Consider the following 144179-nt stretch of genomic DNA (forward strand, 5'->3'; position numbering starts at 1 on the left):
GGTTCCAGGTGGTTGTAGATTTGATAGGGGGATACTATTCCATCCAGTACAGACCCCAACCTGGCTCTCTCTCTCCCTCTTCAGTAACTTTCTAAAACTGGCCAGTTATCCCATTTTCCCTTGGGACCTTGTTGAGAATACAGATTTCTTAGGTCCCACCCCAGAGATTATAGTTCAATAAGTCTAGACTAGGGACTAGGAATCTGCATTTTCCAATATTCCTGGTCAACATGAGGGCTGCTCAGCCTGGAGATTTCCTCTGACTTGGATTTATTTCTGTAAAATGTTATGTGAGGATAAATGAAGAAAATGCAGTATAGTCATATGCATCATATGTTGGAAAGCAAAACCAGCAGTAGCATCTTCTTAAATATCTGCATCTTCAAGTTGACATATTTTTTCCCCAGCATACTGCCACATTGATCCTCTCTTTTGGTTCTCTTTAAGAACCCTATGAAATACACAAGTGTATTTGTTTATCTATGTGTGTCTGTGTAGTCGCTAAGTAGTGTCTGACTCTTTTGAGACCCCATGGACTTGTAGCCTGCTTAAATACTACTTATCCCCTGAAGTTCAACTTTCTGGAGTAACTTCCTGAAAGAGAATTAAAAAAAAAAAATCTCTAAAGGAATCAACAGAGAGTGCGACTAAATTGCAAACAGCTTTCTTTGCTTAGGCACTCTTCATTCCCACTTTATATGTAATTTTCACAAGAACAGGTTTTGTATTCAAAGTAATTGGTGGGATGGGGAGGGAAGTTCAAGAGGGAGGGGATGTATGTATACCTATGGCTGATTCATGTTGAGGTTTGACAGAAACAACACAATTTTGTAAAGTGATTATCCTTCAATTAAAAAATAAATAAATTCAAAACCAAAAGAAAAGTAATTGGAAGTTGCTCATTAGAGATGGATGCGTGTGGGTGCAGGTTCTTGGGGGACAACAGCGAGAAAGGACAATGGACAGTGAGAGGAGGCAGATTCAGTTTCCAAAAGAGGACAAAGTAACTCAAGAACAACCTTGGGGCTATTTCGGTTAAGGTATCTAGCTGTGTACTTGCTGGTACAGTCACTTTCTTTAATAATGAGAAATTTGGGATATAATGGAAGGAGAGCAAGCTTCAAGGGTGACTTAATTAGGGTTTAATCCTATCCCTCATCAGCCTTGTGATCTCAGGTTAATAAACAGAGTTTGTTTTCCACCCGAAAGATGGGAGCATAGCATCCAGGAAGCAGTCAGATGACTGGTGATGGTAGCATTTCAGAATGATGTGTTATATCATACTTAACTATTTCCAAAGCATTTCCAAACATGCTGTCTCATTTGCTTCTCATGGTAACTTTTTATCCATCCATCTGTCCATCCATTCATCTACCACTCATCTGTCCAAACATCAGTTCATCCATCTATCTATCCATCCATCCATCCATCTTGTGATTGGCACCAGCTAGTTATATGGTAATGAGCAAAACATGCAAAGAGTGCTCACATTTAAAAGCTTAGAGACCCAGGAGAGAGATAGATCACAGGCAGGTGAGGAGGCAATCAAATAGCTATGGTACGGTGCAAGTTTTGTGACAGAAATAAACAGGGTGTGGAGAGAGAACAATGGAGAAGCCACATTTGGAGAGGGTGGTCAACAATGACACCCTTTCTTGGATAACAAGAAAGGTCAGCCAGGGGAGGACCCCGAAGAAGGGGATTTCAGGCAAAGGAGCAAATGGAGAGCACACCCAGAGGCCCTGCAGTGCAGACAGCTCAGATGATTGCCTTCATTCATCATCCATTCATTTGGAATCCCCTGGAGGCAGAGCTACTCTGCGAGGTTTTGCTTGTCACATACAGAAGGTTAAATGTGAGCTCAAGGCCCTGGGCCAGGAAATAGCCCAGAGTGTCTGAGCTTGGGTCCCTGCTGCACAGCTGGGTCACTGCCAGGAAATCAAGACTGGTCTCCATGGGTATCCTGCACAAAACTGAGACTTCCGTGACCTTGGCCAAAAAAAAAAAAAAGATGAGTTTGGATGCCTTTTGGGGATAAAAGATTCACTCTGAATGTCACCTGAGAGGAATAAATGCCTCCTTTCCTTTTCCTGCCCCGTTAGTGATGTGTGAAAGTGAAAGTTGCTCAGTCGTGTCCAACTCTTTGCGACCCCATGGACTACAGAGTCCATGGAATTCTCCAGGTCAGACTACTGGAGTGGGCAGCCTTTCCCTTCTCCAGTGGATCTTTCTGACCCAGGAATTGAACCGGGGTCTCCTGCATTGTAGGCAGATTCTTTACCAACTGAGCTATCACAATTACTCTCATGTATGTACAAAGGAGGGAGAAGGCAATGGCACCCCACTCCAGTACTGTTGCCTGGAAAATCCCATGCACGGAGGGGCCTGGTAGGCTGCAGTCTATGGGGTCGCTAAGAGTTGGATACGACTGAGCGACTTCTCTTTCACTTTCCACTTTCATGCATTGGAGAAGGAAATGGCAACCCACTCCAGTGTTCTTGCCTGGAGAATCCCATGGACGGAGAAGCCTGGTAGGCTGCAGTCCATGGGGTCGCACAGAGTCGGACACAACTGAAGCGACTTAGCAGCAGTAGCAGCAGCACGTACAAAGGAGGGGCTTCACTGGTGGCTCAGTGATGAAATATCTTTCTGCAATGCAGAAGACACAGGAGATGTGGGTTCGATCCCTGGAGAGATCCCCTGGAGAAGGGCATGGCAACCCACTCCAGTATTCTTGCCTGGAGAATCCCCATGGACAGAGGAGCCTGGTGGGCTGTAGTCCATGGTGTTGCAAAGAGTCAGAAACAACTGAGCAACTAACACTTTCACTTTCCCTGTAGGCTGGCAGCCTCCTACCCCAACCATCAATCTTTTTCTCTTTCTTTTTTTTTTCTCAGACACCAAGGGAGCTTGCTTGGGTCAATGGCAGCACAACTAGTCAGGAGTGTGTGTGCGTGTGTGTGTGTGTAAGAGAGAGAGAGAGTTTGTGTGCACATGTGCACATGCCCTGGGATCACCTTCAGTCAATGGGGATGAGACTCAGTGGGTAAATGGCCCAGCCCCCACCCTCCTAGGGCGATTAGTCAAAGGTGTCTTCCCCATGACTGCTCAGAGGGCCCAGTGGAAATGAGTCTCCACTGCCCACGGCTGTACCAGCTCACTGGCAAAGCCTACATTGGCTTTCTTTCCTTCTCCACTGCCTCATTTGTACTTCCCAGGATCAGCCCCCTAATACACTCTCTGTGTCAGCTGGGATTTGTTCTTAGGTTTCCCTGGGGTGGCTCAGATGGTAGAGAATCTGCCTGCAATACAGGAGACATGCGTTAGGTCCCTGAGTTAGGAAGATCCCCTGGGTCACAAAGAGTCGGACATGACTGAAGGACTAACCTCACTTCAGATGAAGACTGACCTTAAATACCTGCTTCCGGCTTCTGGGACCCAGTGTGCCCTGCTTCCGCTGAGGGCTCTGAAGTCACCATGGTGTGAGCTGTGTGCTGTGCCTGAGGCTCACTGTCTGCTCGCTTCCCCTGAGAAGGCCTGAATGCCTCACCTCCGACCCCCACTCCAGCCCATCACGCTCCGCCCCGTCCGCCAGCAGATGACTCGCCTGAGCTCCGAAGTGTTGATGCAGTTTGCAGATACCCGGATGGGAGGTGAGTCTTCCGCCCTCTCTTGGTGAAGGGCTCAGCCAAAGGCAATGCCCTGCCCCCTCAATGACCTGTGCCCTCTCCCTCCCTCCGGTAATTAGACCAGGGTCTCAAAAGCCCCCAAATCCTGCGTTTCTAAATGACAGTCGTGCCTACGTGAAGTGTTTTGAATCACACAGAGCTATTCTCAGCCCCGCTGCCTCTTTCCCACATCCACGCCTAGCAGAGTTCAGGCCTCGCGTTACTCGGGAGGGCTTAGCGCGGGGACACTGAGGCTTCCAGAGCTGGAAAGGGCCTTGCATTTTCACTTCTGCAGCGAGAGCCCACACCTGTGGCTCCAGCTGCTGCTCTCCAAGATCATTCTCATGGCCAGCGTTGCCCACAGACCGCCCCCTTTTATCCTATGAATTTGAACATAATGGTACGATCACCCCAGACACAGAGTGGGTAAGGTGCCACACCCCTGCCAGGCCAGGAAGCGATGGGCAGGGCTCTGGGAGGTCAGGGATACAAGACAGATGTGCTACCTGTTCTCATGGAGCTTGTAGACTAATGAGAGTCCAGAACAAACAAATGGGCCTGCTCCGATGGTTCAGTGGCTAAGAATCCGCCTGCCAATGCCGGGGGCAGGGGTTCAATTCCTTGTCCAGGAGGATCCCACATGCCACAAAGCTAAGCCCGTGCACCACAACTACTGAGCCTGTGCTCCCAAACAAAAGAAGCCACCGCAGTGAGAAGCCCGTGCACTGCAAAAAAAGAGTAGCCCTGGCTCACTGCAACTAGAGAAAGACTGCGTGCAGCAACGAAGACCCAGCGCAGCCAAGGAAGAAAGAAAAATGTTCACGATAATATCAGGTAGTGGTGGGTGCCATAGAGAGGATAAGCCAGGGTCACGTGAGAGAAAGTGTTGGTGAAGGAAAAAGGCTTTATATTAGCAGGCTGGCTGAGGCTGGCCTGGGCTCCATGTGCTCCTGGTCTGGAGAGGAGGACAGAAGGTCTGGAGGTGGGAATAAAAGGCCCCCGCCAGACATGGTGTCAGGAAGGAAGCACGATGGGTCACTTAGGACCGAGACTGGGAGTTCTAGAGACTCATGTGAGGACAAGGAAGTGTCACAGGAGGGTTTTCAGTAGGGGGATTAATCTGATTTTTTTAAAAAATTGAGGTATAAACTGGATTCAGGGAGTGCATCAGTGCGCACACACTCTAGTGAATGTCTCAATGAATGGTCACATGCACACCTGTAAAAATACAGGGTAGTTCTAGAACCTCAGGCATTTGTGTTTTTAAAAGATCCTTCTGCTGCTCAGTGGAGAATGTGTTGCAGTGGGGGTGAGAGTCAAAAGAGGGAGACCTTAGAGGTGACCGTAGTCATCCAGGCTTGGATCAAGGTAGATAACATGGAAACAGAGAAAAATGCTGGAAGAGTCAGGATGCTTTTTGTTGAAAGAACCAACAAGATTTGCTCTTGGAGGGACAAGGGTGAGTCAGAGCAAGAAAGGAATTGAGATGACATCTCAGAGTTTTTGGATTTAAGAATGTGGATAGGCTGGGAGTTTGGGATTGACATGTACACACTGCTGAAATAATCAACATGAACCTACTGTATAGCACAGGGAATTCTCCTCCATATTCTGTAATAACCTATATGGGAAAAGAATGGATAGATGTATAACTGAATCACTTTGCTGTACACCTGAAACTAACACAACACTGTTAATCAACTATACACTGTATATATAAAAAAAAAAGACATGGTAGATCATGTGGCCATGGGGCAGCCTGGCGAAGGAAAGAGAAGGGGGATGGCATGGGGCAATCCAGTCAGATGACGTAAGATGGTCCCTTGAACTGGTTCATGCCAGATGCCTTTGGCCACCATCTGCTTCCCCCAGAGCCCAGAGCAGAGCTCCCTAGAAGATGAGTCACAGGATGGGGAGATCTGACAGCCAAAGTCCCTGACGGTCTTAAGGACAGAAGAACACAGCCCCTGACTTGCCTGAGGGCATCGGGAGAGGTAGGGGAAGGGCAGCTTTGGGTGAACACTGTGTTCCATGGAAACCTGGGTCACTGGAAGGAGAGGTGACAAGTGGGAGGTGACATCTGCTTCTCACCCAGGAACCATCTGCTCGCTAATGCAAACAGCCCTGTCTGTCAGGCGAGGTGAGGAAAAATGACTGGGGCAGCCCCACTGTGTAGCCCAAGGAGAGGGGTCTCTGGACCCATGAGGTAATCCCTCCGATGATGTATAGCTCAGAGAAGAGTAGGGTTAATGATCTTCCGCAGGACCCGGGAGTAAAACACAGTAATTTCATAATACAGCCTGTGATGGATTAAGGCGTGTTAATACCAGGAGTATACATTAAGGGAAATGATCTCGCTGGCATACTAAATGGCAAAATAAAAGCACTTTTAGAAACTTCCATGATTAATTGGTCTGCCCTTTTAGTTCTGTACCATGATAAAGTAAAGCTCACTTCTCCTGGTCACCTCCCAGGCAATTCCTCTAAAGTTCCCTGGCCCTCCATGGACCCCCCTCCCCAACCACCCCCTCATCCCTGGAAGAGTCCAACCAGCAGCCTGGGACATGCCCTCATATCCTCTTTCATGGACTCAAGTTGTCCTCATCCTCATCTGCATCATCTTCATCCAGGGAGTCTGCCAAGCCCTTAGGGCTTTGATCCACATGAAACAGCTGATATTGGACAAGGATTGAAGTTTGACATAGTTCAACCCGATACTGTGTGCAGAAGCCTTTGTGAGTCAGAGGTGGGTGGTGCTGAGGAATTCGCTGTGCAGCCATGCTGTCTGGTTTGCATCGCTGTTCCTTGTTTCACAGCTGTACAATCTTAGGCAAGCTGTAGAAGTTCTTTATGCTTCAGTTTCCTCATAGATAAAAGGGGGATTATAGGAGACCTACCTCATGAAGTCATAGAAGGATCCAAGGAAGGTGATTTGTTTCACAAGAGCTTTTGGCATTTACTGGGCACTTTGGATGCATGTCCAGGGCTTAGAACAGCACAGGTCCCAAACAAACATTTGGTAAATGTTAGCTCTTGCTGTGTTGGCCGTGCCGACAACACTCAGCAGCCCGGAGGGGCAGGTACCATTAATCTTCCCATTTCACAGGTAGGAAAAGATGAGGCACAGAGAGTTAAGTAAATTGCTAATGTGCCCATGAAAATGTGGGATCAAGGTTAGATACACACAGGTTGATCTCTAACCTTCAACCAATGGGCTCCCCACTGCTATCTCCTTGGGAAGAAATGGCTGCTTTGGTTCTGGTCACATGGGTGTTAGTTGTGTCTAACTCTTTGTGACCCTGTGGACTGTAGCCCACCAGGCTCCCCTGTCCATGGGATTCTCCAGGCAAGAATACTGGAATGGGTAGCCATTTCCTTCCTCAGGGGATCTTCCTGACCCAGGGATCAAACCCAGGGCTCCTGCATTGCAGGTGGATCTTTTACCATCTGAGCCACCAGGGAAGCTCAGTTCTGGTCATAGATGATGGCAATTCTAAAATCGGAGGCAGGAAGGGCCTCTGGGCCTGCACTCAGACTGCACTGTTTACTCCTTTTGTTCATTGAAGGCCAGCTCCCCACCATCATGGATCTTCATCTTGGAGACGGCTGTGACCTAGTGGCACAGTGGGCCAGACCAGGGCCAGGAGACCCAGGTGGAAGGCTCAACCTTGCCACTTACTCACTGAGAGACCAGGCAAGCCATTGGCCTATGTTTCTGCATCCCCCTAGAGTGGTGGTAAAACAATAATAAGAGAAGGCAAGAGGGTGCTTTGTAACCTGCAAAGACAAGAACAGATTCCAGGTAAGACTAACTATCCCTGACACCCTGGGTCTGGGGAGAACCTTATCTGCAGTCTAGCCACCCTCCTTTTTGCTGCAAGAAAACTTAGAGAAATTCGTTCCTGAAAGGCAGAGGCCCTGGGGAGCAGCAGGCTCCTGGCCCATTCCATCTTCCACCTGACCCAGACTCCCAGGCTACCTGACTGGCACCCACATGTACCTTTATGCAAGTGCCTTCACCTGCCATCATGTTGGTACCACCTGGCTGGCTAGACTCTCACCTGTGTCACCTTGAAAACTGCCTGCCTCTCACAGACTTCGTTAGCCTCCTTCTTATTCATTCACCCACTCAACAAACCCTTCCTGGGTGCCTTCTCCTGCTCAGGCCAGAGTGCGTGCAGCAAGAATGCAACAAAATGGACCCTGGTCCTCGAGTTTCTGTTTGAGGGGCAGTAAACAGAGTAAACAGAGATTGGGGCTTCCCAAGTGGCTCAGTGGTCAAGAATCCACCTGCCGATGCAGGAGATGTGGGTTCATTCCCTGGGTTGGGAAGATCTCCTGGAGAAGGAAACGGCAACCCACCCCAGTATTCTTGCCTGGAGAATTCCATGGGCAGAGGAGCCTGGCGGGCTATAGTCCATGGGGTTGTAAGGAGTTAGACATAGCGACTAAACAACAAGAAAACTAGGGATAAGTCATGTATTTCAGAGCTTAGAGGAGAAGGGAACAGACCTGTATCTCACAGAAATACTTAGTGTGAGGGTGGTAAATACCATCTCCCCACAGGCAAGCAAGCAGTATCAATTAATGAAGCTGCAGGCATGATACACAGGGAGTGGTGAGGACTGGGGTGCCCCGGATAGCACATTCCTGTCTATCAGCTGTTTCTTTGTTCCAGCCAGCGGCTGCTGGGTGAGAATGTGGGCCCATTGGCTGTGTCTTCTGACTTTCCAAGATAATGGGGGGAAATCTGGATTTCTTTTCCCTTAAAATCTCCTGACCTTGAAATATTAGCCATTAATTGGAAAAAGTTTCAACACAGTATAGGTTAAGTGAAACCCATCTATTAGCTAGATCTGCACCACTGTCTGGCAGAGAGCAATCTCTAATTTAGAGCATCACTGTACACCACTATTAGTTGATTGACCGGGCCCTTCATAGGCTTCCCAGGTAGTGCTAGTGGTAAAGAACCTGCCTGCCATTGCAGGGTCCATAAGAGACGCAAATTCAGTCCCTGGGTCAGGAAGATCCACTGGAGGAGACCATGGCAACCCACTCCAGTATTCTTGCCTGGAGAATCCCATGGACAGAGGAGCCTGGTGGGCTCTAGTCCATAGGATCACAAAGAGTCGAACACGACTGAAGCAACTTGGCACACACGCACGCATTGCTTTTGTACAGGATTCTACAATGTGTATAACATTTTCCCAGGAAAGACCTCATTGAGTACTCATAATGACCCTCAGAAGAAGGCTGTCAACTAAATATTGGGTTGGCCAAAAAGTTCATTTAGGTACACACTTTGGGAAAGATCTGAATGAAATTTTTGGCCAACCCAATATTCTCTTACTGAACTCTCTGAGTTGGGCTATGTGAAGGGCATTCTCTGATGCAAGGGCAAGTTTGGCAGCTCAAACGTGGTGTGAATAGGAAAAATGGAAAGAATGGGGACTAGGGCTCAGATTCCTTTAGGTATTGAAAAGAGTTCCTCTCTGTCTTTGCAAGGCTCTGAACATAGATCCCATGATGGCTGGTTGGAGTCAAGGCCAAGAGCTTCATAAGCCAGGTCCAAGCCTGCATCTGCTGCTCCACCAGGAGCATATTTCTCAAATCCTACTAGTCTTGGTTTCCGCATCTGCAAAATGGAGACACTGATGACAATAGCCCCTACATCCCAGGGCTGCGGCAAGGACACGCCGGAGGACGCCCTTACGTCCTTGGTTCAGCACTCAGTGAGTATTGTCACTATCATGGGGAATTCTGCATCTGTGGAGATTGTGTTATTTGGAAAAGTAAATGGTAAGAGACAATGTTTATGATATGCAAAAGCAGGCACCAGAGAGGCTAGCTTTATTTTTCTATATATACGCTTGAAGGCTGGAAAGATGTAGCAAAACAATAGTAATTTGGAATACTGGGATTATAGGTGATTTTAATTTTCTCCTGTATAATTTTCTGAATTTTCTTTTTTGTCTGTGAGGCACATGAGTTTTTAGTGCTCTGGCCAGGGACTGAAGCTGTGCCCCCTGCAGTGGAAGCACTGGACCACCAGGGTAGTTCCAATTTTCTGAATTTTCTAAGTTTTTTAACAGTCAGCATGTATTAATTTATAAATCAGAGCAGGATAACTTATTTTTTTTAAATTAAGTTCCCAACCTTCCAGAAAAAATATTTTCACTTTAAACTTTCTTGCTCTGCCAGTTCAATTGCTTTCTAGAGAACCCCCTGTGCTCAGAAGTCCCCCTCTGTCTTGAATTTCCAAGGCTGTTTTAAGAATAGACCCCTCTGGGATCCCTGAGCAGCAGGGAGAGTCCATGTCTCCCTGAATCAATCCCCAAGCTTTACCATTCTTTCCTGTCACTGGGTCCAATGAGAGCCCAGGATTGTCACAAGTCATCACCCCTCCCAAAACAGAAGAGAGAGAAGTCCCATCCCTGGCCCTTCCTGGTCAATGATCACCCAGGATAGAGGTAGAAGAACTGGTCCGCTTATTCCAATTGATGTCTCAGAAAGTCCCCGGGTATTTTGCAAGTGTAAGAAGACTACTACAGTTTGATCATTCATTTTCCACTTCTACAAAGCCCTCAGTCAGTTCAGTCGCTCAATCATGTCTGACTCTTTGCAACCCCATAGACTGCAGCACGCCAGGCTTCCCTGTCCATCACCACCTCCAGGAGCTTGCTTAAACTCATGTTCATCCAGTCGGTGATGCCATCCAACCATCTCATCCTTTGCTGTCCCCTTCTCCTCCTGCCTTCAATCTTTCCCAGCATCAGGGTCTTTTCCAATGAGTCAGTTCTTTGCATCAGGTGGCCAAAATTTTGGAGTTTCAGCTTCAACATCAGTCCTTCCAATGAATATTCAGGACTGATTTCCTTTTTTTTTTTAAAATTTTATTTTATTTTTAAACTTTACATAATTGTATTAGTTTTGCCAAATATCAAAATGAATCCGCCACAGGTATACATGTGTTCCCCATCCTGAACCCTCCTCCCTCCTCCCTCCCCATACCATCCCTCTGGGTCGTCCCAATGCACCAGCCCCAAGCATCCAGTATCGTGCATCGAACCTGGACTGGCAACTCGTTTCATACATGATATTTTACATGTTTCAATGCCATTCTCCCAAATCTTCCCACCCTCTCCCTCTCCCACAGAGTCCATAAGACTGTTCTATATATCAGTGTCTCTTTTGCTGTCTCGTACACAGGGTTATTGTTACCATCTTTCTAAATTCCATATATATGCATTTGTATACTGTATTGGTGTTTCTCTTTCTGGCTTACTTCACTCTGTATAATAGGCTCCAGTTTCATCCACCTCATTAGAACTGATTCAAATGTATTCTTTTTAATGGCTGAGTAATACTCCATTGTGTATATGTACCATAGCTTTCTTATCCATTCATCTGCTGATGGACATCTAGGTTGCTTCCATGTCCTGGCTATTATAAACAGTGCTGCGATGAACACTGGGGTACATGTGTCTCTTTCCCTTCTGGTTTCCTCAGTGTGTACGCCCAGCAGTGGGATTGCTGGATCATAAGGCAGTTCTATTTCCAGTTTTTTAAGGAATCCCCACACTGTAGTGGCTGTACTAGTTTGCATTCCCACCAACAGTGTAAGAGGGTTACCTTTTCTCCACACCCTCTCCAGCATTTATTACTTGTAGACTTTTGGATCTCAGGCATTCTGACTGGTGTGAAATGGTACCTCATTGTGGTTTTGATTTGCATTTCTCTGATAATGAGTGATGTTGAGCATCTTTTCATGTGTTTGTTAGCCATCTGTATGTCTTCTTTGGAGAAATGTCTATTTAGTTCTTTGGCCCATTTTTTGATTGGGTCATTTGTTTTTCTGGAGTTGAGCTGTAGGAGTTGCTTGTATATTCTCGAGATTAGTTGTTTGTCAGTTGCTTCATTTGCTATTATCTTCTCCCATTCTGAAGGCTGTCTTTTCACCTTGCTAATAGTTTCCTTTGATGTGCAGAAGCTTTTAAGGTTAATTAGGTCCCATTTGTTTATTTTTGCTTTTATTTCCAATATTCTGGGAGGTGGGTCATAGAGGATCCTGCTGTGATGTATGTCAGAGAGTGTTTTGCCTATGTTCTCCTCTAGGAGTTTTGTAGTTTCTGGTCTTACGTTTAGATCTTTAATCCATTTTGAGTTTATTTTTGTGTATGGTGTTAGAAAGTGTTCTAGTTTCATTCTTTTACAAGTGGTTGGCCAGATTTCCCAGCACCACTTGTTAAAGAGATTGTTTTTAATCCATTGTATATTCTAGGACTGATTTCCTTTAGGATTTTTTTGATCTCCTTGCAGTCCAAGGGACTCTCCAGAGTCTTCTCCAACACTACAGTTCAAAAGCAGCAATTCTTCGGTGCTCAGATTTCTTTATGGTTCAACTCTCACACCCATACATGACTAGTGGAAAAATCATAGCTTTGACTAGATGGACCTTTGTCGGCAAAGCAATGTCTCTGCTTTTTAATATGCTGTCTAGGTTTGTCATAGCTTTCTTTCAAGGAGCAAGAGTCTTTCAATTTCATGGCTGCAGTCAGCATCTGCAGTGATTTTGGAGCCCAAGAAAATAAAGTCTGTCACTGTTTGCATTGTTTTCCCATCTACTTCTTATGAAGTGATGAGACCGGATGCCATGATATTAATTTTTTTGAACGTTGAGATTTAAGCCAGCTTTTTCACTCTCCTCTTTCACCTTCATCAAGAGGCTCTTTAGTTCCGCTTCACTTTCTGCCATAATGGTGGTGTCATTTCCATATCTGAGGTTATTGATAATTCTCCTGACAATCTTGATTCCAACTTATGCTTCATCCAGCAGGCATTTCGCATGATGTACTCGCCATATGCTAAATAAGCTGCTGCTGCTGCTGCTAAGTTGCTTCAGTCATGTCCGACTCTGTGCGACCCCATAGATGGCAGCCCACCAGGCTCCCCTGTCCCTGGGATTCTCCAAGCAAGAACACTGGAGTGGGTTGCCAGTTCCTTCTCCAATGCAGGAAAGTGAAAAGTGAAAGTGAAGTCTCTCAGTTGTGTCCGACTCCTAGCGACCCCATGGAATGCAGCCTACCAGGCTCCTCTGTCCATGGGATTTTCCAAGCAAGAGTACTGGAGTGGGGTGCCATCGCCTTCAGGGTAACAATATACAGCCTTGACATACTCCTTTCCCAATTTGAAACCACGTTGTTCTGTTGTTGTTCTGTTGTTCCACGTCCAGTTCTAACTGTTGCTTCTTGACCTGCATACAGATTTCTCAGGAGGGGTCAGGTGGTCTGGTATTCCCATCTCTTTAAGAATGTTTCACAGTTTGTTGTGATCCACATAGTCAAAGGTTTTGGCATAGTCAATAAAGCAGAAGTAGATGTTTTCCTTGAACTCTCTTGCTTTTTCTGTGATCCAATGGATGTTGGCAATTTGATCTCTGGTTCCTCTGCCTTTTCTAAATCAAGCTTGAACATCGGGAAGTTCTTGGTTCACATACTGTTGAAGTCTCACTTGGAGAATTTTGAGCATTGCTTTGCTAGTGTGTGAGATGAGTGCAATTGTGCAGTACTTTGAACATTCTTTTGCGTTTCCTTTCTTTGGGATTGGAATGAAAACTGACCTTTTCCAGTCCTGTGGCCACTGCTGAGTTTTCCAAATTTGCTGGTATACTGAGCACAGCACTTGCACAGCATCATCCTTTAGGATTTGAAAGAGTTCAGCTGGAATTACATCACTTCCACTAGTTTTTTTCATAGTGATGCTTTCTAAGGTCCACTTTCAATCCAAGATGTCTTGCTCTAGGTGAGTGATCACACCATCGTGGCTATCTGGGTCATTCAGATATTTTTTGTTCTTCTGTGTATTCTACAAAGCCCTAAGGAGCAAAAAAAAGAAAAAAAAAGAAAAAAGAAAAGAAAAAGAAAAGAGAGAGAGATGAGAAAACTTGAAGCAACCTGTCTTCAGTGTTCATGTAAACCAATGAATGAATGGATGGATGAACTCAAGCTGCTGTGAGGTCTTTGCCTTTGCTATGAAATTATGAACTCATGAAAACAAATTTATGTCTTTTGCATCATATGCCCATTGGATAGAGAAAGAATAGGAAAATTTAGAGTCTGAATGTGCTGCTTTTAAAAGTATGAAAGATGTACAGATTGTACAATCAGGCAAATATATCTTTTGAAGAGTATGAAGTTCTGGTCTAAAATTACATTTAATTATTGTTACATTTCAGACTTTGTAGGAAATCACAGTACAGAAGTGTGACTTTGAAATTAGCATTTGAAAGTGTCTGTGAGGTAGGTGAGGGTTTTCACAAACCGTGGGGTTTTGAGCCTAAAATTATATGACATGTATTTGCAACCACAAAATTAGGTTGACCAGTTATTGTTCAAGCTCATCTGTTAGAAGAATGACTACTGTGTTTTATTTCTGCCACACAAAATTTTTCCACCTATCCTCCCCAACTTTTTGTTTAAAAAGCCGGGCAAACCTTGAGCTCTCCCTGGTGTCCTGACCTAACACGGGTGATGAGGTCCCACAGGAATGCCCAGATATGAAGAGTCATTTTGCCTCATTATAGAACAACATCAGTGGTTCTTCCTCAGCCCCTTAATTCATTTCTTATAGTTTTTCTTGTCACATCCACTTGCTTTATAGCTTACTAACTTGCAAGTTATAGTTGTAATTTATGGTCAAAATTGAGTGGTAGCAAATCAAAGAATATTTCCATTGATTACCCTAAATTGTCTAATCTCCTCTATGTTTTTAGAACTTGATTGGGTGGTATTTACTGATTGCCTTCATCTAATTTAAAAATCAATCAATAGCAACAATGAGTGCTGGGGGATAAATCGAGTCTAATGCAGCCTAACCGCAGCAAATATCCATCAGGGGCTACACACAATCACATCTCTGGGCAGTTTTAATACATAAACCATAACAGCCTGGAGCTGGGCGTCCAGGGCAGATGCTCAGAAAATTCCCGCTGGCACCTCATGCCTCTTGCATTGTCTATTGAGGGTGATTGCCCTCTGCTAAAGTGAACATATTTCACTACAATAAAGCTGTAGCAAAGGAGATAAAAATGGGATCTGATTGTGTTTCAAGGCTAGCCAGTCCATCTTGTTCCCCTGCACCCTCAGAGGATATTAATGGGAATTAACATAACGCCAGCCTTTTCTTGTTAACTGCCTGCACGGTCCCAGAGAGAAACATTTTCACACTCATGAATTCACCCCTTCGACACTCAGGAGTATCTGTTTTTATTTTTATCCAATGCTTTCTGGACATTTGTTATGGAACAGTCATGGGGCATGGCATTTTGATTCCCTATTTGATTTGGTACTTTGATATGGGTTTCCCTGGTGGCTCAGACTATAAAGAATATGCCTGCAATGTAGGAGACCTGGGTTCGATCTCTGGGCTGGGAAGATTTCCTGGAGAAGGGAATGGCAACTCACTCCAGTATTCTTGCCTGGAGAATCCCCATGGACAGAGGAGTCGGGTGGGTTACAGTCCATGGGATTGCGAAGAGTTGGATACCAACTGAGTGACTAGGCATAGAGCACACACTTAGATATACCCTAGGAGGACGTTAGCCCTATTGTACAGAAGAGGAAGTAAGGGCTCAGGTGAATTCAGCAGCTGGTCCCAGATCACGTGGCTGGATACGTAGGAAAGCTGGGTCTTTGGGCTGCACACCACAGCCAGATGCTCAATGAAGGGCATCCAGGAGGAGGCAAAGGGACCAGATTCAAACCCTGGATGAGCTTACATCTAGTTGGGAGGCAAGCCTGTACACAGTTCATAGTAAGACAAAGCAGGATGACATAAGTGCTATTATCCTGTGGGCCAGGAGTTATTACGGCACACAAAGGAGGCAGAGAGAATAAATTTTAACTTAGGGAATGGAGAGTCAGAAACATCAGATTATTTTTTGAACTGTCTAGAGCTGGTTAGGCCCCAACTTTTTCAGGCATTAAGTAGAATCTCTACATGTGTTTATTTGTATTGATATGCAACATGGTGGAGCTACCAACTCCTTTGGGAACCAAGGCATCCCCCGCTATGCTCATCAGCCCTGAGCCATGCCTGAGAGGGCCTATCCTCAATCTGTTTTTTATATTGGTGGGCATCTTCATCCCCAGGGCCCTGGACTTCTAGAAGAAACTCCTGATGTCATCATCTACGTTACAGCCATTCTGAAGATGGGGTTTTAGGAAGACTCAAACCTGTTCATTCCTATATTGAGAAATACCACTTGGCATCACTGGCAGGCTTTATAAATGAAGACAGACAGACAAATACTCCAAAGTCCTTAATTTCACTCTACATAAAACTTTGCCCTCACTTGGAGATAATTGCAGGTAATCCGCATGTGTCTCAGAATTGGCATCAAACACATTTCCCAGGAAAATTCTTGGACGTTCTCATGAACCAGGGAAGCAAGAGGCAGAATCTCATCTAAAAGAGATCTGTCACCTCCATGAGAGCCTCTCCCCAAACCCAAAGAGCTGAACATCAGGTTTTTAGGCCCAAGGAAATGGCTTCTTGTGCAGGAAACTTAGATACCAAAGGACAGCCTCATTAACCAAGAGCTTCCCTGTGCCAGTTCACAGAGAATCAGCCACTGAAATCGGCAATTATAAATCTGACCAAACTTAGACAATGATTCATGGATCTTGGAATTTGTAGGCACCTCAGCAGACTTCCACTCTGTCTCACTGGACTGTTAAGAGATCTCAGGGCATCACACTTTTTCTTATCCCCAAATATTGTTAAACTCTTATCCCTGGGTTGTAAACCAGAGGAGGGCCATGGCGCTTTCCCACTTTGTTTCCTGAGTTGTTTAATACATTTTTTTTTTTCCAAAAAAGACTTTAGCTTTTTAGACCTCAGGGTCACAGCAAAACTGAGAGGAATATGATATCCCATATACATAAATTTTGCTATTATCAACATCCCCCACTAGAATGGTACATTTGTTATGAGTGATGAACCTACTCTGACACACCATTAACACTCAAGTCCATAGCTTACATGAGAGCTCAGTCTTGGTGTTGTATATTCTGTGGGTTTGAGCATCACAAGTTTATCCACCATCATAGAGTATTTTCATTGCCCTAAAAATAATCTATGCTCCATCTGTTCATCCTTCTCTCCCCCAATGGCTGGCAACAACTGGTGTTTTTTTCTGCCTCCCTAGTTTTGCCTTTTCCAGAATGTCATATAGTTGGAATTATACTGTCCATAGTCTTTTCAGATTAGCTTCTTCCACTTCAGTTCAGTTCAGTTCAATTGCTAAGTTGTGTCCAACTCTTTGCGACCTCATGGACTGCAGCATGCCAGGCCTCCCTGTCCATTACCAACTCCCAGAGTTTACTCAAACTCATGTCCATTGAATTGGTGATGCCATCCAACCATCCCATCCTCTGTCATCCCCTTTTCCTCCTGCCCTCAATCTTTCCCAGCATCAGGGTCTTTTCAAATGAGTCAGCTCTGTGCATCAGGTGGCCAAAGTATTGGAGTTTCAGCTTCAACATCAGTCCTTCCAATGAATATTCAGGACTGATCTCTTTTAGGATGGACTGGTCTGATCTCCTTGCAGTCCAAGGGACTTTCAAGACTCTTCTCCAACACCACAGTTCAAAAGCATCAATTCTTCTGTGCTCAACTATCTTTATAGTCCAACTCTCACATCCATACATGACTACTGGAAAAACCATAGCCTTGACTAGACAGATCTTTGTTGGCAAAGTAATGTCTCTGCTTTTTAATATGCTGTCTAGGTTGGTCATAACTTTTCTTCCAAGGAGTAAGCATCTTTTAATTTCATGGCTGCAGTCACCATCTGCAGTGATTTTGGAGCCTGAAAAAATGTCTGCCATGTAGTAATATGCATTTAAGTTTCCTTCATGTCTTTCCTCCAAGACTTTTTGTGGCTTGCAAGCTCATTTCCTTTTCAGTACTGAATAATATTCCATTGTTTGGATGTACCATCAATGCATTTGTTGGAATGAATTATTTTTTGAGTGAATTATTGAACATTTCCCCACCACAAGACTCTTTTTAATAGTTCAGTGGCAGCTGACCTCCTTTTCCTTGATTCTCTCAGTAATAGCGTTTGAGTACCAGAAGTTCACTCTGTTTTTTATACTTCCTCCATCCTGTCTGCTTCCTAGGCCTTGATTGTGTCCCTGGGCTGAGACTGATGCTATCATGTCTTGGCCATGTCTTTTCTCTCCCTTCTTCCATAGAACTCTTCCATTTTAGCTGGGTGCAGAAGCCTACTTTTACCAACCTCCCTTGCAGGTAGGTGTGCCAGGTGACTAAATTTAGCTTACGGTATAGGTGAAATTTTGTAGAGCTGTTTCTGAAAGCTGTTTGTAAAAAAGACTTGATATGTTGCACTCATATACAGATGTTTATAGTAGCTTTATTCATGATCATTAAAATTTGGAAGCAACCAAGATGTTTTTCAGAGAGGATGAGAATGGCACTTTATGTCTGTGGTCTTCCTCCCCAAACCTCATATATCTAAGTTAATCATGAGAAAAGCAACAGACAGTTTCCAATAGAGAGTCATTCTGCAAAATGTCCAGCCAACACTCCCCCGAACTGAAAAAAACAAGGCATGTCTGAGAAACTGTCAGAGCCAAGAAGAGCCAGAGGAGACATGACAACTAAGTGTGATGTGGTGTCTTAGGTGAGATCCTGGAACAGGAAAATGACATCAGGTAAAAACAAAGGAAATTTTATAGAGTATGTGGACTTTGGTTGATGATAATGTACCAATATTGGTTTATTCATTTGGACAAATATACCATACTTATACAAGATGTTAATAATGGGGAAACTTGATGTGAGTGTTATGAGAACTCTCTGAATTATCATTGCAATTTTTCTGTAAAGCTGAAGCTATTTAAAAATTAAAACTGTTAATTAAAAAAAAAAAAGAGAGAGAGTTGGTTTATATTGTTTACCCCAATCTGTTTTGTCCCTTCCTCCATTTTCCTTCCTTGAACATGGATCTATGGGCTGACATCTTGGAACATCCGGGCCCCTAAGGATGCTGGAGAGTGAGCTGGAAGGAAACCGGCTCCCTGAGCACGGCACCCAGCTGAGCAGTCAGCCACACCAGGCTTGGATAGCCAACTTCCCAGCTTTCATGTAGAAGAGAGATAAAGTCTGATCGTGTTGAAGTCATGTTATTTCAGGTTTTTGTTTCTCACTGCCAAATCCAGTTCTGATACTACCCTTTGCTTGTTTTTCTCTGGGACACAGGCTCCCTGAGTGGAGGTCCAGGGTACTCTGTGCGGATAGGGGCCCCAGGGCCCTCCCCCTGACCTCCTCCAGCCCCAGAAGCCCTTGAGGTACTTCTGTGTGAAGCCCATGACGAACACCACAGCTCGGTGGCACTGGTGTTATAACTAGTCAGTGTTACAGAGCTCTACAGATTATACAGCTTCTCCCTCCCCCAAGGGTACAGGATCTGGGAGGTGAGGTGCACTCAGGGGGTTGCCCCGCCCACACTTACTTTGCAGCTGGGGGAAACAGGGGTCTCTCGAAAGGAATAGGTCAAGCACCTGATAGCTGGGGGCAGAAGCTTGTCCTCATGCCGCCTGACAATAATGTTTCCGCTGTATCAGCCGTAGTTTCTAGACTGATTTCAGAGCGCCCCCAGGGCTCTGCAAAAATGGCGATGGTGGGAGGGGGCGTGGCCAGGTGGGCGTGACCGGGCAAAGCCTTCCTCTCCAGCCTCAACATCACGCAGAGCAACGGCTTTTATCTGTATCACAATTTGGATTTCTAAGACCTCATTTTTTGAAAGAGCAAGGATCTGATGATAAAAATCACAAAAACTTGTAAATAAAAATGTATAAACTCTCTACACTTGTTATCTCATGTTGATTCTAAACTTCATGACTATTTGTGTGCTCAGTCGTGTCTGACTTTCTGCGGCCCCATGGGCTGTCGCCCACCAGGCTCTTCTGTCCATGAAATTTTCTAGGCAAGAATACTGGAATGGGGTGCCATTTCCTCCTTCAGGGGATCTTCCTGACCTAGGGATCAAACTTGCATCTCCTGCATTGGCAGGCAGATCCTTTACCACTAGCACCAGCTAGGAAGCCCACATTTATCAAGTATCTACTCTACCACCAGCACTGTGCTAGGCTCTCTCTCCATATTATTTCATTAAATTCTTTCCACAGTATGCAGGGTAGATGTTAGCAGCCTCATTTTACCCAAGGAGAAACTGACATTCAACGCACCAGACGCGGCCTCGAGATTTGCCTGATCCAAAGGCGGTCATAAGCACTAAACACATTGCTTTTCCAGCTGTGGGGAATGAGGGGAGCTGGGTCCCTGCCAATACCTGGCTTGCCATGCGGTCCCCAGAGGTCCTCTGCCTTTAGCATCGTTGGAGTCTCCACCTATAAGCAAAGGGCATGGCATCTGATGGTCTGGAGGAGGTCCTGCAGCCCTGGGAGCTCCATCAGTTGGTGACCAGCAGCCAAAGAAGCCAGCTCACAGGGAAGCCTGGAGCCTCCTGGGTGTAGCTTCTCCTCTCCTGAGCCATCTCCAGTCCAGGCCGTCAGCATCCCTGGGTGACACCCACCTTTCTGTCTCCCTCACAAAGACCCGTCAGAAAGAGGGAAATTTCCTGCTCTGTCAAAGCGTCACCCTCAGGTGTGGACACTGATGGGAGGGTGTTCATTACCACCCATCTGTCTATCTGCCACTGAGGGGCGTGCCCATCACTTACACAAATTCAACTCCACGATGTCAGGGTGGGGATCATTTTTAAAAAATTGAAAGGAGCCCATTACCATCATTAGACCCACCTGAGAGAGCCTTTCTTGATGATGGAAGAGGTGTCTGCTCTCTGGCCTCCTCCACGGCAGGTCATTAGTTAAAAAGGGAGTGTGTGGCGGGGGTGGGGTGGGGGGTCCTTGCGAGGCAGACCAGGTCCAACCACGGGGCTCCCTTTGGAGAAAGGAGCCGGAGACAAATGATTCGAGTCTGAATTCCATATACACCGGAGATTGCTTATCGATCCACATCAGAATACGCGGGCTGGCCCCGGGGACCGACCGAGTATTTTCCCAGGGAGTTAATAACGTGGCAGCTGAGCTGTCTTGTCCAATTCACTGAAGCCAGGCCTCTAATCAGGACGGAGTTTCTTATTTTGAGAATTCTTGCCACTTGTGTGTGCCACCTCCCTTCCACTCTGCTGGGCCCTGTCAGTGATTGAAATGACAGCCCATGGATGGGGAGGCTAATCAAATTGTTTATTATCGACCTAAATCAATATGTATAGATTGTCGAAACATCACTGTCACGCCGCCAAAAAGTCATACTAATAATTCCCTGGCTGGAGATGTAATCCAGCCACGATTTCTCTGGCTTGAATTACATCTGAATTTAGGGGAGCGAAAACAATTATACTGGGGAGGGGGCACTGGGCTAGAGGGGGTGGGGGCAAGACTCTGCACCGGGAAGCGTGTTTACACTACTCGATACAACTGCATTAGGTATTAATGATGGAATGTCACTTTGCCCTGCTTAAGTGCGAGTCCTCAGCTGGGAAGAAGAGCGGCAAACCCACACGGGAAGCAGGAGTGAATTGTTCTGAGATCTAAGTGTTGTGCTCTGCTTGCCTGCCTGGAGGGGTGGGAAATCAGGACACTCCAGGTGGGACCCCAGGTAGCTGAGAGTCAGGGAACCCAGGTCCAAGCTCTGGGCTAGTTACTGGGGTTTACTGGGGAGACTCAGCGGGGGCCACCTCCCACCCTTAGCATCTGAATCAGTAACTGCAAGTGGCTTTGCTCTTGCCTTCCCAGAGGACACCTTGAGCAGGAGGCAGAGTAGCATCTGAAGGACCAAAAACCATAGTAACATATTAATTGAGCACTTGGGATGTATTGGCATTCCAGGCCACTGCTAGCCAATGCAAATCTTCTTAGGAATTAGACAAAGGCACCGGTCCAGGTGGATGAATTAGCAAAGACACCTTCTCTGGGCCAATGCAGGCTCACATGTGCAAGGCTTTCAGAAACTCACAGCCCCCTCTCCCTGAATCAGGCACTTAGTGCTCCACACCAATGGGGCAACTGTACCCGAGGGTGATCCTTCCAGCTTTCCTGGAAAGAGCTCATTTAATTCTCATAATAGTCCTGGGAAGTGGATGCAGGGATTGTCTCTGATTCCAGAGGGGAAGCTGAGGCACCACAGAGTTAGCTAGTTTGCCCAAGGTCACGGATAGTAAGCAGCAGAGTTGGAAGTTGAACTCTGGCAGTTGGCTGTCAGATCCTGTTCTCATAGCCAGGATGCACCAGATCAGGACTGCCTGGGGGATGAATGCATTAAGTAGGCAACTCTGGGCTTCTCAGGTGGCACTAGTGGTAAAGAACCCACCTGCTAATGCAGGAGATGGAAGAGACGTGAGTTCGATCCCTGGGTCTGGAAGATCCCCTGGAGAAGGGTGTGGCAACCCATTCCAGTATTCTTGCCTAGAGAATCCCACAGACAGAAGAGACTAGTGGACTACAGTCCATAGCATCTGAAAGAGATGGACATGACTGAGCGACAGAGCATGCATGCACACAGGCAACTCTGAGGATCCACCCTAACCACCAGCAGTCCTTGACCACATGCTCCTCCCCTCCCACCCCCCTGAGCCAGCTCCTACCCCCACCCCCCATTTAGCTCTGGTGTCAGGCCAGTTATTGACCCTCCCATTTCCTCTCTGTAAAATTGGAAGAATTTTCCATGAGGGCTGTCTCCTAGGGCTTTGGGAAGAGTTGAAGGAGGTGAGATGAAACTAGGGCTTTGCAAACCTTAGAGCAGAGGGTAGGCTGTTATTATGTAGCATCCCTGGGCCAGCTTCTCTCCAAGGAAAGGCGAGTTCGGTTGCTCCATAGGAAAATGGCCAGCTCCAAGGGCTGCCTCTCCCACACCCACATTGAGCCCCTAAAAGCTCAGTACTTCACTGATATGTTGGAGGTTGGAGTGCTCCCAGAACTGCTAGTGCCCAAACCTGTGTGAGGAGGGCCATCACAGGCTCTCTAGTCACCCTTTAGGAATGTGCCTCCTGATGGCACCCACTGCCCGTTGGCATGGCCCTTGTGCTCCAGTTCCATGGTGCCCACTCTAACCAGGGCTCTGAGATGTCACAGCACAGAGAACTCCCCAGAGCCAAATTTTGTTGTTGTTCTTTATTCACTAAGTTGTGTCTGATTCTCGAGATCCATGGACTGTAGCCCTCCAGGCTCTTCTGTCCATGGGATTTCCCAGGCAAGAATACTGGAGTGGGTTGCCATTTCCTTCTTCAAGGAATCTTCCTGACTCAAGATTTGAATCTGCGTGTCCTCCATTGGCAGGTGGGTTCCTTACCACTGAGCCACCAGGGAAGCCCTCTGGGACAAATGCGGCTGGTCTGTTCCTGTCTACCCCCACCTTCCTAAAATATGGATGTGATGTCCAAATCATATCATCTTTGCCCTGGGGAGTGACCTCTAGTGGAGCATGCTCTAATTGGTAGGCAGGAACATAGAGGCGGTCCAGCCGCTGGGTACCACCCATCTCACTGTAGAGGCAGGGCCAGCATCCTCCTCGTTCCTGCTGTGACTCCCACAGGCAGCTGGAAGGCCAGAGCAGACAGACCATCATCCCCAGCCTGAAACTCGCTGGCACATTTTGTGGGTTTAGCAGGCTGTGTCACCTGTAACGCGGAGTATGAGGCATCTCCCCGATAGGCAGTCTGCATTGGCAGCAGAAACACAGGCAGATTCCCAGAGGTGCTTTTGAATTTCCTGTGAAACCTCAGCAATTACCTAGCATGTACAGGTCCTAAGAAGTGACCTGCTCCTGGCTTCTCTGTGTCTTGGCTTGAACAGATGCCATTTGCTGGGAATCAGCAGTTTAGAGTCCTGTGTGCTCTTTATTGAAATGCGAAAAACCGTCTTTCCAGGGCCTCACACTTTCCTCTGTGTGGAGAAAGAGAAAGGAGAGTGATTTCAGACTCTGGAAAGCCTGAGTTCCTCTTGCAATTCCCCAGCCTTTCAGGTTCAAATGGGTTCTAAACTTGGCACACACATTTCCCCTGTCCCTAGAGGGAAAAAAAATAAAAACCCACCAGCAAAAATACATTACACTGGGCATTATATTTCTGTGACGGAAATAACTCATTTTCATGACACACTATAATAATAGCAAATTATGGTACACAATGAATCCATTCTCATTAAAGTCTGTATGGAGAAAAGCAAAGAATACAAAATGTATACAATTGTTTAAAGGAAAAATGCCATGTAATATAAAAGATACTCTAATCGCTATTTCTAATTACAAAGAAGAGAAAATCACTAAAATTTTTTTACAGCATCTAATTACCAAAAAAAAAAAAAAAAAAAAAACCAGAAAGACATAATAACTCTCTATAAAATTAATAATGAAGGGGGACTTCAAATGACTGTAGTTTTCAGAATGGCTCTTCTTCCAATAGAAAATGGTGAAGAGGACAGTGGGCATGGGTGTGTGTGACATTGTCTTTCAAGCAGTTCTTTGTGGGGTTAGCTGTGAGCATCTCTTTCTGTATCAGATGCCGTCCTAGGTGTCTGCCCGCACACTGCCTTGTTTCACCCTCAAGCAATTTGGTTAATTAGGTGTCATTATCCTCCTTCACCCCGGAGGAAACTGAGGCTCAGAGACATTTAGTAACTTGCCCACCCTCTAGGATCACTATACATCGTGATCAGCCCACTCCACTGAGATGCCTGCCCATTGTTCTATCATCACCATCCAAAGCAGCCCTCTCATCAGTCAGGACAACACATGCTGTGATCACCCCAGCTGCAGTCATCAGCAAGGTGGCTGGGAGTCAGGACTTGAACCTGGGACCGTGGGTTTTCAAGATCCAGGGCTTTTGCACTATGAATGTGGAACTCCTTCTGAGCAATGTGAGGATGTGAAAATACCACCTAATTTCCTTGAGCAAGCCTCTGTACCTGACACCATCAGCTGAAGGAAGATACTCAGAAATGTCCCCTTTTATCTTTAGTGACAATTTCTAGATGAAAGGTGGGCAGTTGGTCAGAAGGGAGCAAGGCTCGGAGCATGCAGACCGTCAAGGAGGCCATGGTGGTCATCTGGGGATGAAAGGAAGTTGCGGGATGAGGATGGGGGCAGGGACCAGAGACCAGTGGAAGGCACACTTAACAGGCAGAATTCCCTGAACTTGATGACACATTAGAAGTCAGCATGATCTTGCCTGGGTATCTGGATGATGGTGGGACCATCTCGGTTATGAGATGTGGAACTAGAGAAGGAGCTGGTTTGAGACTGAAAGTGATGGGTTGGGCTTGTGGATGTGTTGAGTTTGAGGGTTTCGTTCTGTCCACAGCACATCCACTTCATGTCTTAAAGGCAGCTCCAGCTTAACTTGTACTGAGCAGGACTCTGGAATCACAGTCCCTCACCCCACCACGAACATGCCCTGCCCCTTTGGCCACTATCTCAGTAAGTGGCCACATAGTTCTACCCATATACTCAGGGCAAAAACTGAAGAGTCGGGCTTCCCTGGTGGCTCAGTGGTAAAGAATCCACCTGACAATGCAGGAGACACGAGTTCAATCCCGGATCCAGGAAGATCGCACTAAGCCTGTGTACCACAACTGTTGAGCCTGTGCATCCTAGAGCCTGTGCTGCACAAGAGAAGCCACCACAGTGAGAAACCTGTGCACCACAACTAGCGAAAAACCTGCACAGCGACAGAGACCCAGCACAGCCAGAAGTAAATAAGTAAAATAAATTTAAAAATTGAAAAGAAACCAAGGAGTCATGCTACCAATTCTTGCTTCCAGAGTTTTCTCTGCACATAGCAAGTGGAACGATCTTCTTACAAAAGAAAGCGGATTATTTTGGGACACTGTTCAGAACCCTTCACTGGTTTCCTCTGTTACCCAGTTTTATGGTGTATTCCCATCTCCCCTCCCCTCATCTGTGTTGATGTCCTACTCCCCCGGTACTCCAGAATGGGGCCTTATTTACAAATAGGGCGATTGCAGATGTAATTAGTTAAGAGGAGGTCGCTGTGGAGTGGGGAACACCTAATCCAATATGGCTGGTGTCCTTACAAGAAGACACAGACACACAAGGTGAACATCAGGTGTTGACAGAGGCAGGGGTGGGCAGTGGTTCAGCTGCACACCGGGAATTGATGGTCACCATCAGGAAGAGTCTAGGGAGGATGCTACTCAGTCTCAGAGGGACTGTGTTCCACCTGACACCTGACATCAGATTTCTCATCTCCAGAACTACAAGGGAATCAGTTTCTATTGTTTTAAGCCATCCAGTTTGGGGTACATTGTTAGGGTAGTTCTAGGGAACTGATAGACCCAGAATAAATCTGAAGTCCTCATCTCACGAATCGGCTCCTTCCCACTTATCAACATAACTCCTGCAACCTTCCTCTCCCTCCCATCCAGACACACTGCTCCTAGTTCCAGTTCCTATTTCCTGCCTGAGGCGTGTGTGCTTCTTGCTCCCGGCTATCTTAGGGCTCACATTCTGCTCCCTTGCCTCCTGCAAATCTGTGCTCACGTATCGGCCCTAGCCGGAGACCTCTGCCAGCCACCCTGTTTAAAACAGCTTGCAGCTCTATTAGCCTTTTGCTTTTCTTCTTCCATAGCCATTATCATTTCCTAGCCCTTATCACTGCCTGAAATTATTTTTAAAGCATTGTTCAGTATTTGTCTTCTCCACTAGAATATAAGCTCCTGCTGACAGGGGTTTTTGCTTAGACCTGGTATATAGTGCTGGCAATCAAACAGATATTGTAGACTCCCTGGAGTTTTCCATTTGATCCTCATGACGACGCTGAGATAATAACAAAACCTACCAGTTACGGTGGTTTGGTTCTGTCTTAATCCTCACAGCAGTCCTAAGGATCTTCCCATTTTATAGATAAGTACACGGAATCACAGAGAGTTTGAGGAACTTGTCCAAGATCACACAGCTAGTAGAAGATGGTAGAGCTGGAGTTTGCACTGAGCCAGTCAGCCTCCAGACGCCTTGCCTTTCACCACTTGACGTTCACTCCAGGTGCACGAAGGGCTTGGCTCACTACGTCACAGCAACACTAGATCCTCATGCCACCTTTCTCTCTGCCCCCAAGCAAAACAAAACAAACACATATACACTGAGTTTCTCTTTCCCTTTCTCTTCCATCTGCCTTTGCCTGCCAGAGATCTCCCTAAAAATGATCCTACAGAGGAATGGAACTCCCTAAAGGGAGTCTGATGGTAGGGGTGGGTGCAGGGGAATGGAGTTTGATGATTTCAGCCTTGGGTGCAACTTTATGGCCACACTGACTGAAGGTTTGCCTTTTTCCTTTCCATCTTCTATCATCATTTGCCTGCTCTGCCCCTTCTCCCCACCTCTAGACTCACAATCCGGACACAGGATGGACTGAGGCTCCCCTCCATCAAGACTCGTCTGCTACCAATAGGAAGTCAGAGGCCAAGGGAAAGTGTGCCTTATAACCAATACTATTTACTTTATTTTTGCTGAAAACCTGTTGATAATAATCTGACGATGAAACAAGTCTACGTGATAAGCTTGCTTTGGCTTATAATCTAGTCTTCCCTTTTAGACTGGAAACTCCCTGAGAATAGGGACAGGTCTTTCATATCCACATTCCCCACTGTACCCTAAGTTAAGAGAAAATTGTATTTCCCCTCTGATTTGGCATTCATCATTTACAGCCTGAAAACCAGCTCCTCTGGCCAAGACCGCCCCTCCCTGCCACTTGTTCTGAAGACCTTAGATGGTCCTGGAAGCCCACCATCTCACCCCACCTGCTGATTCCTCTAACCCTTCCCACCGTTCAGTGATCTCCCCCCGCCCACTCACCAAGCTGTGTGTTTCTGCAAAACGATACTGCCCCTTGACTGCCCAGTGACAAAATATTGTTTTACAATGATAAGCATCTCGTAAGACAATATTTGGAAAGTTATTATCTCAATGTCTCTGGTTGAGGGCATGGAATGATATCACCCAAAGCCAGATCTGCTCGATTTGCGGCCAAGAAGTGGGGCGTCTGGGGACAGGACATATGAGGTATCGGGGGTCTTGATCTCCCAGTGATCTGCCATTGATTGGTCCCCATGTGGCTGATAAGATCTAATCAAAACTCGAAGGGGAAGCCATGACACTTAGCGGTGAGGTATGTGGGCATCCAGGGAGGAGGGAGAATTTGAGTGGGGAAGTGTGGGTAATGAGATCCCCTGTGATTAATGAATTTCTGCAGAAGGCTCTTCATGTTTACATGTCCTGCCTCTGCCCTGGGGAAGGCATTTCTTTGAGTGACCAGGGCCATGTTTCTTTTGCCCATAGCCAACAGGTTCTCTCGGGCTCAAACTTCAAAGAAGTTTCGGCCATGGGGATCTTTCCGGGTCGCCCACCCCCTACCCCCTGACTCAAGCAAGATCAGGGCACCATCATCCATCCTCTGCCTCAGGTGTTTATTGACAGCTGGCTCCATCTAGATCACACATTCCAAAGATTCTAGAGCAGGGTTTCTCCATCTCAGCACTACTGACTCTGGGCTGGATCACTCTTTCTTGTAGGGGGATATCCTGGGGACTATGACTCACTGAAGCAGCATCCTTGACCTCCACTCACTAGATGCCAATGGCATCATCTCCCCCTCCCAGTTATGACAACCACAAATGTTTCTAGACATTACCAGATGTCCCCAGGGGTGGACAGAATCATCCCCAGTTGAGAACCATTGCTCTAGAGGGACAAAGCATCTTTACTCCCACTCATCTGAACAAGAAAAAAGTTCTAGTAACCTAAATAAGGCTTGGTGCCCCTTTTTACACAGTGTTCACTGAGGTTCAGAGAGGTTGAGTGAGCTTTGCTAGGCCACACAGGAGCCAAGGGGAGAAGCCAAGCCACAGGTGTATTTGGTACGACTCTAACTCCCCTGTAAGTCGTGGGCCTCTCTGTCTCACCAACTCCTCTTCAGCTTGCCTGCTCTCACAGCCCGTCTTCTCACAGATGCCTACAATACCAGTCTTACCACTAAACTATCCACCATAACCTTTGCAGACCCCTTGCTGTGTCCTTGATCATCCTGGGCCATGGAGTTATGGGTCATCTATGGTGAGTGAGAATATGAATATTTGTTTTATTTTTGTATTAATGAGCATTCAAAGGAATGGTGAATGGTTTCCAAATTTGGTTCAAGACACCTTTAAGAGTTTTCAGAAATGCCTCTGAGCTCAGAGAGGGGCAGGGATGAGCTCTGCATTTCTGCCTCTAGTGTGACCACAGTTCTGTTCTCTCTCTCCAATATATATGAGAGTTTCACCAAATGCTTCCCTTGAAGACTACTCCTTCAAGAAGGTTTGACAGTTGCTGTCCTAAGTGATAATGTCTAAAAAGTCTATCGTATAAGACAGAATTTGAATTAAAAGAAAAATGATGAGACATATGGGCTTCCCTGATAGCTCAGTGGTAGAAAAAAATCCACCTGTCAATGCAGGATATGCAGCTTTGATCCCTGACCTAAGAAGATCCCCTGGAGAAGGAAATATCAACCCACTCCAGTATTCTTGCCTGGAAATCCCATGGACAGGGGAGCCTGGCATGCTGCAGTTCAGGTGGTCACAAAGAGTCAGACACGACTTAGCAATTGAACAACTGATTACATAAGAAATTTTAAAAATTTTAAGAAAAACACTTGGAAGAGAAATGGAAACAACCTAAATGTCCACCCACAGATGACTGAATAAATAAGATGTGGTAGATATATACACTGTATATTACTCATTCATGAAGAGGAATGATTATTTCATTCCTCTTCATGAATAAGTAATAGCCACAACATTGAGAGACCTAGAGATTATCATACTAAGCAAATTAAGTCAGAAAGAGGAAGACAAATGCCACGTGATATCAGTTATACGTAGAATCTATATTTGACACAAAAGAACATATCTATAAAACAAAAACAGCCTCACAGACATAGAGAACAGACTTGTGGTTACAATGAGGAGTCTGGGGAGGGTTGGATCGGGAGTTTGGGGTTAGCAACTGCAGACTATTATGTATAAAAGGGATAAACAACAAGGTCCTACTGTATAGCATAGGGAACTATTTTCAGTATCCTGTGATAAACCATAATGAAAAATAACATATATATATATATATATCACTTTGCTGTGCAGAAAAAATTAACACAACATTTTAGATCAACTATGTTTCAATAAAATTTGAAAAAAGAAAAAAACTTGGAAGGCCACTGGGAGTAAACTGAAGCTAGTGGATGAAAAGGGACACAGACTCTTGGAGTGCTGATTATCTTTTGAGCTGGGTCATGGTCACACAGGTGTGATCATTTTGTGATAATTCATTGGGTTATATCAGGTGTTGGTGTCTTAGTTTAGCCTGCTATAACCGAACACTTAAATGACAAACATGGGTGGCTTAAATGACAAACGTTTATTTCTCACATTTCTGGAGGCTAGAAGCGTAAGATCAAGGCACCAGGAGATTCAGTGTTTGCAGAGAGCCCTTTTACTGTTTGCAGACAGCCAACTTCTTGCTGTAACAACATAACATGGAAACAGAGATCTCTGGTCGCTTCCTCTTCTTATAAGGGCACTAATCCCATCATGAGGTCCCTACCCCTTGACCTGATCTAATCCTAATCCTCTCCCAAAGGCCCACTTTCAAAGATCATCACATCAGAAATTAGGATTCCAACAGGTGAATTTTGTGGGGACACAAACATTCAGTTCATAGCAGTTGGCAACCTACAGCCCAAGAGTTGGAGGTGGAGCTGCCTGTGCATGTAAATGAAGCTTTAATGTCACACAGCCATGCCCACTCATTCACATATAGCCTCTAGCTGCTTCCCTGGTGGCTCAGATGGTAAAGCAGCTGCCTGAAGTGTAGGAGACCCAGGTTCCATTCCTGAATTTTGAAGATCCCCTGGAGAAGGGAATGGCTACCCATTCCAGTATTCTTGCCTGGAGAATCCCATAGACAAAGGAGCCTGATGGGCTACAGTCCATGGGTTGCAAAGAGTTGGGACACGACTGAAAGTGACAGATGAAAATGACTAACACTTTCACTTTCACATAGCTGCTTTTGAACTACAAGCACAGAGTTGAGTAGCTGCAGTAGAAACTGTAAGGCTTTCAGAGTCAAAAATATTTTCTACTTGGTTCATTACAGAAAGTAAGCCAACTCCTGGGTTAAAAGTTTACACTTGTCCATTTTTTAATATATATTATGATTTGTTTAAAAAAAGAAGAAAATGAAAAAGACAGCATCTCTTCTCTCAAAAGATAGAAACAGAATCTCATTTGATAGGCAAAAAGACTTATCAAAGACCTAAAAAGAAGCAAACTCATTTGCTCCAAGTCACATAGCAGAGAACTGACTATAGCCAGAGCTTTCATCCTAGCAGTATCCCACAGTAATTGATCCTAGGGATGCCAATAGGCTCCCATGAGCTGGTCCAGACTGAGACTCTGCTCCTTCTCTGCTCTAGTGAAGTTGTAATGGGAGGACATTCTGGTAGGATGGACTGGGAGGAGTGGTAGAGCTGCAGTAGGGCTCTGTTTTCCCACCATGGACACGAGAAATAGCCTGTAATCAGTCAACCCCAGACTCTTGGAGTCCAGGGGTTGCTGCCAAGGTCAGGCTGACCTGGGTCGGTCCTTGGGAAGGTGAAAGGCACTGCTCACAATACAGGGTCACTGGTAAGGAAGCCGTGCTGGTGAATGTTTGCTCTCAGTTAAACCAAGTCAGAAACGGATAAGCCCCGCCAATGGAGCATGGTGGGGAGGAGGGGAGGTCAGAGGCAGATGCCAGTGTGTACTTAGGAAAAGGGAGCATAAGTATGTGCCAGGACTGGGTTGGGGTCTTGGTGTGTACCCCCTGCACCAGTCCTCATGGCCCTCCGGCTGGGGGTGTGGGGTGGAACCATTCCCATCCTTCCCACTTCACAGTGAGGCCATGGAGATTCAGGGAGATAACTTCTCTCCCGAAAGGTGGAGCTTGAGAAAACCCTGCGGGAGCTAGCATAGTGCAGTGTGCTGGAATGCTGCATTTCTACGTAGAAAACAATGTTTGTGTGTTTGATGCTCTCCAAGTGTCCAGACCCTGCAGCTCATTGCAGAGGCTAAGACAAGATGGCGGCCCCTCATGTCCCGGCCTGGTGCCCGTAGTAACCATGTTGCACATTTCACATCCAATAGAAACAAAGAAGTTCTTCTTTGGGGATGGTCTCCATAAGCTCAAACTCTTCCAAAGAGGAGTGAGAAGGCTTGAAATGGATGTGGATTTCTCCTTGGAATAGTCTAGACCCAGAGGAAGTGAAAAATAAAATACTGAAGCAGCAAGGTGGGGAAATGGAGGCGATACTCCCGCTGTATTGGATTGTGAATTATTGGGAGAGAGATATGAGTTTGCCGTATTTGAAACACTAGGAAAGAGAAGCCCAGAAGAAGAATGAGTAGTTTTCAGACGATATAGACTTCTTTAGGTTTCATGACAAAACATTAAAATAACAGAAATCCAAGGATCACACATATACCCCTATCTGTCCATGAGTGGTGTCAACTCTTTACCACTGCCCATTTGAAGTGGTGCCTCTCCATCCCACCCCTAACCCTACAGACAGAGCTGAGAGTGGATGGTGGGCAGACTGAGAACCTTGGTCAGAAAGGTGAGGGGAGAGGGCTGTCTGTGGCAGACAGAAGGAGGTAGAGATGGGAGTGACCCAATATTTTCAGCTAGAAAGGAAAGAGACTGGATTTTCCATTTACAGAAATGCTACAAAGTTGCTAAAGTTGCCTACTCCAAGAAATGAACTTGAAGTTGTATTCATTATTTGGAGCAGATTTCTTCAAAGAAATAATGATGATTCAAGGATATAGTCAGTACAGGAACCACACAGATATGAGGAAAATGGTGAGAATGACACGTAAAAAAAATGACCAAAGCTTGGGCTACACTGTTATACATCAAGATGTCTCCAGATCAGGACAGAAAGATTGAGCCCTTAGGTCTGCAGGCATTTCTAAAACAGCATGTTATAACAGAATTTATAACTCCTTCAAGTGGTTTCCTGGGCAATGAAATCCAACCAGTGCCTAACAAATTGTCCTTTTGCATAAAAGACCCCAGAGAATGTGTTAGATCCCAGAAGGTTTACCAGGAGTTAAGAACTATAATTTGATAGATCTGTGGTTTCCCACCCCACCCCCCCCCTTCTGCTTCCTTTTCTGCCTCCTTTTCTGCCTATACAGCTTCTCTCTGGCAAACAGAGAACCTATTATGTGCATCGCTGCATATTTTTCTGGAAACCTGCTCCTGAGCCATACTCATAAGTCCCATAATAACCCATTCCTGTAGTTCAGAGATCTTTTATAAGTCTATTTTAGGCATTTGATTATTGCCTGACTAATAATAGGGACTCTCTTGTCAAAGAATAGATTGGAGGATGTAGTGTAAATCGTAGTGTATAATTGCTCAGTGACTGCCACTGAAAATCCCTAGTTACTGGAGTAAGAGAGCCTCTCTCTTAGGTGTGAGTAGCTATTTTTTCATGGAATAATAATTAGGCAGGGAGAGAGCAAGCAGAGAACCCACCAGAGAGCAAACTTACAAAAAAAGAAAAAAGAAAATGAAAAAGGGAAAGAAAAGAAAAAATAGAAAAAGAGGGAAAAAGCAATTCTGAAAAAGCTATTGGGTTCCTTCACATGGCCCCGGGGAAGAGGAAGTTCAGTTAGAATCTAAGAGGACCCTTGGGCCTGTTAGGAGTTCAGGGTGTGGAGCCAATGGCTTGGGTGGTAGAGTGAGCAGCTGAAGAGTGAACACACAATACCTTAGGGATAAGCACTGAATAGTGAGTCTGGGGCCCTCCCAGAGAACTTCAGTATTCCCCCAACACACACACACACACACACACACACACACACACACATGCACACACTTAGATCTAGAAGGCTCTGGAATGAACCCATTGGGATCAAAGTCTTTTAACTTCTGCGGTAGCTTTCTACCTTTTGGTGATGAGACAGCTACAGCAACAGGTTTGGGGCAGAAGGAAAATGCCATAAATATCTTTCCAGCCCTGCACTGCCCTGGACCCCACCTAGAGGATCGTTTCTAGTTCCCCAAATCCTGATGATTAGGAGGTTGGCTGGGTAACAGGGTCAGCTCTTCATCCAGGTTATTGTCTATACAGCATGGTGTTTGGAATTCTTGGAATCTACCCATCAACAAAAATCTCTCCCTCAACCTAGCCCTGGAGCCTGAAATTCTGAGTATTTTGGCCTCCGATTTTTTGAGTTAGGTTGAAACTTCTTTGATTGGAGACTCTTCTCTTTGGATGCTTCCTTCTGATAGATGAGGAAATCCGTATTTCATTTTTTCTGTTTCTTTCTAATGTGAATGAATGAATGATTGAGTGAATGGAGAAAGAAAGAAAAGGTAGCACTTAACTAGTGCCTAAAACTTGCTCGCAGTGTTCTATTCATTTTTAAAATTTATTTTATTGATATATTATTGATTTACAATCTTGTGTTAATTTCAGCTGTACAGTAAAGTGATTCAGTTATACATATATATATACACACATTCTTTTTTGTATTTTTTTCATTACAAAATATTGAATGTATTTCCCAGCTATACAGTACATGTGTGCTCAGTTGCTCAGTAATGTCTGACTGTGACCCCATGGACTGTAGCCCTCCAGGCTCTCAGTAAATGGACAGTAAATTCTGTCCATGAATTTTTACAGACAAGAATACTGGAGTGGGTTGCCATTTCTTCCTCCAGGAGATCTTCCTGACCCAGGCATCAAACCTGTGTCTCTTGCATTGCAGGCGGATTCTTTACTGGTGAGCAATCAGGGAAGCCCCCACACTATACAAAAAGACCTTGTTTTTTATCCATTATATATATAACAGTTTCACCTGCAGTGTTTTAAGCTCTAAACATGTATAACTCATTTAACCCTCTTAATCACTAGCTGGGATCCATCATTATACTTACTTTGCAGGTGGGAAGGCAGAGGTCGGGAGAGACAAGTAACAGAGCAGGATTCCCGGCCTCATCCACTAGCACTCCGCCTGGCTTATCTTTGGCTCGAGACGTAAACAACACATCTTCCATTTCCTCTTCCTGCACAACAGTTTTCCACCAGTGCTGAGTGTGGTGGGGCAGATGCAGAACCGCTGTGAAGGTGTAGACAGAAGGCTAGCAGGCACGGTCCTCCTGTGTGCTAGCTCAGCATCTCTCACATCCTCTCACCTCCTGGGCCAGGCTTCATCCTAGCTCAGCTGGACCCAGCCAGGATCCCCAAGAAACTCACTAATGCACTCTCTTAGCTGGTTTCTGATATCAGACTGTGTGTTTCAGGAGACCTCTGCAGATCATAAACTTTATAAAGAGGAAAATCACAGCTCAGACAACCTAGGTCTACCTCCAGCCCATTTACTAGTGGCGGAACCTTGGGCCAATTGCTTAACCTGTCTGAGGCTCGGTTTCTTCTCTAAAATGGGAGGAAGATGTCTCCTTGCTAACTGAATGAGCCTGCCTGCCTACTCAGTCTGTGAGTTCCGCTGGCTGCATTGGGGGCCCCGCTAGTCCCCAGAACCTCCTAGATGTCCCTTATCTCAGCAGCACTGTCTTTGCATGATGGCTTCCCTGCTACCTCCTCCATGGTTCCTCTTGAAGGATGTGGGTCACTTTTGAACTCGGGCAAGGTTTTCTCCATCTTTGGAGAAACCTAGCTGTCAGGTGATGGATCGTTTGAGCCTTAATTATAATTGGTTGGGTCCCCCTTTCCATCACTGGTGAGAAAACTAACCCCACTCTCAGTATCTTTAAGGGTCCTCACTTTCCATCTATGGTCCTCCATCCATCCATTTTCGTCTGCTCTCGAATCCAGATTCCTGCTTTATCTGAATTCTTGCACCTCTCTCTGTGTTGTAATTTTCTACTCTCCCGTGGACAGAAGAACCTGGAAGGATATGTCCATAGGGTCACAAAGAGTCAGACACAAATGAAGTGATTTACTACACACGCACTCCCTAGCCTAGGGCTAGCTCAGATTTAGCAAACATACAGAACATGCAGCTAAATTTGAATTTGAGATAAGCTATGAATTGTTTTTTTTTTTGGAAAAGTATGTTGCATGCAACATTGGGGAACATTCTTTTGCTAAACAATTAATCAGTGTTTATCTGAAATCCAAATTTAACTGGGCACACTTCATTTTTATCTGGCAACCCTGTGCTAGCTCATCTTCATATGATATCAGTGCTCCAGGAATCGCCCAATCCTTTCATTCCTCAAAGCAGCATCAGATGAAGACTAGGCATCAACTTGCGTTACTGAGGTTGGGGACTTGGTGGGGTAGTCATGTTATAGACAGTACAGCGAGCAACCTACAATTAGATATTGTGCATCCTGCACTTAAGTGCCCCTTGGTTATTCTTGAGACTGCTTACTGTCTCCCTGCTTATTTACTAACAAGGCTCCATCCTCCTCCCTTGTAGCTGGGCCCATCTCAGCTCTGTGCTCATGGTCTGCAAATCAAAGCATCTGTTCTCACGTGGCTCCTGCAGCTTCTCCTCAGAGGCAGGGAGGCAGGAAACCAACGCCTCTCTTGAAGGTCCTAGGATCCTGATGGAAGCCACAGTAGATGCCAGCCCCAGGCTGCTGGGCGGGGGCTGCCATGGGAGCAGCTCCAGCTGGAACAGCTGGTGCCCCTCCTCCCCCAGCAGCTTCAATCCTCCCCTGCACTGTCTTCCCCTTCAGGTCTCTGGGCACCAGAGGCTGTAGATCTGGGCTCCGGCTGATGATCTGACTCTGCAAGGATTTGGTGGCCAGATCTGTACAGTGAGCCTTTCAACTGCTGCTAAGCCATTGCTGAATGGATGATGGGGAGAAAGGCAAAAGAGGCCAGAGGGACAGCCTGGCTTGCTTCAATCTCCCCAGCTGCTTGCCTGGCCATCTGGAAAAAGGGCTGCTTAGCACAGTGGGCTTCCTTGGTCCTGCCTCTTCCAATCTCAGAAGGGCCAGGACTTCACTGAGAAAAGTCCACAAGAGGTAAATACCAAGCAGTTTCTCATGTGTGAAAAGTCTTGTCCTCAGGGCTCGGCAAGGTCCCTCCTGGTTCTAGCTAGAAGCCTGTTACCCAGATATATCCTTGAGCCATAAGAGGCTGGAGTGCCCTGGGGTAGGGAAGACTGAGAGGGCTCCTGCCTCCTCACTCCAGCCATGCCTGAGCAAGCATCGCTTCTTCCCCTGCAACTCCAGGGGCACTGTGCCCAGGCTTGGGTATAGGGGCCTGGTGCCAGGGGGTGAGGCCAGCCCATCACAACAAAGCCACAGATGGAGACAGTGCAGTAAGCAGTTGAAAGTAGGGGCTTTGGAGTCAGGTGGGCCTGAACTTGAATCTCCAGTGGTTTCATGAATAGATTTCATGACTACGGGTAAAAGTGGGAGTAGAGCAAAGGCAATGATCAGGACACAGGGTTCTAGTCCTCAGTCACTGTGGGTCCCTGGGAGAAATTGCACCATTTCTTTTGAACTTTAGTTTTCTCATCTGTAACGTGAGGGGTCCTTGCCAAGGCACCCTCTGAGATGCAGTGGGGAGAAGTGACCAGGTGAGTACACAGCCACTTTGGAATGCTAAAACTCAGCTTGTGATAAGGGGTGATATAATCCCTTGTTTTTTCTAGGACTTCTTGATGACTATGGAGGACAAAGCTCCCCATGATCCAGTTGTCCCCCTTCAACTCCATCGTTCTTCCTGGGCTCTTCCTAGTATGCGTTCTCTTCTGCAGACTGAGGGTGAGTGGGACTTGCTGCTCTCAGGGTAACAAGAAGACCTTGGTTGACTTTCCTTTACGCTCCCAGATGTTTGAATCTTTTTGTTTTTAATTTAAAAACTTGGACTAGGCAAGAGAGGGGGCATGGGTTGCTTGGCTTCAAATCCCTTTTAACTTTGAAACTCAAGTTTTTCCACATTGGGATCCTTGGATTCTATAAACAACATCAGCAAATTTATTAATCCTTTTATCCAGCTGTCCAGACACCATCCATCCACTCACCCATCCATTTTTCATTCGTCTGTTCATCATTCATCCATCATCCATCCATCCACTCATTCATCATCCATACATTGATGCATCATCCATCCATCCATCCATCCAAGTAGGCATCAATATGTACACATATATGCCTAGTTTTGTGCCTGGATCCATGAATGGAACAATGAACCCTGCCTTCAAAAGCTTCTCATCTGGCAGCAGAGCTATAAAAAACTCTACAAGAGTCAAAAGCAAGACAAATGTAACTGAGTCATAAGAGGTCTAGACAGGAGAGGTTGGGACAGGAGAGAGACCACTGGAGACTGCTGGGGAAGAAGTGGGCCTCCCAGGGAACTGGGGTCTGGCCAGAGCCTTGAAGAAGAGAAGCTTCAACTTGATCCTGAGCTCCTGGAGTCAGGAGCTTCTCTTGCCCCATGGTTCTCCATCCTAGACTGGGCCAGAGGACAGTCAGAGAATTCTTGTCAGCAGAGAGCATGTTCCTGGATCAGACTCAGCTCCCTCTCTAGCCAGAAGCTCTGCTCAGATATCTTGGGCTGGAGTTCCAGCCTCTGCTCTGCTGACCAAATCCAAGACTGCAAACATCTTTTGAGCTCTCTTTGGAAATAAGGAGTGGGAGATGGGGGCTAGAGGGTGCCGGACTGAAATCCAGCTCACACTCCCTCATCCTCAGTGCTTATAGAATAATAATTGCTCCTTTGAAAACTGCCAACCGGGAGGCACTTTCAAGGAGTAGCCCCACACGTTGAGGGCTGACCCCCTCTCTGCCTGGCAAATGCGCTTTCTGCTTTCCTGGCTGGGCCATAAATAACCCGGCCACCTCTAATTTGGCCTCCAATACCCTGACCAGCCGTGATTTATTCACAGACCAAAACAGGCATCTCTAATTTGCTAACCAATCGCTGCAATTCTGGCCTCACCAACCAATAATTCTGCCATCTCTAATTTGCCAATAAATAATTCTGCAGCCTCAAATTTACTAACCAATAATGTGACCAATTTGCTGACCAATGGTTGTGTCAAGGCATAATGGTGCCCCTAGCAGATGGTAATTTGCTAAGCAATATTCGGACCTTTCCCCCTTCAGCTATAAAGAACCTTCATGATCTTTGAATTCTAAATCCATTACTTTGTTCTGAAGGATGCTGCAGGCTGCTGGTGGGAAAGGGCTCTTCCTCAAAGTTTGCTCTTACCTACACATTCTCCCTCGAGCTCCTGAAATCACAATTAATATCTTAGCATGTGAGAGACGGCCCAGCCTGCTCATTTTACAGGTGGAGATATTAAGACCCAGAGAGGGAAAGTGACTTGCCCAAGGTCACACAGCAAGCTAGGAGCAGAGTTGGTCTACTAGAGCCAGAACACAGGTCTCTGGGCTGCCAAGCCAGTGCCCAAGCTACACCACCCTGGTAAGCTGACTTCCTTCCTTAGATACTTGTGTCAAGGCGCTGGCTGACTCTGGCTGGGCTGGCTGCCACAGGACCTTGGTTTGGCTTCAGCCAAGTTTCCCTGGTGCCAAAGAGGGAGGAATCTGACCTTGCTGACCTGGCCACCTAGGGGGTCTGAGAGCTGGACAGGAAGGAGGATTCACTGTGCCACACAGAGGACTTGGCCGCATGTCAGCCCCAGGAAATTCTGGCTCTCAGCAGAAACCCAGAGCCAAATCCCACATCCCCTAAAGGAGCTGGTATCCACATTTCCCAGAAGGAGTAAGAACAGGAGTTCAGCAGAGTAGAGCAGAGACCTCTCCCCCAGCGGGTCTCGGGGACCACGGCACGGTGGCCCCATGGAATCCAGGAGCATCCTTAGCACAGAAAGACTTGGCTTCCTCTGGGGCTGAGGTGAGCCGCTGGCAGAAGCATCCATTTCTGCCTGTCCCAGGTCAGGTGAGTCCACGCTGGAAGCTCCCATATCTCCGTGTAGCTGGGAAAGATGACACTTGTCTGCCTCTTCCCCTTCATCTGTAAAGGTCTCCTTAGCTCATTTTTATGGTCTTGGCTGTTTTTCAGAAATTAGAGCAAATAACTGAATGTGCTTTGAGAATTTGAAGGGGAATGCCTAGGGATGCCAGAGCATGCCTTCCACACCCCACCCCACCGCCACGCCCTGAACGTCATCCAACCAGCCTCAGGTGATTTGGTCTTGAGCACAGAATGGCTGGCAATGGACATGGGTGGACCTGGGATGTACGTTGGGAGACTGAGGTTTATCTCTGTAGGAGACACATCCCCTGCAATTGCAGGTGACCCCAGGATCAAGTTCCCCTCCAACACTCTGCCAAACATGGGCCAGTGAGGGGCGTGGACCCAGGTGCAAGTGAGAGAGGAAGAAAAGATGGCAGAGCAGGGAGAAGGCAGAGGCTTGGGGGGGTCAGCATAGAATCTTTGAGCAGTGAAGGACCATCTTGGGATTGATTGCATTCTGTTCTCCTGGTACTGGAACATTCCTCTCCACCTCCTTAAAGACCAGAGCGGGAGAAAAGCGACAAACAGGAGCAGCAGCAGGCTCTGGTTAGACTCAAGGGAGAGCTGAGGGCAAGTCAGGAGTTTCTAGTATGTTCTAGAAAGGATGCCACAGAAAGTTATATTCATGACATGTATCTAACTCCTGTCCTCCTGGGGTGGACTTCGAAAACTCAAGAGCCGATTTGGGTTTTGTCCTGGTCTAGCGACCAATCTCAGTTTAGATGCCACTCTTCTGGGCAGAGTAGGTTGGGTGCCTGCTCTGTTTCTCCTGATTATGGCATTTATTCCCCTTCAAAGCTTAAGGTAGCTTAGTGGACTGCTTTCCCAGTGCACTGGGAGCCCTTGACGCAAGACCTGTGACTTGTTCATCATCTGATCCGTTGTTGCATCTCTAGGACCTAGCATGTGTGAGTCCTAACCTCAGAGCATTTTTTGAGTGGTTGGCTGGTGAATAATCTCTTAAAAACTTGGGACCTCAGATCTTTTCTCAGGAAGCTCTTTAACCAGAGATCCCCTCAAAAGCAAAGCCTGAGACAGAGGTTTGTGTTCAAGAAGCTCATTAAGAAAGGTTCCAGGAAGTAGGCATGCAGGGCAGGAGGTGAAAAACAGAGACAGTCAGAAGGCCAAAGCAAGGATACTGTATGGAGCTGGCCACCAATATGGCTGACTGGACTTGATACCCTGGCACTTTTGGGAGAGCTTTAGGACATACCTATCAGAGCTGCCACCCAGAGTATGAAACAGGGAAGCAATAATCCATTGGTTTCTGTCCCCTGTGGTCAAAGGCATTCACTTCCCGGTTGGGCATATGTGAGTACTGGGCATCCCATGATATGGTGTTAGAGGAGCTTTGGCAGAAAGGGACACCAACAGGGTGCTGGCCAAGGTGAGGGGTTGTTAGGTTGTACCTGTGCGAAGTTATTGCTGCCTTTATGGACCTGGCTCCTGAAGCAGTGGCTTGAGTGGGAGGTGGGGGTGAAGGTTTTCAAGTGGGGCATGAGGGGTGTCTGATCTATAGATCTTTCCCTTTCTAACCAAGGAGTGGATGGGGAGCATTCTTAGACCCAGAAAAGAAGACCCTGCTATCAGCTTTCTGCAGGACCAACCTGGAGGGGCAGGGAGCCCCCCCATACGCAGGCTGGGTGCTAGCTATGTGCTCATTTGGGTAGATAAGAAGATCACATCTACAGCCACTATCCCTGTCGTATCCCCACCATGCTCTGCTGTCGCAGGAACAGATCCTGCCCCATGGAGACGTCTCTATCCCTGCTCCCCACCCCTGCCCCCGACCCTAGTCATCAGCCATCAGTCCTTGGTATGAGGCTGTATTCCTTAATGCCTGCACCAGCCTCACTCAGGGAAACCAACTGGAGGAATAGAGGAGCCTGGGGTTCTGAGCGCAGTATCAGGGGCATTTGCACCTTCACCTATCCGTGTAGCCCATTGGCACAGACAGTGGAGAGCAAGACCCTCTCTGATCCCTACATCCCGGGGATCCATCTTTCTAACCACCCCTACTCAGCATAATTTCCTTGCCACATGGTAGATAGTCTAAGCTAACAGTTCCCAAAGTGCTGGACCAGCCACCTCAACATCACTGGGAAACATGGTAGAAACACAAATTCTGAGATGCTGAGGATGGGGCCAAGCAATCTCGGCTTTGGGAAGCCCTCCAGGTGATTCCAAGCAATGCTGAAGTCTGAAAACCACCGGCATAAATGAATGGGCTTCCCAGGTGGCACTAGTAGTAAAGAACCCGCCTGCCAGTGCAGGAGACATAAGAGACCTGGGTTCAATCAATGGATCGGAAGATCCCCAGAAGGAGGAAATGGCAACCCACTCCAGTATTCTTGCCTGGAGAATCACATGGACAAAAGAGCCTGGTGGGCTATTCCATGGAGTTACAAAGAGTCTGACATGACTAAAGTGACTTGGCATGCACACACGCAAACGAATGGTGTCTGGAATTACACACAGTAGCCCTCACGCTTGCCTTCCAGGTTGGAGTGAAAGCCCCTGCCCGTCAGAAGTGTAGGGGGACATCCAAAAGCATGGTCAACTCTGCTAGGAAAGCACTTTGAAACTCCACCTGGGTCCTAGCACAGATGAGCGTGACCTATGGGTCACCTCCAGAGATTACCACACCATTCCACCCTGTCTCCCTAGGGACAGTGAGTAGTCATACTAGGGAGAGTAAGATTAAGAATAATGGAAAAAATCATAGTAGTTACCATTCTTATTGGACACTCAATATGCAGTAAACACTTTGTCTTATTTTATTCCCATAAAATATTCCCATAAAATTCCCATAGAAAAACCAATCCTATGATATAGGTTCTGTTGTTCTACCTCTTTTGAAGATAAGGAAGAGAAGGTACAGGTTCCCACAGGTAGCAAGAGGTTAGCAGCTGGACTTAGCGCAGATCTGTCTTGTTCCAGTGACAACTCTCACATGCTCGTAAACTCTGCTGAAAATGGTTATATGCATTATTTATGTAATATAATATAAAACTTTTAAATAAAATGTGTACATATCTATGTACATGTATAATGCTTTTGCTGCTAAGTCACTTCAGTCGTGTCCGACTCTGTGCGACCCCATAGACGGCAGCCCACCAGGCTCCCCCGTCCCTGGGATTCTCCAGGCAAGAACACTGGAGTGGGTTTCCATTTCCTTCTCCAATGCATGAAAGTGAAAAGTGAAAGTGAAGTTGCTCAGTCGTGTCCAACCCTCAGCAACCCCATGGACTGCAGCCTTCCAGGCTCCTCCATCCATGGGATTCTCCAGGCAAGAGTATTGGAGTAGGGGTGCCATTGCCTTCTCCAACATATATAATACACACATATATAAGATATATGTATCAATATATGTGTGTATAGGCAAATATATAATTGCATTCATTCGTATATTCATTTATTTTTTTAAATTAGGGAACAAGATTTCAATGTCAAAATTCTGAATAGCAGAGGGAGGGATAATCTTATAAAGTGATGATACCTGGCTTCCCACCCATTGCTCAATGTGTGTTTCTGGGAAGTGATGCAGTGTCCCAAGCATTCTGATTATAGAGCCACAAAATGAGAGAAGACAGTGGTGGGATCAAAAGGAGGGACAAAGAAAAGGCAGAAGGGATGATTAAGAGTGGCGGTCAAGAGAGAGAGGGGGGCTTGGGCAGACATGGGGAAGTTTAGGAACCAGCTCCAAAATGAAAACCAGAGGCCACGGGGACCACCTGGGTAATGATGGTGGGCTGGGCTGACAATAGGGGGCAGTGGGGACTGTGGTGAATTGCAGAGCATGAACTTGGCTCAGGAACTGGTGATAACCCCTTCCAGCCACTGGCATCATGTGAGAACATGGGCGATGCTGGATCCTCCCATTTATGAAGAGAAGGAGGACATCAGAGTTTTAAGAAAATCTCCTGCTTTATAAATTTTATTGAGGAATTTTTAAAAAACATTATACAGGCCAAAGAACCCACCCCCACCACGGTGAGGGCTGTGTTTAACTCTCTGAGGGCTGCTTCTTGCCCAGTTCAGAAAAGGACAGGCCCACGTCATCTCTGATTCAGCCATCACACTTCACTCCTCTGGGTCTGTGATCACCAAAACTGTATAATTTATCACTTGTTTGTTTGGGATTTGTCACTTGTATCCCATCACCCACCCAACCATAATGGAAGTTCCAAGGGACAGACTTTTTCCTCTCTTGTTAGCTGGTGTTTCCCAACCACCTGGTAAAATACCCAGCACATAGTAGGTGCACAGAAAGCATCTGTTGGATGCACCAAGGCTAGAAAAGAGCCATTTGGCCTTCCTTTCTAACAGGCCTGCCAGGGGCGCTCTCCCCAGCCAGGTAATGCTACTCCCCCTTCCCAGGGGCATTTTACAAGCTGCTCAGGATAGATGGGCCAACCAGCCCTCAGCTTCCTTCTCTTTCCTTTTAGGGTGTAATGGTTGGTGGGAGGCGAGAATGGGGATCCCCGAAGGCCTCAAACCAGAGGTTGGGGCTGAACAAAGCAGATCTGACAGAGGTTTAGGAGGAGAGAGAGATGGACAGACAGGCAGCGGAGAGAAAAAGAGAAAAAGAAAAATTGTCCCATGCCAACAATGGTCAAAATGCGTTATTAGGGTGTCCAGGAAATTATAGCTTATGTCCATTAGTTCTTTCAGGGTTAATATTGATGCAGATATTATTTCTATCCACGGCACCATTTATTTGAAATATTATGACTGGGAGTAGCTGCCGCCGTGAATCAAATCAATTGATGGAGTAGTTAGCTGTGCCACCAGGGCAGCCTGCCCGCCCCCTCCCCCCGCCGCGAGCATGAAATATTATGAGGATGGTTCCTTAAAGTGAGCACTTTATCATCATTTGTCTGCAGGTCCCCGCTAGGACCGCCTTGCCCGGCTTCCCGTTGGGCGCGGAAGAACTGTCATAACTCAATCAGGCGGCTAACGTGCCGCCCCTGTACTTCCAGCCCACGGCGGATGCCCGGAGCCCGCTGTCAGCCGGTGGTCCCCGGGCCCGCCCCGCTGCTGGCCACGTGCGGGGGAGAGATATTTTTGGAGGCGGAATGGGAGGCCCGTTTCCCTGTGCCACTTACCATTCTCCAAACACAATTTGTCATTTCCCACCACCAACCTTTTGGTCACACTGTTTTCTCAGCCTGAGTGCCTCCTCCCCCGAGTCTGTCTGCCAAGATGCTATACGCTCTCAAAACAGGATTTGAGACACAGATCTGTGGCCCGGTTCAGGGGCCGCATCGGATTCCCTGTATTCTACCGCCTTCAGGGGCAGCGTCCTTCAGCTGTCACCTAATAATATTAACAACAGTAATAATAATACTTGAGTCCCAGCAGAATTCAGATCATCTGTGCAGGGCTGTATGCTAGTGGTTGGCAAACTTGTTCTAGCAAAGGCCAGACAGTAAATATCTTAGGCTTTGTGGGTTGCAGGGGATCTGTTGCTGCTGCTGCTGCGTCGCTTCAGTCGTGTCCGGCTCTGTGCAACCCCATAGACGGCAGCCCACCAGGCTCCTCTGTCCCTGGGATTCTCCAGGCAAGAACACTGGAGTAGGTTGCCATTTCCTTCTCCAATGCGTGAAAGTGAAGTCGCTCAGTCGTGCCCGACTCTTAGCGACCCCATGGACTGCAGCCTACCAGGCTTCTCTGTCCATGGGATTTTCTAGGCAAGAGTACTGGAGTGGGTTGCCATTGCCTTCTCCGAGGAGATCTGTTACAACTACTCAATTCTAGCCCAGGCGTTGAGAGAAGGAATGGGCGTGGCCCGACCAGCCCTCTGGGTCTTAGTTTGCTCTGCTTTATGCTATTACCTCATTTAAATGTCTCCACAGCCTTGGCTCAAATGATACCTTCTCAATGAGGGCTTCCCTGGCTATTTAAAATTTAACTCTTGGCATTCCTCAGCCTGCTTTCTTGCTTCACTTTTCTCCATAACTCTTAATCACATGAAAAAAGAAAGTGAAAGTGTTAGTTGCTCAGTCCTGCCTGACTCTTTGTGACCCCATGGACTGGTAACCCATTAGGCTGTCCATGGAATTCTCCAGGCTAGAATACTGGAGTGAGTTGCCATTCCCTTCTCCAGGGGATCTTCCAGACTTAGGGATTGAACCCAAGTCTACTGCATTGCAGGCAGATTTTTTTTTTTTTTTTTTTTTTTACCATCTGAGCCACCAGGGAAGCCACATATTTTGAGATATATATTTGTTTTATTATGTTGCTAATATTAACGCTGGGATTCCCTGGTGGCTCAGAGGGGAAAGAGTCTGCCTGCAATGCGGGAGATCTGAGCTCAATCCCTGGGTCAGTACCACCACACCTACCACTAAAGTGTCAGCTCTGTGAGGACAGGGACTTCACATGTCGCGTTAGTCGCTTACATTTCCAGTGTGCAAAACAGCGGCTGGCACATAGTGGGAATAAAATGGCCCCATTGAGGTAAGTGCTAGTAATAGCCCCATTTTTTAGAAAAGATTTACTTATTTTATTTTTTGGCTGTGATGGGTCTTTGTTGCTGCGCTCAGGCTTCTCATTGCAGTGGCCTCTCTTGTTGCAGAGCACACGCTCTAGGGCGCACGGGCTTCAGAGGCCGTGTTTTCTGGGCTCAGTAGTTGTGGCCCACGGGCCTAGTGGCATGTGGGACTTTTCCAGATAAGGGATTGAACCAGCGTCCCTTGCATTGCAAGGCGGATTCTTAACCACTGGACCACCAGGGAAGCCCAACAGCCCCATTTTTCAGATGAGAAAACTAAAGATCAGAAAGCTTCAGGCATTGTTCAAGGTCATCCATCTGGAAAGCATTCCTGAGCACAGGCTTGAGTCCTCACTGAGGTTTTATTATTATTATTTTTTTGTTTTCAGTGTATCAAATCCTTTTTGAAGCCCTTTGGGTAAAAGATCCTGCTTGAATTCCCCTTGTGCACGTGGAGAAATTGGCTCAGAGAAGTGACTTATCTCAGAGGTTAGGTAGCTGGCCAGTCGTGAAGTAGAGAACTGGACCCTCTTCATCAAAGTCCATTCTCTTGCATCCTTGTTGTCCTAGACTTTGTGGGTAGAACTGAGAGCCCAGGGCCTGGGAATATCTGGTGTGCGGGAAGGTGGGCAGTCCTCTGCTTGCGCCTCACTGGCTTTGACCTACTGGTGAGCAGGGTGAAATCATCGCCTCCATGAGGACCTCAGAGGCTCTGGGCTGGGGCAAGGTTGATACAGAAGACTCTCTCACTGTTCCTCCTCGAATCTCCATGCTCCCAGAACCACCCCCGCGCCACTAACCCCCTCCCCTCCCCCACCCCCCGCCCCCTGCCTCCCATGCCAGCAACTTCCTTTCCCCAGCTTCTGCCGCCACTCTACCCTTCACCTGGGGCAATTCCTCCAGCTCTTCCTCTTTAGAGTCTTTGCATCCTTGAACAAAGGCTGAAAAAACAAACAAACTTTTAGCAAGTGCTATTAGGGGCTGCCCTTTGGCTTCAAGAAGCAAAGCTTGAAGCCCTCCTCTGGGCCTGGGCCACCCTGGGGAGAGAAAAGAGAAGTGATGAAGCCCACTTGGGCAGGATCAAAGCTGTCCTGCCACACCCCTTGGGCAGCCCTGGGACACCTGAGGATATATGGCCATTTCCAGCCATCTTCTCAAACAGAAGGCAATAGAGTTTGACAGTCCCTTGCAGAAAATCTAGAATTTGACCCAGAGAACCACAAGATGCTTAGAAACTGTGAAAATTAATTTTCTGTGTCAACTTGGCTAGGTCATGATACCCCGTGTTTGGTCAAACTCCAACTCTTCTCTGAATCTCCAGCCTGCCAGCCTGCCCTGCAGATTTCACAGTTGCCAGCTCCCACAACTGAGTGAGCCAATTCCTGCAAATAAGTCTCTCCTCCTGTATCTATATCTGTTGTTGTTGTTTAGTTGCTTAAGTCATGTCTGACTCTCTTTGTGACCCCCATGGACTCTATCCTGCCAGGCCACTCTGTCCATAGGATTTCCCAGGCAAGAATACCGGAGAGAGTTGCCATTTCTTTCTCCTGGGCATCTTCCCGACCCAATGATCAAACCCAGGTATCTTGCTTGGCAGGTGGATTCTTTGCCATGGAACCAAACTGGATAGCCTGTATGTATATCTGTATCTGTATCTATCTATACCCATCCTGTTGGTTCTGTTTCTCTTGGGAATGCTGAATAATACTAATGTTAATAAACAACTCTAACTCTTCATTAAACAGAAAGAGGTACTAAAACTCAGAGAAGGCAATAAACTTACCTAATGCCACACAGCAGATGAATAACCAAGCTTAGATCCTTCAAAAAAGCCTCCTAGGCTATAATTCTTGCCCTCTACTGAGGGGCTGGGGTCCCACCTCCACATTTCCAAGCCTCTCAGTCAGGTGGAGGGCAAAGATCACAAGTGTTTGAAAAAAATTTAGTTCCTCACCAGCGGTGGGTGGGCGAGGAATGAGAAATCAAAAATTCAGTGTGAAAATACAGAAATCTAGCCGCAGAGCCAATTTTCCATCGCACTTAGCAACTCCATTTGATGTGATAGTTTGCTAATAAAACATGAGCATTACGGTAACATAATATTTTAAGTATCCATTAACTAATACGTAAATATAATGGAACCTTATGGAAATATACTTAAGCTGTCACCAACACCCCTAATGTAATATGCATGATTTCCAAGGCTATTTATAACTCCTTGGGTTCACTCTCTCCCCAGTGACTTCACGGGCTCAATCAAAAGAGGATCTTGTTTTCTCTCCCCAGCCCTGTCTCCGCACACTCTCTACCTGCTGGCCCCACTCCTCATGGTACTGCGTGGACCTGGCCAATACCTGTTCGCCCCACAAGGGCCAGACACATGAGTAGGGCCCAGCCTGCCGGCCTGGAGCCAGTCATCTGGGGGCCCCACGATATGTGGGTGATGAGAGTTGTCAAAGAGGAGTGGCAAGGGGTTGTGAGAGGGCAAAGCAGGGAGGCTTCTCGGAGGAAGCACTGCTTGGGCTGAGGAATGGGGGATGGACAGGAGTCAGCTAGATGATGCAGGGCAAGGGGAGGGGAGGGAGGAGCATCGTGAGGGATCCAAAAGGGCAGAGGCTCAGGCACGAAGAGCAGGGAACATTCCTTCTGGGAATGGCATGGAGTCCGGATGCTGATGCAGAGATTAGGAGAGGCAGAGACAAGAGTTCGGACCAGTGAGCAGGGGCTGGGCTGCAGAAGGCCAGACGACAGTGGGAGATGGTCCTGAAGAGGGCCAGAGCACGCACCCAGCTGTGCAAGGAAACACCCACAATGCTGTTTCCACTCACACTGGCCATTCTGACACCACCAAGCCACCAGCTCACCGATGATTCTCCAGACACCAGCTGGGTGTGTAACAAGTCAATTCTGACACTAAGTACCTAGACTAAGTACTGGGTTCACTTAGTGCACTAAGTACCTAGACTAATTCTGACACTAAGTATCAGACTCACAGGTTCAAGGACTCAGTCCCAGAAGGCTGTCCCCACTTCCAATATCTGACACAAGTTTTGGGTTCCCAGGGCCCCCATACTTCTGTCTGACTTGGCTACAAAGCCTAGGAGGATCCCACACAGAAAATATTTTAGGGAGATCCTTTACTTACAATTACTGGTTTGTCATAGAGGTTATAACTCAGGAATAGCCAGATGGAAGAGGGGCACGGGGTAACGTCTGAGAGGGGAGGGTGTGCACAGAATTTCCATACCTTCTTTGGGTGCAACCTGCCAACACTTCAGTGTGTTTACAGACTCAGAAGCTCACCAAATCTTACTATTCAAGAGTGTTGGCAGAGCTTAACTTTGGAAAAGATCCTGTTGCTGGGAAAGATTGAGGGCAAAAGGAGAAGGGGACAACAGAGGATAAGATGGTTGGATGGCATCACTGACTCAATGGATATGAATTTGAACAAACCCCCAGGAGATAGTGAAGGATAGGGAAGCCTGGCATGCTGCAGTGCATGGGATCACAAACAGTCGGACATGACTTAGCGACTGAACGACAACAAAACCTTCAGCAACAGCCCTACTTCCAGGAACAAGGTGGTGGATGGGGCTGAGTTCCAATCTCCAATCACTTGGCCTTTCTGGCGACCTGCTGCTTCCAGAGATTATCAAGGGTCCCCATCTTAAATCATCTCAGTATAAACTCAAGGGTGCAATTCAGTTATCCTTCTGAATAACAAAGGACATTCGTATGCTATGCTATGCCAAGTCACTTCAGTCGTGTCCGATTCTGTGCAACCCCATAGACGGCAGCCCACCAGGCTCCCCCGTCCCTGAGATTCTCCAGGCAAGAACACTGGAGTGGGCTGCCATTTCCTTCTCCAATGCATGAAAGTGAAAAGTGAAAGTGAAGTCGCTCAGTCGTGTCCGACTCTTAGCGACCCCATGGATTGCAGCCTAACAGGCTCCTCCATCCATGGGATTTTCTAAGCAAGAGTACTGGAGTGGGGTGCCATATTCCTGCTACCCAGGAAATTCCAAGGACTTTAGGAGCTCTGTGTCAATAGCATGATAGACTTGAAGAGGGAGGGGAAAGGAGATAGCCCCAGTCCCTTCCAGCTGGGGGCTTGTATTCTGAGATATGTTGAAAACAAACCTGAACCCCAAGCCTCCACTCAAGCCATCTATATAACCTTGTCTCTGGGTCTTGACATCCTTCTATGTGCCTGAAGTTGGGTGGAGCTCTCAAGACCGTCTAGGTCTGGCCTTCTCTCCACGCTGCCATCATACCCAGAAACTCCTGACTGTGTTGGCAGAGGACTTGGGTACCAATATCTAGCAGATCATCACCTGCAAAGGGCAGAACAGGAATCACTGTTGGGGGCATTGCACTTCTGCCAGAAGTTGAGTGATGCCTCTTCCTTGCATCTTATGTAAGGGAGTTCTACGGCTCTTTGAGTTTGGGTTTCCACAGAAGCAAATCCTGAGACAAGGCTTTGAATGTGAGTGGTTCATCTGGCGTGCGAAGAGCTTGTGGGGTGGGGGACGCAGCAAAGGCGTAGTGAGTTATTAAACTAGTTGCCACAGTGGGCACCCGGAGTTTAATCTCCCTGGGAAATTGAAAATTCTGCCTTAGAGCTGCCCTATGGACAGGTAAGGGAGCTGAGGAGTTGTCCTCCAAACCTCACGAGTCATTGGTGAAGGAGGTTTCCCTCAGGACACTGATGACCCAGACAGCCCAGCCTGCTAATATGCACAGCCTGAAAGGCCCACGCGAGTCTTAGAGAACAGCTCTCAAGCAAAGCCATCAGATATTGGCAGTTGGGAGCTGGTGAGGGCAAGAATAAATAGTCAGGCTTGTAGGATATGGACCAGAAACCGATAGGATCATCCATGATGGTTAAAATTCAATGTTTTCAAATGATTGCACAATCTTATTGTATTCTTGAAAGACTTATTTGAAGGAGGTAAGGAAGAAATACAGTGTTCCCTGGATATCTGTGGGAGATTGGTTCCTGGATGCCCCACTCTCCGTAGGTACAAAAATCCAAGGATGCTCAAGTCCCTGATATAAAATGGCATAGTTTTTACATGTAACCTATGCGCATCCTCCAGTACACTTTAAATCATCAGAAAACTCAAGTTTTGCTTTTTAAAACTGTCTGGATTTTTTTTCCCAAATATTTTCAGTCCATGGTTGGTATATTTTTGTTTCCATGGATACAAAACCGGAGGATACAGAGGGCTGACTGTAATTGACAATCTCCATTTGACAGATGAAGCCATTGTGGTTTCAAGAAAAGACTGACTTCCTCCTGCTGGAATGGTCCCTTTGGCTTCTGTGCATCTCCTTTGGCTGGAGTACACTTCCCCCATGTAGCCTTTTCCTTTTTTGACAGAACATTCACTCTGAGCTGGAATCCTAGATTATTGTCAACTACTAAGATTTGTGGGGTCGCTTGTTACTGCAGCACAATCCCACCTATACTGACGAATACACACCTGAAAAAAGGGTAATTCAAAAATAAAAGCAGTTATTACATGTGGATATGCAGAAAGTAAGACAGTAAGCCTGCATATAACTGACATTTATGGAGCAAACAATGCCTTTGTGCTAATAGGTTGGTACATTTCCTGGGAAGGAGTTTATTTAGAAAGTGGAGAGTCAACTTGTTTTTCTGATTATTATTCAAAGGCGGCTACAGAGAGAAGCCTCAGTCAGTCTTCTCAGCCCCCAGGATGTACACTCTGTGCTTATAGGGTACTGACTAGGGTGCACTTGACCATCAGGGCTCCTGACTCCCCTCTAAAACCCACATCTTAGAGTCTTGAAGGATTAAGTGTCACTGGGCATATGCCCTAGTATGTCTCATTTACGACTCAATTACAGGATACATCGTAGGTATCATCGAGAAAGAAAAACTATCTGGTACACTCTGATGTAATATCTTCAAAAGAGTGAGAGGCAACAATTCACCAGAAAAGTCTTTTGTTGCTTTTGAATTTGTCTCAGGTGTTAAGGCTTCCCGGGTTGCTCAGTGGCAAGGAATCTGCGTGACTCAGGTTTGATCCTGGGGTTGGGAAGATACCCTGGAGAAGGAAGTGGCAAGCCACTCCAGTATTCTTGCCTGGGAAATCCCACAGACAGAGGAGCCCGGCGGGCTACATGGGGTTGCAAAGAGTTAGACACGACTTAATGACGGAGCACATGCACCCAGGTATTTGGCAACTTCTCCTGCCTTTGGCTCATTCTTGGCAGGCGCTGGACAATTCTTTCCAACATATCTCAGTAATAAAAAAACAAGAACAATGTCAGCTCACTGAGCTATCTTTCGTCTTAGGTTCCATAATGCAGGTCATTGTGGAACATTCCTTCGCAAGGAAATAATACATCGTGGTTGCTCCAGCAATAAGCATTTGCCCCTCTAATCCCAGCTGCACGGCTGCCGTCTTATCTCTGCCTTTCTGCACGCACAGTAACTTTTCATTCCATTGCTGAATCATAGTCTGATCTTTTTGAAGATGTGTAAAACGGCAATTACACTCAGTGCAAGTCGTAGGGTAATGCCGAGCTCGCCACTGATGCGACAACAATGGGAATGGCTATGACCATGCTCGCCAGCAGATGACAACCACATCATGACAGCCACTTGGCCAGTGACTTGAGACATCATCATTTGTGAAATGGGGCCCAATTTCAGAATGTGAAAATGAGAAAAAGAGAAAAAAGCCATCTTAGAAGTGATGAAATCAGGCGGTAAGTGTCTGTTATGGAGTAGCTGTGCATCTCATTTGGGGGCTGATTAATATTTTTTTTTCAGCACATGTGGGGATGTGCATGCATAAGGTGGCTGCAGGGTGGGAAGTGGGACCCATGGAAGGGGTGGGTGGTGGTGGGATTTGGGGTGCTTGGGGAGAAGTTTATCTCAACCACTAGCCTTCTCGGGCCTCGCCTTCAGAGACACAGCAGACTGCACCCTTTTTAATCCACCAAGTGTGGATCTAGCACCTGCTGTATACAGGCACCATGTGGGAGAAGGGGGTGAGGAAGTAGCAGAGCTGAACATGAAGTGACTGCCGTCCTCCTGGGGCCCAAAGGGGAGACAGGAAGCTGCACACACAGCAGTGGTGCCTGGTGGACTGCAGTTAACCCAAACACAGCCAGTGACTCAGACAAGGGTTTGGAAGCCTTGAGGGTGTCACTGTGGTTTCACCTGGGAAGGTGTCCTGGAGGAGGAAGAAAATCAGCTGAGCTTTCAAACAGGGAGGATTAAAGCGTGGGATGTGGGGTTAGGTGGGTGCTGGACAGTGGCAGCAGGTTGAGCTGAGGGGCAATAGATATGAATCGGGGACCGCAAGCTGGTCTCCATTAACTTAACCACCTGTGGGAAAGCTCTAGAACTAGGTCCAGACCCAGGCCCATGACCTAGTCTAGGCTCTGGCTCCTTTCCAAGCTGCATGGGTACATATACACACAGAAGCACAGCCAGGGTAGGTACTAACACCCAGGCTCCTGTGCCTGCTCAATGGGGCAATCACACATGCACACGTGCACGGGTCCACATGTTGGCATGAAAGTGCGTGTGTGTACAAGGAGGGGCACTCTGCTGTGTGTGCTCACACACGTGCTTCTGCTGCGGTTCTCTTGAGCAACTGTGCACATGCACTGTGGATATGTCCACATGCACACATGTGCGTGCACACAAAGAGGCACACCCGCGTGTGCTTATGCATAAGCTCTTGTGTACATGCATGTACACAACAGGTGTGCATGTACACACAGGGGAGCACATAGGTATACCCTCACACACACACACACACACACACACACACATGCAGTCTGGGTGAATTATTTGCAAAAAGGGCAGCAATGAATCCCTTCCCTGCATTTACACTCTTTGTAGTCTCCCCCCTCCACACTGACCTCAGGCTTAACCATGTGACTAGATTTGGCCAGAGGGAAAGAAGCAAATGCAATGCAGATAGAAATTGAACATTTGAAATTGAAATTAACATTTGCTCTTGCTGTACTTGGAACCATGTGAATCAGCCCTGGATAGCTTGCTGGAAGCTAAGAGTGATCCAAGCCACTCCTTGACTTCAAGGCAACTGCCAGTGCCAGACAGGGGAGTGATGTCTCTGCAGCCCAACCCCCAGCAGAGTCACTAGCTGCCCAAGACACGTGAACAGGCTCAGCGGAATTTAGCCAAGCTCAGAAGAACCTCCAAGCCAGCCCCCAAATTTATGAGCAATTATAAATGCTTGTTGCTTTAGGCTGCTAAGTTTTGGGGTGACTTGTTACACAGCACAAGCTAACTGATACAAAGAGTCACTCGCAGGAATATACAGAGACACACCATGAACACTCCCACACACACTCACACTGTGTACAAAAACACAAAAAGGTAAACACACATATTCTGGTGATCACACACAAAGCACATATGCGTGCATGCATAAACAACACACACACAGAAGTACACCTATAACGCATGACACAACACATACACATATATATGTAAATACTCCTCACTTGGACAAATGCCTCTATGTGGATTGACCACACTCTATGAGCAAGTGAGTGGCCATGAGCCTTTTCCCCTCATGCTTCCTGGAGTCCAGTTGGCTGAAGGAAGGCAGCGGTCCTGGGAGCAAGTCCCATCCAACCCAGCCAGGACCGACGGTCACACTGAGGTGCTACTCTGAGAGAGGAGGCAGAGCATGCTTAGATCTGCAAGCGCCCAGTCCACTGCAAATCCTTCTCTGTGACCACCTGCCCTGTCCATCTGTCTCCCTCTCATTTCCGGTTGCTAAGCCTTGGACTTGGTGCACAGCAACACCGTTAGAGGCTCACTACCTCCCATTCCAAGGCGCTCTCATGCTTGTGTATGACTCAGACCCCATCCTACTCTGGAGTCCCAAGGGCCATGGCTCTGGTAGCCTCTTGGAATGAGCGTCAGCTAAGTCCCATCCCATCACGGAGACAGGAGTGCTTGAGTGAGGGGTGGTGATCCAGGTCCCTCACTCCTCCAAGCGTGCTGTGCTTTGGTATGCCTCCTGGCAGACATGCACGCAAGTAGAAACAGGAAAGCACACAGGTGCTCACAGGTGCAGATCCTTCCAACTGCGTCTCCTTTCTGCGGAATGTCTGCCCCCTCCTCAGAAATATACTCTTACACTTCCTTATACAACATGTACTTCAACTTCCTACACATTTCCTGTTTCTTCTGTCTCTCTGGGGACCATCCACTTGCTCCTCTCTAACCCTGTGCCACCCTCCCACCCCTGCCCTGGTCTAGACCACGATGAACACTTGCCTGGGAGATGGCCCTGATCTCCTAACTGACCCCTTACTCCAGGCATGGTCACTTCATCCTGTTAATGGGATCTTCTAATATGCAGAGCTGGTCCCTCAGTGACCCAAGGATGAAGCCAAGCCCCTTAACACAGTCCACAAGGCCCTCATGATCCTAGTCCCGAGCCCTGCTCCATCAGCTCTCTCCTCACCCTACCTCATCCATCATCCCTGGGTCAGCACTGCTTGACTCTGCAGTTCCTCTAGGCCCTCAGTCACCTCTGGGCCTTTGCACCAGCTGTCTGTGTGACCAGGAATGCCCTTCTTCAGTGGCCTGCACTTCACTCCAATCACCCATTTGCATGCTTAGCTGTTCCTGACTCAGCTTAGCTGCCACCTCTTCTGCAAGGCTTCCTTGAATTCTAAGGCTGGGTGGATTCCCAGCTTCTACTGTGCCCAGTACTTAACAGACTGTGACAATTAATTGTTTAGTTATTTGCACACACACCTGCATGCAGTAAAACAGGAGATCCGTGGGGGCAAGTCCTGTGTTTTGATGACCATTTGGCCCCCAAGTACTTACCTGGAATATAGTAGGCCTGGAGTAAATGTTTGATAAAGGAAGGAAAGGAGAAAAGGAAGGAAGGGAGAGAGGGAAGGAAGAAGGAAGGAGAAAAGCTCAGGGAACAGTGGAGACTATGTCCTTGGCCCAGCGTGGTGCTGATGTTGGTGGATGGGTGCCATCTTCATCCCCTTAAAAGAAGGGTGATGCATGCAACTTGCATGCTCTGAGCTGCATCTCCTTCTTGGCTAAGGTCCTCCCTCTCTCTGGGCAGAACTGCTTACCTCTCTGAGATGACAGCTCTCCTGGCACCTGCTTGATCCACCCCAGACTCACTTATGTGTCAGGCACTTCAGGGGACATCTGCTTCTCTTGCATCACTCCTATTCAAGGACTCAGGGGCCAACTGTCTGGCTGGTGCTGATCACAGGTGGGTTGTGACCTGTGTGCCAGGAATATAACAGAGTACAAGCAAGAGAGACACCAAAACCCAGATCCTGCATTGGGAGGGCCCCCGGCTGCAGCAGCTGAGGCGCTGCAGCACAAGTAGCTGACTCTGTAGCACAAGGATTTCAAATCAGAGATGAATAGGGACTTCTGAAGGAAGTGCTCTGCTCTCCATTTGTTTTGGTCAAGAATTTATTGCAGCCCATATGTCTGAGGAAGGAGGTGTCCAGGGGATGAGGGATGACTGAGGTGTGACCCATGGCTTCTACCCACATGCAATCTCCTGGCTTGTTAGGTATGTGTGAGTCTCACACCAACATGCCAAATACCCACGAGATGAGGAAATGTGTGAAAAATGTCAGGCAGCTGGTACCAAGCTCTGAGCTGAAACAGTTTCCTCCCAGCTGGAGAGACGGGAAAGGCAGCATAGGAGAGAAGAGGATTGAGCAGAGTAGAATTGAGCTAAACTGAGGTTAAGCTGTGGGCCCGGGTCATGTTCTACTTAGGGGGAATAGTAACACTGCTATCATTTATCTAGAACCAGAGGAATGAGGGATACTGCCTCGACCTTTTCCCACATCATCCATGAGCCTTCAAGCAAGCCTACTGTGCTGATATTATTGCTTCTGTTTTATAGATGAAGAAGCTCTGGACCAGAAGGTAAGTGATCTGGCTAAGGCAGCTTGTCTTAGAGCTGGGCTTTGAAATGAGGGCTTTCCAGCTCCAGAGCCCATGTGTCAGCAGGCTACTGCTGTGTAACAAAGCATTCTAAAATGCGTGGCTTAAACAATAATAATCATTTATTATAATCTCATGGTTTGAGGGTCACCTAGGCTCACCTAGGTGGTTCTCTGGCATCTCTCAAGCAATTCTTTCCTGACACTGGTGGGGGTGGAATCATCTGAAGGGCCCTCAGTGGCATGAGATGGTGGCTGACTCCTGGGCCAGACTCTGGGACGGCGAGTGTCCTCAGGCACATCTTTCTCCATGTGGCCACTCCAGCATGGTGGCCGTCCCAAAAGAGGATGTCAGATGGATGGTATTGACATTCATGGTCCGGACTTGGATGTCACCTAGGGTCACCTGTACTGCATTGCTTCAGCCAAGGCTGTCATGAAGTTACCTACCTCCTCAGGCTCCAGGGGAGGACTCTTTAGCATTCACCTCTTCTTGTGGGAGTGGCCAGGTTCTCGAAGAGTATGTGGGACAGGAAATATGGTGCTGAATACTTTCTGCCTCACCTGGGTTCCCTTATGCCCAGAGGTCAAGAAGCAGGGGAGAAGAAATGGCGTCTGATATGGGAAGCTGGCCCAGCGACCAATTGAGCAGCAGCAGAAAGTTTCCCTTGACGAAGTGAGAAAAAGCTGCTTCAAGGATGCAGACAATAGCCGCAAGTCGTGAGCTAGGCGGCGGAAGTGTCTACAAAGAGGTGGAGAGAGAGGGGGGCCATACAGCAAAGAGCTGCAGACTGGGAACCAGGTCAGAGGGTGGGGCAGAGACAGGGCGCATCCAAGGTGAAGTCCAAGGTCTGGGCCTAAATAACCCGGGGTCTGGGGGCCCAGAACCAAAGTAGAGGGCATTAGAGCAAGAGCTGGTTTGGGACAGTTTACTTTGGTGTCCTGTTGAGTGAAAGCCATGAGGCAAGCATGTTGGAAGACTGTCCAGAGGAGTCAGGATTGTAAGTCTGGATCTTAGTGGACTGGGGCAGCAAAGGCAGATTGCCGGGATAGAGGTGCAAGGGGAAGCCATCAGCATGGTTGAGCCCAGACCATGCTCAAGAGAGCAAAGCATCTAGAGAAGACAACCAGAACTCAAGAGCTCTGGTGTTTGGAGGTGGTGCCAAGAAAGAGGAGTAGGAGTGGCTGATCTGAAGGAAAGACCTGGGAAGACCTTTCTGATCCCAAGACTCTGCAGAAAGTGGAAGGGTAACACTTATTCAGGCCAAGACCCATCTCCTTCAAGTCTTCTGCAGGCCCCACCTGTCTCTTCTTCACTGGATCCGATTACTGAGCTTTTTGGTTGGCGTCAACTCTATCCTTAGGGTATCAGCAGCCCCTGTGAAGACAGACACCATGTCACAGGCATCGGGGGCGTCACTGGTAGTCTTGGCACCCAGAGCTTGGTGTATGCAAAGAACTTTTGTTGACTGGATGTGAAACACGTAAGAAAGGGGCTTCTCTGAGAGTTGAGGGCCTGGGGCTCCCCTGGGGGTTCAGATGGTGAAGAATACGCCTGCAGTGCAGGAGATCTGGGTTTGATTCCTGGTTTGGGAAGATCCCCTGGAGAAAGGAATGGCTACCCACTTCAGGATTCTTGCCTGGACAATTCCATGGACAGAGGAGTCCAGCGGGCTACAGTCCGTGGGGCCGCAAAGAGTCGGACATGACGGAGTGATTAACACACGCCAAACTATTTCCCTCTGGCCTGAGCTCCCTCCACCAAACTCCCCAAAGCAAATCCCAACCCACCCTTCTTCCCCAAGATTCTCATGGTGCAACAGAAGCCCAGGAAGGGACGTGACTCCCTAAGGGGTCCCACAGGTAGATGGTCAGGGCTTGCAATGGGCCTGAGAATGAATGACACCAGGTCACCTCATGCCCAACAGCCCCCTGGGCTGTGACTTAGAAAGAGTGGGAGAAGGGAAACCTGCCCCAGAAGGAGTGATAAGGGGATGGCAGGCCTTCTTCATGAAGTGAGTGCTCCATCTCGCTCCTCACCAGAAGCAGCCTTGGGCCTGGCGGCCAGGCCAGCGCAAGCAGAAGCTGAGGCAGGATGGGCTGCTGATGGCTGGAGCGCCGGCCGGAGCGCCAGGCTGGCCGAGGCCCCTCCCTTGGCAGCGGTGGCGCCTCCGGGACCTTGCGGCAGACTGATCTCCTTGCAGACCCTGGGTCCGAGGGCGGGGGGGAGGAAGGAAGACATTGCTGTGGTTTTGCGGCCAAGGAGGGAACATACTTAGGATATTTAGGGGATGGACAGGGAGCGGCCCCACTCCCCCCAGGTCTGCCTGCCAGCGCTCAGCCTCTGGAACATGCCATTTGCGAAATGTCTTCATTTTGGCTCAGTCGTTGGCTGGGTTCCCGCCACACTCTTTGAGAGCGGGAAGAGGGGGGCAGGAGAGGGAAGGTGAGGGCCATAGAGGGGAGCCAAGGGGGATTGGAAACCTGGTTCCCCAGAGCATGCTGTGCAAAGAAAACACCCCAGGGCCTGCCAAAGCCAGCTGCCACACGGCCTGTCGCCACCCCACGTGGCTCCCCAAACCCCTCCCGCCATCTCACAGAAAGTCACATTTCACCCCAGCCGGCCGTGGCCCGGTGAGGACATACCTCAAACCAGGCCCCCGAGGTGTGGAGCAGGCTCCATTTGTGTCCAGGCACGTCACAGAGCCTGGTTACAAGGATGCCAGTGCGAGAGTCCTGTGAGGCTGGGCACCTGGCCTGCCAACAGTAAACCTCTCAAGTCAGCCTGTGCTTTTATAGACCATAGCTTAAAGGCCCCAGCCACTGTGAGTCCTGGCTTCCCTTGCTGAATTGTAATTTTCAAACACCTTGATTTATTGCTCGAAAGCCCCTGACTGTTGCCACAGACACAGGATTTCAGAAATGTCAGAGCTGGCAAAGAAAGTGCCAGACTGCTTCCTTCCAATTGCCTTATTCATTGATGGAGAAACCGAGGGCCAAGGAGGTGCCCAGAGCAAAGTTGTTGTTGTTTATGTTGTTGAGTCTCTTAAATCATGTCTGACTCTTTGTGACCCCGTGGACTGTAGCCTGCCAGGCTTCTCTGTCCATGGGATTTCTCAGGCAAGAATACTGGAGTGGGTTGCCATTCCCTTCTCCAGGGGATCTTCCTGAACCAAGGATCAAACCCATGTCTACTGAATTTGTATGTGGATTCTTTACTTCTGAGCCACCAGGAAGTCCATAGTGAAATTAGACACCTGGAAATAAACTATAGACTGATATAAGGAAATATTGGCATTGGTGGGAAGTATAGACTGTGCGGAGAGGAAATAAACTTTAGAATCAGGTGTACTTTGGTTCGAATCCTCACTTTGTCACTTTAGCAGTGTGATCTTGGGAAGTTACTAAGCTCTGCACCTCAACATTCTCATCTATAAAATGGGAATTAGCCTGCCCATCACACCATGAGGATAATGGACTGAAACTACCAACCACCGTCCATAGTGACTGATATGTAGCAGGTGCCCAAGAAACATACTCTCTCTCTCGGTATCAGATAGACACGTGTTCTCCTGCCATCCCCCATTATTGATTTTTAATGAATTCGAGAACTGGCCATTTCACAGAAGACCCAACTCCATGGGATTTTGTCATGCGATTGTGACACGGCTTTATGGAGACAACTGGAGCCAGGCCTAGGAATGGAACCTTCCTCCAGAGAGGGCCAGAGGGGACCAGCAACGGGGAGAGGGGGTGTCAGAATGCCCGCCTTGCTCGGGTACCCGAGCCGTCACCCGATCGGGCGGATTCAGTGGTGGACCGCTCCGCCTGAGGCATCGGAAAGTAGAACCCTGGCTCCGAGTGTGGAACAGAAGATTTACCTTAAAGATACCCTGTTGGGGCCCGATAGAGATCAGCTGGCATTTCGTGTGGCTGAAAGAGCGGCAACTGAATCCTTTGCCCTGCCTGACCCGGCCCCTGTACCAATGCTGAAGATCAATTTCTATTTTTTCCTTTCTTCTGTAAACAGTGGCGCTGAGGCAGGTCTGCCTGGATGGCTTGCCCACTGCCGGCCCCCAAATCCGTGATCGTCTATGGCAGATAATGCTGGCTTGAATGTGCATCCTTTGCCCATTTTCATTCACACTGAGTTTTTTTGGCACTATCCTAATGAAAAACGAGAGAGGGAAGAAAGAGAAGGGGTTGTGGGGTTGGGGCAGGGGGAGGCGGTGATGGGAAGAGCCATCGATACGAAACATCCCGGCTCACTTTCTGGGCAAACAGCTGCTTTGTGTTTAGAATTTGGGGCTTGACTGGATTTCAAGGCAAACCACAGCACTGAAGCAAGCCTTTCTTCTCCCTGCCAACAGGCACCCACGAACGCCTAAATTTAGAAGCTGGCAATTGCCCTCCTGTAGGATTTTAGGGGAAACTCAGGTAATACAAACTATCTCAGATCAGAAAGGTTTATGATCTCTCTCTGTTGATGTAGTTGATGGGTCTCCCTGCTGGTCGTGCATGGTAAGGGGTCTCTGGGGCTTCACCTCATACTCAAAACACAAAAGAGGCTTCCCATCCTGGAAATGAAGATGACACCCTCTCTTTTGAGACAGCCCTTCTCTGGGGATCACCTGGAACTCATCTGCCAGCTGCCTCCCCCTGCCCCCCGCCCCCCGCCCAGACGTCTACACCTGGGCGTCAGCCACGTGTCTCCTGGCTCAGAGCTGGCTGGTTGGGGGTGCTTGCTCCATGTAGAGGGCCTAGCATGCATATGCCCACAGAGAGGCCTAAAATCAAATTTTATAGGAGGTGGTGAGATTGGGGAGAAAGAGATAAATGAAAAAAATATATATATCTGAGAAAGGAGAAGCAGAAACAAAGGGGGTGTGTCTGGACCAGGCATCACCCATGTCGTGCGCACTTTTATGGCACATTTACCCTGAATCTGTGGATCTGTCCTGCCCCTATGGACACCAGGGTCCTCCTGTGCCCTGTGTGGGGGTCTCATCCTCTTAACACTTACTTGCAGTGGGATAGAAGAGAGAAACCCACCATTTACTACTCACTTCTTCCTTATAAACCCAGAAAAAGGAAGTTGTGGAGTAAGGAGAAAAGGGTGGCTGATCACTGTGTGAGCTTGAGTACACTTCTTAACTTCTCTGGTCTCAGTTCCCTTATATAAAGTATGGATAATAATACCCTCCTGCCTCCCAGGGTAAAAGTAAAATAATGTCGATAAAGCATTATGAGAAGGCATTCCCAATATGCAGGAGGGACTTGATGAACCGTAGCTGTTATGTCATTAATGTTATTACTACTGACCGATGCTTTGATTTGTTTTTGTCCTCACTGAAATATGAAATACAGCAGAGGAGGCTAAAGGAATTGAACAAAGACAGCATCTGGTAAAAACTAAGTGGCACAGGCAAAAGTCACCACAGAGGAGGGGCTGGGATAGTAAAGAGGTCTGCCTGGAGGAGGTGAGAGTTAAGGACAAGGCGACATGGTAACCAAGGTGCAGACTCTGGAGACAGACTCCCTGGGCTCCTATTCCATCTCTCTCCTCATAAGCTGTGTGACGTTGGGCTAGTTATCGCACCTCTCTGTGCCTCAGTTTCCTCATCTAAAAAATAGAAATGATTGCAATAGGTATTTCTCTCATACTGTTGTTGCACGGGTCAAATGAGTCCATTGGAGTGAATCACTTAGAATCACTCTCGTCACAGAGAGAACTTTCAGTAAGTCTGCTATTATGAAGCTAAGCCTGACACTTGGGTGGGATATGTGGGTAGGTGGGAGTGGAAGGAGGAGGGGACTCCAGGCTGGTAGAGGGTTGTGAGCAATAATGTGGAGGTGGGAGGAGCAAGACACAGTCAGGGAGCGATGACTAGTCTGGGTAGTTGGAGCAAGGTTTTGGCACTGGGGGTTAGAGGGAAGCAGAAGAGGGAGAAGAAACCTGGGATCAGACCAAACAGGCTTTGACTGCCAGGCTATGGACTTCCTTGGTGGTTCAGTGGTTTAAGACTCTGCCTTCCAATGCAGGGGGTGTGGGTTCTATTCCTAGTCAGGGAATTAAGATCCCAGATCAGCCAAAAATAAATCAATAAAATAAATGCAAGTCCACAAGAGTGGGCTTGGCCTCATGCCAGGGAAGCAGTCAAAGATGGTTTCTGGGCAGGGAGCCTGTTGGATGCAAGTGCTGATCTTAAGTACAGGAAAGTGTGAAAGAGGGGAGCCCTTGGAGGCTGGGAGGCCAGGCTGGTAGCAACTCACCTCTGTGCAGGTGCCAACTTGAAAAGGCCAAGACTGGATGGCAGAACTCTTGCCGCCTCCCTCTGTTTCGGTGTCCATGGCAGACATCACTAATCTATCATGGCCACCTTTCCCATTCTCCACGCTGTACTCCAGGTGGTCACCACCTATGGGTCAGAGCTGGGACTTGAGAAGAACTTGACTTGCCCACTGGGTCCTAGATTAAGAAGGTGGGACTGGATATGAGAAGGACGGACCACGGGAGCGCTAATAAAAGGATAGAAAAAGTGTGCAGGATGAGGTTGGCTAATGGATGGAAAGGATCAAGAAGAGGAAGAGGTCAGGGATGACTTTGAATTTGAATTCTAGGGGATGGAGAAAATGTGTTTGGTGTTATTAGCAAGAGAAAGGCAGGGTGTGGCTGGAGGTGTGGAGTTCAGCGCTTTGGGTGAAGGCCAGGTGGCTTCTGGCTGTGCTGAGCGGGAGGCTTGGGGGGGATATCCGAGAGGAAGCATTCAGTCCACACTTGGAGATAGGAGTCTGGACTCAGCTGAAGGCTGGAGCTGGGGACATGGATTTGGAAGGTGGCCACATCGAGGCGACAGCTGACACGGTCAGGGCGGATGATCTTTCGGAAGGAGAGAGTGAGACGAAAGAGCTGAGGCCTATTTGGGGCAAACACTCACAGTTCAATATCAAATATCAAAACTAACACAGCAATTCATTCCACCCCTCCTTCCCCCTTGGTATCCGTATGTTTGTTCCCTATGTCTGTGTCTCGATTTCTGCTTTGCAAATAAGTTCATCTGTACCATTTTTATAGTTTCCACTCATATGCATTAATATATGATATTTGCTTTTCTCTTTCTGACTTACTTCACTCTGTATGAAAGACTCTAGATCCATCCACATCTCTGCAAACGGCACAGCTTTGTTCCTTTTTATCGCTGAGTAATATTCCATTGTATATATGTACCATATCTTCTTTTTCCATTCCTCTGCTGATGAACATTTAGGTTGCTTCCATGTCCTGGTTTTATGTAACTTTTATCATGGTAAAAAAGTTTTTTTTTTAAGAAAGTTATAAAATGTCTCAATTAATTTGGATGGAATAGACATCTATTCCACATTGAGTCTTCACATCCAAGAATACATTTTTTAGCGCATTAAAGTTTTCCTCCGCCCCATCCAAAAAAAAAAAAAAAATTCAGCAAGAGACTAGCAAGAAACGATCAGAAGAATGGGAAAAGGAGATATCTCATCATGTTAAAGGTCAAGGATGGAGGCAATTCGAGAAGTGGATGATCAGTGGCTCAGGGGAGCATGAGTATAGACCACAGGTTCTGGAGCTGCCTTCCTGTTACTGAGTTCATGGCATTCATGATCTGTTGATCCCAGAGACTTTCTTTAGAAGGCTCAGCCCCTCATCAAACCAATTAAAATTCACCCCTAGTCCACATTAAACCTATTTTTTATATAACTGTATACAAATTGAGTTGGCTTATAGTTGAGTCATTGACGTAATGTTATAGCTTGTAGACATTTAAACATGTATTAATTTTAATTTTGAGGTTTTCTTTTCATATTTGGGAGCAAAAAAGTTTTTTTTTTTTTTCAGTTCTCAGCATTTTTTCACAGGCCCTGGAGAAGCATATTACAAAGCTTAGCTATTTGGCCTGTAGTGCCAAATGTTTTAAATGGCCCAGCCTGGGATTGAGGTGACAGGGATGGGGGGATGGGGTGGGTGGTGTGAGCCAGGGTCTGACAGAGACAGGCTGGTGACATTGGCTTCCATGAAAATTCCCCACCCGGTTGGCTTTTGCATCCCTCAGTCATGTCTGGTCACAGGCAGTCATCAGAGTGATGTGACAGCATTGAACATGCCCTGTGCTGTGGCATCGCCAGCCAGAGTGGCCACTGCCCAGGTATTGGTGGTTGTTGTTCAGTCGCTAAGTCATGTCCGACTCTTTGCGATCCCATTGACTGCAGCACGCCAAGCTTTCTTGTTCTTCACTATCTCCCTGAGCAGGTCCTAAAGGATGCCTTTGGTGCCTAGGGTTGGCTCATTCATTTCTGGAGTGGTCTTGGGAGTCCCAGAGAAGGGTTTGGGACAGCCAGGAAGGCAGGGGGCACTCAGGAGCTCAGGCTGCAGCTGAGTCCCAACCACTGCACAAGAATTAAAGTGCATCAGTGACCTGCTGAGAATCACCTCTGGTTGTACACATGTGCACATTTCCTGGGGGCTCGGGGTTCATGCCCAGACTGCCTGGCTTCCCGGTCATGATGGTGATGATGCTTCTGCTCAAAGTTACAAGTTTTCAGAACTGTTATAGCACCGCCATGTCAGCCACAGACATGGGTACCTGCTAGAGCTGTAGAAGGGTCCACTTCCTGAGGACAAAGCAGCCTGTCCTGGGGAGGGAGGGTGTTGGCGTTGAAGCTCAGAGAGAACTCGGGTGAGCTGCCATTTGACACAAGAGTCCCAGCAAGACCTCAGGAAGGTATAGGCTTGTGGCCAACCACCCCACAGTCCTGCCCTGCAGCCCATTCCCCCCTCTGCCTGTTCCAAGGGTCTTCCACCCTTTCCCAGGCCCGCCCTCGCCATCCCCACTTGAGCAGGCCGGCAGAGCCAAGTTGCAAAGTCTAAGTACTTTTTAAGCACTGCAATTTAGTGCAATTATTCAAAAGTAAACAAGCTGCTCTGTCAATTAAACATTATTTAGCTTGCATTTCTTCTGATGCATCACAGTCAGCTCTGGAGCTCGCTCGCTGAGCGGGGCCTGAGAAACGGCTGCTGGCTTTTTAAATCACCCTGTTAGCTGCCACTCTGGGCTTTCCTGGTGGCTCAGATCATAAAGATCTGCCTGGAAAGCAGGAGACCTGGGTTTGATCCCTGGGTTGGGAAGATCCCCTGGCAAAGTGAATGGCTACCCACTCTCACATTCTTGCCTGGAAAACCCCACGGACAGAGGAGCCTGGCAGGCTACAGTCCATATGGCGGCAGAGTTGGACACGACTGAGCAACTAACCCTTTAACCTGCTGTTTCAAAGCCAGAGGTTGGATAGACTGTCGTATTTGCTCCCTCCATCCCAAGGCAACATGGAGCAAAAGCAGAGGTGTTAAGAGTCCCATCTAGGACAACTTTGTGCCCTGTCCAGTTGGGGATCCCCATCTCTGTCACTCACTCTTCTCCATTCTTTCCTTATCCCTCAGTTTACTAGAATTAAGGGTGCTATTCTAGGGTGCTATTGGGGGCTAGAGGAAAAGAATCTTTCTGGGGTAGGTCCACTTCCTCTCAAGTTTTTATTTGGTTCCAGGTCAATTGAATCTTAGCAAGCAGTGCCTGAAGCTTTTCTTTCATTTTTACATCCATATGTATTTCACGGAAATTTAATCCATGTGTTTCCATTCATTGACACTTAGCTCCTCAAAATATTATTCTTAAGAACTGTTTGATGTCCAGAGACCCACGCCAACCATTTATTAGACACTTCTGCTCCAGTACTCCACACACTGTGTCCTCAAACTGAAACACGCCTGGGCCCCCCACGGAAGCCACCATCTGCAAGGCACAGTTTCGAGTCTAGAATATGGAACAGTGGGAGTCGGGGAGGCTTAGCCTCACTTCCCTGGTTATTCAGAGGCCAAGACAATGTCCCTCGCCTCCATCTGCCCAGGACTAATGCTCTTAACCCAGCTCTGCTCCTGAGCCATCCGCAGCCTGAGTTTCTGTGTATTCACGTTGCTTGGAAATCATCGTGATCTAATCCTCAGTTGTCTCCAGGTTACCTGGTTGCCTTGAGCCAATCTTACTCCAAATCATTTTGGTCAATTGACACGGCTTCACAAGACAGCCTCTTTTGCTGACAGATGCTCTAATGATAATCAATAACATTTGCATTTGTAAAGGGTATCACAGTTCATAAAGTGATTTAACATCCATCTCCGTGCCATCTTTCACTGACTCCTCAAAATGGGCGGGACAGGAACCAATCCACCTCTGTGTTGGGGAAACTGAGACTCAAAAGCACGGAACCCAGACTTGAATTCAAGTCTTTGGTTACTGATTGAATGATCCTGTGTCATAACAAATGCATCTTTTTATACTTTCACCCCGTGATTTCTTTCTACTTTGTTCCTTTACAGAAAAAAAAAAAAAAGACCATCTTCACTCCCATCATTATCATGCCAACTATGATCACATTCCTCTGTCTAGGGATTTGTCATGTACAAAATATTTTTGGAGCCCCCACATGCATGGTCATTAAAGGGTCAGTGGAAATGTCCACTCCCTCTCTCCTGGAGATTGTACCCAATTTCGTGTTCCTGCCCTTTCAGCTCAGACCCATACAAGGAAGGTAGTCATCCTGGAGAAAGGAGTTCAGTGCTTCTCTCTTAGCCTGACACAGCCAAGATCACAGTAAAATATTGGGAATCTCCAACGAGCAGAATCACTTTCTCAATGTTGCTAGAAAGAAGCTCATTTCTGTGGTTAGCTGAGTGAACGCCTTCTCATCTCTCACCTGCTCCATTCATTGGCCACCTTTGTTATCTGATCCCACAGCAGCTCTGTGAAGGAAATAGTAGGAAAAACAGGTATATGCCCATTTGACAGATGGAAACACTGAGGCTACAGATGCTCTATGCCTTCCTGGCTGAGCAGGTGGAGCTCAAATTCCAAGCTCTTGCTCTTAGAAAATACCACTCATATATGCAAATGCGGGGGGTTAACAAAGAGCAGTAACTGCCCAAATGTCTTACGACCCTTTAGAGAAATTAATGTATTCTTTGCACAAGCATCTACTGACGGCCTAATTTGAGCCAGACACCACAATAGATCCCAGGGATAAAATGTGACCATGAGAGATATAGGGCTTGCTTGCAGGGAGCTGGCATTTTAGAGAAAAGGACAAACAAGTTCACAGTGTTCATCGTTTCTGAAGCCTGAGAAGCATAAGCAGCACGGTGGTTAAGGGAGGAAGGGCAGGGTTGGGAGATAAAAGAACGTCCTGCCCCTCATCTCTACCCCACAATCAAAATGGAAGGCATTACCTCTTTCATATTGAAACCATTAGGGCAATTTTCCCCACGTTAAAATGTTTTCTTTTCCTCCTTACTGCCTTCCCCCGAGGCAACCCTGGAATTCTCCCCTGAAAGCCTCCAGCACTCTGTCTGTCTCGGTCCAATTTTACTGAGTACCTACCAGGGCCGAGGCCTTGTTCTAGACCAATACGGTGCAGTCACTAATGCAAGTCGTGACTGAAAATTCTCTAGTAGTCACATAAGAAATAGTAAAAAGAAATGGATCAAATTGCTCTTAATTGTATATTTTACTTAACTCAGTATATCCAAAATATTATCATTTCATTATTAAGGTAAATATTACTAAGGAGATATTTTGCATTCTTTTTTTCATGCTAAATTTTTGAAATATGGTGTGTATTATATACTTTATAGCACACTCAGTTTGGACTGGCCACGTTTCAAGTGTTCACTAGCCACATGTGGGCAGTGCCTACAATCCCGACAGCATAGTTTTGTACTCTACGTTTCTATCTCTTTTCCTTGAGCCCTTACAATAATCCTGTAAGAAATCTATTTATATTCTCTTGTTGCTGATGATAACTCTGAGGTTCCTAAAGGAGAAATGGATTGTCTGAAGGCTCATGGCTTCTGAGAGATGAAATTCACATCTCAACCTGGGTCTGGCTGAATATTTCTGCACTGGTTAGGTATAGGCTGGGCACAGCTGTGTGCATCTGGTTGAACCATTTCTCACCACACCTTAAATACTGCATCCTCAAATGCACAGGTTTTGAGAGGAAGGCTTCCTGGAGGCAGTGCCCCTGGAGTTTTACTATTCACTCTACTACTAGAACACTTAATCTTCTGAAAGCATTTCTACTTTATCAGTTCCTTTGGGATTATGATCATAATTCCCATTTTCCAGATGTAACACAAACCCAGAAAAGTTCAACTAGATAAGGTGACAGATAATAATTGCTACTGATTACTAATGACCAACTATTGTGTTTAAGTAACTCTGACCTTTGAAAGGTAAAACAGCATCATTTACAAGCCATTGAGAAAGGAAAACCAAAACTTCCAATTAGTTGAAAAAAGGCATTGATTGTAAATTTCAGAAATGTTGCATGTGAAAAAAATGTTCAGAATCAATGAAATACAGCAAGTAGAGTGTAGACGGCAGGCTAGACCCTACATGCATTACCCCATTGAAACTTCATAGAATGTTGAGAGGCAAGTATCATTATCCTCATTTTATAGGTAAGGAAAATTTAATTAAGTGCTCTAAGTTCATAACATTATTGCTAGTATTATTAAGAGGAACAAACACTAAATTGGGAGACTTGAAACCAAGCCTCCTCTCCTCCACTCACCTCTGTAGTTCTCCACCATTGTTTCAGTCAGTATAGGCTACATTACGTGGCAGTAACAAACAGGACCAAGTTTCGGAAACAGCAGTGACTTCTTGCTCTTGCTGTATGTCTATCACAGTTGGTGGAAGGGCCTTGTTCATCCTGTCGTCATCCCGGCATCCAGATGATCAGAGCTTCCATCGTCTCAATCACTGCCAATCACGTAACCAGAAATAAGAGTGACAGTAAAATCTGGGCGCTTTCCTACTGTCAGTTAAGATTTGACCCGGGCACTGACGCTTGTCACATCCATTGATCACTGGTCACAGGGTCCCACTCACCTATGGATGGGGGTTGGTGAGCAGGAAGCACCTGGAGCCCAGGAGAGAAGAGAACCAGAAATTCCATGTAAGCAGCACTAAGAACTAACAGTGACACTCAGAGGCTGAGACCTTTTCAGGAAGTCTCATCTTTCTCTTGCATTTTGGAGGCCAAAGCCAGGCATGGTCAAAGTATACGTGGCCGTCTATCACGGATGACTTCCTGTCCTGCTCAACTTCCTCTCTGAGTCCACGTGTGCAGTGAATGAGGTGATGTGACCGAGCTAGCTGATGTCATGCTTGGAGGGCAGGGCTGAGCCTTTGTGGGGCTACATGTGTGTATGTGGGGGTGGGGGGGGACCTGGTGGGCTCTGGTTTTCCCAGAGCTTCCTTTTCTCTCAAATGCTGGATTAGTCTCTGCCTATCAGAACTTGATAAGGCGGTGGAAAAAGTGAGCCCGTGGCTGGGGACCGGAAGGGAGGCCTGTGGGGGGAGTTGGAACTTTCCTACCATCACGGGAAAAGTCTGTCTTGTATCTGCCTGTGTTCCCCGCCCCTTCGCCCCCGGATTCAGGAACTCATGCAAGTTTTCCACCAACTGGTTTTGTTGCATAGAAATTGATGAATGAGCTCAGGCATGTGAGTTGTCATGGAAAACAGCCACGGAGATACCGGCCACCGATCCCTGGCTCTGGGTCAGAGCAGATGGTGGGTTGCTGGATAGTAGAGAGAGAGGCCTTCCTTTTTCTTCACATGAACTTCATCACTCACTTCCTGCCCAGATGGGGGCTCAGCCAGGGGAGGACCCAGACAGTCTGGACCACTCAGGGGCAAGACCTTGATTGGCAACAATATAAGTCCATTTGGTGATTATTCCTCAGAAATTCTTAGAGGAATCTTAAGAAATGGAAAAGCTTAATAATGGAGTTTGTGATGAATTTGAAACACTAGTAGAGGTGACTTCATGAAAGGTATCTTAAACACTGGGGAGAGAAATGAGCCCAGATCATTTTTTCCCATGACCAGGTTAGGGGGCTGTTTCCCACCTGTACTGGTTTGAGGATGGAGCCTCAAGGCTCCCAAGGTTAGCCACCTGACTGTGATTGTCCCCACCATAGAGCTGTATTAGTCTCAGAGAGGAACATAGCTGCTTTGGCCATCCAGAGACCAAGCTATTTCCTATAAGAAGAAACACGTTGGGGGCATGTTTATGAAGTGACTTGTTGAGGGCGACTGATGGTCCACAGGGGACTTGATGTGAACTTGAAAAAGGCATCCACTCTGATGGATGGAGCTCCTGGGCATGCAGCTTACAGAGGGACCTAGAGCAGGACTTCTGCTCCACTCCTCCTTTGCCTGGAGGCCTCTGGGCAACTGATTTCCTTCTTAGGTCTGAACATAGTCTCTGCTCCCCTCTTCAACACAGAGACCCACTTCCTCCACCACCACAGCCTCCCTTCTTGGGCATATGAATGCCAAGTCTTCAAGGCAGGCTGTTGTTCACTCCACCTCTTCCCAGCACTTTTACCTGGCCTCTCCTGCCCTCTGCTGTGGGGGAAATCTCTAGAAGAGCCTCTGCACCCTCCAACTTTGTTCTCTCACCTCCTCGCTTGTTCCCCCACCTCTTTTCCCCACCCTGTACAGTCATCTCTCCCAGGAGATGGCAAGTTCCATGAGGTCAGGGCTCCTATCTGCCCAGTGCCCCGATGTAGCCCCAGCTCATAAAGCAGGACCTGACGCATGGTAGGAACTCAGTAAAATGACTGAACTCGTGAATGGACAAAGAAATGAGGTCCAAACTTTGTGTTTTCTCTTGAGAGAGCTTGCTGTTCTACAGCTATCAACACAGAGGTCAGAACGGTTTCTCTTTCTCAGCTGGAATCTCCCGAAGTATTAAGGAAGATGCACTAAGCCTCCACCATCAGAAGTAGTCTCTACCATATCTCCAAGGGGAGGATTTCATCTTCTCCCTCTTCTCTGCAAATGGATATCTAGAAGTCTTCCCTCCACTGTGCCCACTTACCAAACATGACCTACCACTGGTCAGGGTTTGAGCCCCCGACACATCCCCTGCTTGCAGGAAAAGCAATTGGTCTGAATTGTGATCCTGACTATTCCATGTTCATGCCGTGTCATTTTGGGCTGGCTGCTGAACCTCCATGTGTCTCAGTTTTCTCAGACATAAAATGGAGACAATCATAGTACCGATTAACGGGTGGTTTGTGCGGGTTAAATGAGATAATGAATGTGGAATGATTAGACTGTGTCTGGCACATAATAAGCAATCAATAGATGGCAACTCTGATAATGAGGATGCTTTTACTACCCATGATGCCACAGTTCCCCTGAGCTGGGTCTGCTTCCCGTCCAGACCCCAGGGGAGATTTAACAGGCTGCTCAGTCAAGTCATTCCCTCATTCATCATCCAAACAAATCTCAGCCAGCCGAGTTCCGTATCTGGCCTTTTCTGGGCTTTGGGGATACAGAAGGACCAGAGAGGAAGGAAACTGCGGGTCCAGGGGATCGCTGTGCCCTATTCTATCCTCCTGCGGCTGGCCCTTCACAGCATCCTGGAAGCCTCCTCCGAGAATCTTCACCAGGGAGCAGTCGCTTCACCTCTGATTTGTTCATTTCATGCTTGCATCAAACACTCACTGTAGGCGAGGCACTGGAAATACAGGGGTGAAGGGTGCAGAGTCCCTGCCCTCAGGAAGCTCACATTCTAGTGAGGGAAAGAGATGGTGAACTGACTACTCTAGGACGGGCAGTTTAAAAAAAAAAATCACGAGGGAAAGGCTGTTTTGGATGAGATGATCTGGAACTGTCTCTTGGTGGAGGCCATGTCTGAGCAGAGACCTGAAAGGAGCAGGTGACTATGAAGTGAAAGAGCACGGCAGCTGGAAGGACAGCATATGCAAAGCCCTGCGGGGGGGTGGGATTGGCGTGCCCTTTGGGTGTGTGTGCCTGGCGGTGGCTCCTAATGATATTGAGGGCCAGTCGCCCAGTCACTCTCATTCTGAGGGAAGGAGGATATTTTTGTACTTAATTATTTAGACACTAAATGACTGCTTTTCAGAAATACAGATTCCTTAGCTCTTTGGCCAAAATGTTCAGGGCTTGGTCCCTGGGAGTCAGCTATTCTGTTTTAAAAGCAACAAATTCTCCCTTTCCTGGGGTTTTGTATACTCAACATTAGGTTCGGGATCACTCCCATCTCCTAACAGAAAATAGGCTTTCCACAATGGAAGACAGCAAAATTGCGTCCATGATGGAGCTCTCTTTGATTGGTTTGGTAAAGCCAGTCACCCAGTAATTGCTAGTGATCCTTGTCTCACTGAATCTTGGTCTTGCATCTGTAAGATGAAGCTAATCCCACCTAGTCTAGGGCCCATCCCACATTGTGGAAGGCATAGTTTCTTCCTGCCTCCCTTCATCCAGTCCTGCCCTCTTCTCAGCTTTCAGCCACAGGCATAGATCTTCCTAAGATGCAAAGTTGATCTTATTTACTTTTGAGGGATCTTGGGATAAAATCCAAGAAGTTCAAGCTCCTAGCCCTGACTTTTAAACAGGGTAACTGCACATGCTGGTTTGTGTGTGGTAGTCCTGATTAAAGACTTATCCTAGGGCTTCCCTGGTGGTGCAGTGGTTAAGAATCCGCCATGCAAGGAAAGGGACACTGGTATGGTCCCTGGTCAGGGAAGGTCCCATTTGACTCTGGGCAACTGGGCCCATGGGCCACAATTACAGAGTCCGAGCTTTAGAACCTGTGAGTGGCAGCTACAGAAGTCCACATGCCCTAGAGCCCACCCCTGCTCTGCAGCAAGAGAAGACACTGCAGTGAGAAGCTGGTGCACCACGATGAAGAGTAGCCCCCACTCTCGGCAACTAGAGAAAGCCTGCGTGGAGCAGTGATAACCCTCCACAATCAAAAAATAAAAATAAAAAATCAATCTTTAAAAAAAAGTTAAAAAGACTTATCCTAGGTTGGCATCACCGATGCAATGGACATGAACCTGGGCAAACTCTGGGAGATAGCGAAGGACAGGGAAGCCTGGCGTGCTGCAATCCATGGGGTCACAAAGAGTTGGATGCAACCAGGTGACTGAACAACAACATCCTAGGCTTAAGATCTAAAGCAGTTATTAATGGAGTCCAGTCCACACACACCCGCAAACTGGAGCATTCGCATCCAGCAGTGGACAAATGGGACCCTTCATGCCTTGATCCTACTTACTTGTCTGGCCCCTTCTTTTACCTCCCGTGATCAGACTGTCTTCCAGCCTGCCAAGTTCCCTCTTACCTCTGAAATATCCTCTGTGATGCTGCTTCTTCTAGTGGGACACCCCTCTTCCCCACCATCATACCCCTTTCTCTACCTTGTTCCTTTCCCACAGATTTTCATCCTCAGAGCTACCTCCAGAAAGTCTCTCTGGCTTCCCAAATCCATCACTCCCTCAACTCATTGCCTCATTACAGTGATGTCTTCTACATAATCTGTCTCCACACTAGGCAGAAAGCTTCATGAAGACAAGCCTGTACTGACTTGATAACACTATCTCTCCATTACCTTCAGAGTCTAGCCCAGTGCATGACTCATATTCAAAAATTGTATATTGAATGAAATGAATGGATGTTGATTCACTAAGTGTCCTGAGGTGAAGGGGCTTGGGAGAGCCTCTTACGAACTTTGAATAATGACAAAGGTCTAGATCTTTATAAAGGCACCGTGACAGCCAGTGGACAATGAAGGTCTCTGTCCTCTTAAGGAAGCACACCTGCACCAATGGTAGCTTGTGCTCTTCTGGTCTTGGGAGATTCCTTGGGTGTCACCCTTCCTGATTTCCAGGTGGACCCCTGGTAAGGGCAACCAGTCACAAACCTTCCATCCAAGCCCCCCTCTGGGGTAGGCACCCAGTCTCCCAGACTGAGCCAGTGAGTCCCTTCCAGAGGAGCCCCCATCAATATCTTCTTCCAGGGACATCACCAATGGCCCCTGGGATGGAATCAAGCCAATGGCCCCCAGCATCTCTGAGGGCACTATCTGCCAAATCCCCCACGTGAGCTTCATCCCTCCCCATACATACAAACCTACTTTTGCAGCTTTCCCAGGAATCTCTCAGAGGCAGCCAGCCAATTAAACAACAACAAAAAAATGTAATGTTTCCAAAACCTCATGGGTCCTTCAATACCTATGCCAGGGTAGGGTAGGGGGGAGGGGAAAGACTGTGACAGGATTTATTTCCAAAGGAAGAATTGATCTGCGAGGGTGATCTTCACTAAGTACAATGAAAAAAATGCAAGGTAACAATAGTCAGAGATGTTGTAAATTACCATGGCATCGCACTCGGAGGCAAATACTCATGTACAAATGAGTGAACATACCAACCATAAACTTAGAGTCGGGCATAGAAAAGGCGGCTGCTCCGGGCCTCTCTCCTGGTAGACAAAGGCTTTTTCAGTCTGCTTTTCTCCGCCTGGAGGTCCCTGGGCATTTGTACCATCAGTAACACTTCACGGAGCCTTCAGTCCTAACAAATAATTAGCTAAAATTGAACCAGGGATTTCTTACATGCATGTCATAGGTCTGATATGAATAATGAGGCAGAAGGTTAACGGTGGGTCAGAGACAGTTCCCCATCCTCCAGCTTATTTATTCAGCGAAATGAGAAATTGATCACATTATTGCGTATAGGGGGAGCCTGATTCATCGCAATCAGCTTGGAATTGGCAGTTTTGACTGTAGGCAATTTGGGGACATTACTTATGCCTGAATAGGCCGGGAAGGTCATTTATAGCTTGTTAACACCTTTCCGACCTCCTCCATGGCCAGATTGTACTCCCCAACACTGTTGGCCTTGTACCCAGGCCAAATAAAAAATCACAGTGAGGATGACACTTCTGATAGAATTAAAACCACCACAAGGGATACTTCAGAGGGGGCTTCTTAAAAGGTATGTACGTGGGATTTGTGGGACTTCCCTGGTGGTCCAGTAGTTAAGAGTTGGCCTACCAATGCAGGAGGTGCTGGTTCGATCCCCGGTCAGGGAGGTAAGGTCCTTTCTACTTTCCTTGCAGCTGAAAAACAGATCATAAAACAACAGAGCAATATTGTAACAAATTCAATAAAGACTTTAAAAAAATTAAGGCAAGCTTAAATTTAGGGGGAAAAAAAGAATGTTTTTATTATGTCTCGGTCCATCTGTCCATCTACCCGTCTCTTGTTTATTCTTACGTAGTTCAGTCCTAAACCCATGAGATGAACACTGATCGCTTATGCCGATGGCATCCAGCACCAGAGTTGCACGGATTAAAGGAGATCAAGGGCAACCCCAAGATGCCAGGATGGGGACTGCCAGTGCCTCTGTGTGCAGGAGGGCTGTGCGTCTCATACTGAGCTCCAGGGATATTCCTAGAATCCAGCACAGCTCCTGGAAGTTGGGTGATAACTTGGTAAATGTGGGATGAGAGGTGACTTCCAAAGAGTTCCTAGTGTTGTCTGCCCCTGACTACTGTTACTGAGCACTTCCTGTGTGTGTGGGAGCCTTGGTGCGGGGTGTAGACCTCTGTGGGAGCCATGCAGTGTGGGATAGCCCACTACTGGGCATATACCTTGAGGAAACCATGATTCAAAAGGACACATGGACCCCAGTATTCATTGCAGCACTGTTTACAATAGCCAGGACATGGAAACAACCTAAAGTCCAACAGATGAGTGAACAAAGAAGATGTAGCACACATATACAATGGAATGTGACTCAGCCATTAAAAGGAACCAAACTGGGTCATTTGTAGTGATGTAGACGGACCTAGAGTCTGTCATACGGAGTGAGGTGTGTCAGAAAGAGAAAAACAAATATTGCACACTAACACATATATATGGAATCTAGAAAAAAAAATGGTACAGATGAACCTAGTTCCAGGGCAGGAATAGAGATGCAGACACAGAGAACAGACTTGTAGACTGAGGGTGGGAAAGGGAGAGTGGGGCAAACTGAGAGAGTAGCATTGAAACATGAACATACTACTGTATGCAAAATAGATAGCCAGCAAGAAGGTGCTGTATAACACAGGGAGCTCAGCTTGGTGCTCTGTGATGATCTGGAGTGCTGGGATGGGGGTGCGAGGGAGGGAAGTCCAAGAGGGAGAGGGTATATGTACATATATGGCTGATTTAGTTTTTCAGTTCAGTTCAGTCACTCAGTCGTGTCCGACTCTTTGCGACCCCATGAACCACAGCACGCCAGGCCTCCCTGTCCATCACCAACTCTTAGAGTTTACCCAAACCCATGTCCATCGAGTCAGTGATGCCATCCAGCCATCTCATTCTCTGTTGTCCCCTTCTCCTGCCCTCAATCTTTCCCAACATCAGGGTCTTTTCCAATGAGTCAGCTCTTCACATCAAGTGGCCAAAGTATTGGAATTTCAGCTTTAACATCAGTCCTTCCAATGAATATTCAGGACTGATCTCCTTCAGGATGGACTGATTGGATCTCCTTGGACTTTCAAGCGTCTTCTCCAACATCACAGTTCAAAAGCATCAATTCTTCTGCGCTCAGCTTTCTGTATAGTCCAACTCTCACATCCATTAGTACAGCAGAAACTAACAGCACTGTAAAGCAATTATACTCCAATTAAACAAATAAAAACCACATGGGCTCCAGAATCAGACTGAGCCTCAGTTTCCTTGTCTGCACAATGGGGACAGTAATTAAATGAACCACAGGCAATGTATAAAAACTCTGAAGCCGTGCCTGGAGCATTCTAGATGTTTCATGAACGACAGCTACCATTCTTGTTTTCATCATCACTGTGAGCAGGATGGCTGACAGCCATTGTTTTCTGCTCCTGGAGAGCTACTTCTTCCCCCAACACCCGCAAGAGGAGGGAGGAAGTGATGTGTTGCGCTTTGGTTATTTATTGCTGCATCACCATCCGATACAACCTTAGTGACTCGACACTGCAACCATCACTGAATGTCTTCAATGGTTCTATGGATCGCGGGGTTCAGCGGGGCAGTTCTTTGTTGGTCTCACTTGGAATCTCTCTTGCTATTGCTGCGCTATGGGCGTTGGGGGCTAGAGTTTCTGGGCAGACTCAGCTGGGATCCAAGGATGGCCGAGTCCCTTCCCACCACCCCATGCTGTCTTGGAGTCTCTCTACAAGCCCAGCGTGGGCACTAGCAGAGCAATAGATACAGCAGGCTGGGATCAGCTCAGTGCTTCTGCTCTGGCAAGCAAAGAAGGCTAACAGAACAGACAGGAATGATTCCATAGCTGGACCTTTGGATCCATGGGTTCACATCGACAGATGTAGAGGACTGATGGTAACGGACTTTGAGCATCCACAGACTGTGGTATCTGCTTGGGGTCCTGGACCAGTTTTCGGTGAGTACCAAGGGATGACTGTAGTACCTGACCTTACCTTTAGCATCATTAAATATGGCCCAAGCCCAGGAGCACTAACAAGGACAGACGCAGCCGGACCTGTCTTCTCACCGTCAGCATCTGTTTAAAAACCTTTGTGCAAGGTGGATGTTTGTGTGTCAGTTGTGATTTTTAACATTCTTCCTATGCTTGCCCTCCTTGGAGGCCCTGAGCCTTTTTTTTCTCCAATTGAAGAATCACCCTTCTTTGCTAAATTCCATTCATCTCGCACCCAGACTGAACTTTGCCATAAGTAAAGATTCATAACCCCGCAAACAAGCGTGGGGTCTGGGACAGGCGGTGGACACAGAGCTGGCACAGGAGGGGTGGTGAGGGACAGGGCCCAGACTCTTGATGGTCTCTGCTTTCTTTCCACCTCTCCCCCCACCACACACACACACACACACACACACACACACACACTCACACACACACACACTCACACACACTCATCCCCACCCTCTTCCCAGTGCTTTTTCTCCCCCTACCCCCGCCCTTAGAATAAACAAAACTCTTTCATTCTGGGGCCTGGAAGATTCTATAATGAGTTGAGCCTCTTAACAGTCTATTTTAATAAAACTCAGCTCCCTGGCTGTATGGAGACCATAAAACATGCAGGTTCCAGCAATAATATGTTTAGTAGCCCTGCTTGATAAAGTGGAAATGTTTGCATGTTTCAAATTATGAGCAATTTAAAGTAGGAAGCTAGCAAGCCGGTTCTTGGGTTATGAAGCTTGACATTGTTAAGCCTTAAGAGAACACATACTTCAAAGTCTCCTGGTCTGAAATGTGTCCTTTACGCCGCTCAGCAAGAACCAGCTGGGATAAGCCAGGCTCCGCCGGGAGGGGGAAACCACAGCGTGACTTGGCCAGCAGAGCGTCAAGCCTTCAGCACACAGGCGGACGTTTTGTTCAGAAAGAGGTCCCCAAAGAAAACCCTGCCGGCTTCAGCACCCACCCTCTCTGGGCGCGTGTGCTCCAGAGGTGCCCCAGGAAGCTGCTGATTTTAGAGGCAGTGGTTTAGCATCAGCAAAGCATTCCAAGAAACACTAAATATCACAGGGGAGAGCTGAGCCAGCCGTCCAATCTTATCAGTGGTTTTAAACTGGCTTTATATGAATCCCTCTGCTTTGGTTTATTTTCTGTTAGACTTCGTGCCATATTTCACTTGCAAGATTCATTCTGCTCCAGCCAAGCAGGCCTCCTGTCTGTCTCTCAACATTGTGCCCATTTCTGAGCCTCCACCGAATGGTGGCTGCTCTCTCTGCCATGTTTTTTTTTTTTAATACAGTTGTCTCTCCATTTTTTTTAAGTATGGCTGACTCTCCTTTCCATTACTTTTCAACTTAAGTGTTAACTTCTTGGAGAGACCTTTCTGTGTACTCTCAGGCCTCTGCATTTATTCTTTTGTATCTCCTTTGTTTTCTCTTTCTGGGAACTTAATCATAGTCTTGGGATGATTTTGTTTATTTATATGCTTACTTGTTTACTACCCATCTTCCCCCAAGAGCATGTCGGTTTCATGAGAGCAGGCAAACTTGTCTCCCTGTTCACCACTCACTGGCATATGGCAAACACTCAATAAATGCATCTTTAATGGATGGATGAATAAATAGGTGGATGGGTGGGTGTGTAGGTATCTAAATAGGTGGTTGAGTGGATGAGTATGGGTAGGTGGGTGAATGGATGAATGGGTAGATGGGTAGGGGGTGGGTAGCTGAATGGGTGGGCAGGTGGCTAGACTAAAGAATGGATGCATGGATGGATGGATGGATGATGGATAGATGGATTGATTATGTGGGCAGGTGAGTGAATGAATGGGTAGATGGGTAGATGGATCAGTGGGTGGGTGGATAGATGGATGGGTGGATAGTTGGATGGATGAATGGATGGATGGGTAGGTGAGTGGGCAGGTGGGGGGGCGGATAAGTGGGTGGGTGGGTGGGTGAAAGGGTAGATGGATGGGTGAATAGTGGGTGGATAGATGGATGGGTGGATGGATGGGGATCACCTATGAGGTTTTTTCAAGCTCCAAGCTTTAGGATTCTGAGTCCCTGGAGGATGAGACATTGGGGTAATGTAAATGAGGTTTGAAAAGTTAAATGCAGTGTTTCTAGAACATTGGTGGCTTCTGCAACAATAGGAAGGCATGTGAACTCATAGGGTCACTTTGGGGAAGAAAAGTTGCCAGCAACGAAAATGACTCCCCTTGCCCTTTTAACATCACACTCCCTTCTTCAATTTATTTTCCCAAGGTCCAAGATGGGGGATACAATTTCTATACCTTTTTAAAAAAATCCCATAATTGCACGCACCCTGGATCCACCATCCCCAAGCAGCACCCCCAGTCACACAGGAACAAAGACCAGCCTGTTCTTGGCTAGACAGCCGAGCCAGGCCCAGCCACCGTGTGGTATGCGACCCTGACTGTCTGGCTGAATTCTTCAGCTGATAAGAGTGCTCCGTCTTTTGCTAAGAGGGAGCCTGCAAATTGGGGTGAGGAGACCTCCCCATGGTTTGTTCTGTCCTTTCCCCTCCAGGAAGGCATCCTCATCTTCCATAGGGTCTCCTTTTACCCACATCAAACCCAGGTTGGATTCCAGACAGTCAGTGGTGTCTAGGCTGTCCCCCTTTCCCTGGGTATCATTTGACAGCTGGTCTTGGCAGCTAAAACTGAAGATGCCTCCATCAAAAGGCTTTGCCAGGGAGGCAGAGAGCACAGCACGTAGAAAGCACAATCTAGAATAACGTTGTGAACATGGGCATTCTCTTCCTGGTCCCCATTCCTGTTGCCACAGCTTTTAATAAATAAGCTCGCTGGGTCCCTTGCCTTTTGCACATCAAACCTCCAGATTCAGAATGGGTTTGCCCCGGGGCCACTGTGCACAGATTACTCCTTCCTCATTTGAAGGAAGCACAAGAGCACAGTGTAAATGTCATCTCCCTGAAGTTGTGCATCATGGCAGCCCTGGAGAGCCCTACACAGATCCCAGGGCTTGGGATCCTGGGGGCCTGCCCAGTGCCACCTGCATGAACCCCAACCATGAAAGACTAGGGCCGCATTTGGGTCGTCAGCTGCGGAATATTTTTACTGTCAGTTCAACAAAAAGTGTGATGATCACAGTGAAGCTTAACAAAGAAAACGCTATCGGGCAATTAGTAAGCCCAAGTCAGCAGGACTGATGTGAAATTTATCATGTTGGGAATAGCACGTTCATCTGCGTGTGACAAATGTTGGCATGTGAGTGCAATGCCTGGGAAGCACAGGAAGACATCATCTCTGCTCTTTCTGACCCCACAGTTAGAGATCAGACCCTCTTCTCTGCTCTGGAGTTTCAGAAGTAAGGGTGTGGGAGACACACAGCTCTATTTTGTGTAGAAGAGATAAGGAGCTGATGCTCTCAGCTGGGGATGTGGGATGTTGCTTTTTTAGGGAAGAAGATGTGTGGCGAAGTGAGATACAGAGAGAAGCAGAAGTTGGGTTTAAAGCATGGAGAGAAGGGCTCCGAGGGGTTGTTTTGAAACCTATCCTGCAGGAGGATGGTGGAATATGAGGGGGCTCTTCTCAGTCCTGTGCTGCAATTCTATTGTGGGAAGGTGTTATTTATTAAGCACCTACTGGTAAGGAGAATAAGGCATTGTCTCTATTCCCATTAAACCTTCTATCTGATGGGGATAAACCCAGGGAGAAATGCAGGGGTGGATGAACAAGGTTGTGGTTAAGCCCTAGTGTTATGGGAGCACTGAACAATTAGAGTGGGTATAAAGCAAGGAATACTTCTTGGAGGAGGTGTTTCCTAAATTGAAATGTGAAGGTTAAGTGGAAATTATTTAGTGGCAGAGGAGGAGCTGAAGTGAGACCAAGCTTGCCTTTGTTTTAGGAAGCTCACAGCAAAGTCAAGGGCCAGGAGCAGGAATCCCTTGCTCACAACCTCACTGAACAGACAGCATTTGTCAAACACTGAAATACCAGGTTAAGATCTAGGTAACCTCACAGACCTCAGATAGTCAAAGCTATGGTTTTTCCAATAGTTATCTACAGATATGAGAGCTGGACCATAAGGAAGGCTGAGCACCGAAGAATTGATGCTTTCAAACTGTGGTGTTGGAGAAGACTCTTGAGAGTCCCTTAAAGGACTCTCAGTCAATCTTAAAGGAAATCAGTCCTGAATACTCAATGGAAGGACTGATGCTGAAGCTCCAGTACTTTGGCCACCTGATGCGAAGAGCCAACTCAGTTGAAAAGACTGATGCTGGGAAAGACTGAGGGCAGGAGGAGAAGGGGCCGACAGAGGATGAGATGGTTGGATGGCATCACCGACTCAATGGACAGGAGTTTGAGCAAACTGAAGGACAAGGAAGCCTGTTGTGCTGCAGTCCATGGGGTCTCAAAGAGTCCAACATAACTTAGCGACTGAACAACAACAACCTCGCAAACAGAATAAGGGGACTGTCTCGTGGGGAAGGAAGATCCCGGTGGTAATCAGATAGTCCAGGATGAAGTCCAAGGAGTTTTTCTAGAGTAAAGATGATCACAAATTCTGTGCCATTTTTTGCATCAAAAGGCAGTCTATTTCCTCTCCTCTTGAGTCTGGGTTGCCCCTAGAATTTGTTTTGACCAAGGAATATTGAGGAAGTATCTTTCTGAAACTTCTAAGCTTAGACCTTGAGAAGACAGTTATGCTTTCTTCCTCTTGAAAATGCGAAGATCACACTGAGAGAATCCCAAGTCAAATGCAGAGGCATTGGACATGTGGTTGGCATTGGACATTGGTTCATGTCATGTGGACATGAACTGAGCTGCTCTGCTCGGTGGCCCCAGATGGACTCCAAGCCACTCCAAGCACCTACTGCTAACTGTCTGAGAGTGCCATCTTGCTGGTTGTTTCAGAAGAATTGAGTCCCCAGCTCCTGGTAACAGCACTAAGCCCCATCAACACACAGTCTTGAGAGATGAGAAATGATTTTTATTTTAAGGCATGAGAGTTGGCATGATAAATAACTGAAATATCAGACCAAAGCCGAATCCTCTGAAGGTGTAGTAAAAGTCAGTCTCCTGTGCTGACTGAGCTCCCCACATTGGCTCTTTCTGCTAACAAGTTTAGTTGCTCAATATTTCACTTTCCTGGGACTTCCCTGGTGATCTGGTGGTTAGGACTCTGTGCTTCCACTGCAGGGGGCATTTGGTTCAACCCCGGATCAGGGAACTAAGATCCCATATGCTAGGCAGTGTGGCCAAAAAAACAAAACAAACATTTACATGAGGGAATAGAAAAGACCAATATTTTAAAGAAAGAGAGAATGATTTCATTTTCCTGATAGATCTCTCCCCCTAATTCTGCCTCCAATTAGCCAGTAAGCATCAATGGAAAATGTTTTCTGAGGCACTCCTAGGGCTTTCCAGGTGGCACAGTGCTAAAGAATCCTCCTACCAATGCAGGAGACACAAGAGATGCAGGCTTGATCCTTGGGTCAGGAAGATTCTTTAGGGAAGGAAATGGCAACCCACTCCAGTATTCTTGCCTGGGAAATCCCATGGACAGAGGAGCCTGGTGGATTATAGTACAAGGGGTCACAAAAGAGTCAGACATGACTTAGCAATTAAGCAACAACAAAAGCATCGTGGTAGCTTGCCCCAAATTGAACACCTGGTGTTTTAGGCTGTGGTCCCCACCGGAGAAGCTTTGCATGACAACCAGGCTCTATAACCATTGAAATGCATAGCTCTAGGGCAGGAGTCAGCAAACTTTTTCCTTAAAGGGTCAAATAGTAAATATCCTAGGCTTTGCGGGCCACCCTGTGTCTGTCACAACTACTCAGCTTTGCTGTTGTAGCATGAAAGCAGCTAAAGTGATATGTAAGTGAATAAGCATGGCTGTGTTCCAATAAAACTTTATTTGCAAATAAACAAATGACAGGCCAGATTTAGCTTATGGGCTATAATTTTCTGACCCCTGTTCTAGGGTAGGAGTATAAAGGTTCTGCTGGCAACTTCTCTTCCAAGCAGGGGAGAAGACCCTATAGATTAGGAAATAGTTTCCAGGGTAAAATGACGGAAGGGATGAGAGCTTTCATAAGCAGTGAACAGTTCTGCCAGTGTGTTCCTATGAATTTTTGTATCCAGCCAGCCATGGGCCTGGCTCTTTGTCAAATAGTTCTGATATTGCAATTTTGAAAGTGGTTTGTAAAAAAAAAAAAAAAAGTGGAGCAGGGGTGTTGTAGGAATATAATGATTGACTTACCAAAAGCCATTCAAAGATCTGTGTATGGCATCCTGTCTAATTCAGGAAATGATCATCTGTATCTCCTTAGGAGTATAACCTTTCTGTTCCTGTAGAACAATAACCCTTGGAAATGAAATGGGGGGAAGTGTTCTAGGGTGAAATACATTTGGAAAGTCTATATATTCTCTTCTCCCTCTTAGAGATTTCTAATGGATATAAGTGTATTAAAAGGCTGAGCATTCCTACAGTAACGAAACCCGTTAATCTTGGTTAACTCTGAGTTTTACAAACTCACTTGACCACAAAAAGTTAATAGCTCATAGGTTAAAAACATAGGGTCTGGATCTAATAAAATGAGAATAATAATACCTATCTCAGGGGGCTGAAGTGAAGAACACACACGATGAAGACTCTGGAGGGCTTAGCACGTGGCCTCTGACACAGTGCCCCAGGACTGGATATATTGGAAAAGCAGATCAAGAGAACCTAGAAAACTTATTAATAAATCTGCTCCTCCTATTAATTTTTAAAGGAATTAGTTCATGGTATTCTATATCTTATGGCATAACAAAGGCCATAACTACATAACTGATGTTTTGGGAACTTTTAGAAATTTCAGTCCAAGGCAGATGCTCAGTATCCCAGGCCTTTTGCTTTTTTTAAAAAATTTAAGTATAGTTGATTTACAATGCTGTGTTAGTTTCAGGTACACAGCAAAGTGATTCCGTTGTACGTGTGTATGTGTGTGTGTGTATGCGTGTATCAGTCAGTCAGTTCAGTCGCTCAGTTGTGTCAGACTTTTTGCGACCCCATGGACTGCAGCATGCCAGGCATCCCTGCCCATCACCAACTCCCAGAGTTTACTCAAACTCATGTCCATTGAGTTGGTGATGCCATCCAACCATCTCATCCTGGGTCATCCCCTTCTCCTCCCACCTTCAATCTTTCTCAGTATCAGGGTCTTTTCAAATGAGTCAGTTCTTCGCATCAGGTGGCCAAAGTATTGGAGTTTCAGCTTTAACATCAGTCCTTCCAATGAATATTCAGGACTGATTTCCTTTAGGATGGACTGGTTTGATCTCCTTGCAGTCCAAGGGATTCTCAAGAGTCTTCTCCAACACCACAGTTCAAAAGCATCAATTCTTCAGCGCACAGCTTTCTTTATAGTCCAACTCTCACATCCATACACGACCACTGGAAAAAACCATAGCTTTGACTAGATGGACCTTTGTTGGCTTCCCAAATGGCTCAGATGGTAAAGAACCTGCATGCCAATGCAGGAGAAGCAGGTTCAATCCCTGGAGAAGATCCCCTTGAGAAGGAAATGGCAACCCACTCCAGTATTCTTGCCTTGAAATTCCCATGAACAGAGGAGCCTGGTGAGCTACAGTCCATGGGGTCACAAAGAGTCAGACATGACTGAATGACTGAGCACTCACGCATACATACTGGGCTTCCCAGGTGGTTCAGTGGTAAAGAATCCACCTGCCAATGCAGGAAGATGCAGGAAACTCGGGTTTGATATCTGGGTTGGGAAGATCCTCCTAAATCACAACCCATTCCGGTCAGTATTCTTGCCTGGAGAATCCCATGGACAGAGAAGCCTGGCGGGCTACAGTCCATGGGGTTGCAAAGAGTCGGACACAACTGCCCAACTGAGTACACGTGTGTGTATATATATATATATTTAATTTTTCCATTATATATTATTATGAGATATTGAATTCCCTGTGTTACACAGTAAGTCCTTGCTTGTTAACTATTTTATATATAGTAGTATATGTCTGTTAACCCCAAGCTCCTAAATTATCCCTCCCCAGCCCCCAACCAAGCCTCCTGCTTTTTTCATTCTTGAAAGCAAAGACCCCTGAGAGTGGCCTGTGTTAGAAGTGGAGAGGCTTGGGATCATTTCCTTATGCGACATCAGGTTCCTCTAGGAACGCTCAGCCCAGAATGGGCAGGTGGCGGTCTGGAGCACCCTGGAAACTGGCTGCAGGGAAACAAGGAGGATGTGGATGCTGGTGGTCTGATTCCCCTCCACAGCAGGGACCCTTTCCCAGCCCCTCCCACAAAGGCCAGAGGCCCCGGATATTGACATATGCCTTTAAGCCCGTGGATACTTCAAAGCGAGAAGATTAGGAATGAGTCTCAGAACCCGTTCCCCAGAGAGAACCGTTTGTCCAAAAGTTGATATTATTGATGCTGGGGGAAGCTGAGAGGAGCGTGTAATTTATTTAATAAAAGTTGGACTGTGTTTGCGGGGGCTCCTGAGTTTTCCTGCCTCCTTAGGAGCATTCTCAGGGGTTGGGAGGGCCCCCCTGTGATCAACACGAATGTTTGATCAGCTATGCGTCTTCTCCAGGGCAGCTCAGACGATCTGAAAGGCTTCAGCTCTCTGGTCGTCTCCAGAGCTTTTCTCCTTAAATTCTTTGTTTCCTTCAGAATTCATTATAAACGACATAATTACATCTCTTTTTCTTCTCTGATTGAGTACATTTCTTACAAATGGTGATTTACCACTTGGAAGCGGGAGGAGGCTGTGAGCCCCGGCAGCCTTGCCTCTCCAGTCCTGAACTGCATCTCCTCCCATGCCAGGCGCTCTGCTCGCCTCTGTGTTTCTTTGGCATGTGCCTGATTTGAGGGCATTGGCAGATCCCCACTAGCTCACAAAGAAGGGAAAAGTTTCTGGGTCAGTCTAAGGTTGAGTTTCAGAGGATGATGGCGTCTTGTACAGAATGTGGGCTGTTACCTTGAAAAATTACTGGGGGCATACCTTTCCCAAGTCTGGACCTCTTCTCCATGTATGATTGCTTTAATTCCTTGCTTAGAAACAAACATTTGATTAGACCTCTTCTTCCCAGCTATAGTGAAAATAGAAAAGAGGGATTGGATAGGTAGCAAATTATCAACTGCAACAGGAAGAAATGAAAATCAGAGACAGACACAAGGGAATTCATCCATTCATTTTACTGATACTTACCATGTTTCTTCTTGTGCTGGGGACTGCTCTGTGAAGTGAAAGTGTTTTAGTCGTTCAGTCCTGCTCAACTCTGTGACTCCATGGACTGTAGCCCGCCAGGCTCCTCTGTCTGTGGATTTCTCCAGGCAAGAATGGGAGTGGGTAGCCATTTCCTACTCCAGGGGATCTTCCCAACCCAGGGATCAAACCTGGGTCTCTTGAATTGCAGGCGGATTCTTTAACATCTCAGCCACCAGGGAAGCCCAGGAACTGCTCTAGGGGATTATAATTACAGTGGTGAATAGAAATAACTTACGTTTCCTGTGCATATATTATGTGATAAACATTATTTCATTAGTCATTCCTATTAATGCTCATGGGACTTCTTCACTAGTCCCATGAGATAGGAAGTGGTCTTTTAAAATTTATTTATAAATTAATACAGAGGAGGAAACTGAGGCTAGACAAACTAAATGATTGCCCAAAGTCAACAAAGCTATTACACAACAGACTTTGGATTTCAACCTTGCAGCCTGATACCAAGACCCACACCCTCAAGTTTGGCTAAAACACTCCACTGCCACTGAAGGCAAGCACAATTTTTGCTCTATGGAGTTTTCATCCGTGGGGAAACAGTTGCAAAGAAAGACAAATGTAAGCATATAAACAAGCAAGATGATTTCAATAGCGGTAAGGACATAGGAGAATATAGAGCAGAGTGATGTGAGAGGCAATGACAAGAGAAGGATCCTCCTTGCCCACTTTGGCACTTACAACAGCAGGATGGTGTTCCTTGGGCTTCACTGTTCCGCCTGAAGGCAGGAGGCTGGATGAAGGATGCTTGCGTGGCTCCTTTCATGCTATAGATGTACAGGTAGCACTCCTCACTACTTACAACCAGCGTTCTTCCTCTGTGTCCTGACATGTGGGATTTCCCAGCAGAGTAAATTAGATGGTTAGAAATGAGCTGAGTTAGACGATACCTAAATAAAAAGTCATCTTTGTCTTTAAGCAAGTAATCCTACAGAGGACGCCAGATATAGAGCAAGCAGGTATCCAAAGACTGAAAAACACTAAAATCAGTGACTCTCCACGGGGAGCCATTTTGGTTCCCCCAAATTGATGCTCTCTGGAGACATTTTTGTTGTCATCATTGGGAGATAGATGCTAATAGCGCCTAGTGGGCAGAAGCCAGGGATGCTGCTGAACATCCTAGAAGGAACAGGACAGCTCCCGATAACAAAAATGTGCTGAGTCACTTCTGTAGTAGCCTACTCTTTGGGACCCCATGGACTGTAGCCCACCAGGCTCCTCTGTCCATGGGATTCTCCAGGCAAGAATACTACGGTGGGTTATCATGCCGTTCTCCAGGGGATCTTCCTGACCCAGGGATTGACTCTACATCTCTTATATCTTGAGCATTGGCAAGCGGGTTCTTTACCACTAGTGCCACCTGGGAAGGGATTATAACAAAAATGATCCTGTCCAAATGTCAATAGTCTCAAGGTTCAGAAGCCTCACACTGAAGTGTCTGGAGAGAGAGCACCTCGTTCATTTTCTGAAGAATCTCTATGCCCCAAATCCTTTCAAACTTATAGGGAGACAAGAGTTTTCAACAACCTTGCTATGCCTTGAATTCTGCCTCCCCAACCCCTTCAGATCCATATATTGAAAGCTTAATTCCTAGTGTGACGGTATTTGGAGATTTGGCCTTTGGCAGTCAATTGGGCTTCAATGAGGTCATGAAGGTGGGGCCCCCATGATGGGATTAGTACCCTACTAAGAACAGACACTAGAAAGCTTCCTCCTCTCTCTCTCTCTCTCCCCCTGCCCATGTAAGAAGGTAATGAGAAGGCAGCTGTCTGCAAATCAGGAATCATCATTGGGGAAATGAATTAGCCAGCACCTTGACCTTGGACTTGCCAGTCTCCAGAGCCGTGAGAAATAAAGTCCCTCTGTTTAAGTCACCAAGTTTATGATAGTTTGTTAATGGCAGCCTGACGGATTAATACATATATTCTACTAAAAATTTCCACCCAAAATGCAGCTCAAAAGGCATGATCAGGATGTTTCACACTTTCAAAATGGCCCGAACACACCCATTAGAGAAAGAGAGGACTTGCTTAGACACATGTGGTGAAAGGGACAATGCCTAAATCCCTACTTGTGCAAAATCGATAATACAAAACATATCTCCATTAAGGTTTCCTTTAATTGAAAGGATGCCTTCTTTCATCCCTGCCAGGAAGAAGAAAAGTCATGTTTCCAGCCTGGGCTGCTGTTTCATCTGTTAGACCTGCTTGTGAGCTAAGCCAAGTTTCATTAAAAATTATTGGTCTCATAACTTTTTTTGTTGTTTTTTGCTTTAAAGAGCCCCATATGGAACCAATATCATGATAGGATTGTAGCTGCACAAAACCATTGGACATTTTGACGGTCTCTCTGCTTCTTAGATTTTAAGTGCAGATCTTTTTTTTTCTTTTGAGTATTAAGTGAATATGTCAGCGAACAACTCCAAATTTAGAAAGTTTGGCTAAAGAAATGATGAAGCAGCTCTAGTCCCTGTGCAGAAATCTTTCTTCTCTTTTCAGGGCTTGATTCTTTGATAGATCCAAGCATTCTGTATCTTTTACTAGAGCACCAGCCAGCACCTGCTTCTCCTTGATTAAGAAATCTTCTGGTAGGACCCAAGCATTTGCAGAAGTATAAAATATGAGCAACAGACCTGGTGCAAGTATTCTCACACCTCTAACCTTCTGATGGGTTATATTTCATTGACTTGGAAGAAATACTGCATTATCTGGGAGAACAGCACAGCTGTTGCCTAATAAATGTTTGTTTTATGCATTGTATTAACCTCATGAAACATTTATGCAAATCTCACATTAACAAAAGGTAAAAGAACCATTCTATGTTATGAAGCATACAAGAGGCCAACCTTTGTTTTTTTGTTTTGTTATTTTTTTTTTTTTAACCTCGGTATTTTATGGGTGTGTTTGTAACTCTTGGGGTTTCTATTTAGGAGCACACAAGGGCATTACAGATTTTCATCTCTTCTGTTTTTAGTTCTGTTATCATTCCTTCCAGCTGATTTCACATTTTATGATGCTAATGGTGGCTGTATGGTTTAGAGTTTCTCTCCTGTCAGCTGGTCAGTAGGTCTGAGGGATATATTTAATAGAATCTGACAGCTGATGGAACTGGCCTTATTGAAAGAGGATTTGATATGTGGAGTGAATGTGGAGACCCTGAATTCGCCATAATAACGACCATTATTATTCAGTCTCTCGCAGCCAATATAACTCTTTCTCTGGTACACACCAGTACATGTGTACAAAAGACATGACTTATGGATGACTTCTTCCGTATACTGATCTGAGGGCCGTTTAGATAGCATGTCAAAACAGATTAGCCATCTTATCCCGCCACAAAATTAAGGGCGAGAACTTTCTACACCTCTCCTCAACAAATGCACATATGTCTGTAAACAAAGAGAGGGGCCAGAAGGGTCCCCGTGGGGGTTTCGAGAGCCAGAATGCCGAGAAAAGCTGCAGATTCACTAAGTGAGGTGCTCTCTTTCTTCTGGGGTCCTTGGGAACCCGGTCAGAGATGGAGCTGGGTGGGACGGGCTCGGGGGCAGGGAGGCAGGAGCCACAGGTAGGAATCTACTGTCCGGGAGGCTGGCGCCAAGCTTCACCTCATATTCATGGGCTAGGATGTGAAGGTGGGTTTTGGCCCACATCATCCGAAGTGAACTAGGACCTCTGTTGAAATGAGAGAAATGTAGAAACCTGCATGCATCCTGGCAAACTGATTCAAGCCCGCTTAGCCACAAGTTTCACTAAGCAGGCTTGTCTGCGGTTGCTGAAGTTAGTTAGCATTTATCAAATGCTTGCCGTGTGCTTAACTTTACCTGTATTAACCCTTTTGATTTGCCCCCAGCCATAATGTTATTATTATTATCCCCATTTTACATATGCAGGAACTGAGGCCCAGGCAAGCTACATAACTGGTCCAAAGTCACAGCTGACAATTGGTGGAGCCAAGATTGAACCTTAGGCAGTCAGAACCCACAGCCATAACTGTAACGCTCTTTCTGCTTCTGTTTGTTCCCCTGTGGTGAGGAGTGTGTGTGTGTGTGTGTGTGCACGCACACGTGCGTGTGTGTAGGGATTCTTGGGTGCAAGTGTTGCCCGAGAAATCCCTTGACCCTCCCCCTGAAAAGTGAAAGTGTTAGTCATTCAGTCATGTCTGACTCTTTTGCGATCCCATGGACTGTAGCTGGCTAGACTCTTCTGTTCATAAGATTCTCCAAGCAAGAATATTGGAGTGGGTTGCCATTGCCTTCTCCAGGGGATCTTCCTAATCCAGAGATCAAACTCAGGTCTCCTGAACTGCAAGCAGATTCTTTACAGACTGAGCCACCAGGGAAGTGGTCCTTCCCCTGGCAGCAACCAAAACAGCCATTCAATCAAGGAAGCAACAGACTGTATTTCTTTCTTTGTAAACTGGGTGCCTCCCATTCCACAGGGCTGTTCCAAAGACGCAGAAGAACTCCTGTGCACACATCACAGCCTCAGGCCCAGGGAGCCACCAGCCCTTCTCTCCTTCACTTCCCACCTCAGAACCCCACCCTCTCTGCAGGCCCCTATCAGCTGCCATCCCCCCAGGGTTCACTCCCAGCCATTCAACCCTGCTCTGTGAGGTTACCATTTAAGGTAATTATATCAGAAACACTTGACTCTACATTCCTAAATATCCTTATATTTATCCATGTCATCCTCTGGCCAAAAAAAAAAAAAGGGAAAGGGCTGCAGAGAAGTAAGCACATGTGTCAGAGGTAGCTGAGGGAAGTGTGCAGGTGTTAGGAGATATACTCATAGTTGTCTGTGTTTAAATTACATGGCGCTGGTACTTTTTAGGTCAGAGACATAAAACCTACTATTGATCTTGAGCAGTGCGTCCAATCTTGAATGTCTGTTAAAGCCCCAGGCACTTCAATGCCACATAATCAATACCTTTTCCTTCTTCCTTTCCTTTTTTCTTACGGTGGCAAATGTATGGGTTTGTTTATCCATCCTGCAGGCGTCCAGCCTGGCCTTTTATTCCTCCTCAAGCAGTACGCGTGGCATGCTGGGACCGCTGCTGGGAACCACCACCTGCAAGATTGCAGGCCCTGAAACTCAGGTATCGTAGAACTAGTACCTGCTCTCTAGAGCCCACACAGCTTTCCACAAGCAGGTCCCACCTCGGAGACAACCAAATAACACAGAGGAGGAGAGTGGTGTGGAGAGAGAGAGAGAGACAGAGACAGAGAAATGGAGATGGGAAAATAGGAGGTTGTGTTTAGCTCGGTGTAGCCCCTAAGATAACATAATGTGTGGAATCTTGAAATTTAGAGTAGAAAAGGGCCTTGGAGAGTCTCTGGAAAAGTGCTCTCTTCCAATTCACAGGTGGAAAAACTGGTCCCCAGTACAAAGCTCCATATGTACTGGGTTGCTGAAGCTGCCTGGAGAAAATGAACCGGTTCACACTGAAAATGGGTTAAGCTGTGGTGTCCGTTAGGAAAAGGGTTGAAGGTTGACTAGATGACCTTGGAGGTCTCGCTACTATGATTCTGAGGGCATCTGATAAATAGGCCATGTCATTCGGGGCCACCAGCCATGCCCTCTGACTAAAGGCCCAGGGGCTTGGTGAGATTCAAGGGTGGCTTCTCCTGCAGGCTGCTATTTAGACTTGGCCTTGAAAGACAAGGAGGAGGGAACCTGGTGAAGGATGAGGAGTCAGGGGGCAGAAGAAAGAGGACAAAGAGATGACTTATGCCAAGGCACAGAGTCAAGAAAAAGCATGGTACACTGAGGAGATTGCAAACGGTTCTCATTTAACAACAGAGTGGGTGCCTGAAAGGGTGGTGAGAAAGACAGCATCCAGGTGGCCCACGAGTGTCCTGTAACAGGAATTATGAACTCTCTGCTATGAAGGGTTTAATCAGGAGAGTAACAGAATCAGGTTGCACTGTAGCAAGTTCATACTGGCTAGAGGGCAGAGGATGGATTGGAGGAGGCAAGACCAGTGTCAGGGAGCCCGAGAGTAAGTTATTTCTGCAGCCAAGGTCAGCAATGATGATGACCTGACAAGGAAGGGGCAGAGGAGAGGCTGGGTTTCAGATACTTATGAGGGAAGCTCTGCAGGGTCTGGTGAGAGACTGGGGCTAAGTGAAGTAATGAGAGGCAGTGACCCTTAATCCTGACACTACATGTGACTTATTGTGACTTACTGTGTGACTTTTGGCAAGTCACTTAACCTCTCTGAGCCCCAGTTCCCTCGCCTATAATATGAAGGTAATATTGTTGACCCCATAAAGCTTTAATGACGGTGAAATGAAGTAATGCATGAAAAATGCATTACCTGGTGTCTACCACATAGTAAACCTTTAATAAGTGGTAAAGTTTATTTTAGTATTGACCTCGTGGGGGATGTCCAATGAGATACATGGTGGGTTTTTCATTAATTATTTATTGATTTTTGGCTGCACTGGGTCTTGGTTGCTGTGTGCAGGCTTTCTCTAGTTGAGGCGAGCAGGGGCTACTCTCTAGTTGGGGGTGCACAGATTTTGTTGCCTTGCAGCATGTGGAATATTCCCAGACCAGGGATCGAACCCATGTCCCCAACATTGGCAGACAGATTTTTAACCACTGGACCACCAGGGAAGTCCAAGATATACTGTGGTTTGAAGGAACATTGTTCCTAACACAATCTTGAAGTAGATTATTTGAGGCATAAGCCTCTCCCAAGAAGGAAGCTCAAGTTATTTCTTTAGTGCAGGAAGACAGCAATTTAAGCATCTAACTTTCTTCTATTTCCCAGGTTCCCAGAAAAATGCCCAACTGTATATAAAAATAGGAAAATACTCATATCAGCACAGGGTATTAGAGAGGGGTGATATTTATAGGCTAGAAAATCTAAAGAATGTCTGTTACATACATAGCAGAGGACCAGATTGAAAGATGGGCCAACCAGTCAGGATCCCTCAAATGAGAAGGAGCAATCTGCTTGATAACCTTCTCAGAAAGATCTTTGCAAACCTCACCAATAGCCCGACTGGGGTGAGAATTAGAAATGGGAGTGGGCCAGAGCATTTGGAGCTGGTCAGAACCATGAGGAAATGCCCACAGCATCAAGGACATGGTGAGAAGTATGCCCACAGCATAAATTCCTTGGGATTTAACCCAGAAATTGACTGCCATTCTAGACCCAGGTCAGGGCATTGCCCCAGTGAACTACTGACTGTCAAGCTTTAGTAAACATGAATTCTTCATTTTCTCAGCATCCAGTTTCTCTTATCTTAGTAATGACTCTGACTGTAGACTTGGTATCAATCTTTCCTTCATTCTGAGTTCACATGTTCTGAGTAGATTTCCACAGTGGAGTTCATGACCTAGATCCAGTTCATCCAGCACCAAGGAGACCCTGACCAGTGATGCATTCAGGAATGGTCACATTGCTCAGGGTAGTCCAATCAGAATGGCTCACTTCACACCACTAAGATATTGGGTTGGTCAAAAAGCTTGTAGGTGTTTACCCCAATGTTGGGGGTTCAGAGGTAACCCTCAATGAACTTTTTGGCCAACCCAATAGCTATAACCAAAAAAAATAGTTAATAGCAAAGGTTAGGAAAGATGCAGGAAAACTGGAACCCTCCTGCATTTAATTTTTAATTTTGTTAGCTATTCACACTGGGTATGTTTCTATTTTTAGTTATTTATTTGGCCACATCATTTGGTATGTGGGATCTTGGTTTCCCAACCAGGGATAAAACCCATGCCCCACTGTAATGGAATTGCAGAGTCTTAACCAATGGACCACCAAGAAGTCTGGAACCCTCCTATACTGTTGACAGGACTGTAAAATGGTGCAGCTGCTTTGGAAAACATTCTAGTAGTTCCTTAGAAGATCAAATATGGAGTTACCTTCAGTTCAGTTCAGTCCAGTTCAGTCGTTCAGTCGTGTCCGACTCTTTGCAACCCCATGAATCGCAGCACGCCAGGCCTCCCTGTCCATCACCAACTCCCAGAGTTCATTCAAACTCACGTCCATCGAGTCGGTGATGCCATCCAGCCATCTCATTCTCTGTCGTCCCCTTTTCCTCCTGCCACCAATCCCTCCCAACATCAGAGTCTTTTCCAATGAGTCAACTCTTCACATGAGGTGGCCAAAGTACTGGAGTTTCAGCTTTAGCATCATTCCTTCCAAAGAACACCCAGGGCTGATCTCCTTCAGAATGGACTGGTTGGATCTCCTTGCAGTCCAAGGGACTCTTAAGAGTCTTCTCCAACACCACAGTTCAAAAGCATCAATTCTTCGGCACTCAGGTTTCTTCACAGTTCAACTCTCACATCCATACATGACCACTGGAAAAACCATAGCCTTGACTAGACAGACCTTTGTTGGCCAAGTAAGGTCTCTGCTTTTCAATATGCTAATCTAGGTTGGTCATAACTTTTCTTCCAAGGAGTAAGCGTCTTTTAATTTCATGGCTGCAATCACCATCTGCAGTGATTTTGGAGCCCAGAAAAATAAAGTCTGACACTATTTCCACTGTTTCCCCATCTATTTGCCATGAAGTGATGGGACCAGATCATGATCTTCGTTTTCTGAATGTTGAGCTTTAAGCCAACTTTTTCACTCTCCTCTTTCACTTTCATCAAGAGGCTTTTTAGTTCCTCTTCACTTTCTGCCATAAGGTACCTTATAATCTAGCAATTCTACTCCAAAATATATACCTAAGAGAAATGAAACCAAAAGAGCATGCAATGTATGTACATGTTCACAGTGGCATTATAATAGTCAAAAGGTGAACACAACCCAAATATCCATCAACTGGAGAATACAATGTTATTCAGCAAAAAAAAAAAAAAAAAAAGAATGAAGTTCTGATGCATGCTACCACCTGGATGAACCTTGAAAATATAGTAAATGAAAGGAGCCAGTTAGAAAGGACCACATACTGGGACTTCCCTTGTGGTCCAGTGTCTAAGACTTTGTACTCCCAATGCAGAGGGCCCAAGTTTGATCCCTGGTCAGGGAACTAGATTCCACATGCTGTAACTAAGAATTTGCATACTGTAACTAAAGATCCTGCATACCACAAATAAAAAAAAAAAAAGAAAGAAAGAAAGGACCACATACTATGATTGCATTTGGATGAAATGCCCGGAATGGAAGAAGCTATAGAGACAGAATGTAGGTCAGCAGCTTCTTAGGTCTAGGGACTGGGAGACTGAGGGGGCTGGAGGGTAACTTCGAATAAAGACAAGATTTCTTCTTGAGATAATGAAAAGGTTTTAAAACTGATAGTGCTGATAGTTACATAATTCTGTGAATATACTAAAACCATTGACATTTGTATTTTAAATGCATGAATTGTATGGTATGTGGATGACATCTCAATAAAGCTGTTATTAAAAAAAAAATAAATAAAGTTTAGTGGAAGCCAAGGGGAAAACCCAAGCTCTAGGCCTGCTGGAGCTAAACTGCAGGGATGTGAAGCCAAAGTTATTGTAGCCACTTTACCACCTAAAAGTTCCAGGGCCTACCATGGAAACTCGAGAATGAAGGTAATTTAGCAGAAGACAGAACTGATTGATGGAAAGAAACCAGATTCTCAATCAAGGACATTGTACTCTGTATTCAGCTTCACTTGAAACCAGAACAACACCTTTATTTCCCTTCTTCACTTAGTCTGAGTTGAACTTTGTATCACTTGTAATAGAAAGACCCCCATATGAAAACCAAACATAAAAAAGAAACTTCAAGTAAAGAGTGGGAACTTCAAGCCAAGAGTGGAAACTTTCCAATATGACTTCCTCCAGCTCTGACTCCCTCATCCTATCATTTTCAAGCTCTCTTTTTCCTTCGGCTTCTGGATCTTTGAATCAAAAATGAAACTCCGTCATGTTTAACCCATTCCTTTCTCCTATCATCCTGGCCTGAATGATTCAGACAGGGACACACACCATCTCCAGCAGAAGCCCCACTGATGGATAAACACAGAAAAGAAAGCAAAAAAAAAAAAAATCACAGGACATATGGGAAGACAGAACTGTTCAAAAAAGGGAGGGGGGGGGCGGCGGCCACAGGTTCATTCCAATAAAATTGAGTTATTGCAAGAAGATTTCTCAAGATTGTTCATTCAGGTCATCAGAAGGAATCAAGAACAACCTGTGACTTCCATTTCCAGAGACCAAACTGAGTTGATCTGTTTCATTCCTTTCCCTCTCAAAACCTCATTCTGACAACATTTAAAAAAGAAAGGAAGGAATAACTTTTACCAGTGTTAGAAAATAAGCTGTGGTTGGACTAGAAACTTGAATTTTTTTTTTTAAGAAGAGATGATGGAGAAGGAGAACGTTTGAAGTAAAGAATCAGAAAACCTATAGTGAAGGGCCCGGTCGGAAGCGGAAGGGCAGGATTTCCCTGGTAATCCAGTGGCTGAAACTCTGAGCTTCCGACACAGCAAGCTCGGGTTTAACCCCTGAGCCGGGAACTAAGATCCCAAATGTTGGTTGGTATGGCCAAAAGTAAAGAAATAATTTTTAAAAAAGAAGAGGAAGGGTTGTCCCAAGAGTCTCAAAGACCTCTCAGAGATGAAGTCATGTTGTTTATTAAGGGGGACCACAGAAGAGTGGATATGGGGCAAATTCAAGGACTTTGGAAACTGCCCTACTGCTGCCTGCCCATAGGGGATTCCATCTGGTCTTCACGTGGTAGCATAGTGTGTGAAGTAAAGAACAAGTATTGCTAAGGGGACCCATAATGAGATCGGTTGTGCCAGAGAGAGAAGGGATTGGTGCCCTGATGTGGGGCTGCTAAGGCAATCACAGCAGGGAAATTAACCCTTGGGGCAGCAGTAAACTTCGCTGCCAGATGAGAGGTGAATGTGGCTGGGAGACAGTGTAACACAATGGATGGAGCGGACACATTTTAGTCCTGCAGACAGACGACGTCAGCTACCTCAGCCCCTGACACCTGCACAGGGTGAAAAGAAATGCTGGTGAAAGAGTGAATTCTGTGTTGTACACTTACCTTCTCGAGTAGCTCACTTCCTGCTCCTCAGAGTCAACCGAACACCCAAACTAAAACTTAAAACTGCAGAATAGATAAGGAAGTTCTCTTTCCCTCTATGAGTGAAATATAAGGATTCTCACAGAATCTTTCTCAATCTCTATTAATGGGTGAACAATTTGCCTATTGTAAGTATACATAATTTTAAAAAATTTAACAGACATATGTAATGTTTCTGTGATTAAAAAAAATGGAGCTTATTCTGAGAAATAGGGAGTTGGTGATGGACAGAGAGGCCTGGCCTGCTGCAATTCATGGGGTCGCAAAGAGTTGGACACAACTGAGTGATTGAACTGAACTGAACTGAACTGAAAGCAATAATATTCTTGTGATATGAAACCACAAGAGGGGGAAAATACCCTCTAATTTGAGTATTTCTCATTAGATTTTGCCTCTTTTAATGGAAATAGAAAATTCAGAAAGATTGTTCCCCAGTGAAAAATACAATCATGGAAATTTGCTAATGCCATTAAGGCAGTAAAGAACAGATTTAATAGAGCAGAAAGCTAAATCTGTGAATTCAGAAGTGAGTTCAAGGAATTCTGCCAGAAATCAATGAAAAGGAGAAAATACATGGAGATGGTGAAAAAAGAGAGAGATAGAGGGAGAGAGAAATGGGGAGAGAGAGATGGAGAGAGAAAGAAGCTAGATACTAGGAAATCGAATATACATGCAGGAAAGATTTGAAACGGTGTCAACAGAAAAAATGAAGTAGAAAAAATTAAAAATCTGTTGGAAAAGTCCTCTAACTAAAGGACTTGTGCCTCTACACTCTAAAGGCAAACTACATCCTATGATTTGTTCACCTGTTTTTGTAAACAAAGTTTTATTTTAACACAGCCAAGGCAAACTACATTCTATGAGCTGTCCATCTGTTTTTGTAAATAAAGTTTTATTTTAACACAGCCACATCTGTTCATTTATACGTTTTCTATGGCTGCCTTCAGCTTACAACAGCAGAATTCCATAGCTGTGATAGAAACCCCATGAGCCCCAAAGCTACATGGATGCTCATGAAAAGATTTGCAACTCTGTTAAGAGTTCATTCAGACATCCATGGGGAAAATGTTTGAATTTCAAAGATACATTTAAAGATTTTTCCTCTGTGGAAAAAAAAATCCCAAATTCCCTCAAAAAAAAAAAGAAGGGAAGAAATTTCCATTAGGCCATACTTTTCAGTAAATTCTAGGATAGAATTTTTCAAAATCTGAAGACTTCTGAAGGAATGAGACTTAGGAACAAAGAATTGTATGTGCAGCCAAACCGCCATTATTGAAGGTGGGTAATTATTTTGGAGGACTCAGAACATATGCTATGGCTATTACTTTCTTGAAAAAAAAAATGATCAAAGAAATACTCCAGGTGGCTGAAAAATGAAGCAAAATAAATAATTCAGATAAAGGAAAAGCAGTATAAATGATTGCTCAGTAGAGAACACAAAAACTTTTAAGTTAATTTCTCAGTAATTGTAGTTAACATGATTATAAAACAATGTAAATGTCAAAAAATAATTCTGGAAAAAGATGACATCTAACATAAAAATATATTAATTATAATATTCTTATTCTCAAAGCCAGATGGAGCTGGAAAAGGAATTGATGATAATAATACTGGTAATTATAGCTTCCATTTTTAGAAGTTACTGTGTATTAAGCACAAAAATAATGCTGATATAAATATTGTTTTTCATAAATCTTTGTACACATCTCTAATACTAATTCCTTAACATAAATTCTTAGAAAGTGAAATACTGAGCCTGAGCATTTTAAAAATCTTTCCATATGATGGGAGGTTGAACTCTCACCAGAAGTATGTAAGCTTTCATTTCTCTGAACCCTTTTGCCTACACAATTATTATCATTCTGCAGTTAGTAATAGTTAATTTCATGTATTGGAAGTAAAGAATTTGAAAAAAATTTGTATAAATTAATTGAAGGTTATTTGCTATAATTCTATAACTTTCACTGATGTACTTAAAAAGCAGAGACTCCCTGGTGGTTCAGCAGTAAAGAATCCGCCTACAATGCAGGAGATGAGGGTTCGATTTCTGGGTCGGGAAGATCCCTAGAGGAGGGCATGGCAACTCACTCTGGTATTCTTGCCTGGAAAATCCCATGGATAGAAGATCCTGGTGGGCTATAGTCCATGGGGTTGAGAAGAGTTGGACACGGCTGAAGTGACTGAGCATACACACACCCCTCCCACACTTTATTTATCTATTTAAAAATTTTTATTGGAGTATAGTTAATGTACAATATTGTGTTAGTTTCAGGTGTACAGCTAAGTGAATCAGTTGTACATATACATATATTCATTCCTTTTTTGGGGGGATTATTTTCCCATATAGGTTGTTACAGAGTACTGAGTAGAGCTCCCTGTGCTATACAGAGTGTTCTTATTAGTTATCTATTTTATATATAGTAGTGTGCATATGTCTTTAGATTTTTTCATTTTTCAAGAAAGTGTTAAGTGGCATGTTTTCCTTGTATATGAGTAACAATTTGGCAGGATGTCAAATTCTTTGTTTGGAGACAAAATTTATGACCCACAATTGGGGGTTGGTTAAATAATTGACTGCACGTTCCTTAGATGGAATTCTCTTACATCCATTCAAAATCACATTCATATTCACAACATAATAACAAGTGAAAAAATACTTTATATGAGATGATCCCATTTCTGTGGTTAAAACATAGCTTGTTGTTCTTGTTTAGTTGCTGAGTCGTGTCTGACTCTTTTGCGACCCTATGAACTATATAGCCCTCCAGGCTCCTCTGGCCATGGGATTTCCGAGGCAAGAATACTGGAGTGGGCTGCCATTTCCTTCTCCATAAAGCATACATATTATATACAAATAATAAGGATGTATATGAACTACGAACAGGGACTAAGAGTTGAAAATACAAATATTTTTCTGTATGCTTCTCTATTTTTCAAGTTTTCTCCTTCAAAATTTTAATACATGGGATAAAAGGATACCTTGTAAGTCAGCTGAATTCATAGGGGAACTTTTAAGTTTCCCAAGAACTAGGATAGTATCTGGTTTTGCAGGGGGTACTTTGCCAATGTTCGTTGAATGACTGAGTGAGTGAGTGAGTGAATGAGTAAAAGTTGATATGAGTTCCCCAGGCAGAATACTGTACCTTTCCTTGGGGCGTCTTTGGATTGCCTGCCTTCTCCCTGGACCATATCCATTTGCTTCCTGCTGCCAGATGCTCAGTAGCCTTGACTCCCACTCATCTCCCTGCCTGGATCTTTGCAGCTCCAAGCCATGGAATATCTCCCAGACCTCCTCCAGCTGGCCGCAGCTGCAGGCTCCCCAGGTCACCCACTCCACCTGCTAGTCCTGGGCCCCAGATCTTCCTCTCTGGGGCCCCACTTAAGCCTTGACTTTTCTAGTTCTTCTTCCTTCTGGGGTAGAAACCACCACTGGAGAAACTTCTTCCCTAATACCTTGAGAAATTGATCCAGGCCAACAGCAACATTGATACCACCCTATTAAGACCAGCATTATTCCAAGCCCCACTTCCCAGTTAATAAGTTTCCTTGAAGGGAACTTTAATTTCTAAAAAATCACAAATTAATTCATAAACTAAATTGCCCCTTGAGAGCAGGACTTTGCTATTGTTTAGTCGCTCAGATCAGATCAGATCAGTCGCTCAGTCGTGTCCAACTCTTTGCGACCCCATGAATCGCAGCACACCAGGCCTCCCTGTCCATCACCAACTCCCGGAGTTCACCGAGACTCACGTCCATCGAGTCAGTAATGCCATCCAGCCATCTCATCCTCTGTCATCCCCTTCTCCTCCTGCCCCCAATCCCTCCCAGCATCAGAGTCTTTTCCAATGACTCAACTCTTCGCATGAGGTGGCCAAAGTACTGGAGTTTCAGCTTTAGCATCATTCCTTCCAAAGAAATCCCAGGGCTGATCTCCTTCAGAATGGACTGGTTGGATCTCAGTCCTGTCTAATTCTTAGAGATTCCAGGGGCTGTAGCCTGCCATGCTCCCTTGTCCATGGGATTTCCCAGGCAAGAATACTGGAGTGTTCTTGCCTGGGAAGCTCCTTCCCAGGAGGAGCCATTTCCTCCTCCAAGTGGTCTTCCCAACCCAGGGATCAAACCCACATCTCCTGTGCTGATGGGCAGATTCCTTATCATTGAGCCACCTGGGAAGCCTGAGAGCAGAGCTAATAGACCCCATAAATACCAAGTGATGCACCAACTGGTTGCATTCTGATTTGTCAGTACCCATGCTCTGCTGCTGCTGCTGCATCGCTTCAGTCGTGTCCAACTCTGTGCGACCCCAGAGATGGCAGCCCACCAGGCTTCCCGTCCCTGGGATTCTCCAGGCAAGAACACTGGAGTGGGTTGCCATTTCCTTCTCCAATGCATGAAAGTGAAAGTGAAGTCGCTCAGTCCTGTCCGACTCTAGCGACCCCATGGACTGCAGCCCACCAGGCTCCTCCGTCCATGGGATTTTCCAGGCAAAAGTACTGGAGTGGGGTGCCATTGCTTTCTCCACCCATGCTCTACCAGTGCTTAAATATTTTTAATTTCACCCTTACTTCCATGGGAGTTTGAGGAAGAAACAGTTGGACAGTTTTCTTTGGCTGAATGAGACGTAGCAGATCGGTCTAACACATTTGGCCCTATCAAAAATAACTGAGATTATATAACCATAACCTCTCCCCAGAGCAAATATGCATTTGAGAGGCAGTGAAACATACATAATTACAGATGTAAAACACTAAAAATAGGCTCTGTGCCCCACACAGGCAGCGAAGAGCGTGGCACTTGAGTGCAATGCTGCCACGTATCGCGAGATTAATAGGAGCCATGACACCACCCCAGGTGGCCAAGCGAGGCGATGCGGAGCTATTACTGATGTGAGAAGATAGAGCGAATTGAAACGTTCCTCTGCGGAGGAGGTTGCGGCTGCTTTGAGCCTGTCGAAGCCTGTTCCAACAGACTGTGGTCTTCTCCCGGAGACAGGAAGTGAGAAGTCATCAATCTACCATGATGATTATATTGTTGCGTTATATTACATTATTATTATAGCCAATCAGTATGAATATGGGTTTCCCAGGTAGCTCAATGGTAAAGAATCTGCTTGCCAATGCAGAAGATGCAGGATGTGTGGGTTCAATCCCTGGGTTGAGAAGATTCCCCTAGAGGGGGAAATGACAACCCATTCCAGGGTTCTTGCCTGAAGAATCCCATGGACAGAGGAGCCTGGCAGTCTATAGTCCATGGGGCTGCAAAAGAGTTGGACACCACTTAGCAACTAAACAACAAGTCAGTATGAATAACAAAAGCAATAATAATAATAGGAGCTTGTGTTTAAAAGCACATGCTGTATATTTAGAAAAATTTTCATCTTTATCCAATTCAGCTGGTCTGTGTGGAGGACTGTTTCAGGCAGTCTTGCTATGGAACAAATCAGCCCAACACTTGATGACTGAAAGCAACAAGGACTTATTATTTCTCACAATTCTGTAAGTAGTCAAGACAATTGTACTTGTTTCAGCTGGAAGGTCCACTAGTCTGGAAGATCCCAAGATGGCCTCATTCATGTCTAGCATCTGTGCTGGGCCTCCAAGCATCCCTCTGTGCATCCTCTTACCCTCCAGGAGACTAGACCAGCTTCCTCACTTGGTGGTCTCAGGGGCAGCATTCCAAGAGGACTATGGTAGAAGACACAAGGCTTTTTAAGGCCTCTCTTTCAAAGGTGTATGACATCACTTTTATCATGTTTTATTGGCCAAAACCAGTCACAAAGCCAGCGCCTGTTCAGAAGTAGAGAAATAGATTGTGCCACTCTATACCAGGAGCAGCATAATGTTTTAACCATATCTCACTTAAGACAAAGGGGCTGTGTAATTTACTTACCTCATCTCATTGAATTCTCATAAGAGCCTTGAAAAGGAAAGGATTGCTACCTACACTTCATAGTATCATACACATCATGGTATATATGTACAATAGAATATTACTCAGCCATAAAAAAGGATGAAGTTGGGTCATCTGTAGCAATGTGGATGGACCTAGAGTCTGTCATACAGAGTGAAGTCAGAAAGAGAAAAGTAAATATTGTATATTAAATTGTATAAATATTGTATTGTATCTATATTGTATTGTAAAAATTGTATAAATATTGTATATATGGAATCTAGAAAAATTGTACAGATGAACCTATTTGCAGGGCAGGAATAGAGATACAGACATGGAGAAGAGACTTGTGGACACAGGGTGAAGGAGAGGGTGGGATGAGCTAGGAGAGTGGCATTGACGTATATACACGGCTGTGCATGAAACAGATAGCCAGTGGGGAAGCTGCTGTATTGCACTGGGAACTCACCTTGGTACTCTGTGATGACCCAGAGGAGTGGGAGGGAGGGTGGGAGGCTCAAGAGGGAGGAGCATATATATATATATATATATGATTCATTTTGTTGTACGTCAGAAACTAATACAACATTGTAAGGGAATTATACTCCAATAAAAGAAAAATTAAAACAGAAAAGATTACGTGACCTCAAAATCCATTTTCTTCCCCCATGCTCCACATTCCCTCCTAACTTACCTAATTTGATTTCTATACTCGCGTTATGGATATAACGTGAGTGATAATGAAAGGAAGTAAGAACCATTTAGAACATCCCCAGACAGCTTCTGGGTTGACCATTATTTCACAATCTGTTTCTCACCAGATCCTAACCAACCCATTGCATCTGGGGCCTCACTTGGCCACATCCAAGAGCCATACATATTCTGGCTGTCTGATCAGGCAAGGCCTCTGTCGAAAGCAGCAGTGATCCTACCTGCTGTGATGGGGGGGTGGGCACAGTGCTCTTGCCTATTGTTGATGATGCACCTCTGTGGTACTGGTGACTTCACTGAAACCAACTTAGCTGACTTTCGTAGTAACACCATGAAGCAGGCAGGAGTTTTTATGGCTGTCAGCACATGGCAGACCTGGGATCTCAAAATCAGATCACCTGCCTCCAGGATCACCCCAACTCTCATTCCAAAGCCAGCATCATGACCAACACCTTCTCACCCGCCAGGCCAGCCTCCCGGTCATCCACGCCTGGAGAAGCACCTGAACTACGGAATCCCACTTTTATAGTGAGCGAGACTAGGGTGCGGGACAGTGTGATGGGTTTCTCTACTAGTCTCCAGGGACATTGGTGGCAGAGCTAGAACCCAGGCCTCCTGCCCCCCAGCCCTGAGTTTTGCCTGGGAAGAAAAGAAGGAAGAGTCTTAAACGCTGATGACACTCCCTGAGCCTGAGTGCCCCATGTCAGCATGGATTTGGCAGCATCCTTCCATGGCAAGTGAGGATGAAATCATTTAAAAATAAGAGAACTTCCTGTCTTCTCCAAGCTGGCCAAAGAGTCCAAACTTCTTTCCCTCTGGGATGGACACAGATCTTGGGATCACAACCTGAGATTGGGGATGTACAGTAATACTGGAGAAGATGCCAAGGATTGAGGCAGTGGGCTGGGGACCCCAGGCTCACACTCTGGCAAACTCCCTTCTCCCATGCCCACCAGACCTCACACTGCTGAATCTGGCTTTGCAACACAACCTCCAAGAAGTCACAAATCAGACCACCAGACCAGCAAATTAGAGTGTGATTTGTTCCCGGTTTTCTGTAGTTAGTGAGTTGCCCAAATGCTCATCTACATGAGTTTACAGAGGCACCCACAGTCCATCAGCGGAGAGATCCAGAGTGAGGGGAGATGGTGGGAAAGAGACCATCTCTAGGAATGACTGTTTCATTGGGTCAATTGCACTCAGGGGGCATTAGCAGTGAACAACCCACTTGCCAATGTAGGAGATGTATAAGAGACACGGGTTTGATGGCAACCCGATTCAGTATCCCTGCCTGGAAAATTCCATGGACAGAGGAGCCTGGTGGGCTAGCGTCCATAGAGCCACAAAGAGTTGGACACGACTGAGCTTGTGTGCACACGTGCGTTGCAGGTAAAGTGTGGTAGGAACACCATGTATTTTGATGGCACATTACAGGTTATAAAGCACAGTAACATCACCTGTTCCTGAAAAGTGATCTTATTTTAGCTCTTTTTAAATCTATGATGCCAGGTACTGTGGTAAATACTTTATATATTTTTTAAATTATTTTTTATTGTGGTAAAATATACATAGTTCAAAATGTATAGTCTTAACATAAATTTTTCATACATGCATAGATACACTTGAACTGCACATATTTTTGTGTGCAGTTCAGTGACATTAAATCCATTTGCATAGGTGTACAACAATCACCCCAACGCATCTCCAGAACTTTTCTCTCTTTCAAAACTGAACCTCTGTACCCGTTAAACGGTAATTTCCATTCCCTCTTCTCCAGCCTCTGGAAACCACCATTCTACCTTCTGTCTCTGTGAATTTGACTAATCTGATACCTCATATAAGTAGAACCATACAGTGTCTGCCCTTGGGAATCTGGCTTTGTTCATTTAGCATAGTGTTTTCAAAGTTCATCCATGTCCTGGCACGTGTCAAATTTTCCCTCCTTAAGACTGAATAATATTCCATTCTATGAAGAGATCACATTTTGTTTATCTATTCACCTGTTGATGGACACTTGGGTTAGTTCCACCCTTTGGCTATTGTGAATGATGCTTTTATGAACACTGGTATACAATTTTATATGCTTTTTGTCACTCTTCAAATCTTGCAGATGTTATTGCTTTGTCATTTTAAGATGAGGAACCAGAGGTGGAGAGAAGGCACGCCTGCCTGAGAGCGCACTCAGAAGATGGCACGGCCAGGACTTGATGTTGTCTAAACCCAGAGTCTTAAACTACATTAAACTCCATTGTTTCCTTGTAGAGAAATATACAGAATTCTGTAAGTGGATATACTTACTTATGGAAAAATGTATATAACAGTCGGTAGTTCATGAAAGTAAATCTATAATTAAGATCCAATGAAAGACACAAATTTTGGACATTAAAATCAAAATATCTTATTCTCAGAGCAGACTAGTAGGTGTGTGAGGGTGAAGAGATCAGAGACCATTGCTAATTTCATTGCTAATATCAGTGCTGATGTGGAAGGCAAGCCTTGGATATCTGAAGTGATGGGTCCAAGGCCACAGAGCAGAGCCAGGTCCCTGCCTGGGTGTTCTAGGACATTTCTAAAATATCAAAGGAAATAAACATGTATTCTGACGAACAAATCCACACCCTCAGGTGGACATGGAGCCTGGGTGTTGGAATGGCCCTTTCCGGAAGACAGTGGCTACACGTAACAGAGGTCCCCTCTGTGAACTGATGAAATGCTGAGTGCAAAGAGCATGCACCTGCTCTTTGGTCCTCACAAGAGCTATGTTGTTGCTAGCACCACTTTACAGATGGAGAAACTGAGGCTCAGAGTGATTAATTAACAGTTCTACTGGCACAGAGCTAGAAAGTTGCAGAGATGGGATGCCAAAAGTTGAGTCAAACTCTTAATCCCTTAATTCTTCCCCAGCAAGAGGACCGGGTGTGGTGTCAGAAACAAATGAGCATCCCATCCCCTCCCCCTGACCCCGTAACCTCCCAGCTCAGCGTGGGTGCTCATCAGCAGGGTTGCCCCTCTGATCCATGCCTATCTCCACCCTCCCCTGGGACTTCCTGGGGTGAATTGACTACAGAGGCTCTTGATTCTTTTATACAATCTTAGTCTGTTTTCCCAAAAGAACTGTTTATTCTTTTTGTTCATTTATGTATTCATTCACTCACCAAATATTTATTGAGGTCCCATCATGTCCCAGCCATGGTCCTGACACCGAACCTACAAAAGTGAACAAGACAGACACTGTCTCTGCCCCAAGGATTCTAGTTGAAGGGGAGACAGACATAACAGAATAATAGCATGATTTCAGGTGGTGACAAAAATTAAAGACATAATGGAAAAGAAAAAAAGGTAAAGAGAAGCGGGTGGAAGAGGGGTGATTACTTTAGACAGGGTAATCAAGGAGGGCTGCATGGAGGAGGTGATATAAAAGCAGAGGTAGCCATGTGAAGGATGGCTTGGGTGAGAGAGGGGTGGTGGAGAGGGAATTCTAGTGTAAAAGTCCCGAGGTAGGGATGAGCTTGGAGGGTTTGAAGATGGACAAAGAGGAGATTCGTTATGTCTGGGATGGCCTGGAGTGGAGGGAAGAGGTTTACCCAGGTTGGAGAGGTGGATGGAGAACTCTGAGCCCGTGGCTAGCTATGGTGAGGAGGTTAGGAGTTACAGTGGTGGAGGTGGGAAGCCACTGGAGGCTTCTGAGGAAGGATTTGGATTTTGATGGCAGGGAGGGGATCGGCGCTGGAGACTTGGAAGCCACCAGTTACTGGGAATTTCCCAACACCACCCGCTTAAGGACTCAGGCAAAACTCAGGCTCACCCTGTCACAAAGGATGCCCCCTTTCCAACACACACACATAAATGCGCGCGCACACACACACACACGCATGCACACACACACTCACACCTATAAGGGATCCTGCTTGTGTTTTCTTATTTCATCAGCTCTGAAGAAGAAGGAAAAGTCAAGAACACCAAAAGAAACATCAGACTTGTTATTCTGACTTGGCGTCAGGGACCTCCCAGATACGCCTCTCTCAACACGGCACTTCCCCTTTAAAACTGTCGCCTTTCCAGGGCTGTTTCTTCAGCTGGCTGGAGCAGTGAGGAGGCTGCAAGCCCTGCAGGTTTGGGAAACCCAGAGGACAGAGGGTTAGCGGCTGGGGGAGGAGAGGGAGGGAAGGGGCAGGGGGCAGGCAGCAGAGAGCTCTCGAAACATCTGGAAATTGCCTGCTGCGAAGGCTGTGGGGTCCGGGTTCTAAGGAACCTGAAGCCATTGCTGGATTGGTCTCCCCTTTGTGTCAGGCACAGAGCCAGGCTGCCCCAACCAACATCTGCTGGGACACCTTCCCATGCCACTTGTCTCAGAGCGAGCCTGTGTGGCTGGCATGAGGAGTCCCACTCATCCTAGGTGATGAGGCTGGGACTGTTTTGTAGTCTAAGTAAACAGGGAAGTGTAATAACAGCTCAGACTTAAAGACTGATGGACTTGTCTCCAGGCTCAGTTCTTCCACTTACCTGTGTGACCTTAGACAAATGACTTAACCTCTCTGAGCCTCAGTTTTCCTAATCTACAAAAAGGGCATATTGATACCCACCTCTTGGATATCGGATTGTTGTGAGGGTTAAGTAGGAAAATAAACAGGAAGAGCTTCAGTCAGGACCTGATGCTGACAAGTACTCAAAAAGCAGTACAAAAATTATTTCAGTATTATTATTGTTGTTGTCTTGAGGGCAGAGAGCTAGGAAGGAGGAACTGGGATTCACACCCTCACTTGTCAGACTCTGAATATTCTGTTTGTTCTGCCACCCCCTGCTTATTACAGCGATCACATCAAGTGGGCAGGGTCTACACTCCCCTGATTTTGACCTGATAACCATGGAACCAGGATCTCCCAGTGGGTTCCCAGTGGGGGTGCTGACCTGGCAGCTGCAATGTGTGTCAGAGAACAGAGCAGACATGAGGGAGGGAGCAAGGGAGGGAAGAAGAAGTAAGGAACAGGACCCAGGTCCATCCTCCACCCCAGGATCTGTGAGGCTGGCAGTCTGCACCATCCAGAATATCCACAATTTCTCCCATTCTCCACACTCTCCACTCTTACATCAAGGTGGAACCTCTGCCTTTTCTCTTTATCCTGAGTGGACCTTGTGAACGTCAACCAGAGTATGGTGGCGACGACTCTGTGTGACTTCCAGTGTCGTGCTCTCAGGGAAGAAAGAGTCAGGAAGGGTCTGGGGGCCCAGGGGATGGATACGGGGTGGTGCCTGGAGAAGGGGACCCTAGGTTCTGAGGTAGATTGCCTCATTCATTTCCTACTCATGAATTCACTTATCAAATACATATTGAGCACCTACTATGTGCCAGGCACTCTTCCAGGTACTGAGAAAACAAGACTGAACAAAACAGGCCAATCTCCCTGATTTCAAGGGCTTCACATTCTACAGGGGGTACAGATAAAAAACCAAAAAAATCATACTCCTTCCACAAGTCATCCAGGCTTAGACTTTCTCACTGCACCCTCCTATTGGAAAGAGTAAAAGCCCTGGACGTTCCGCCTTGGTGCCTGGAGCCCCTGGACGGGCCCGTCACGGTGCAATGTGATGCACAGCGCCGCCGGGCTGCAGGTCAGGAGCCCCGGGTTCGAGTCGTCGTTCAGTGATCTGGCCAAGTCATGTTGTCACTCTCTTCCTCAGTTTGCTCACCTATCAAATGGGGATCATCAACCCAGTTCTGGTTGCCTCCCAAGAATGCTGTGAAGTCAAATTGGGCCTGGTTGTAAAAAACAGTTTACAAATCTCAAAGTGCTATTTAGGTGTGTGTGTTAGTCGCTCAGTTGTGTCTGACTCTTTGGGACCCCATGGACTGTAGCCCTCCAGGTTCCTCTGTCCATGGAATTGTCCAGGCAAGAATACTGGAGTGGGTTGCTATTTTGCTTCTCCTGGGAACCTTCCTGACCCAGGGAATCAAACCCAGGTCTTTTGCATTGGCAGGCAGATTCTTTACCATCTGAGCCACCAAGGAAGCTGTTTAGGTATAAGAAATTAGAATGCCCATGATGAGCTCTGGCCAGAAAGGCTGAATTCTTTCCAGCACATCTTCCTAATTCAGGCCATAAACTGGGGTGGGAAGAGGAGAAGGGCCTGCCTTGCCAGGAAGCAGCCGTTGACACCAATGTGGTGAAACCAAAGGTCCCACTTGGAGCCACGGGCCTTGTTCACACCTGTGCATGGGGCAGAGATGACAGCCTCACCTGTGAACTTCCCAGCCTTCCCTCATTTTGCCCATGTTGGCTCCCCCAAACCCTCTCTGGTGGGGGCTGGGGTTGAACTTGAGAATCTGTCACTTTGCATCACTGGGTAGGAAAATCAGGCAGACTGACAATTTATTTCATCAAAGCCTCATTTTCCATCTCAGTCATTACATAGAATTTTGCTTTAAAATGATTAATAAGTTCGAATCCATATAGCAAGTTATAGATTAACAATTGTGGGCCCCAGAGGCGAGAACAAAAGAAACTTCATTATTGCATTTCATTCATCAAACCTCTAATTAAGAATGTCATGCCTTATGCGCCTTTTCCTTCCAACTCTGAACAATAGGCCATTTCCCAGGACTCTGTGTGACCTAACAACAACCCAAAAAATGAATATGTCCACCTGCGAGGAAAAATATCACCCTGGATTTACAATGGCCCACAGAGCTAAGAAAAGGAATTCTCAAGAATGTTCCTCTGGGCTTTAGTGACCGGGCCGGGCAAACCTTAGCAGGAAAAGGGAATTGCGAGGCTCTGGTTTTCAGCAGGCCTCAAGAAAAATATTCAAATGATGCTTTTGCAAGTTACATGCCTGCAATTATTCCAAAAACAACACCCTGAAATAGATGAACCAGTGGGTCAGGAAACGATTTTCCTTAGAGAGTAATGTCTCCTGCAACCTGCCAGCCATGTGAGTGATTTACACGCCAGCCTTGCAGGTATTATGGGCTGCCCTCACAGACGCACGGCTCCTCCGCCTGGTCCTTGCACGCTTCCCACCAATCTGGAGCTGGCTCGGCCTCCATGGCATTTTTAGGTAGACTGTGGGCTCTTTCACAGGCTCTTGTGCTTTCTTCCACTGCCCCCACCTCATAAGCGCACCTTATGTGTCTCCAAGGCTCGCTCAGCTCCTTCCTCTCCGCTGGAGACGTTTTTCCGTCTCACTCAGCATTTCCATCCGCCGGGGTTCATGCCGGCCAGCAGCCACCTGACCCCTGGTGAACTTTCCTGGGAAAGTCTCCCAGTTCTCCCACTCACCGCCCTTGCCTCCAGGTATGTGCTCATCAGACCCAGAAGACAAGGAAGTGGAGAGCCATGCAGCAGCTCTCAGAAGGCTCTTGCCTTCCTCTGAAGGACAGTTACTCCTTTGCCAGGCTGCGTGTGAGGAGCGGAGGTTGTGACGCTGACCAAGCCAAGTTCCCTTTGGAAAATAAAACACGAAACCACTAGAACAGGTTGTTACCTGTGCACTAAAAGCAAACACGATGTTGGGGTGAGGAAAGAGGGGCTGCAGAGGGGATGTTATTGCAAGGCTATATGACAAACCTAGACAGTATATTAAAAAACAGAGACATCACATGGCCGAGAAAGTCCATATAGGCAAGGCTGTGGTTCTTCCAGTGGTCATGTATGGACGTGAGAGTTGGACCATGAAGAAGGCTGAGCACCCAAAAATTGTTGCTTTCAAACTGTGGTGCTGGAGAAGACTTTTGAGAGTCCCTTGGACTGCAAGGAGATCAAACCAATCAATCCTAAAGGAAATTAACCCTAAATATTCAGTGAAAGGACTGATGCTGAAGCTGAAGCTCCAGTACTTTGGCCACCTGATAAGAAGAGCCAACTCATTGGAAAAGCACACTCATCATCCCGACTGATGCTGGGAAAGATTGAAGGCAAAAGTAGAAGGGGGTGGCAGAAGGTGAGATGATTCAATAGCATCACCAACTCAATGAACATGAATTTGAACAAACTCTGAGAGGATGCTGGGTAGGACAGAGAGCAAGCCCCGCTCCTGCTTGCCTAAACAATGCCTTTAGAAGAGTTAGTAAAATGTTTCTCCTCTGGACGGATGTGGCCCCTGGGTGTGTGGTTTCTAGAACAGTTGGTGCATTTGGCAAAGGAAAGGCTCTCATTCCCCCAGACTAACAGTGCTCCCACCATGCACACAGCTTGGCTGCAGAACTGGGCTAATGTTGGCCCTCCTCAGGCAAGTTTCCCCAAGACAGGGAGCAACCCACATATCTCTATGTGGGGTTACTCCTGGGAAATACCATTTAAGGAGATGCTGGAGGGGTGGTGTTACTGGTCGAATGATGTTTTCACCCAAATTTCTATTGAAGCCCTGATCCCCAGCACCTCAGAAAGTGATGACATTGGAGACAAGGCTTTTACAGAGGTGATTAAGTTCAAATGAGGCCTTGAGTGGGCCCTAATCCAAAATGAGTGCCTTCCTTCTATGAAGAGGAAATTTGGAGGGTTCCCTTGTGGCTGAGTGATTAGGATTTCTTGCTCTCATTGCTGAGGGTCTGGGTTCAGTCCCTGACTGGGGATCTAAGATCCTTCATGCTGCACTGTATGGCCAAAAATACATATAAGAAGAGGAAGAAATTTGGACACAGAGATGCCAGGATGTGCACACACAGAGAAAAGACATTGTGAGGCAACAGGGAGAAGGCGGTGTCTATAAACCAAGGAGAGAGGCCTCAGGAGGAGCCAACCCTGCAGGCAGACACCTTGAGCTCAGACTTCCAGCCTCCAAAACTTCGAGAAAGTATTTATCTGTTGCTGGAGCCATCTAGTCTGTGTTTTTGGGAAGGAGCCATCCAGTTTCCCTGCAAAGGGCTTCCCAGGTGGTGCTAGTGGTACAGAATCTGCTGGCCAATGCAGGAGACACAAGAGATGCAGGTTCGATCCCTGGGTCGGGAAGATCCTCTGGAGAAGGAAATGGTAACCTACTCCAGCATTCTTGCCTGGAGAATCCCATGGACAGAGGAGCCTGGTGGGCTAAAGTCCATGGAGTCAAAAACAGTTGGACATGACTGAGCGACTAATCACAGTATCCAGTTTCCCAGCAAAAGAAATTGTAGGTAGGAAGGTGCCAAGCCAAGGCAGTACTTGGTGTGTTTAAAGACCAGAAAGGCTGCCAGTGGGGCTGGGACCCAGGAAACCAGGCAGGGAGGGAGGACCCAAGGGGTTGGTGAGGCCTCAGACTCAGGCAGGGGACTGCAGTGGCGGGCATGACTCAGGCAGGAGAGGCCCCAGGTCCGAGGCCATCTTCCCACGTAGAGTTGGGGCAGAGGAGGGGTACACGGATGGACGATGGGCCTCTGGGGGCTAGCCTAGCACTACTTCTTGCTTGAGGAGGACCCGTGACTGCAGGGCTCCCATACCTCACGTTATAACCAGAAAGCAAAGCCCAGAGCGAAGGTGGCATGCACCGCCATCCCTGGATATCTATCTTTTTAATTTTTAAATTTTATTATCTATTTATTTTTGGCTATGTTAGATCTTTGTTGCTATGCACAGGTTTTCTTTAGTTGTGGCGAGCAGGGACTATTCTCTAGTTTCTGTTGTTTTTTAGTTGCTCAGGCGTGTCTGGCTCTTTGCAACCCCATGGACTGCAGCACACCAGGCTTCCCTGTCCTTCACCATCTCCCAGAGCTTGCTCAAACTCACGTCCATTGAGTCAGTGATGCCATCCAACCATTTCATCTTCTGTCATCCCCTTCTCCTCCTGCCTTCAATCTTTCCCAGCATCAGGGTCTAGTTGTGTGCGGGTTTATTGTGATGGCTTCGCTTGTTGCAGAGCACAGGCTTCAGGGCACGCGGGCTTCAGCAGTTGTGGTTCATGGGCTTAGTTGCCCGGAGACATATGGGATCCTCCCAGGCCAGGGATCGAATCCACGTCCCCTGCATTGGCAGGTCGATTCTTAACCATTAGACCACTAGGCAAGTCCCCAGATAACATTTTGCATGCAGAGTTTTTCTTTTCTTTCTAAGGATTCATTCTTTAAAATAAGTCCCAGGAGGGAGATAATAAGAACATGAACATTTGCTTTGGGTCACTTGTTTATGCCTCATTCAGAACCAATTTGACCACATGGCTTACTTATTGAAATGTTGCTCTTTTTAAACAGCCCTTCCGCAGATGTGAGGGCCCGACTTACTCCCCTTCAGTGGAGGGATGGGCGCAGGAACTAGGAACTCCGTCCAAAGTCTCCCGGCATTCGTTCAGAATCGTCACCTCATTGTCAGAGACTCTGGGCACGGTTCACACATGCAAACCGCCTGCACCTCCCCACCACGGCCCCCCAGAAGCAGAGGCTGAGCTTCCTGAGTCTCACATGAGCCCTCAAGCCTCTCTTTTCACCACACTCCCAGCCTCGCTCAGCACCTCCTCTTCAGCCCCAAGAGGAAAGATGCAAATTCCAACTGGGTACTTAGAGCCCTTAAGCTTGCTCAGACCCTGGAGGGAATGGTTGATTAAGAAAGACAGCAAAGATTCTGGGATCCTGAGGCCTGGGTCGGAACTCAGCTCCTCCCTGCCCCTACTCCTGGCTGTGCTTGGTCGGTATTACTTGACTTTTCTGTGTCTCAGTTTGCTTCTCAGAAAGGCGAGGGTCCTTATGATTTCCTTCTCGATAGGGCTGTTCTGAGAACAGGGTGAGGTAGAAGTGTAGCTTTGCTCTCATCAAGGAGCCATGGCTGAAGTAACAGACCTTCTTCTCATTTAGCTCAAGAGAAGGGAAAGAGTAGGGTGGGGGTAATTATGAAATACAGGGATCTGGAGGCATCTGCAAAGAACTATCCTTCAGGGGTTAGAGTGTCCCGAGGCAGATTTATCTTCCCGGGTGGAAAGGCCTGAGGAGGGGGCTTCCCTTTCCAGGAGGAGGCGGGGCCCCTGGCTGGCTCTCTCCTGAGGAGTTTCCTGTCACACAGCAGCCTATGCATGGTCCAAGGCGGCCACTGTCTCTGACAACCTGCCTCCCACCTGCCACCCTTTCTGCTTCAAGACCCACAGTCGACACCCCATTTCCTGCAGGTACTCGGTGTCTCTTGATCCAAATTCATCACAGAAAGCAGGGATCTGGTGGGCTCAGTGTGGAGCCTATGGGTGAGCTGTCTTTCACTGAGGAGCTGTGAAGGAGGCTGGATGCTGGGTGAGGTGACCATGGGTGATTTCTGAGGAGGAGACAACTGTTATAAAATGCTCTGCAAAGGCTACTTTGTTTTGTTCTATTAATTTTACTGTTTTAACCCTACCAATCCTTATCTCTAAAATAGCCTATTGTCTGTTGACCATGATTTGCTCTTTCTCTCACACATGCTACCACTTTGTCCAGGTGGTGACCAGGTTTTAGAACTTGTCACCAATCCTTCTTGGACCCAGCACTCTGTCAGGAAGTGAACGTTTGTTACGTGTGTGAATAAGTCACCCCATGACCCTCCTCTTCAAAGTCTTTCTGAAGAGTTGGCCAATTGGCCCAAACTCAACTCTCTAGTCAGCAGAACAAGCTGCCCCCAGCGCTGACCACCAAGCCTCCGTCCCATCACTGGGATAAAACATTCTCTCTTGTTCCTCATTATTTAATCCCACCTTACTGGCTGTCAAGACCTCTGTGTTTCCACTTCTGGCCTGTGAGGAGTGCTCAGACATGTTACCCCACCTCCCCAAAGGAGTGGCTTTAGCCAGGCTGAACTACAATCCTCAGAATTCTTTGGAAATTCTTTAGAATTCTTTTTTAAATTACATTTGGGTTTCCCTGCTCAGTTGGTAAAGAATCTGCCTGCAATGCAGGAGACCCTGGTTTGATTCCTGAGTCAGGAAGATTCACTGGAGAAGGGATACGTTACCCACTCCAGTATTCTTGGGCTTTCCTTGTGGCTCTGCTGGTAAGGAATCTGCCTGTAAATGTGGAAGACGTGGGTTCACTCCCTGGATTGGAAAGATCCCCTGGAGAAGGGAAAGGCTACCCACTCCAATATTCTGGCATGGACTGTCACAAAGAGTGAGACACAACTGAGTGACTTTCACTTCACTAATTGACTTTATTTTAAAGTTATATTATTATTATTTTGGCTGTGTTGGGTCTTCACTGATGCGCAGGCTTAGTTGTCCCATGACATATGGGATCTTAGTTTCCCAAGCCTTACATTGGAAGGTGGATTACTTATCACTGGACCACGAGGGAAGTCCCCTCTTAAAAGTTCTTTGGAGTTCCAGTTGGAGGGTGGGGCACGGGGGCAACTTGGGGGAGATCTTGGGAGGGAGGCAGCAGGCATTTTGTAGCCGCATCTGCTGCCTCAACAAAAGGGAATAAGCAGCAGCTGCGGCTGCACCACTCGATCTTTCCCTGCATCTTTCTTGAGCATCCTGAGCTCTGATGAAGGCCTCCTGGTTCTGCTAACACCCACCCCACCGAGATCAGAGACAAAATTTCCATCTGTCCCTGGGGGCTCCAGCTCCTGCCACCGTTCTAGCTTGTTCTCACCCTCCTGACTTTACATCCATCTTCTTTTCCCTGAGGACAAGTTCCAGCCTCAGACATGGGAGAACAGCCTTCCAGGGACATCTTAATCAGCCCCCTAGCCCCATGTGTCACATCGAATCCTAGGAACAGGCACATCTCCTAGTGGGTTCTGCTTCTCAGATTGAACCCTGACTGATGTGTCTGCCAACACCTGTCTGCTCCCACGCAAACCGAGGAGGCTGGGCCCCAGTAAAACTGTAACGTTTCCCTTCTTCCCCTGTCTGGGTGGATGTGCTTTAAATTCAGAGGAATTCTAACATCATCAAAACAACTCCTTTGGAAACCAGGGCTATATTTACTACTAAAGTTATCAGCACCACATTTCTACTGAAAGGCAGACAAGGAGAAGGAAAAATATTCCTGGTTCCAGCTGACTTTGTGGGAGATGCTCTACAACTTTCAGATGAAATTTACATGCATCAGTAGGGGTATCGCTACCTCCAGGAAGCTAAGAGTCATCACCACTCACAGTGACATCTTATGTGTGCCTTCACAGGAGTGCCTCACAGCACTTGGACAGCAAAGCAAGGCAGGGAATGGCCTTGTCATATTATAGCTGAGGAGACTGAGGCTTGGGGTGGCTCTGTGATGTACCCAGGCTTCCATAACTCAAAAGCCAGAGGTTGCAAACCTAGGGGCCTGAGAACCCAGCACAGCCTTCGGTTTTGTTTTATTTGGCACAGGCAGTATTTTTTGTCTGGTTTGGTTTGTGTTTTTTATTAGCTTCCAACATTTGAAAATCAGGAAACTTGACTCTCTTCCCCCTTAAAAAAAAAAAAGTCCAGATTTGTTCTTTGGCAGCAGACCCTGGAAGTCAGTAGAGGCTGCCCCCTTTAGATAGAGTGGGGGACCCCTAGTTCCTGTAGACTAATCTCCCTCTTTCACTGTTTGTATTATCTACAGGCTCCTGTTGGCATTTGCATTCAAGTTCCTTGAAGATGAACAGAATTGAGGCTCAAAGCCAGTCTGATCGCAATTCTGCTGCTCTTTCAGTGAATCCCAACACAATTGTGAACATTTAAAATATATACATTCTCAGTCTTTTGATAAGAATTTACTAAGTTTCTATTCTATGTAGCTTGGGGGCGGTAGTGAACAAAACAGGTATGTAAGTGTGTGTACGTGTGTACATCAGCACACATGATCATTCTCATAAATTTGGTGTGAACATCAGTAGATGTTCAACACACAAGCCAGCTGTCATCTAAGACCCTCCCCACACGAAATGCAGACACTCTGATGTCCATCTCCATATTCCAGAGATTGCTTGCTTTTTCTGTCCACTCTTCTCTGAAAAGGTAGCAACTGATGTCCTTTTGGGAACGTAAGTGCTTCAGTTCAAGGTTTGGCCCCCTGGGTTCCTAAAAGACAGCTTACTGAAGCACATCGGCTCATGGAATGGTTAACTCCAGGGAAATTAAGTGAAACAGCCAGGCAATGGGCTGGGAAAGAGGACCAACTGTCCTGGTTGACCAGTTCCTAAAGCCAGACTTTTGGGGCTAATTCCATGGGAAAGTGGGTAGGAAACCGGAAGGAATTACTCACACTAGCTAGAAGGTTCCTCTTGACAATGAGATTTTCAGGGAGGGCCAAGATCAGTGGCTGGAGGGGGAGGGAGGTTGAAGAGTCATGCTGCTGATTTAAAAGCTTTCCAGTGGAGCTAGAGGAGTAAATCGGGAGTCTTTGCTCATCTTACAGGGTGGTGGGCTGTCATGCGAGAGGGCAGGGTCAGTCGTCAGCGAGGCCCCTCCTTCCCTTTACCTGGCTGTGTCATGGAGTAAGACTTTGCCTTTCTCCAGCCTCAACTTTCCCATCTGTAAAGTGGGCACTTTGGACTCAAAGACCACCGAGCTCCATTCCAGTCATAACAATCTGTTGTGAACCATATAATGTCAAACCTACTTTTAGGGCTATTTTGCTTTGTTCAATAACCATGCAGTGTGACTGACCCCACAGTATTAGTAATGGCCAACATGTATTTTGTCTTTGCTAATACTAAGCACGCTTTAGGTATTTTAAATGTATTAATGCATTTAGTTCCCACAACCAACCGAAATTAACAAGGGAAGAAACGGAGGCAAGGAGAGGTAAAGTAACTTGTTCCATGTTACAAAGCTGATAAGTGGTGAGGCTGGGACTTAAACCCAGGCAGTCCAGCTCCAGCATCTCTGCTCTTGGCCTCCACCCTGCTACACCACCTCTCTTAAGGTGGGTCTTGTCTGTCTCTTTGGGAATTTTAAAGCTCTATTGATGATGAAACTGGGGCACAGAATGTCACTGTACCGGGCAGTGGTTAGAAGTTCAGGCTCTGAAGTCCGAGACCTGGGGTCCTCTGTGATTTGTTGCTTTCTACCTTGGGGGCCTTGGGAACATCACTGCAAGCCTCAGCCCACTCATGTGTAAAATTAGGCTAATAATTGTACCAGCTCATCCAGTCTTTGTGGGAAGGCAGGGAGAGATTGCCTGCAAGACTTTTAGCACATCACTCCCAGGTGTGCATCAGCAGGCGAGCATCTGTGTGTCCACTGGAGGACGTATACTGGGATGTTCTTGTTCATAGGCTCACCATTTGTAATAGCACTAAACTGGAGAGTGCCCCCATGCCCATCAGCAAAGCACAGATAAGTAGTGAGAAGGGTATTCACACAAAGGAATACTCTACCACTTCAAGAATGAAAGACCTGCAACCACACGCAGCAGCAGAGATGAGACCTGTAAGGGCTATGTCGAATGAAAGAAGTCACACACAGAAGAGTATATCCTGTGTGATTCCACTGACATCAAGTTCAAAAGTAATCTGGGCTGCTAAAAGTCAGGGGAGTGGGTCCCCTGAAGGGTAAAAGCATCATTGAAAGGCAGATGGGGGCAGTTTTGTGGGTGCTTCCATGTTCTGTCTCTTGATCTGATGCTGGTTACAGGAGTGTGCCTATTCATGAAAATTCATTGAGCTGTACTCTGATGAATACACTTGTTGTATATAAATTATATTCCAAATAATGTTTAAATTAAACAACCCAATAATAATTATTATTGTTATTATTATTAGAAATGATTGATAGCCAGTTCTGGGAGGGTGGGGAACTTGCTGTAGAAAAGAAGATGGTTTTAGGGCCAGCCAGCACAGCACCCTGCCCCTGCTCTACTTCTTCTAGCTGTGTGGCCTTGGGTACATTGCTTAACCTCTCTGAGCCTCAGTCTTATCTTCTGTAAAAATACCAAGTATCTCATCAGGGTGCCTTGGGACAAAATAAGAAAATGCATGCAAAGTCTGGCATGAGATCTGGCACCTGATGTACACTCAATAAAAGGTCCTTTCCTCTTTACCTTATCTTTTGGTGTGCCTGGCACAGTGCAGGGTATGCATGTATGCCAACTGGTTTCAGTCATGTCTGACTCTTTGCAACCCCATGGACTATAGCCCACCGGGCTCCTCTGTCCATGGGATTCTCCAGACAAGAATACTGGAGTGGGTTACCCTGCCCTCCTCCAGGGAATCTTCTCAACCCAGGGATTGAACCCATGTCTCCTGGGGTTCCTGTAATACAGGTGGAGTCTTTACTGCTGAGCCACTGGGGTATACAGTAGGTGCCTAATTTTGGCTTGTTGAATTGCCCAGGAAACCTTTTGGCTGCTCTGGGGGTAGATGTGCCTCCTACATCTGCAGATGGGTAAATGAATGAACCCCCTGCTTCTCACTCAGATGCAGATGAGCCACCTGCTCAGAGGTCAGAACGTGTCTCCCTGTGCTCAGCTCACTCCCATGGGAACCCTGGGTTTGCCCTAAGCATATGTATTTCCTCTACCAGCTTGCCGGCTCTATTGCTTTCAGCAATGAGGTGTGGGGAAATCGCTCATCCCCTGTGTCAGCTAAGCTTCTCCCCTCTGGAGCTAAGCGAAGAGGGAACGGCCCTGAGTTCCACCAGATTTCCCTCCCCTTCTGGTTGGATTAAGCCCCGCTGATCCCTTGCAGCTTGGCTTTCCTTACTCTGTGTAAAGGCAGAGCCTGTGAGGTGGGCAGTACCTGAACTCCCCACAGGGCATCGTAGGAAGAGCCTTGGTGGTGTGCAGAGCCCTGGAGGAGTCTGAATCCTGATCGCACAGTGATAGCCTTCCCACCAAGGGCCATGGGTGGGTCTCCCTAGTGGACCCCACACCTCACGGCCTCTTCATCTTCCTGATGGAAACTAGAACAACTGCCACAGCTTCCATTTCACAGTAGGATAAACTGAGGCTTAGAAGGGAGATGAGCCTCAGAAGCTGCCCAGGCTGGGAGGCAGTGATGTCCAGGTCAAGGTCCTCACCTCCAATCTAGGGGGTCTCCTGTCCTGACTGCAGGAGTCCACAGTGCCAGTCAGGCAGAGTGATGCTTGCCTGGAAATCACTGCTTTATTCTCTGCCATTCCTGAGCCTGCAGACACTTCCCTGTTTCCTGCTTCATTCCATGAGTTCAGCCACCAGATAGGTATTCGGTTTCTACTACATGACAGTCACTGGTCCGAGTGCTGGGGATGAAGACCTCATCCCTGCCCACTTGGAGCTGATGCTCACTGGTGCACTTTATGACTAATGGCTCAGAAACTAAGTAACAATGCTTTCATGAGACAGATTTTCTCCTCTTACACTTCGTTCCTTTCACCAGCTCTGCCAGACCCCAGCATGGCATTGTCACTCACATGGTCACCATCGAAGAAAGGGAAGTGTAGGGCAGGCAGTGTCCTTGAAGGGCCTGACCCCAGGGTTGAACACAGCATTTATGCTCATGTCCCATTGGGCTGATCTTAGTCACGAGGTCTCATCTAGCAGCAAGGAAAGCTGGGAAATGTAGTCTCCAGCTGGGTGGCCCTCTGCCCAGCTAAAACTTGCAGGTGTTGTGACTAAAAGGGAGAGTTGAAGGATGGATGTGGGAGCTCTCTCTGCCACACTGGAAGAGACAACAATAAATAGATACCTTTATACCCTAAGTCAAGTGGACAGAGAAGGGATCTTAAGATGACATTTGAGCAGAAGTTTGAATGAATTAAGGTAGCCACACACTATCTAAGGGAAGAGGGTTCTAGCTGAAGGGAGCAGCAAGTAAAAGGCCCTAGGTAGGTTGGGGTGGGGTAGGGGTTCTGATATGTTTGAGAAAAGCAGCTAGATAATGACTACAAAGGGCCTGGTAGATCATATTTAGGGCTTTGAGTTTGATTCTGAGGGTGAAGCATGTCTGTGTATGTGTGAGGTGGGGTAGTGAATGGAATGAGGTTCAAAGAAGAAGCCAAGTAGGAAAGCTAAACATTCATCCAGGTGGTAGATGGGCCTTCATCTAGTGTGAAAGCAGAGAGGATAAGAAGAGATGAGCTATATTTTATCTACAAAGAGGAGTAGCAGCATATACCGTTCATGGTTAGAACATACTAGGTCAAAGGCAGCTCGGAGAGGTCAAGGGCATTGTATCATTTTAGGCCTCTCCCTCAAGATTAAGGCCAATATTCTGGATAATCTTACATGCCTTACTTTCAAAAGATAATTTTTTATTTTTAATAAACAATATATTATTAACCATTATTGTGCCTGTATCTTTATAACCCTGTCCCAGAATTTCTATAGAAATAATTATTAAAAGTAGAATTATTAGAACAAATGATGTAAGCAATTTAAATCCCAGTAGATGATACCCAATCACCCTCCAAAGATGTGAATAATATACCATAGATTTTATTTTGTAGGTGTCTTCATTAAAAAATTTTTTTTTTACTTTTTTTGCAGTACTGTGGGTCATGTGGGATCTTAGTTCCCTGACCAGGGATTGAACTTGTACCCGCTGCATTGGAAGCGTGGAGTCCTAACTTCTGGACCATCAATAAAGTCCCTTTGCAGGCATCTTTAGGGCAGAGGAATGGCATGGACAGAGCTATGGCATTCTTTCATAGAGTTGTAGGGGAAGTGATTTCATTAAAGATGGACAGGAAGTGTTTAGGGGATATGCTGGCAAGACGGCAGGGGAAGTGCCAGCTTTTAAAGCTGATGCAAAGTCTGAATCTGCCTGTAGCTGGGCACCGGGAGCACAGAGATGCCAGACAAGCAGATAAAGTGGAAAGGATTCTTCAAGACGTGCATCCACACACACATTGCTCCGGAAGAGGCCCATATTGCTAGAAGCAGCAGCGGGAAGCCATTATGAGAGCTTGCACAATCTATTCTAGCTGAGAATGTTTCCCAATATAATTTACAAAATTTCAGTTGGAAATGCATTAGCAGCTGAGCAGTGAGGAACTTCTATGGGGTAAATAGGAAAACTAAATTAAAACCCCAGCTTCGAACACGATCGAACCGTGTGAGCAGCCCCTGCAGTCTTCTCTAACCTTTTCAAGTCCAAAGAGCCCTTTTGTTCTACCCAGTTTATGGGATGGTTTTCATTTGATTTGGTTGCAGGAAGTTTTTATGGAATCCGCGTAAATGACTGCTGATGAGCTCGCATGCAAAACCATCCGTTCACACATTCCTCGTAAAAGGGTCTCGGAAGGAAAGAGAGAGACAGACATTTTAAAACCCACAGCACAAAAGAGAGATCAAGAGTGAGAGTAATAAGACAGACAGACAGTCAGGCAGGGATGAATGCAGAGAAAGAGAGAGACAGAGAAATAGGATGAGTGGCACCGAGGGAGAGGCTGAAAATGATGCAATGCCCTTGACTTCTCCAAGCTGCCTTTGACCTAGTATATTCTAACCATGAACTGATTCTCTTTAAGCTCTGCAAGCTGTCTCCTGGCCCTGTGTGGACTGACCCATGCATTGGGAAGCTTTACTGTTATCTCCAAGGCCGTGCACCCTTCTTCTTGGGCCTCTGAGACCCTTACCGAGAGGAAGACCTTCACCTTCTCCCGACAGCACCTTTTCAGGCTCTGTTCTCCCCTCCCGATGACCCTCATTCTTTCTGTTCTGAGTTGTCCTTCCAGCTCCACTTCTTAGAACAGGCTTTAGATTCAGCTAGACCACACAGGGTTAGTTATATCCCTCCAGGGATCTTAAACCCAAGTGATGCCCTGGAGAAAATTTAGGCAGAGTCCCCAGTCCTCTTTGAAGACTGGGAGATATCTATTCCCCAGGTGAGGTGACCAGCCGTGCAGCCAAGAAGGTCCCAAACCGACCCCACCCGAGAGGCCAGTACCGGTTTCCAACCCTGCATGTTCTGGATCCCTCCTTTCAAGGAAGCAGTCTTGCTGACAACCCTGTGGAGCATCCACTGTGTGTCCATCAGGGGCTGGGGATACAGGGCCAAATCTCCTCCTTTGTGGAGGGTACATTCCAGCTGGGAGACCATAACAAGTGAGCAAGCCAATGAATAACACGACTCTAACTGGACATCAGGGCTTTGCAAAACATTAACGTAGAAAGATGATACTCGAGGTAGGGGGGAGAGGGAGTTTCTTTAGATGAGATGGGCAGGGTGGCCACTCAGGAGGAATATCAGAGCAGAGTTAAATAATGAAAGGAGAAGAGATAGGCATGCCCTGAGGTGGGAACGAGCTGGGCAGTGTATGTGTTTGTTTGTTTGTTTGTTTTTTTATATTAGAGAATAGTTGATTAACATTGTTGTGTTAGTGTCAAGTGATTCAGTTACACAGATACATGGATCTATTCTTTTTTAGATTCTTTTCCCATTTAAGTTATTACAGAACATGACACAGACTTCCCTGTGCTACACAGTAGGTCCTTGTTGGTTATCTGTTTTATTTACTCATTGAATATTTACTTTTTGGCTACACCATGCAGCACATATTTAATTCCCTGATCAAAAATGGAATTACAGCCCCTGCATTGGAAGCCTGGAGTCTTAACCACTGGAAGGCCAGGGAAATCCTGATTATCTATTTTAAATATACCATTGTTAAGGAACAGAAAGAAATACTTTTCTATTTCTTGGTATCATTTGGTGACCTAGATAAGTGAAAAAACTGTTTGGAGTCCCCATGGCACTTCAGTGATCAGGATATGGTTAAAAACAATGCCCCACACGTACCCAAGAGACCACAGCCGAGGGGGACACTAACAGAGGAGCAGAGCGAGGGGAGAGAAGCCATGTGGCACTTTGCACCTGAAGTTGCACGGTGCATCTGCGTGCAGCCAGTCACATGCACACCCCCTAGTGTGCTAGCCCTCGTCCCCCACCCCTGAAGTCCAGCCAACCCTCTTGTCACTGCTAAATCAGAGCAAAGCAGGCCTGGACGCTGCAAACAGTCCAAAGCCAGGCAGCAAGCATTCTTCAGGATGCAATGGAGACAGAAGGGCGAAAAAACCCTGAAATCCTAAGATATAAATAAGAGAGACTGATGGAACTTTAGACATGCAGATGATAATTCTCAATACTTACTTAACTCTGAGATGTTACATACCGAAAAATCAAGAATTCTCTGTGATGCATGTTAAATAGAGGAAGTGACTTCTACCCAGGCCATAAAAGTTGGTGCTATAAAAGTTGGTTTTTGAAATGAGAAAGAAATCCACACAGAGCAGAGAATTCTGCAGTCATACATGGATATATTCCAGAGAGGAAAGATTAGAAATTAATGCTAAAGCTTGACTATGTGTATAATATATATAAAATTTATTAGCTATAATTTTATATATAATTTTATCATAATTTATTACTGTATAAATATATATAGTAAGTTATCTATATATAGAAGTGGGCTTTGACAAGGGTCCTTCTTGCTTGAGTATACTTTTCATCAGACTTGCCTCTTTTATGGGCAGAGCTAAAACCAAAGCAGTAAATGGATGGAAAGAAAGTTATTTTAAATCTGATCTTCTTGTTGATTATATTAAAAAATTTAAACTTCTGTATGGTCAAAATGAGAAAAAAGAAGTCCTAACCAACGTCTGAAGCTGAGTGGCAATGTGGGCAACAGCATCGCATAATAGACAAAGGGCTAATTTTTATTATTTACAAAGAGCTCTTACAAATCAATAGCGAAAAGACAAACAACCCAATAGATACATGAGCAAAGTACAAGAACAGGCAGATAGCAGGGGAAAGCAAAGTATTTGGCCAGTGGCATACAAAAAAAGGTTACTCTCACTCTCCATTAGAAAAATAAAAAATGAAAGCATTTAGTTATCTTTTAAAGCATAGAATTAAAAGGTTTAAAATGTGTTTTAATTTGGACCTCCCAGAACCAGACCCCCAGAAAGTGTTTGGGTACAAATAATTGATTTGGAAGGGATCCTGGGAAGCCCTGGTGGCTTAGGCTATAAAGAATCCACCCGCCAATGCAGGAGACACAGGAGATGTGGGTTCGATCCCTGGGTTGGGAAGATCCCATGCAGAAGGAAATGGCAACCCACTCCAACATTCTTGCATGGAGAATTCCATGGACAGAGGAGCTGGGTGGGCCACAGTTCATGGAGTCACAAAGAGTTGGATATGACTGAGCTTGCACACGCATGCACACACACACACATGCGTCAGGATTTGGAAGGGATGCTTGGGAGCAGAGGACCTGGGAGAGGGGAGGGGTCAGGAGGAAATTGATCAAGTCACCCTGGTGACTGGAGTTCAATGTCACTGAGGAAGTCAAGGTGGGAGGGGTGGAAGGTGGTGTGCGGAGGCAGAGGGGCACACTCAGAGTGACCTCATCTGAGAGGTGGGAGACTACACCCCACTGCCATCAGGTACCAGCCAAGGGCTGCCTGGAGATGGAGTGATCATTAATTCTGCAGCCCAGCTGGCCAGCAATGGGCATGTGCAAGAGAAGCATCCCCAGGCAGCCAGCAAAGCCTGTGGCAAAGAAACTTGGGGGCTACAGCACACATGGAGATGAGAAGGGGAAAGAGACATATGGTCCAGGCATCAGTAGGGTCTGCTGAAGGATATATGTGTTCACGGTCTTACAGACTGCACAGCACTGATTAAGCATTCACGTGGATCATCAGCTCATTTCATACTATATCTCCACCTTAGGATATAGGTCCCACGTGTACCCCTGTTTTCAAATGGGCAAACAGAGATACAAAGGGCTTGTCTAACTTTCCCAAGGTCCTGCAGTAAAGAGATGGCAAGCCCATGATTCATTTCAGGCTGACCAACTTCCAGAGCCTTGCCTCTTAACCAGTGTGCTTCCCATGGATACAAAGCAATGTTCTCACCCACTATGGATGGAAACGTCAATCTGCTACAACTAGGTCCGTCTAGTCAAGGCTATGGTTTTTTCCAATAGTCATGTATGGATGTGAGAGTTGGACTATAAAGAAAGCTGAGCGCCGAAGAATTGATGCTTTTGAACTGTAGTGTTGGAGAAGGCTTTTGAGAGTCCCTTGGACTGCAAGACTATCCAACCGGTCCACCCTAAAGGAGATCAGTCCTGGGTGTTCATTGGAAGGACTGATGTTGAAGCTGAAACTCCAATCCTTTGGCCACCTGATGCAAAGAGCTGACTCATTGGAAAAGACCCTGATGTTGGGAAAGACTGAGGGCAGGAGGAGAAGGGGACGACAGAGGATGAGATGGTTGGATGGCATCACCAACTCAATGGACATGAGTTTGGGTAGGTTCTGGGAACTGATGATGGACAGGGAGGCCTGGAGTGCTGCAGTTCAAGGGGTGGCAAAGAGTCGGACACAACTGAGTGACTGAACTAACTGAGAAGGGTGTTAAAACATTTATGGCATATCCATACAATGCAAATACCATGGAACTGTTAAAAGTAAGAGTGAGGAGCCATCTATATTAAAACAGAAAAAGTTCTACATATTTTAAAATTTAAGCTTCATCTATTATTTTTTTAATTTTTATTTTATTTTTGGCTGTATTGGATGGATATTTGTTGCCACACTCAGGCTTCCTTTAGTAGCAGTGAGTAGAGGCTACTCTTCATCACGGTGGCTTCTGTTGTGGAGCACAGGCTCTAGGTGCATGAGCTCAGCAGTTGCGGTGCATGGCCTTAGTTGCTTCTTGGGATGTGGGATCTTCCTGGACCAGGGATCAAACCATGTCCCCTGCATTGGCAGGCAGATTCCTATCCACTGTGCCACCAGGGAAGTCCTAAGTTTCACCGTTTAATAGCATATGATAGCAACTTTTTGGTGTTAAAAAGTTCAAAGTTAAAAAGTTCTTCATTTGTTCAAAACAGAAAAGGGTGCTCATTTATTACATGTATGTACACAAGATTCAAAGGGAACACTGATCAGGATTGAGGATCTGAGAGATAAGGGGGGTCTTCTCTTACCCTGTACCTACCATTCTGAATTATATGAATTTTCTCCCATGTGCTACTTTTATAATTTTAAAATCCTAATAAAAATCAATGAACCAAGGAGGGGAAGAAAAACACACAACCCAATACTATCCTCAGGATATTAATACTTGGCTTCTGGGGTCCTCTCTGGTCAGCTTCTCTTCTTCCCTGAAATGCACACTTCCCTGAGGCTTACCCCCCTCCCTTCTTTGCCAGGTTGCTCCTCCCCTTGGGATGCTGCTTCTCTGCTCTGCTCTTTTCAAGTCTTACAGATCCTGCAGGGCTTCCCAGGTAGCGCTAGTGGTAAAGAACCCGCCTGCCAATGTGGGAGACATAAAAGACAAAAGGGTTCAGTCCCTGGGTTGGGAAGATCCACTGGAGGAGGGCCTGGCAACCGACTCCAGTATTCTAGTTTGAAGAATCCCATGGACAGAGGAGCCTGGTAGCCTGGCAGTCCATGCTGTCGTAAAAGGTTGGACATGACTGAAGTGACTTAGCATACACACAGAACCTGCAAATCCAGCTCAGTGACCACCTCCTCCAAGAAGCCACACTGACTCCCCACAACCTTTTCCTCTCCAAACACTGATAGCATCTGTGTTCCCTACAGATCACATGACCTGGAATCTCACTTTGCTTGACTTCGTGTCTCCCATGTTTATATTTCATTTTCTAGTATTTTTCAGGAAATATATGTTTTGCCAACTCTTGAGAAAAATTCAGCCAAAAGATTGGGAAAATGAGAAAAAGTATTCTAGTTCTCCGGGGAGAATTGGAGCTCAGCAATCACTATGCAGACGTTACTCATTTGAAGGAATCCTCTGATGTCACTTGAAAAGCCAGAGCAGGAAACTCGGTCATGTGGAGTTGAAGGTTAAGGACGAGAGCAGGTAGGAAAAGCGTTCTTATTTTCTGGGTTAGTCTTGCTGGTGGTTGTGTTTGTGACCTCGTATGCTGTTTAACGGGCTTCCCAGTTGGCGCTAATGGTAAAGAACTCCTTTGCTAGTGCAGGAGACATAAGAGACTAGGTTCAATCCCTGGGTAGGGAAGATCCCCTGGAAGAGACAATGGCAACCCACTCCAGTATTCTTGCCTGGAGAAGAATCCTTGCATGGACAGATGAGCCTGGTGGGCTACGGTCCATAGGGTCACAAAGAGTCAGACATGACAAAAGCAGCTTAGCATGCATGCATGCTAAGTTAATGGTGTGTCATTCTTGAAACTAAAATAAATATTAATGTTATAGACATTCTATTCTTTATTCAAATCATATGAGCAGAGTTCTAAGAAATTAGACGCAAAATAAATCCTTTCGCAATTTCTTGATTCTGTGTGATGCTTTTACCCTTGCTAGGAGATCTGAATGTTACACTGTTCAAATATTACCCAACAGTGTTCACTGGCCCTTTCCAGCCCATGAATATTTGCAAATATTCTTTTTAAAAACAAACGAAAAAAAGCTTTCACACCCATGGTCTGCCAGGGCAGTGGAGCCAGAACCCGCCTGTAGCGGATGTTGAAAGGCCCGGGGTCAGGGGTGGTGTGCAACATCCGTCAGCCTTGCTCCAGCATTTGCCATAGTCCTGCTCCCCAATCCTCAAATATTCTTTATAAATTTCTTGTGCCACTGTTTATAAATACTATTAAACTACTTATTTATCAGACAATATTTTTAGACATCCATGGTTAAAAATATTTTAAGAATAACATGATTTGGGTGATTCCAATTTCTGGAATGAGATCCCAAAGATTCATGTCTGTTGGAAATTTGGAAACACTAGTGCTGTGAGTGAGAATACTAGTCTCTCAATTAGGAGAGCTTTGCTATTGGACCCATGGATGGGATGATTGGGTGAGAAAGCGCCCACGCCCCAGAAATAGCCCACAGTCAGTTTTCACAATGCCCACCAGCAGGTGAGAATGAGATGCGCTTCAGTTTATGGATGCAGGACTGTGATGCTGGTGATGTCGATGACGTGTGCATGCGTGCGTGCGTGCGTATGTGTGTTTGTCAGGTTCTCATACAAACACGGGCTTCCCTGCTCTGTAAACCTTCCATTTGCAAAACAAAGACATTACAGAAGCCAACAATTTTTCAAATATTATTTTCAGTGAAATCTGACCCTAGGAAGAAATCCAAGGTGGACCGTAGAATTAACAGCAATATTTGTTATGTGCCTTCCAAGATTCTGAACACTGTATACTGATGAACTTACGTTTCACAGTGACCCATGTGTCCATATCACAGATAGAAAGCCCAAAGGGGTCTAAATAACTTTTCTAGAGACACATATCAGCAGTCTGGCTCCAGAGCCTAAAGTCAAGGTGGGTGGCAGGAACCCCAGGCCTTCTTGCTCACCTTCCCCTTGGTCCTCAGGGTGGTCCATAGCACCTTGGGCATCCCCCCCAGAACACAGCTGGAGAAGTCACTGCCCTAAACAATCTCCAAGGTCTTTTTCAGCTTAGGTCTAATATAAAAATATTCAGTATTCATATACAGTCCATGTTCAAAATTTGCTGAAATTTGCAAATCTATGAAACAATACAAAACCTCACACGAGTATCACACCGTAACCATCTAAGACAGAAAAGGCGTGGATTCTTAGCCTTATATTTACACAAGGAACAGAGAGATTCAGCCTGAGGTCAAACTTCAATTAAATGGCAGAGGTGACTCGAGAAATCAGGTCTCCTGAGTCCTGGCTCAGGGCTTTTTTTTTTTTTTTTTCCCCAAAGCATATGAAAGCACTTTGTCAAGTGTGAACACTGAACAAATATTCGGTATTATTTTTCACGCCCTTCTCTTAGCCTTGTACAAAGTAGCTGTTCAATAAGGGTCTGTGGAATTAAATGGATGAGAATGGCGGCTTTATGGTTATAGAATTCAAGTCAGGTGAGAACAATGGGACCGCTCATAAATTATGATTCTGTTTACCTTTCCATTGTTGATCCTAATCATTTATTTAAGCATGCCCTCTGCTATCCTTAGACTAACACACACACAAAAGGGAGTAGGTGTTTGCTGATTATTCTTCAACTGACCACAAGGACTGGTGGCTCCGAAGCACAGTGCATGGTAGAGTCGCCAGGCTGGGACTCAAAATTCGTTGTGGAGCAGTAGAAGGAACCCTGCCCCCAGGCACTAACAGGATTGCTTTCCGTTGGGCTATAAGCCTGTAAGCCCTCTACTTGCCCATCCTCAAGGCCAAAGAAAGAGTCAAGTGTCCGCAATAGAGACATCAGTGGTTAAATGGGTTGGACGATCTTACACGTCTGAAGCAAGGTCCTGGAGTTACCCCCCACCACCGTGTCAGATGGCAGGCAGGACATGGCAGGGGTCTTCACTCCCAGGGGGAGAGGGAGGTTACCAGTTACAGGGGGAACTGAAGTCAGGTTGGTCTGTCAGTTGCCAGGGAAACAAATAGAGGGGCATATCCCTCACTGTCCCTGTGATAAACTATCATCAGGGAGATAGTTCTGATCTGAGGATTAAGACAATCACTAGCAGGGGCCAGGAGCCAGTATGCAGGCACTTACTAATTAGGCTCTGTGATGTGGGAGGTCAGTCACGTGGATAAGGTGTAGATGAGGCAGGACCTGGTCAAGCAGGGGATGTACAGAGAGCAAGAGAACAGCCATTTTAGGTGGCCTAACCATTCACCTTACTTACTGTACAAAAGCTCCCAAGAGCCTGTGGGCACCATTCACTGAGAGTTATAAAAATCTGCAAACTCAGCAGGCTCCCTGGTGGCCTAATGGTTAGGATTCCAGGCATTCACTGCTGTGGCCCAGGTTCAGTCCCTGGTCAGGGAACTGAGATCCAGCCAGCTGTTTGACTCGGGCAAAAAAAAAAAAATCTGCCAACACTTCAACCCCGAAATCCCAGTCACAGAAATTCATTCTAATAAGATCCAGAGATCTGGCAATGCCACAGCTGTTCATTGCAACACTATTTACAAAAGCAAACAATTAGAAACAACCTACATGTCTGCAATAAGGAGTTGGCCCAGAAGACCATTAAATCGAGTCTATGGAATACTATTGGAATTGTGTGTGTGTAGAAAACTCTCTCATATGAGATAATAAAGTAAGGCTGAAAATATGTATACTCAAATTTAACAGTAGCTATCTGTTGATCAGTTGGATTAGGGATGGCTTTATTTTTTAATATTTATTTGGCTGCACCTGGTCTGCACCTGCAACATACAGGATCTTTAGTTGTGGCATGCGGGCACTTACTGGTGGCACGTGGGATCTAGCTCCTTGATCAGGGATCAGACGCAGATCCCCTGCATAGGGAGCTCACTGGGAGCTTGAGTCTTAGCCACTGGACCACCAGGGAAGTCCCAGGGATGGCTTTATTATTTATCATGTTGTTTGTCTCTGTTTTCATGAATAAGCATATTTACCATAAAGAAGGCTGAGTACCAAAGAACTGATGCTTTCCAATTGTGGTGCTGGAGAAGACTCTTGAGAGTCCTTGGACTGCAAGGAGGTCAAACCAATCAATCCTAAAGGGAATCAACCCTGAATATTCATTGGAAGGACTGATGCTGAAGCTAAGGCTCCAATACTTCGGCCACCTGATGCGAAGAGCCAACTCATTGGAAAAGACCCTGATCCTGGGGAAGATTGAAGGCAAAAGGAGAAGAGGGCGGCAAAGGAAGAGATAGTTAAATAGCACCGTTGACTCAATGAATTGGAGCAAACTCTGGAAGACAGTGGAAGACAGAGGAGCCTGGCGTGCTATAGTCCATGGGGTCACCAAAAGTCAGACATGACTTAGCGACTGAACAACAACAATAACGTATTTACTTGTATAATGAGAAATAATAAAATTGTCTTAAAGTGATGCCATGCAAGAATAGATAATAGCACTGAAGGGTGTTCCTATGATGTATGCTCAGTCGTGTGCTCAGTTGCTCAGTCATGTCCACCTCTTTGTGACCCCATAGACTCTAGCCTGCTAGGCTCCTCTGTCCATGGACTTTTCCAGGCAAGAGTATTGGAGCAGGTTCCCATTTTCTGCTTCTGGGTATCTTCCTGACCCAGGGATCAAATCCATGTCTCTTGCATCTCCTGCATTGGCAGGTGGATTCTTTACCACTGTGTCACCCGGGAAGCCTGTTCCTATTATAATTTTAATAATAATAGTAATGATGCAGATAATATTCATTGAGCACTATTTCATGTAACTCCTCTGCTAAATTCTTAACTAGATTCTTTCATTCAATTCTCACAAAAATTATATAAAGAAGGCACTTTTGTTTGTCTCATTTTATAGGTGAGAAGTCTGATGTTCAGAGAGGTGGAGACTGAAACCACCTCATGGCGTAATTTCCCTCTTGTCAAATGCAAAAGCAACTAACTTATCAGCATTTATCCACATGCATACACACACACATGCAAATAGTTGTCTACATTTGACGCTTACTCCTTGGAAGGAAAGTTATGACCAACCTAAACAACATATTAAAAAGCAGACAGTACTTTGCCAACAAAGGTCCGTCTAGTCAAGGTTATGGTTTTTCCAGTGGTCATGTATGGATGTGAGAGTTGGACTATAAAGAAAGCTGAGCACCAAAGAATCGATGCTTTTGAACTGTGGTGTTGGAGAAGACTCTTGAGAGTCCCTTGGACTGCAAGGAGATCCAACCAGTCCATCCTAAAGGAGATCAGTCTAGGGTGTTCATTGGAAGGACTGATGTTGAAGATGAAACTCCAGTCCTTTGGCCACCTGATGCAAAGAGCTGACTCATTGGAAAAGACCCTGATGCTGGGAAAGATTGAGGGCAGGAGGAGAAGGGGACAACAGAGGATGAGATGGTTGGATGGCATCAGTGACTCAATGGACATGGGTTTGGGAGGACTCCGGGAGTTGGTGATGGATAGGGAGGCCTGGCGTGCTGCGGTTCTTGGTGTCACGGAGAGTCAGACACGACTGAGTGACTGAACTGAACTGAACCGAACATTTGCATGGTGGGATTAAGAATTATCATTTTTTTCCTTTGCTTACCTATAGTTCTTACTTTTTCTAAAATGAGGCCTTGTTTTTTATTAGAAAAGGTAAAAGTATTTTAAAATTGGCAAAGTAAGTTGGTCACGGAGATTCCATATTCTACACATAAAACCTGAAAACAAAGGGAGGGAAAGAGGGTGTAGGGTAGGGATGGACCAGGAATTTGGGACTAGCAGATGCAAACTATTATATGTAGAATAGATAAACAACAGGGTCCTACCATATAACCCAGGGAACTATATCCTATAATAAACCATAAAGAAAAAGAATATGAAAAAGAAGTATATATACACATACATGTATATTCAGTTATATATATAGGTATATAGCTGAATCACTTTGCTGTACATCTGAAACTAACATGACATTGTTAATCAACCATTCTTCAACAAAATGAATTTTTTAAAAAAGGAAAAAAAGGTGGGTATATTTCAGAGGAAGAGAAGCAAGGGAGCTAGAACGTTAATTCCCGGAGGCAGAGTCTATCTTCCCTTCTGCATCCCTCTTGCAGAGTTGGATCCTGCTGTGAGAAAGAGGTGCCCCTCAGGGTAGAAGAGACCTGGAGAACCCAGGCTGCCCCTGGAAGCAACATGCCTGGACCAGATGCCTTGAAAAAGGGCTGTTCCTTCCCAGCACTCTGGAATTCTTGGTAGTCCAGCTGGACTCAGAAGCAGATGGATTTGCACATAAATCCTAAATCTGTCAACTGTGACATTGCAGGTAAAACATCGTGTGTCTCTAAACCCTGCACAGTGTGCACTGTATTATGTCTTACCTCTTAGGATTTGGGAACTGACAGAAGTAAGACCCAGTGCAGTGCCTGGCATATTATAGGGACCTGATCAAATGTAGGTGTTTTGTGTTAGTATGATTGATTCATTATCACCAGGACAGTGAAGCTATGATCTATATGATAAGAATAGGATTATTATTATCTGCACCTCCCCTCTTCCAGGCTCCCACTCCTGCTTGGCCTTCTCAAGTCTAACTCTCTTTCCCCACCCCGATACCAAAGTCCCCTCTTTTGTCTTTTTCAGACTTGAATCAGTTTCTCATAGTCAGACTCAACCAATAAAATTAATGACTCTGAAAGTGCTAGGAGTTCATCATAGCTCCACACTTGCTCTTAACAGAGACCTTCAGTTCCTAACCACAGAGGTCGACAATAGTGTGAGCGTGGGCTCTGTACCTTGTTGATTTTACAGGGTGATCAGTACTTGGTTCCTGAGAGAGGGAGGGTCCTGGGGGGAGGGAAGTGGAGGCCTCACCGGGTCGCCCACATTTCCTAACCTTTGATTCTTTCCAAATCTTCTCTTTCAGGCTCTAGACATTTTATGCCCATTGTCATGTTTTATAAACTTTTATTAGCAGCATATTAAGACGGATGAGCGTGGAAATCCTTGAAGTTGTTCCCAATAACCTGGCCTCTTTTATTATTACCGTAACCTCACCATGTAAGCCATTTCCATAGTCTAAGGATCAAAAAGAGCCTTTTGCTTTTGCCGAACAAACAGCTGCCCAGCTGTACGACCAAGCGGTAAGGGAAGGTGTGGTAATACCATACACACAGAAGTTTATGGATTTAATGGTTGGAAACACAGAGCAGAAAATTGACTGTTCTTAGTCATGGCTGCAAACTTGGAAACATATGCCATAAATACATTGTGAGCCCATCAAAATGACTAACTGGGATATGAAAACCAGAAGATATTCCGTTATCACTCAGTGGTCTCACTGTTCAAACGCAGTCTTCTGATGGCTATATTTACGACTCCATCCCTCCAGATTTGCCTTATTCCCAATAAATCATCACCCATCTCACTGACCCAAATCCCATTTCTTCCTAAACATCTTCAATCTCCCTCTCTTGAGCCTAAATGCAAGTGCAGTAAAAAATATTATGAATCCTTTAGGGTACTTTTCACCAATTAAAAGTGGCATATTAAATTTCTGAAAACCTTTCTAATCTGCAGTATAAAATCACATTTTATGGTACCAGATAATTTAGAATCCATAAGCTAATTAAATGAAGTGAATGACAACTGTATTCTCTAGATAAATGATATATCAGTCACAGATAATGTACAAATTTAAGGGACTGGAACCTTTGGAAGGAAAGAGAAACAATGAAAAAAATTGAGTTGCAAATGCTGCTCCTTTCCACATAAATCCAACTGGTTATATTAACTGCATAATGGGATTAATTGCCAGAGTCATTTTGTCTCCAAATCTCTCCAGAGTTATGGGAACATGCTCTTCCTGCTGTTAAGAAGGACTGAGGCGTGCTGCTGGCACTCCCAGATCGGGAGAGAGGACGCAAGGGCTCCATCCCTGATGAGAAGGGAGAAAGTTTCCACATTAAGATTCAAAAATTACATCTAGTGGAACTGTCAGTTTCATGGCCCAGAAGCCTTAGAATCATATACAGTAAGTCCCTGACATACAAGCTTTCAAGTTGTGAACTTTCAAAGGTGCGAATGACTTTTCAAGAGGGTAGATAGAGGGGCTTCCTTGGTGGCTCAGTGGTGAGAGTCCAGCTGCCAGTGCAGGAGACATGGGTTTGATCCCTGATCCGAAAGACCCCACATGCTGTGAAGCAGCTAAGACCATTTGCCACAACTATTGAGCCTGTGCTCTAGAGCCTGGGAACTGCAAGTACTGAGCCCCCAAGCTGCGACTACTGAAATCCACCTGCCCTGGAGCCCCGTGCTCTGCAGCGGGAGAGGCCACGGTAGTGAGAGGTCCTCCCACCGTAACCAGAGAGTAGCCCCTGCTTGCTGCAACTAGAGAAAAGCCTGTGCAGCAACGAAGACCCAGCACAGCCAATAAATAAATTAATGAATTATCATTATTTTTTAAATAAAGAGGGCAGATAGAATTGAATTCACCAAGAAACTAGAACCTGTGCCATCAATGTCAGGATTGAGTGAAGTTGCAGCTTGCCCTCCATCTCCTGTTGCTGATGATCCTTCAACTCTACCATCTCCCACCTCTTCTCCCTCCTCCAGTCAGTAACTCTTCTTGCCTGTTCACTCAATGCCCACCCCTGTATGCCAGCTGTTGTACTGTACTACTGTACTTTTCAAGGTAAGATAAATACTTTTTTTCCTTATTTTTGTGTTTGTTTTTTATGTATTATTTATGTGAAAAGTATTATAAACCTATTATGCTGCTGCTGCTGCTGCTAAGTTGCTTCAGTCGTGTTCGACTCTGTGCGACCCCACAGACGGCAGTCCACCAGGCTCCCCTGTCCCTGGGATTTTCCAGGCAAGAGTACCAGAGTGGGTTGCCATTGCCTTCTCCATAAACCGATTATAGTACAGTACTATACAGCCAATTGTGTTAGTTGGGTACCTAGGCTAACTTTGTTGGACTTGAGAACGAATTAGACTTAGAAATGCTCTCTCAGAACGGAACTCGTTTGTATATAGGGGACTTACTGTAATGTAAAGGTTTCGGAGAAACTTAAAGATCATCTAGTACGGGGTTAAGAAGGATTCTGAATCTTTGTTTAGGTTCAATAAGAAAGAATATATCGATAAATGCGAAGTGTGTGGCAAGGACATGGGAACAATAAGACACACACACCAAACAGAATCAAGTTCAAATTGTTCATTTGAGAAAGAAATAAAGCCTCCCCAAAGATGAGGTGATTACCTGAAGTCAGAAGGTCAAGGTCAGTGGTCAGAATTGGAGAGAGAATCTAAGATCCTGAGTTTTTCTCACAAAGCACCCCCAGTTCCCACCAGAGGCCTCAGTATAGACTAAGGCAGTTCTGACTTTTCCTAAAAGAGAACCGCATGGCTTATATTTGTCTGACGCTAGCAGAGAAGGAAGGCATATATCTTCATGGATCCCAAGCTTCTCCAGGCCAAAGCCAGCCCTCGTTAGGCTGTAAGTGAAGAGTTTAATGACTTCAGTCAATCAGAGAGATTATTTCAAAGTTGAATACTCAGACATACAGAGGAAAAATCCAACTGTCTTAAGAGAGCCAAGGTCAGACTGGCTATCTCATATACAATAGGAAAAGATCTGAAGGTCAGGATAAGCAATCTGATAAAGCCATGAGGGAAAAATCCTAAAATAGATAAAGCTAGAAGTATGACTTCACTTGGTTCCAGGGTCCTTGCCCCAGCCCCCACTGATTTAAAGGAAGAACCTCCAAGAAGAATAGAGGCTTATTCCTTTAGTGTGTCAGGCCCAAATAGCGCACTCAACACAGAGCTGCACATGGTACTGAGTGAATCTCCCACTTAGACTCAAGCAGTCAACTCGTAGGTGGAAGCTGCATGGCAAATGTGTTAGTGAGAATGCTCTGAATTGTAGGTGACAGAGACTCATTTCAGACTAACTTAAGCAAAAGAGGGTAATATACCGTTCATAAAATGAAAAGGTCAAGCAAAGAGGAAGTTTCAGGTATGGTTGGATCCAGGTTTCAAAAGTTGGTCAGTGGATATTAGATTTCTCCTCCACATTTTGGTTCTTTTTTCCTCTGGTTGGCTCCATTTTCAGGCAAATCCCTCACATTGTAGCACCCAACACCTGTAGGCTTATATCCTCTCAATTTCAAGTCCATCAGAGACAAACAGAGGCCCTCCTCTTCTCATAGTTCTTGCCTAAGTCCAGGTCTGAGACTCACTGTGACTTGGATCACGTGCTCTTCCTAGAAGCACTCTCCCTGGACCAGGGGAATAAAGCAGTCTGATTGGCTGTGCTGGATCCCACATCAGTCACCATTTATTCTCACCAAGACTTACTGAGTGACTAGCAAGTTTTTAAAAAGGTGTGTTTTCAAGGTATAACTTTGGCGGGCGGGGCGGGGGGCGGGGGGGGGAGGGTCAGCCCCATTTATACCACATGGCAGAACTACGTTCCTTTCCACAGGAGAGGCTTCCCCTAAGGAAATCCAGGCTTCCGCTACTCTAAACCACAGGTGTTACCAGTGGAGGTGATGAGAACTCAGAACCTTCCTGAGTAGCACCACAGAGGTGGTTAGAAAACTGACTCTTTGGGAAAAAAGGGTGGACAGGGGTAGGGCTGTGATGCCCCCATGAAGTCAGTTATCTCAATGCGTACCTGTAGAGGGAAGAGGAAACCGGCTGGGTGCCAGCCAGGTTGAAGCCTCCTCATAAGTGCAGGGGTGAGGCCCAGTAATAAAATGTGATCTGGTGCTGCGAGCTGAATGGTGGTCCCTAAAGATAGCAGGTCCTAACCCCTGGGACCTGCGAGTGTTATTTTTGCAGGTGTGATTAAGTGAAGGATTTTGAGATGAAGAGATTATTCCAGGTTTTCCTGGTGGACCCTATGTGATATTACAGATGTCCTTATAAGACACAGGCAGAGGGAGATTTGACATGGATCAAATAAGAGGACACTCTTCTGCAACGTGACGATGGAGGCAGAGGTTGGATTGACGGCCAAAAGTCCGGGAATGCCCGCAGCCACCAGCAGTTGCATGGGTTAAAGAACAGCTTCCCAAAGTCTCTGGAAGGACAGAGCCCAACAACTTGACTGTAACTTGCGATGCTGATTTTAGACTTCTGGTCTCCAGAACTGTGAGAGGACACATTTGCTTTGTTTTCAGCCACCAAGTTTGTGGCAATTTGTTATAGCCGCCACAAGACACTAACATGGACGGTATGGGAGAAGTGTATCTTCAGCAGGAAGGTTTAGGTGAGCACAGAAAGGAGCAGCAGAACTTTGCTGGGAGAGAGGGACAGGGTGGACGTGCTGTCAGTAGGGTTTCACCCACATTTCAAGAGTCAGATTGAAGGACTGAGTCATCTTTCGACTCCCAGTGGTGGTCAGAGTGCAGGACTTGCTTTAAGACCAAGCCAGTACGTGGCATGGCCTGTTCTTACACTTGGAATAAGGAGGCATCTTACTGACTGAAGACAAGCTTGGACCAGGGAGTCAGAACACCTCTGACACACAGTGTCCAGAAGACCTGGCTCCTTAGTTTCCTCCTCTCCCCAAGAGGAGGAATATTCTTAACCCTCCAGATGGGTTTAATCCTCTTAATGGGTTGCCTTTTTTCATCATCCTAGGAAAAGACAGAGACTTGATGACCAAGAGGAGTAGTATTTATGAAGGTAGCTGATAGTTACTGGATACTCACACCATGCAAAGTGCAGTACAGTCATTGAACCCTCACCGTAGCCCCATGAGGTTCAGCTATTTGGCAGATGAGGAGACTGAGGCACAGAGAAGGTGAGCACCTAGTCTAAAGTCACACAGCTAGTGTGCAGTAGAACCAGGCTTCAAACCCATGCAGTCTGACCTCTGAGCCCACACTCTTAGCCTCAGGCCACAATGCTCAGGATGGCGTTAACCCCACTCATCACCCGCCCCCACCCCGCCAGCTCATTCCTGGGGGCCTCAGCCAGAGATTTGCCAGATATTGCTTTTTTGCTGGCTTCTCATTCTTCATGCTGCTACTTTTTAGCCATGTTACTGATGAGAAAACAGCTTAGTAAAATCAATGGTTTTAAATTATACCTTTATGTAGCAAGGATACAAAACAAGCTACAAAACAGAAATACTTTCCCGTGACAAAAAAATCAATCTCACTGATGCTACTGTTCCTTGAGCCTGCCTCCACCACCACCCCCCTCCCCCGTCCCCATCCCCCCTAGTACTTAAGGCTTTCTCTGCTCTTGCATCTGCCGGCTTTGTGCAGACTTTCTTCAGGTTTCTTGCTCGGGAGACTCGTTTTATCTAAAAGGTCAATTCTTTCAGCAGGGCACCAAGCAGAATTGAATATAATTATCCCAATCTCTACCGTGTAGAATTCATGCTTGAATTCATTCAAAAAATAGCATGCAGTATAATTAACTCAGAGTCCAACCAAATCTATTGAGAAAGCCTCAGGTATCATACAGTTCCACTTACAATAGAACATTTTCATTTAAGGACATTGTACGTATTAACCCAAGTCAGCATCCAATTACTCTGAATAAGTGAATTCTCTGTTCCAGGAATGTAATTTGAAAATGTTGTCATGCAATCTGAGGCAAAAGGTCCTTTTTCATTAATCTAACTCTCATTAAAGTGGAAGCCTGCAGGTTATTTCAAATCCATTAGTTTTAAATACAGGTGATTACAATTCTATTGCACGTAAGACAACAGAAGTGTCTATCAAGAAATATTGGGACGTTTTGAGGGATGGGACTGGTCGGAGGCTTTGCTGTCACGGCTGAGCATGAAATTTACCAGCTGATGGAAAGGGAGCCTGTTCTAACCCCCTTAGGGCATACACAGTCCACCGCATGAACCCAAAGGGTGAAACTACATGTGGGAAAGAGCTTGTGTGGGTCCCACTCTCCCACAGTTACCAGTTGTGTGTATTTCCGATCCACTTAGCTTTGGAAGGTCGGTGAAATTAACACTCACAGTATTAATTCTTTAAGAGGCTGGCAGTCTTTGGACACATGGCTTCATCTGCCTAGCTTCCCCTCCCCTGCCTCTGTTTACTAATCCTTCAGATCACTGACTCAAGGCCCCTTCTCCCAGGCAGCCTTCCCTGACTACCCAACTAGAAGTGCTAGGCTTCTGCCTTGAACCCTGTGCAAATGACTCCTTCGATATTTGCCATCTGTCCCCTCAGCCTTTTTAGCGTTTCAGATTTGATTCAATTCAATAAATATTTCTTGAGAAGAGGGAATGTCAGGCACTGGACTAGTTGCTAGAGATTGAGTAGCCAGGGTCACAGCCCTCATCCTCAAGAAACTCACATTCTAGTGAGTGAGGGTGTGGGGACAGAGGGGACGCCAGGCGGTGACACTGAGTGCCTGTGAGCCTTAGACACGGGACTTACAGGGGAAGGTGGAAGCCCAAAGGAGAAGCTCCCAACCTGAACTTCATATTGTTTCTTTACCTAAAACCCTCAAATGGCTTCCCCTCAGATATGGAACAGAAGCCACACCTCCAAGAAGGCCTCCAGGTTTCCAAGATGATCTGGCCCCTCCACTCCCCTCTCACCTCCATATCTTCACACTATTCTCCGTCTTCAGCCCCGCTGGCTTCTTTGAGTTCTTCAAACATTCGAAACCCTTTGCTGTCTCAGTGCCTTTGCACGTGCGATCCTCTTTCTGTCTATGCACTTCACTCCTAAATTCTTCAGCTCACTCTTCCCTCCTTACCCTGTAGCTCTCAGCTCAACTGCCACTGCCTCATGGAAGTTCCCTGAACTATACGTTCTAAAGTAACTTGTAAGCCTGAAATGTTTTCAGTTATTTCTTTTGAAACGCTTTTTGTTCAATTGCTAAGTCATGTCCAACTCTTTGTGACCTCGTGGACTGTAGAACGCCAGGCTCCTCTGTCCTCCACCATCTCCCAGGGTTTGCTCAGACTCATGTCCATTGAGTTGGTGGTGCTATCTAACCATCAAACCCTCTAGTCACCTGAAATATTAAGTATCTGTTCAGTGTTATCTCTGTCCCTCCTTAGAATATAAATTACTGGAAGGCAAGGACATGGTCAATTTTAATTATCATGAAATCTACTGCACCTGGCCCAGAGCCTGGCATAGAGCGAGCACTCAATAATATTTGCTGGAAGGAAAAGAATGAATAAATGACTTGGGGATAATTAAAACTGAGACTTTAGGAATTTCCTGTCAAAAGATAATGGAAGAGGAGGGATGTCTTATTTTCAAATTGGATCATAACTTTGGGTGGGCTTCTTCATTTGTGACTCACGAGAGTCATGTCTTCTGTATCAAAGATAACCCATACATTTCTGTTGTTAGATTCCCCACATTTTTCAACAGTGTCCTGGTGAACCCCAAACTGCTGGAATTGCACTGAGGTTGAATCTGGCAGCAGGAGTCCTCAGGGCTTGCTTGTATCTCTCCTGGGTGAGCAAAATAACACA

This window comes from Bubalus bubalis, chromosome 18, assembly GCF_019923935.1.
Source record: "Bubalus bubalis isolate 160015118507 breed Murrah chromosome 18, NDDB_SH_1, whole genome shotgun sequence".
Lineage (NCBI taxonomy): Eukaryota > Metazoa > Chordata > Mammalia > Artiodactyla > Bovidae > Bubalus > Bubalus bubalis.